Source organism: Hippocampus guttulatus, chromosome 14, assembly GCF_054856545.1.
Source record: "Hippocampus guttulatus isolate MCC_2025c chromosome 14, RoL_Hgut_1.0, whole genome shotgun sequence".
NCBI lineage: Eukaryota > Metazoa > Chordata > Actinopteri > Syngnathiformes > Syngnathidae > Hippocampus > Hippocampus guttulatus.
The window spans coordinates 4188664-4309415 of record NC_141274.1 but is presented as its reverse complement, the minus strand read 5'-3'; the positions used below and the strand labels follow the sequence as shown (position 1 = coordinate 4309415).

Below are 120752 nucleotides of genomic sequence, written 5' to 3'. Positions count from 1 at the left end.
TTTCTGAGCAACATCATTGTTATTTTGAACTTCTCACAGCCAGATAATGATAAACAGGAAAGAATGTACTGTATTCCAATCTGAATACAAGACATTGCCTTGAAGAATTATCTGAGAGATTGTACCATACACTGCAGGGCACATATTGACAAACAACAATCGTTGACACCCGCAATCACATCTTGGGACAGTTGAGAGTGTTTCATTAACCTACCACGCACGTTTTTTGGAATGTGGGAGGAAAGTGGAGTACACCAAGAAAACCCATGTGGGCAGTTTTGTATTTTATCATTTGTCATTTTCTAAGACACCACACTTTTCGATCTGTGTTGTTTTCTCATTGTTATGTGCATCATTCAAGGGTGTGGTGGCCATTGAGAGGTTCTGGTCCATTCCAGGCTGAAATGGGCATGCATCAGCCATACACGAGCTTAGCCTTGTATCGGAAGAGCACATGGTAGTCTGGCTGGGCTTCACATGATAGTGTCACACAGCCGGAATTTTTTCCACATTAAGGTTTTTGTGCGTGTGAATTTTGGTGGTGATTGGTCATAAGTTAAGCCACATGTATCTTTTTACATTAAAACTCCTATCCCACTGAGCGGCGAACATTTGCGAATGTTTGCAAAGTTTGTCAATGTGTTTTCGCCAGGGTTTGTTCAAGGTCACAAATGTTTGCCAAACGGTCACCAGATGTTCACTTGAAGTAGGCCTGTACTTTTCTTGACATGAGGGGATTTGGAAAAGGTTCAAAATTTCCTTGCGACAAGAAAAAACACCAAAACCTTTGAATGTCTGACGAATATTTGGCAAACGTTTGGGACCTTCAACGACCCCTAACGAACCTTGACGTGAACGTACATTTTCTACCTTCGCTAACAGTTGCAAATGTTAACCCCTCATTGGGATAGGGGTTTAATCGTTTTCAACTGCCCCAGAAAATCTTTGTGTAATTGACACGCATTTAAATGCATTGGGGCGGGGGCGGGGGGTCCAAAAAGAAATGCCGATGAACATTCAATATGGCTTTCTACAAATACCGTGAGGAAGTGATGGTGACTCGAAATATATTAAATGAAAAATAAACGGGGAATTTGCGAATCCGCGGACACCGGGTATGCGGGTATTCACTGTTCAATTCTTTGCGTGTAACTGGCGCAACCTTGCGGCGCGCTGTCGTACGTACGTCCCTTGCCTCTGATTGGCTGAGACGTTGCCAGGAGTGTTTACAGGAAACATGGCGTCTCTGTCTGTTGTTGAGCCGCAAGACATGGAAGGTGAGTAAATAATCTCGGAACGCACTCGTTTCGTCTCCGCTAGCAGCCACATTGATGACGACGAGCGACTCTTAACTCCACGAATGTATTCGAAGTGTCGTTTACGTGTGTATAACAGATGTACAGCCCACGTTTGCTAGCTAGCGTGCTAACAACAAGGCTCGTTTGGCTGACGTTGTGGGTTTACGCCGAACCCGGACCACGTTGTCCCCGAAAATCCATGTCCGATACTGGCGTGACAAGTCGACGCGTACTCGGGAGGTAATGGTGTGGCTGACGTTCTTCTACAAACTGTTTCACACCGCTCAGTATGTATGGCAATTAAACGACGTGAACGGCAGACCGAAAAACAGAATGCTACGGAATGATGGGAGCCCACCCACACTAACGAATCGGTACAAATTGTTGTTGTAAATCATTTGTAACGTTAAATAAGCAGACTGGCGCTTCTTTAATATAATGTCACTGCTGTCGGTCAGTTTACAGTGTGTATAATACAGACTGCGACAAAAGTTAACAGAGGAGGAAGGATGGACAACAACTAGGGCGGTTTGAAGGGAAGGGTGGTTGAAGATAACTAGCATGCCGCGGAATGAAGGAAGGATGGGAGAGAGCAAGGGGATGGTTTGAAAGAATGTAGACGGAAATAAGGCTTGTGTGGATGGAGGATAGGAAGGAATTATGCAAGGATATGTGGATGGTAGGAAGAATGGATGAAGGGAATGATGAAGAAATGAACGCTGCAACAAGAATGGTTAGAATGGACCTCCGTTTGATATGAAAAGAATGCAGAAAGAATGAATGATTCGAGAATAATATGGATGGAAGGAAACAAGAATTCAAGGATGTTATGGAACGAAAGAGGAAATAATAGGGGAAGAGAGGATGTATGGAAAGGAGGACGGCAGAAGAAAAGAGGGATTCAAGGATGTATGAAGGGAATGGAAGATGAGAAGGAAGGAGTTGGATGGAGGGATTCAAGGTGTATGAAAGGAAGGATGGAAAATGAGAAGGAAGGAGTGGGATGGAAGAATACAAAGATGTGAGGAAGAAAGGATTCTTCCTTTCATGAGGAAAAGAAGGTGGGATGGTTGGATTGTAAAAAAAACAAGGATGAAGATGGAAAGGATGGAAGGGCTTGACCTTGAAAGCCTATTTTGAAATCTTAACCCATCGGTTTAAAACCCTATGCCTGTTATTTAAAACCCTCTCCCTGGTTTGAAGCCATGATTTCAAATCCTAAATCCGAATTTTGACCTGGGCTAGAAACACTTCCTTGAAACCACATTTCTAACCCTTTTAATGGAGTGCCGCAGGGTTACATTCTTTGGCCCAGTTTATTGTCTTTCTGCTCTCCATGTGCTGTGATTAAAAAGCATGACATCTAATTTCCACCGAGTAAAAAAAGATGACTATTGTGTGGAATTTATGTACCTAACACCTCACAACTTCTTAACCCTCTTGCACAAGGCCTGTTGTTACCAATCTTGATGTAAAAATTGACCAGAATTTAAAAGGGAATTAAAAAGGGAACACCTGGTTCACTCTAATGAGATCTTGTTTCTTTCAAGAAATGTAAAATTAATTGTCCACCGTGTTAGCCAACCCTGTTGTTATGTGTGCTGTAAATAAATTTGCATTGTGCTGTATTTTGTGTGCCTGACTTGTAGTGGATCGGAGGGGCGAGTCCGAGGAGTCGGGCGACGACGAGACCAGGAGGAAGAGCATCAATGGCGACATGGATCCAAATCAGCCTCCCGCCACGAGTATGTCATCCCAACCCGTTTACTCAATCGGAATAGCAATCACAAGTGATGTTTCTGGTCCTGTAATGCAGGAATGATTGGATGTTAAAGCAAAGGTCTTCTCTCACTTCTGTTATGATTTCACTCCACCTAGGTAAAGAAGAGTCACCCGTTGACATGGACACCATCACCTTGGACCCGGAGGAGGAGGTGAGGGGAAGCTGTTTAACATATCTCTGGGAGGCAAACATTTCCTCTGACATTATTTGCCCATATTCACTTTGTTTTCATAAATCATTACTATTGGTTTGTTGGGACTCACCAATGCTCTTGATTTTTTTTTTTTTAAATGTCATTTTGGGTGTGTTATTTTTACAAATTATTAACCAATTCCAAGTGTTGGAATTAGCTTGATCTTTTCAACAATGCAATGTTGACAAAAAATATGCTATATATTTACGTTTTGGAGATGCAAAAATATCACTCCATGGCAGCAATATGATGAAACAATAATCCGAATTTCTCATAACTGATCACTGAATCATTTCTCAACTGTGTTTATAGAGCACTTTAAAACAACCACAGCTGTATACAAAGTGCTGTACATGGAGCAAATATTACATATACAACAATAAACAATAAAACAGTGAATGAATAATGAAGAGAGTAGAAAGCACAAAAACAGTAAAACTAAGATCAAGTCTGAGTCATGCTGAGTCATTTGTTAAAAAAATAAAAAAATGTTGGGGCATTCAAATTTAACACAAGCTGTCATTCTGGGATTGGTGGTCAACCTCACTCCCCTTTTTTCATATTTAGAATCATTTCCACCCTAAGAATGAAAATGTAAAAAGATTCCAATCGTCAGACCTTTATCTCTGCAATGTTTTGGGTTATATCTGAACATTTAAAAATATGGTAACCTCTGTAAAATTTGATGTAAATACAAATGTCTAGTAATCATTCTGATGATGATTAAAATTTTAGTGAAACTAAACTAGTTGGCCTTTTGTGAAGGCCACTTCCACCTCTGTATGAAATGACCTGACTGTTTGTTTGTTCATTTATTTACACAGGATGTTGACCTAGTTCACTGCCGTATTGGAAAAATTGAAGGACTGGGAGTGCTACAGAAAGCAAAAGTAAGTCTATGATACATTTAGCAATTTTTGTCAAAAAATTTGTATCACTGAATTTTCTTTTTTTTTCCTCTTCAAAATGAAAGAAATACTCTCAACTCTGCAGTGTTGTCAATCCTTTCCGCTCTTTGTCCATATAGACCCTTTCCTTACGACAGAATCTGATCAAGAAAATTGAAAATCTCGACAGTTTGAGCTCACTGCGGGAACTCGATTTGTATGACAATCAAATCCGCAAGTTGGAGAACCTGAACAAGCTCATGCAGTTGGAGTAAGTATAAATTTTAATTATATACAGTGAACCCCTGAATATTTGCAAATTTGCGTTTTAAAAGAGGATTTTCTGTCTGGGGTGGGGGACTGATTCTCACCTATTCATTGTTTTTGTGCTTAGGTCAAAGCCATGTATGATATCAAAATATTACTTTGGCAACACCTAGCGGCCAAGTAATTGTGTGGAAACAAGGAAAGGATTGGTCAGCCCATAGCCTTGTCGAATATAAAGAAAGTGCTTCGTCATAGTCTGCTTGCCTAAAGCTAAAACACAATTCAAAATGCCATAGGCAGGCTAACAGAACTAGCATCAATGATCCAATAGTTTAAAAAATGAACAATGAAACACATACATTTTTGTGACATACCTAGATAGACCATATAACAGAACTCATGGTGATCCCTGTGAAAAACGATTAATCATTATTATTTTTTTGGATCAACCACAGGCAGCTCGACGTGTCCTTCAACGTTCTGAGGAAGGTAGAAGGTTTGGAGCAGCTGACTCGGCTGAAGAAACTTTTTTTGCTTCACAACAAAATCGGCAACATCGCCAACCTGGGTCACCTCCCCTGTCTGGAAATGCTAGAGCTGGGCTCCAATCGCATTCGCGTATGTTTGTCGTCACGCTTGCAAATGTGTTAATCAAGTCATTAGTCATGATCCTTTCTTTGTGTCCCCAGGTCATAGAGAACCTGGATACCCTCACGTCTTTGCAAAGCTTATTCCTCGGCACCAATAAAATCACCAAGCTGCAGAATATGGACAGTTTACACAGCCTGACTGTGTTAAGCATTCAGGTACCCAGCACTGACATGAAGGCAAGGGTTCACACATTTTGGGCCCAGAGACCATTTACAGGGAGAAATCTTTCCAATGCTCATGGCAATTAATCTGAAATCCCACGGGAAACAGTTATGTGTATATTTTTAAATTTAGTTGAATTCAATATTTCAGCTAACCCAGAGATGGATAGAGCAGCCAAAAGTTGTATTCAAGTAACTCATTCCTTCCAACTTCTTTGCCTTTACTTTCAGAGTAATCGGATTACTAAAATGGAGGGTTTACAGAACCTGGTCAGCCTGCGAGAGCTCTACCTGAGCCACAATGGCATTGAGGTCATTGAGGGCTTGGAAAACAATGTGAGTCAAGCAAAAACCTGTCCATTGTGCGCTGTGCTGGCTGTGAGAATTCACAACAGCAACAGCAGCAGCTGCATGATGTTTTCTGTATCAGCCCAGCATGGCTCTCTCTCCCATCAGAAAAAGCTGACGACTCTGGACATCGCAGCCAACAGAGTGAAGAAGATCGAGAACATCAGCCATCTAACAGAGCTACAGGAGTTCTGGGTATGACTCAAGTATTTCCTGTTTTTGGTTTTAAAATGTCCTCCGGCCATTTATTTCTCTTTGCTGACCATGGCTTGTGCTGTGAGATATCCATGCATCCATTATTTTCCAGTCTGCTTTATCCTCATGAGTGTCGCGGGCGTGCTGGAACCTATCCCAGCTGTCCTCAGGCAGTGGGCGTGGGACACCCTCAACTGGTTGCCAGCCAACTGGTTGCCAGGGCACACATAGAGGAACAACCATTCACACTCACAGTCACGCCGAACGACAATTTAGAGTGTGCATTAAGTGCAAGAACTTATTTTGTCCATTGCGCCCCCCCCCCCCCCCTCCTCCTCACACACACACACACGCACACACACACACACACACACAAATCAACTCAGAATTTTTATATGACCGAGGTACTATGTTTGTGCTGGATATCATTCCAAATCCGCAAACAATTATTAAGCCTTACTGACTTTGTAGTATAAGTCAGTCCAAAACCCAGTGTCAGTGCAACATGTCTGCCATCTTGTGGTGATAGTACAATTTAAAACTACAGTCGACCCTGCATATTCACAGTTGGTGACCTATACATTTGCATATTGTATAGCAATAAATATATATATTTTTTAAATGTCCAGACCCACTCTAGAAGCTAATTAAAACTACCTGAATTTACAATGTCAAAATGAAATAAAGACTACAATAGAAAAATACCAACTGTTATTACCTTGTTGCTCTTTAGTCTGGATGTGACTTGCGATTGGGTGGTGACCAGTACAGAACGTTTTCCACGTCTCACCCCAAGTCAGCTCTGATGGGGCTCCCACCTTAATAAACAAAGAGCACCAAAAAATATGTCCTAAACGAGCGCTGTGACTCCCCACAGATGAACGACAACCAGATCGACAACTGGTCGGATCTGGACGAGCTGAAGAATGCCAAATCCCTGGAGACTGTCTACCTGGAGAGAAACCCCCTGCAGAAGGACCCACAGTATCGGCGAAAGATCATGCTGGCTCTGCCTAGTGTGCGCCAGATCGACGCCACCTTCATCCGCTTTTAAACATGCAGTACGGTATACTGTAATGCCGTCCACTTCAGTGTTGCAACCCCCCCCCCCCCCACCACACACACACACACCTCCCACCTGCCACACCTCTAGCCGTCACTCACCGAATCCTCCTTTTTCCATATACATAATATAGAGTGCAACGTGAAAGTCACCCACGTCTGCACTTATCTGCAATTCCATCCGTGAGTTGGAAACGTATTTATTTATGCCGCTGGAAATTAACTGAAGTAATTTCAAATCCATCACTTTCCTATTGTTGATCGTGCACAGCAACATATTTGTCACATTTCGAAAGATCTAAAAGGGAAGAGGGAACACTCACAAAAACAGTGCTACCTTGACTTAAGATAAGAGAAGAAAACTAATAGTCTCACAATGACGAAATTCCCACTTCACAGCAGCAAAATTATGAGAGGAAGAAGTACAAGAACAAAATAAATAGGAGCTGCTGGAAAGGCAGCCACTCTGGCGGCGCCATCTCGAAGTCAAAATAACACAAGAAAACACATAAGACACAGACAGTCATGCAATCCTAATCACTTTTCCTGCATACACTTTGTTGCTTGAAGCAGTTATAGATGAAAGAGGAGAGGATCAAAGTGTCCTTTCACCAGTGGATCAGAGACATCATGCTGAAAATGTGCACACGTCTGCTACAAGCTAAGTTTCGAAAGCCAACACGAAGCTGTAGCGTCCATTGATGAAAAGAGATTGACTCACATCTCCTGTCCCACGTCATCCACTTCAACTCCAAGCCGTGGAACTCCCAGTTCCACATCCGCATCGGCGCCCTGCGCTGATGCTCCTTTCTTCTCATCGTCGGCTCCTCAAGCCTTGACCTACAAGCCACTTGACCTACCTTGACCGTTATCACTTTGGCCTGATATACACAAAGACAATCAGGCCGTTATTATCCAGATCTTAGCCCCTTCCCGACCAAGGACGTCAAGTACTAGACTATCTTATTAGATAGTAGATAGTAAGATTATCATTTCATCTCAATGTGTTAAGCATGCATTTGTCCCTATAATAGTGTCTACAATAATGTTGTCTTAAATATTAAACATTTTCAGTTGGTTGCGGTAAATAAAACAAAATGCCACCTGACCAATGTCATCTTTGGAATGAAAGTGGGTTTCCAGATGAACCGAAATATTTTCTAAAACAAGTCTTTGCCATCATGGCTCCCTTTGGACCTCTTTGGAAACACTTGGGTAACATTGGCCCATATCCCTAAGTGTCTATTCTTTGTTATGCTTCATTTTTTGGTTTTCGTTTGTTTTTCTTTTTGGTTACGAGTGAGCTTCAAATATGCTGCCACTGGAGTGAAGGGAAACAAACAAACAAACAAAAAAGCAAATAAGTAATTCTGTGGCATGTGGGCAAGGAGAGCCAAAGTCAAAGGAGCTGCTGTTGGCCGCAACCCAGATGTTCATCCACAGGCTAACTGACTCAAGCTTGTGATGTCATTCAATAGGCTATGCCCATCAAAGGCACACATTCAACTCTTATTAAAATGTTATATAAAAAATCGTGCTTGGTGGCTGCTGAATTCATGACTATTCATTTCAATGAGGAATGCTGATTTGACATGAGAGTAAAAGTGAAAAAAAATTGCAAAAGTTATAAGTCAAGGTAGCACTGCACTACAAGCTGGGCCAAAAGTAGGTATGCACTTTGAAAATAAATGAAAATAAACAGTTTTATTTCTGTGACATCTTTTCCGACCGCCATCCTTCAGAGTTGCTCTTTATTTTTATATCCTATCTTCCTCCTGTCGCTTAAACCAGCTTTTCTGCCTTTTTTTTCCTGACATCAGTGCTTTCTGACCTCAGTCTGACCTTTCTTCCCCTCAAACAAAGGCATCATTTTCTTCCTCACCTCCATCCTTCCCTAAACCTTCCTTCCATCATGCCTGTTTTTTCATTCATGCATCATTATTACCTTCCTTCACATGCTTTTCTGCCCTCGTTCCCTTCCTATAGTCTCAGATATGCTTCCTCACTTGGTCACTCCCATCATTCCTACTTTGCTGCCTTCCTCTCTTTGGTACCTGTCCAATAATACTTTAGAATTTACGTTCTTTTTTTTCTTGGCTCAATTTATTTGACATTTGTGGTACCTTTTAAAAAATGTCAAAAAAAACAAAACATTTTGATTTAATAAGAGTATTCCTACTTTTTGCCCTCCTTGTATATCCCGTATTTGAGCTTATTGAAAACACTCCCAAAGTAGGCATTAAACCATTAAATCGGAAGATGCATCTTTTGAAACTTAATTGCAAATTTCATGTGTATGTTTTTAAAATAATTTATAGCAAAACGCGCCGAATGTCCCCCAGTCTTGTCTCGTCCATCTTACGACTGAGTGACACCTCAGTCGTCAAATAAAGCTTACAAGAATGTAACATCTGTCTAGGATGGTAAATAATCTTTTTTTATTTTTGTTTTAGTGTGTGTGTAATACTGATCACAGCTTTGTTTCTTTTGCTTGTTCCATTGTCAGATTTGTTTGGAGTGCTTCACAAAGGTTTTTACTGGTTTACCTCGACCTATGAGAGGGATGACAATTTATAGATGCTGCAGTGACACATTCTGTATTATTTATTGACAGTTGCACTCAACTAAAAAAAAAGCTGAGGGGCTGCTTGTGTGGTGATCTCTTGTAAAAGTGAGAACACTTGATTTGATCCATGTATACATTCAAAGAAATAATAAGTTGATTTTGTTTTTTAATGGAGTTAAGAAGTTATACACCTTGTAGATATTATTTTACACTTGGTTTTAAGGAAATACAATGACAAATAATGGCGTGAAAGAGTCTGTTTTGCCGTGGCCTGAAGTGGTTCGAATCAAGTGATCTTAAATTGTCACTGAAACAGTAAACCGATATACTATTTGTTGTTTAAATAATCTACATCACAGGGTTTTTGGACTTGAAATGGAATGTATTATGCAAACAACAATAAATGTATAGTACTACTACTTATTAAAGTTTTGCTGTTCATTTGTGATTTTTGACAGCGGTAGAAAGCACAGATAATTCATTATTGTACTTAAGTAGATTTTTCAAGGATCTATACTTTAGAGGACTTTTCATTTTTCTGACAACTTCTACTTGAACTCCCTGTAGTTTCAAAAGAATTATCGACTTTTTACTCTGAAACTGTTGTGGTTACGTTTTAGTGTAAAAGACTACAACCCCCACAATGCAACGTTTACGTAGGTGACGTTGCCGCCACTCGTGCCAGGCCGAGGGGGGAAAGTGTCGCTGCGCATGCGCGTCATTTATGTTGTTGTTTGTGGCGGTAAGATGGCGGCGCTCGGAGACACCTCGGCTCCGGGGTTGAACGGGTTAATACAGCAATTCACAGCAATAACAGGTAAAAACCACAGTTGGTTTCCAGCCTAATTCGAGAGATAACGTGTGGGAACGTGCAGGAACGGCTCCCCGTGTCGGGACCGACCAGGAAATGCGTGCGCACTTGTAAGCAGGGACGTTCAATGTGGCTGGTGCCCCTCCGCTGTCAGTGGGGGGAAAAAAGCACAGCCCGTGTTAACTGGCCAACTCCACTAAAAGACTCTCCACTCGTGAATGGGTGCGAAATGTAAAGCGCTACAACATCAACTTAACCTCTCCTCTGTAGTGGTTAGTGGCGATCACTACAAGTTACATATTGTGAGCCCGTAGCTGTTTTTTATACTACTTTTAGACACTGCCTGTCGTGCGTAATTGCAGAATGGAGGTTTGCCTTCCTTCATCATCACCGCCTTTTGCTACTACTTGTCATCTCTTTAAAAAACGTGACTGGCGTTAAAACACCATGCGTCTTGGTGTAGTTTTTAACCTGCACATTAGAGACCCGCACGCCCCACAAACCGTTGCTCGTGTGCAGGCGATCAAAAAGTAGAGAGAATGTAAAGTTTATTAGTTTGTTTAATAGGCTACCGCTCCACCATGTTGGAAGACTGGAAGGCGCATGCGCAGTAAGGGACGGAAGCTCGAAAGCGCTCCCGTGCAGGAAATGCTAAGACTTAAACAAAACAGAAACAAACTACGCAGCGAGAACAGTAAAATAACTTTTGTTTCGTGTAAATGCTTGGTAACTTACTACGTACTACTGCCATACTAGGAAAACAAGTTAGGGATCACGTTATAACTTGATGAATTTCACATTTTAAGCGGATACATGTCAAGTTTCACCGTAAAAAGTAATGTTATCAAATCAAAATGTTATACACTCAATTTTCACGGTCGCATTCGGCCAAACGTTGCAATTCCTTCCAGTTTAAGTTGCTGGCCTGTGTGGGCATGGGCGCTGGGGGATTTGAGATCAGTGCGCTTATTTTAAGTTAAAATGCACACCACTACCCACAAGCGTGAACAGATGATGGTTAGTTTTGAGCTCAAAGGACAGGTGGTTCTCTTCAATTTATGATTACAATGCTGCTGTCTGGCCAGACATTTAAACAACTGACTTTAAACACAATACATGTCTTAGGAAGGAATAAATTGTTTTTTCTAATGCAGAGGTCAAACTTACCACACTATATGGTGACATTTATCATGTTATAACAAGACACTGGGCTTTTTTTTTCTGGTGTGGCAGCACCAATAAAAATCGGTAGTACTTTAGGTATGGTTAGGGTTTGTCTGATTTCATCCACCATGAATACTATTCAATATCAAAATATATCAACAGACACCTGGACCACGTACGTTTTCTGGATCAATTCTCTATTTTTATCTCATAACATGAAAAAGACATAAAAACGTTTTAATAAAATACACTATTCTCGCCAGAGATGCTTCTTGTTTAATGTATCTATGTGTCGTTTTCATCACAATGTGTTTTGGAAGTCGAACTTGACTTACGATGGACACCCAATTACAGGATGAAAAAATTATGACATAATCGAGGGCCAGTGCCCTGGCCCTATAAAGACCAATTTGAAATCTGGTTAAAAAAACAGTCCTTTGATACCAGCATTACTCAATATCTGAGTGACCTGAGTTACTATTTTTTAAATGATTTTCCTTTTTTATTTTTTGTGAGAGACGTAACGAAAATTTATCGTGAGGAAATCTAAGTTGGCTGTTGTTGCAACAGCTTACTGAACCTTTATGACTCTTCTTCATTTATGTACAGCTATATGTATGTCTGTCTGTGTGTATGTATGTATTATTCTGCTACCTGCTGGCCAAGGCACAACACCAGAATGAGCTGCACAAATAAGCATAAACTCATGATGCACAGTTGAATCCTTCTCATTCTATAGTTAAATTATCCAGTGGTGATGTTGTGTAAGAGCTGGTTGTCTGGCCCAAGGCTTGGCTCATTCCATTCGACAGATCCGCCCCTGAAGCAAGCTGATTCCACCATGGCAAAAAAAAAAAAAAGCTCTCAAAACATCTATAATTCACAGTCTTTTGGTTATTTGAACAAAAGGAAGTAATAGACGTGTTACAAAGACACCTGCAATGCAGATTTAAATGTTGTCATTGTTTTAAAAAAAATGCATATTATGTCCCTTTTAATACTCCACTAGGGGCTACAGAGAGTGTAGGGAAGCATATGTTGGAAGCGTGCAACAACAACTTGGAAATGGCAGTGACCATGTTTCTGGATGGAGGCGTGGTGGCTGAGGAACCCAGCACGAGTTCCAGTTCGGCAGCGTCCAGCAGCAGAGTTCCGCCTTCAGAGTCAGTGCTCAACCTCTGGCTATTTATTTCTTCCTCTGAGTGACGCTCTCTGTGATCAGATACTCAGTGTTTTTTTTTTTTTTTTGGGGGGGTGGGTTTGTGTGGTCACAGCGAAGTACGAGCGCCAATTCCCCAGAAGCAGGACATACTTGTGGAGCCGGAGCCACTTTTTGGAGGTACTTGATTTTTTATTTTTAATCACGTCTTTCTTGCAAGCACTCTTTGGAGCCCTGTAAATTTTGTTGTGTCTTGTAAACCTTCAGTGCCAAAGCGAAGGAGACCGGCCCGATCCATATTCGATGGCTTTAGAGACTTCCAAACCGAAACGAGTGAGTCATCTTGGGGGCTGAAAGGATTCATAGAATAACTTCAATAATTCGATCAAGAATAGAAAACGCCACCGGTGCGCTTTCAATCATTTTATTGAATAAGTGGTAAGAAAATAAACACATAATAAGCACATCAAGACACAAGCTGCCACAAGTGACACACTGGCTAGTGCTTAGCCAGTTAAAAGCCACCTGCTAACCTAAGCTCAAAACAGCCAACACTACACACTCATTTGCTGGCTCCCATGTCACTCACAAGCCCAGGCCCCCACCTTTTTTTAGCCATGCACACTCAAAGCAACAAATATATTGTGGAAATTCGGAATGGAATGGAATTTAAAAAAACTAAAATACTCGTACAATACGTTGTCACATGCACATTTTGCTTTAAATAATGCAAAAACAATGTTATCTGGTAGAATAGTTAGTTTCATAATGGTTACTTACATTGGAATCTGTGTATACCCTTGTCACATTCGACCCTTTCATTCTCCATCGATGGTGTATTTCCCTCACTCGCTGTCCGTCTCCTTCCAGTCCGCCAGGAACAGGAGCTGCGGAACGGTGGGACAGTGGACAAGAAACTGAGCACCCTGGCAGACCTTTTCCGTCCTCCCATTGAGCTGATGCACAAAGGCAGTTTTGAGACGGTGAGGAGTCGCTTACAAACCCGACATCTACGCCCCACATGCCTCCATTCTGTTTACTGACCTTCAGTCAGAGGTAAACAGGTGTGCTGCAAATGCAACGGTGGGAGACTTAAAGGCCGCTTGAGGTTGTCCAACTCACAATTTGGACAACTTCCCATGAAATTTTGGTCATGGCTTCTTGGAACTTTTTCATGTGTCCTATTATGTCCAGCCAATTTAGTGTTACTTGGTGAAACTGGTATCAGGGGCTACTTTTTTTCTGGATGTGCTATCCATCCATCCATTCTCGACCAAAATAAAGCATTTTCTTTGAAAATATTGAGAGAAAAAATCCACAAATAGATGAAACCGTGGGTGCCAATCCGCAAGTATGCAATGGTCCACTGTAATACACTTTAAATCGATGATGAAACAAAGAAGACATTAATATTAGAATATTCGTTGTTTCGTGCAGAGAATTAAGAATATACGGTATGTGTGTGAGTAGTCGTATGCGCTGTCTGCAAACGTGACTACTATTTGTGTTCAAATCTAAGTTTTATCAAGGTTTATAACTCCCAAGTGATATAAATGGTAATTTTGTTAGCCGTTCGATGATGTTTCCCATTATGTGTTAGCATTCAGCTAATGCGGGGAGGGGGGGTTGTTCAACAACCAGTTGTTAAAATCTGTGTTTCTGTTATGTCTTTACGGCCTCGAATAGGCAAAGGACTGCGGCCAGTTGGAGAACAAGTGGTTGATGATCAACATTCAGAACGTCCAAGATTTTGCTTGCCAGTGCCTGAACAGAGACGTGTGGAGTAACGACACAGTGAAGACCATCATTCGAGAACACTTTATATTCTGGCAGGTACGCAGCTTTACTCGCATCGGGCCCTGCTGTGAGCTCAGCGACGCTAAGAGAAATGCAATTGTGAGGCTGTCAAAACAAAAAAAAAGTTTGTCATCACAGTTGGCTACTTCCAGTCAAGTTCCTAAAGTGGAGTGGAAAAACAGTGTTTGTCTCAATGTTGCAGGTATATCACGACAGTGAAGAGGGACAAAGATACATGCAGTTCTATAAACTCAACAAGTTTCCATATATTTCCATCTTGGATCCTCGCACTGGTAAGTGTTCTTGTGAGCAGAAGCGGCTTGTAAGGCTGGGCGCTTAATCGATTACAATGTTCATTTGTTGAGCATTGTTTAACATGCATGCTTTGACCAAGGAAATGTTGTTTTTCTAAAGAGGAAGCACTTATTTTCACATGATCTACAAAGGAAAAACATTTCCTTTATTTCTGCATAAGTAGATGCAAGGTATAATCTAGCAAGATGATAGAAAATTGTGGCAATCGTCACTTTCCGCTTTTAGGACGGCAAATAATAAGTTTGAGTTGGTGGGCAAAAGCTTTCACTTACCATGAGTGTTCCACACAGCTGCCACTAGGCGGCAGACTGAACCACAAACTGAGGAAGTGACGGTCACCATCCGTAGTCATCACACATGACAAACTTACGGTGCAAAATCAATGTTTAACAGTTCATGGAAATGAATAAATAATGAGGTGGGAAAACGCATACGAATATGGGATCGAATTAACTGACAACAACAAATGCGTAATAATTAACTCATTTCATTTCAAAGTGTAAAAATACATTTGTAAAAAACAAACAGAATAAATAATAATAATAAAGAAAAAAATAGTGCCAAAATGTATGAATAAGTTGTAGGCGTTTATTCAAAAAATATTAATAAAGATCTTCACGCACTTTCGCAGTCTTGATCGAGGCTGTGGAAATGAGTTCAGTATGATAAAACACCACTAAATGGCAAGAGTGGCTTTGATCAATCCTTGGTTGCACAAAGTGTGAGTAAGTGTGGGGTGTGGTGTGGCAGTCCTACATCACTGGGTGAGGTGCGGAAGCAGTCTGGTGTTGACACCATGGATAAGTACCAGCAGTTAACTCGACAACAGAGCTTTTTCAAATCAAAGAAAGATGTTGAAGTCCTATCGTCATCCTTGGCACACACACAAACACGTACGCACACGCAGGCACACAAAGTTCAACATTCCTCAACCATAATTTTTTCATAACTCTTCTTTATATTTTGTTGAAAGCTGATTCCAGCCCTACCGTCCGTCTTTTATAGTGAACATAATGAATGAAACACCTGCCAGGATTCAGTGTTGTTTCAAACCACACTGGATGTTCTGTATACCACCCCAGGTCAAAAAATGGTGGAGTGGAACCAGCTGGATGTGGCGTCCTTTCTGGAGCAGGCCAGCGGCTTCCTGGCAGAGCACGGGCAGCTGGACGGCCCGTCCTGCGCCGCACCAGCCGCTAAACGGGCTCGCTCTGTGGGTCACTCATTTCTCACCTATGTGTCGCCCTTTCATAATCGGGACACTCACAATGTGTTCCTTTGTTTGTTTTGTTAGCTTTGTGGTGTGAGATATACTGTACATGTTTTGGGCTTGGGTCCTCGGTTTAGGACGGTATTGACGTAGAACATTTTTAGTGGATGAAGGGCTCGCAATGAACTAGTTTTCTCAACATCATGAGGATCAAGCCCATTTTCCGCTGTACTTTCTGGTTTTCATGTGATTGTTTAATATTCATGGCCTACAAGTGTTTTTCAAACCAACATTTTCTGTAATTAAGACTTGCCCCCTGCTTTATTATAGAAACGGAATGCTGTAAGAAAACAGATCAGGGTTCTACTTAACAGTTTAACAAAACAGATTTCTTCAGTAAATACGATTGGCTCAACACATTCTTGCTTTTTAAAGCCTACTTGTTATTTTGAGTTTTATTCACTTAAATTGATTCATCATCATTGATCTTTTTACCAGACTCGGTACCATATATACACTATATATATATTTTTGCATGTCAGCTAAAATAAGGAATGGTTTGAATAAGACTAAAACTCCTAAAATGCGAGGCTTAATGTTGGACCTTCGATTATCCTAATTATTGGATTTACTACTGCCGTCGTGGTAGATGATGGTGTGTTCCAAATTGCGTACAAACTCTCCTTAAATAATTTTGCAAGTGTTAAGTTTGGTCAAAATCGCACAGTTTGCCCCCCCCCGCCCGGCTTGCTATTGTTCTTCCCCGATTTGTTTTCAACAGCTGCGCGCTTGTTTTCTGTTCTAGGAGAGTCTGATCGATGCCAGTGAAGACAGCCAGCTGGAGGCCGCCATCCGGGCCTCCCTACAGGAAACTCACTACGAGTCCTCCAATGTCCCCGACGCCCCCGACTCACCCAGGTCAGAGGACGACTCAGACGCCGAGCCCTTCTCCGACAGCGAGGGACCCATCTCGGTCGACGGTTCCGACGGCGAAATGGCGGAACCCCAGAAAGAGAAAAGCTCCAACAGCAAACATCCCCCCACAGTCCCCACGGCCTCGTCTGCCCAGCATCGTCTTCATCTCGATAGTATGTCTTCCTGTCACCGGAAATCTCCATTTAAAGAAAACAACCATGGTCACAAAAAGGAAGATAGCAAAAAGAACCACCTGGAACCCTCGCTCGCCGGGCCTCATCAGACCCACATGGACGCTGACCCCCGGGGGAACTTGTGTGCGGCGGTAGCTGACAACGCGGGGCCGTCCAAGACCTGTGAAGACGACTGTCCTGAAGACAATGGTACAGGACCTTGAAACATAAAAATAGGCCCCAACCGATTCAAATTAATTGTCCGATTTTTGCCTTTTTTTTTCATTTAGCATGACATCATTACATTTCCAAATTGAGGTCCACACATACCGATAATCGGGCCGAATGTGGGAGCATGTGTGGTGTGTCATGAATTAAAGCACACCAGACATTATGAGAATAGTATACACATGCCGAGTTATGAATAGATTTATTTACTGTCAAAAATCAAACACGATGTTATAAATCGGTTCATTTCCCCCGTGCGCAGAACAATAAATTGACTTCCTCCACTTTGTGGCATGTAATATAAACAGCATTATTCTCTTCGGCTGTTCCGAACATTTCGATTCTTTAAAATATTGAATACGTAACAATGATACAATTGGTTTTTTTTTTTTTTCCATAGTCAATGAAAGACGCAAGCAAACATCAGGGGAATGTGTGTGACTTGTTAAGGAAAAAAAAAGGAAACAATCGTTCCAACCATTTAAGAGTGCTCTTATTTTATTTTTGTAAACACAGGTCCCAAGGCCAGATTGATGCTTCGTTACCCAGATGGACAAAGAGAGCAAATATCTCTGTCTTCTCAAGCAAAACTTATGGTAAGTATCGTTGCTCTCATTGAACGAACATGAAAACAAAAACTCATGAATTCAAACAGTGTGATATGATGAATCTTAGGAAAGCCTTTGGGAAAGTACAGTGCCTTATAAGTGTTGTTTATTACTGTTTTGTGTTATCACTTAGAGAGGTATACATTTAAAGAGGATACATAGAAAGTGCATCTGCAGAGTATTCACGGCGTTTCACTTTTTCCACATTTGGTTATGTTACAGCATTCTTCTAAAATTCAAGACTCAACAATTTTTTTCCCTCAAAATTGTACACATGGTACCACACTTGCAGTTTATTAAAAATAAAATGACAGATCGACCGATGCCGATTATTTAGTAGTCAAGGAGAGTGCTTGAGATGAATTAATCCTTCCCTGAGCTTTACCCGAATTTAAAATAATCTCTTATGGGCCTGCAAATTAAAAAAAAAAAAAAAAAAAAGCCTGATATGCGTTAAAATGCCAAATATCAGCGCAGATCTCACTGATCAACAGCAAATTTTAATTAGGAATCGCTTTATGTCTCACTAAATGTATGTTTGATTTCATAGATGTGTTTACGTTACCATCGCATATTTTATTTATTTATTTATTTAGGTATTTTCATTTTTTTGGTTTGTAAGTCTGACCTGTAAAAGCTTGTCCAATAATGGGTTTTACCATGCGTTGTAGCTGACGTTTCACAATCAGCAAAAAAAAAAAACATCATGGCAAAAGTGTACTGGCATCGCTTCAAAAAATTTTAATTTGTGACATTGTCCATATTTTCCTCTGCTCTGTGGAAACAGCAGCCGTTACTAACACGAAGGTGTTTGGATCTCCGAAAGATTAGGAAGGTGAACGTTGGTAAGGAGTATTCAAAATCCAGGATATAGCAAGGTTGCAATATAGTGGGGGCACATTGTAGGCTGTAACGAAATAAAATGCGGAAACGACAAAGCGCTCTCAAATGGCACCGGTCCAACCTGAGCATTCTGCTTCTTCAATCTATCGTATTTATGCTCACCGTGTTGTGTCTACTGTGTGACTTGAAGGCGTTGGTGAGACACGTCCAGTCCAAAGGTTACCCCAACGAATGCTTCGAACTCGTTACCAACTTCCCGCGGCGGAAGCTGACCCACTTGGACTATGACATCACGCTGCAGGAGGCGGGGCTTTGTCCACAGGAAACTGTGTTTGTGCAGGAGAGGAACTAGCCCGTCGAGGACTCGGAACAACTGCCGTGGACCGTAAGAGGGACTGGGGCCGGGGTTAGAGGAGGCTCGTGGTGGTTTAGGGGCCTCTCCTTTTCCTTCTCGTGGTCCCCCAAATTCACAGCTCCTTTGGCCAGTACCGGATGCCAACAAGTCTTTCAATTCTTAACAGGTTTCAGGTCTTCCCCCCCCCCTGAATTGCAAGCCCGTTGGAATAGAATGACCATCATAAAGCTCATATTCCAATCAAATCCTCACATATCAGGCTGCAGCATTGACTCTCAGAGAAGACTTCCGAGCTTGGTCTCAAGTAGTTGTTGTTATTTCCCGTACCAGGAAACATGAAAAGGGAGGCTCACTCTTCTCCATTCATTCATTCATTCGGACTCAACTGTGCTGTCTCGATGCTTCAAAGATGTGTGACATTTCTAAAGAAGAGTGCATCCCTCATCTTTTTACTGGTGTTTCTATGGCTCAATTAGAGACTAATGGACGCTACGTTCCTTTTTTTGTGTGTGTGAAAAGCCAACTTTTGATATGGAATGACTGAAGGCCGGTGCGTATCTCGTTAGTCGGTTGGACCTTTGCTGTACAGAGATGGCAAAGCCAGAGAGAGACACACCAAGGTTATGCTGTTAGACATCGGTTTCTCTTTTGTTTCTTTTTTTTTTTTTTCATTCTTTTTATATGCTGCCAAGAAAATATGCCCGTGATAAAATGTAACTGCAAAAAACCAAAGGAGCGTTTGTTTGGTGTCTTGTTAACTCACCCGGGACAACATTTCCACACTTTATTTTTTTTTAATTCATGCAAAATGTAAGTTTGAACACGGGAAACAGGGTTACCAAAGAAGTATTTGTTAACAAATCAAATAAATACGTAAAAAGAAGCAAATGGCCTTGAAAGATGAAGGTATGAATTAAAGTATCGGTAAAGTTTTGAAAAGTGTCGGTGCTCGATCGAAATCAAGATTATTATTTTTTTTAATCCTCTATTTAGATTTTGCTGAAAGCTGCTAGGATCTTTTGGAATAATGCTAAAGTTGTTTTCTCTAAATGGTCTTCGAATTTCAATTTCAAATACATTTTTTAATATCGAACACATCTCACAATGTTGCGTGTGTGTCTGCTGAATGTGCTGAAATCATACCCCGCTCAACTGTAAACTTGCAATCAGTTACCAGTACTCAGACCTGTCCTGAAAAATGGATCCTACTCATCTCGTATCTTTCTTACGTCAATAACATTTCAACATGTTTGAGACGCAAAATATATCCGCGAAAGCCCTCCAGTGGTTATATTTCACCGGGTTGCTGCAGGGCCATTTCACGGCGCAACAATGAGGCGCTCAAAAATATACACTTCACCTCAAAATCCTTGCACACATGCTAGCTGTCATGTCAGCCTTTTTTTTTAACGCCCCCTCCACACTCTTCGTCTTTCTCTGCGTGATGTACCTACACTCACAGCCAACAACGTGGCACTCTAAAGTGGCGGCGACAGAGGAGTATCCGGAGTCAAGATGCATTTTCGATGTGTAGACCAAAATGTGACACATAGCCCTGTTTTAGCCACACCCTATAAATCCCGTGAACTAAAATGCTGACGAACGGTTGAACTCTGAAGCTCCAATATCAATCAAATACTTATTCACTTAATACAATTTTTAACTCATACATACATATATTTTTTTTCGTAATCATATAACACATTTTTCAACTGAGCTTCAGTCTTAACTGGGATTTTTAAGAGGGAGCAGATACTATAACTTGTACTCTGGCGTCCCTCAGCTCTGGTTGTTTTTTTTAAAAGTGCCATATATAAATAAAATTGGGTTGCGCTGAGAATCACATCAACAAACACCACAGAAATTGTAGACTTTGAAAAGGTGCGTGCAAACTTACCGATTCGGCATAATTGTTTTCCCGCATTGTATCATGGGCTCACAATTTTGCCTTTATACGGCGTGTTCAAAGAGCTGTTTTAGATCAATAATTCCCCATTTCCGTGTCTTCCAACTGCATACAGGTTGTCGTCATTTTTAGACATCACTGCTAAAGAGATTTTTTTTTAAGAAAGAGACTTGCATCTGTACAAATAGAAAAGGACTTGACCACTCACTGTGCAGAAATGACCGTTCATGAGTTTTTTTTGGTTTTTGTTTTGTGAAGTGAACAAAAGGTGCCGCAGGCCAAATGAGACCACCAACCAGCACCTTTTATAACACTACCTCGAAACATCTGGTTAAACGTATTTGGAACTTAAAATCAATGAATGAGGCTGGGGGTTTTCATCACATCACAGTTATTGGTTCCTTCAGGTTTGTTTAACATGTTGAAACCACTGAGACAGGATTTCAAAAGCCTGCACACCCCTGTTCAAATACCACATTTTGTAAGCTTTCTCCTGACTGATGCCAAAATTGTGGCGACCGAAATATCTGGAAAACTGCTTGAACCACTGAACTTTATTTCAGGTTAATCAGAGGCACTTTAAACCAGGGGTGTCAAACTCATTTTTGTCGTGGGCCACATTGTAGTTACGGTTTGCCTTGGAGGGCTGTTATGAATTTGGGAAACCATATACTGTACATGTTTAATCAACACCACATATTACATGCACAGCGCACAACAAATTGATGAATAGCTAGTTTTAAAATCAGAAGTCAAGAATAATGACTGTTATTGTGGATTACATATGACAATTTGAAATTTTGGTTCAGACCTTAGCAAGCATTATGGAATTTGACATGCTTGATTTGCTTTTGCGGGCCACATAAAATGATGTGGCGGGCCACATCTGGCCCCCGGGCCTTGAGTTTGACACCTGTGCTTTAAACGGAGGTAGATGTGTACTGACTTGCATTTCACGTGAGTTTGAATGCTATTGGTTAATTGTGAATGCAGCCACATCACTGGTTAAGGTGTGCACACTTATCCAACCACATTGTCTAATTTGATTATTTCTACTGAAGCATCCGTTATGGAGAATTACTTTAACTTTCCATATACAAACAAAAAATGTCCTTGCCAACACAAATGTCCCACTTAAAAAAAAAAGAAAAAAGATTAACTGTGCTGAATTGGAGAAATACAAAGCAAACAACTGGATCAATAAAGTGGGACCCTCCGACCCCGTTCAATGGGTGTCCCGTTGCATAAGCGAGTGTTAACCCCACTTTGGGCCCAACTTTTGACTGCTTCTCCAAATGATCCCAATGGAAGTTAATGTTTAGCAGGGGTTCATCGCCACTTTTTGCACGTCGCGTGGTTGTGCAAGGGCAGACATTTTAGTTTTATCACATCACTATTCTGGTGATGGACAAAAACTGGAGACATGGGATTGGCAAGAAACAGGGGAAATGTTTGATAGGTGCTCCCACTCCCCCCATACAACGATGCAGTCATGGGCACAATCGTAAAGTCTTTGGTTTATCGTACGTCTCTGAGAGATTTTCCTAAACAATTATCTTGTGTAGGGTGTTTTAAGAATGATTTATAGCCCCGATGTGCTGAGAAAACATTAGAGGCTGACAAGTGTAAAGATTGAACCTGTCAATAATTCCAGTCTAAGATCCAACACTGAGTCGGGCTGAGCTCCGGATCACCGGACTGTGACATAAAACGATTGCTAATCATGTAAGGGTACACACATAACGATCAACGGGAGAATTTAAGGCCCTTTTCATGGCGGACTCTGATCTGGCTACGCACATACAGAAAATCGGGCCAAATTTAAACATTTTCTCACTCTCGGGTCAAAGTCAACTCCTGCCCGATCGGATGGCTGGAAAAGATCATCCTGAGTAATTATCCTGTGTTAAGATACGATTGCACATAGCAACGCACAGCATGCCATCGACAAACCCATTTCATAGAGCAATGTGCGACAAAAATTCAAGGACGGAACGTACCGGTAGATGCATGCCACACCACGACACGCCCTGGAATTCAAAAAATTTTCAATTCAAGAGAGCGGTCGCAGTGACGTCAAAAGGTCCGTCCAATAGGAGAGGGGCTGGCGAAGCGATTTCAAAGTGACCAAAAGACAAAAATATTATCTGACCATTGTGAATTGTGACACACAGAGGTTCGGTTTACATTTCGCATTTTTGTCTGATGGGCTTAGCGAGTGGCAACGTAAAATGTCCGTCGGTGGTTTCCCTTCTCCCGACGGGGAGTCAGCGACATGGTTCGTCCATTCACAGATACGTCCATGCTCAGATGTGAAAGATAGATTCAGACCATCGGAAAGTACAAAAGACTAAGCTAGGCTAATTTAGCTTATGTGGTAACTACATCGGGGTGGAAAACTCAAACAAGATATCCCAAGTAACTATATACTGTGTAAAAGTAGAATACTGTATAGATTTGATACTAGACTACCCAGTCACCAAAGACATTTGGCCCACATTCGGCATGAAGCTGGCACATGTGGCCTTGCATCGGCCATACACAATACTAAAATTAAGCTATAGATAACATAACTATTAGCGCATTCAGCAAATATGTTGATTTTCTTCCCCACAGTGTGTGCGGTCACTCACATTTTAAAACCGAGTGACAGCGATTAAAGTCGGTATGTGTGTATCTGACTTCAGGAGAGATAAGGTCTGGCTGGGGATTTTTGATTAGCATAATCAAGTGTTGATTTTGTAAGAAACTATCCAAATGAAGCCCATGACTCACCTTCAACCTTTACACTCCCTCCCAGTCCTCAGTAGCATGGACTACTCATCATCAACTGTTGAACAGAACAACACGTTTCCTCTGCAGCTGTTGTTCACCAGTTTAGATGTCACACACATTGTTTCATGCATTTGCTGACGTGATTGGAATTGAAAAAAAAAATGCTGAATCTCAGGACATAGCCTTAACTTTTGCAACTGTCAGGTCGGAATGATGTGCCAGCAGATTGGGTAGAAACAAACTCACACTACGTACGTACACACACACACACACACACACACACACACACACACAAATCAAACCTTGAGATAATTGCTCAGGATTATCGTTTTTGAGACATCTGATAATCGGGCCTTTGCTGACTTTGAGCGGAATGGAGGAAATTTATTAAATTACAGGAATGTGTGTACCCGGCTGAACATATGATTGTCGTCCCAAGCAAATGAGGGAGAGGGGAATCATTCTGAACACAAACCTCACTATGGGATAATTTCTAATAATCTTTTCAAGACATGCAATAATCACCTTTTTGCTAATGTTGATTGGAATTCGGGAAGAAGGCCGAATTACTCTTTAACCCACCTCACACCACACGATAATATTTTGATGAACGGAACTAGCCTGACTTATATCGGATCTTAAATTTGGCCCGATTATCCTCGTGTGTGTATTTTTCATAATATTTGAAATTGTCATTCCCAAATGTTTCTCAACACAGACCTCAGTAGCATCTGATAACAGGAACCTTCTTCAAAAGGTGAGTGGTTTTACTGTATTTGAGTTTAATTTGGAACTGTATAATTTGAGGTAATCTTAACTAGAAAAGCAGGAACTCCTGTCTGTAAAAATAGTCTCAACATCCTGACCTCACCTCTTTGTTCTGTACAAAAGTCCCAGAACATCACAAACATGCCAAAATAAGGTCAGCACCATTATAAGTGCTATTTTGTCATGGTTAAACATTTGATTGGAATTGCAGTGCAAACATTCCAGTGTTGAAACACTAAAATGGGAGGTCAAAGAAAACCCAAACGTGTTACGAAACCTATCTCAGGTGATTTCCATTATTTGTTCATGAAGAACAAAGTGGGAAGTGTTACTGGTTACAGTTATCAAAGTGACCATGTGAACCTTTTGCCTCTTTTCTTGAGTGATGTTGACACGGTAAACATGGTCATATGTAACACGGCCTTTCATGAGTCGACTGCGTTAATAATACAAAGTTCGGTTTGGTATCAACATACCTGTTACCATTACTGTATCTCCATACACAATCCAACTTTTAGTATACTCCTCGGTCCTTATTTCACTTCTCATAAAAATGAGTTGATGTCATGATTATGAATCATATGGGATTCATATTTTTCATATACATATACGATGGACGACTGGTTAGCACGTCCGCCTCACAGTGCGGAGGTGCAGGGTTCGATTCCGGCTCCGGCCTCCGTGTGTGGAGTTTGCATGTTCTCCCCGTGCCTGCGTGGTTTTTCTCTGGGTACTCCCGTTTCCTCCCAATTCTAAAAACATGCATGGCAGGTCAATGGAACACTCTAAATTGTCTGTGAGTGTGAGCGCGGCTGGTTGTTCGTCTACGTGTGCCCTGCAATTGGCTGGTGGCCAGTTTAGGGTGTCCCCCAACCCTCGTTACAATAAGCGGATTAGAAAATGCATGGATTGGTTGAATGGCTCAAATGTGAATCCTTAGGCAATCCAAGATTTATTTTTGAGGCTGTTGAAATGTTGAAATGTTGGAATTCAAATATTTATTAATCTTGCCCGCATTTTTTCTGGCCACCACTGGGAGCGCCCTTCCCTACCAGCACCTGAGGTCAATTAGCCATCAGGTGGGCCAAGAAGATATAAAATAGTGAAGAGGAGATTTTGGTTCTCTCTTCTGTGTTCGTCACATAGTGGCAATCGTAACAAGGAAAAAAGTTGTTGTTTGTGAGGTGGGGGAAGCAATTGTTACGACAACTTGTGGTTTGATATGTGGTGCTGTTTGTGAAGCGTCCCACGTTGAAAGTAACAGCAATATTTTGTCAGTCACGTTTTTACCTTAAAACGTTGTTTGTGGACTTGAGTTTTTGAAAGACTTTTTCTTCACATCGACTGAATGTGTCCTATTGTAGATTTTCAAAATATTAAATGCTAGATCGAAATGTTAAGCTAATTAGCAGCCCCACTTGGCTTTGAACTAATGGCTATTTTGACAAGTCTAAATCTAATGTTTCAAGTATAACTAAACATTCTATTGATTAACATTCGCTTCATTTGAATTTCAGTATGAGCTCCCTAATTGTCCCAAAACTGCCAATTCACAAAGCTAACTTTGAATGTTAAATCGGATTATTTTGGATGAAAATATTCAACCAAATCTCATGTTGCCTGTGATTATCAATCTTTCTGTTCTGTTTGCATAAAAAGCGCAGCCCGAAACTTTGCTCCAAAATGTTTATTTTAAGTTCCATTAGTCTTTTGTCCTTGTGTCTATTAGGCAAGGTTCACACACGTACCCAAACTGAGCAAACATGATTCATCGGCCCTCCCCTCCCCTCCTCCAAGCCTAGAATGTGGCTATAAAAGGACGCTCTGACTACTGCTCACTCTGCTGACTTGGAGACTGTCCACCATGAAGCATCTCCTCTTGTCACTTCTTCGCCCTGCGCTGCTGCTCAGCTACTTGGGTAAATGGCAATATTTTAAACATGAAAACATTTACTCTCCAGCGTTTATCGGCGTCCTAGTATGCTGTCTGATTAAATGGCGTACTACTTAATCTTGATGTCAAGGAAGGTAAATTGCTGCTCAAATGGGCTTTAAAAGACTCTTACCACTACTGTAATGGGCTTTCACGATTAGTGTACAATTTAACTTTTCTAGTACTGCGCTGTACTAGGAACACTATGAAACCCATCTAGTGTATGTAAAGTGTTTGAGCATTTTATCCTTCATCCAGCTCAAGGTTCATATTGGTGCACTGCTATACTACTACATACTATGCACTATTTTGCTTTGTTGTACTGTACACGCTCAACTGTTCATTTTTACAGTAGCTGTTGTGCTGTCGGCCCCTGCCGAGAATGTGAGATGGTGCGTCAAGTCGGACAAGGAGTACGAGAAGTGTGTGGCGATGGCCAAAAAGGCGCCTGTCTTCACTTGCGTCAAGAGATCCGACTCTTTGGGATGCATCACTGCCATTCACGTGAGTGTTACTTTTCCCCATAATGGATCAGGAAGTTGCCAAGTGGCCAATGTTGCCTTTTAATTTTCATGAATTTTTCAAAAAAATTTCCCGTGGACAGGAGGGTATCGCAGATGCAATCACATTGGATGGAGGAGACATCTACACCGCTGGGCTGGAGAACTACAAACTACATCCCATAATTGCTGAGGACTATGGTGCCAGTAAGTCAGCACTAAGATTTCAAAGACATTGTGGGGAATTGATCAGTGGCGGCTTGACGCAATTCAGTTAATGACCGAACTTGCGCTTGAACATATCACTAAATGTAATTTATGTAGAGTTGCTCAAAGCATATTGTTTTCAAATGACATGAAATCCTTGTTGTTCAATCTGTTCAGCATCGGATAGCTGCTACTATGCCGTCGCTGTGGTTAAGAAGGGCGGAGCCTTCGGCATCAGAGACCTGAGAGGGAAGAGGTCCTGCCACACTGGCTTGGGAAAATCTGCTGGCTGGAACATCCCAATCGGAACTCTCATTAAGTTGGATTTGCTGAAGTGGGGAGGCATTGAGGATGAAAGTATCGAATCTGGTGAGTGACATCAATGGCTTGTGATACAGAGTATCAGTTTAAAAAAAAAATTCTAATTCATTTATGTGTTGATTGATTTATTTTTACGCAGCGGTGGGTAACTTTTTCTCAAAGAGCTGTGCCCCTGGAGCAGAAAAGGATTCATCACTGTGTCAAGCCTGCAAGGGAGACTGCTCGCGGTCTCACGACGAACCTTACTATGACTATGGTGGTGCATTCCAGTAAGTGGTCTCCTCCCACTTATCAAATTTAATTGGTAGGCTCAGTGCATTTTTGCATTAGGGACAGTTCAGAGTGGGAGGGAGGACATGTACAGAGAAAAATAAGGCTCCCGGGATTGACACGGGGAATCGAATTTCATAGTCACATGGTCTATGTTAGAAACTTCACACGATATTTGCTCAATTCATCAGATCACATGGGTCCACTTTTTAATCTGTTGCTAGGTGCCTGGTAGAAGACGCTGGAGATGTAGCGTTTGTGAAGCATCTTACTGTACCAGGTCAGTTCCTTCAATGTTCTCTGGCTTGTATTAAATCATGATTGAAGTGGTAAGCCCAAAAAAAAAAAAAAGATTCCAATGTAGCATGCATGTACATGCTCCAAATTGGGAGTCATTTGAGACCCAGAGGTAAGGGTGTAAAAAATTGGGAAAATTTTGAACAATACTCGAACTGTACTGTATGGTTGTATGTTAGCATTTTCAGTACCAAAAATCACCTTCAAAGGGTATCTGTGTAATTTACAGACAACATGAAGGCTGACTACGAGCTGCTGTGCTTGGACAACACCAGAGCACCCATTGACGACTACAAGAATTGCCACCTGGCCAGGGTACCCGCTCACGCTGTGGTCACCCGCAACGACCCAGAGCTGGCAGAGTTGATCTGGAATAGCCTCAACTCACTACAGGTAGGAATGGGCACCTGGTTTGAAAAATGCTTTTGTGTGGCTTGAATTTGTCAGAAGGCCCATGCGGGTCCAGCCACTGAGCTCTGGAGGTGCAACCAAATCCTGGGCATGATTCACTTTTCTCATCTTGTTTTATTTTTCAACAGGGTTTTGATCTGTTCTCCTCTGAAGCATATGCACCCGCCAAGAATCTGCTGTTCAAAGACTCTACTCAAAAGCTGGTTAGGTTGCCTGCCAACACAAATTCCTTCCTGTATCTGGGTGCCAGCTACCTGGGCATTGTGCGCTCCCTCAGCAAAGGTAACGGCAGATGTAGTAATCAAACTCGGGTGAACACTGAAGACAATTTTGCATCATTTCATTTCAGAGGCCAATGTAGCCGGATCAAACGCGATCACATGGTGTGCCGTGAGCCGGTTCGAGACTCGGAAATGTGACAAATGGAGTGTCAACAGCTTGGAGGATGGCGAAAACAAAATTTTGTGCCAGAGTGCCCCTACTGTGGAAGAATGCATGAAGATGATCATGGTGAGAATGTACTGTATTCATTTAAAAGTCTGTCAAACGTGCTCAGTCGCTTCCCTTGGAAAGTTCAAAAGAAATTTACCCACGTTTACAATGAACACAAAATTGGATGGGCATGTCAAATGATGGGTGGCCAGTGGTTAGCACGTCAACCTCACAGTGCAGTGGTCGTGGGTTCGATCCCGGCTACGGCCTCCCTGTGTGGAGCTCGCATGTTCTCCCCGAGCTTGCGTGGGTTTTCTCCGGGTACTCAGGTTTCCTCCCACATTCCAAAAACATGCATGGCAGTCTGATTGAACTCTCTGAATTTGTCCCGAGGTGTGAGTGTGAGTGTGGATGGTTGTTCGTCTCTATGTGCCCTGCGATTGGCTGGCAACCGGTTCAGGGTGTCCCCGCCTACTGCCCGAAGACAGCTGGGATAGACTCCAGCACCCTCCGCGACCCTTGTGAGGATAAAAGCGGATTAGAAAATGGATGGATGTATGGATGTCAAATGATGGAACTCATGGGAAAAAAATATCTCAGACCATTCAACATTTTGGTTTGAAGCAATTTTCCACTCAATCATACAAACCTGGACTTGGGACAGCAAATCAGTTTCACCGACAATCATGAAATTGGATAGACCTGTCTATCGTAACAGGTTGTGAAATTTTAAGCACCACGTCTGCAATGAAGATTAGCCAGCTACTTCGGTTTATGCTGCCATTTTGTTGCAATTCTCAGGCTCTTACATGGGGATTTTGGTCAAATGAGCTCTAATCAGAAGCATGGATACAAGTCGGATGGGAAATGATTCCTCCGTCCCATCTATTGTTAGCAGAGCATGGAGTCACTTTGATCAATTTCGGGATTCTCAACAAAGACTTGATGACATGTCCATCAGAAAGGGGCACATGAAATTTTGACACACCGCTTGAAATTCAACAGGTAATTCAACCATTTTATTTCTTTTCACTGTAGAGCAAAGATGCAGATGCAATGGCAGTGGATGGAGGAGAGGTGTACACCGCCGGGAAGTGCGGTCTGGTTCCAGCCATGGTGGAGCAGTACGATGAAGGTATATTCTGGGTTTTTTTTGTTTTGTTTTTCGTGTCTTTTTTTTTTTTTTCAAAGTAACATTTTATCCTTTGTGTTCTCTCCACAGCCAAGTGCAGCCAATCTGGAGGTAAGTAAATGTATCTAATTTGCTTGTCCTTGTTGGCATCTCAGTTGGGCTCTTGCCTTTGGATAAGTGGGTGCAGCTGGGCCTAGTTGTCAGCCATTGACAAGGGCACTTGGACAAACAAGCATTTGTAATTTCAAAGAACCGAACGGCCATATTTTTTGGAATGTTTAAAAAAAAAAATCTGACTCACAATTTGTGCATGTATATAGTCTCAGCCTCCTCCTATTATGCGGTTGCTGTGGTGAAGAAGGGTTCTGGGGTGACCTGGGACAACCTGAGGGGGAAGAGGTCCTGCCACACGGGCTTCGGCAGAACCGCCGGCTGGAACATTCCCATGGGGAAAATCCACAAACAGACTGGCGACTGTGACTTCAGTAAGTGTCAATTCTAATTCAAATGTGTACAGTACGCAGGTAACTCAAATCGTAAGTTTGAATGGTGTGACTTTTCAAACTTTGTCAACACTGTATGAGTCACACCATGATACTCGGGGTTTTCATTTCATCTGAACAGACCTAAATTGTGAGACTCCACACGATTTGCAATTTGAAGTCAAATGTTTTGACTGCTTTGTGACACCTAGCACTCCGCACATCAATATGACTGCGAATGTAATTGAGTCGGGTATGACATCGGTTTAACGAACTTATATTGGAATGCAAAACTGAACTGTTTTTCCTCACGTCAGTTTTGGAAATATAGGACACTCGGAATACTTAAAAACCTTCGAAAAATCTGCTAAACCTATTGGCAGTTGCAGACGCCTCTCACTGCTTAAACGGGTTTCCATATATGTATCTAGTCATAATCCGCCTAATTTTGCCGCTTGCTCAAAATGATCACAATGCATCGTCTTATTTCCTCAGGCAAGTTCTTCAGTAGCGGCTGTGCCCCCGGATCTCCACCCGACTCACCGTTCTGCTCTCAGTGTGCAGGCAGTGGCAAAACTGTGGATGACAAAGCAAAATGCCAAGCCAGTGCAGACGAGAAGTACTACGGCTATGCTGGGGCCTTTAGGTAAACACTTCACAGTGCAGGCATGAATAATTCGGCAAAGCATCAGGCTGTCTACTTTCTATCGCTCTTCTCCTCAAAGGGGCTTATCCAATCCAGCAGTGGCTGGGGTCTATTTCCGCTGACTTCTGTTGAGAAGCAGTCACTGGTTTGAGTTTTAGGAGATGAAGCAAGGTACAGGCATCCTGGATTAGTTGCCTGCCAATTGCAGGGCACGTAGGCAAATGAGCTTTCACTGATTATATGGTCTGTTTAGTCTTCAGTTAGTTACGGTGCATCTTTTTGGATTGAGGGCAGAAATCCAGAGTGCCTGGAGATAATCGGAGCCCCTTAACTGAGGCAGGAGTACAAACCACTATTACACTGTGCTGCCTTGGAAAATGTGAATAATGCCTTAAAACCTGGAAAGTGCTGCATTAGGGGAGAGAAGATTAATCTTACAAAATGTTCCGCTTTTCAGATGTCTTGTTGAGGGTGCTGGTGATGTGGCCTTCATTAAACACACAATTGTTGCAGAAAACAGCGATGGTAACGTGACACTCAAGGCTCGCCACTAATCACCAGTATCACACCATCACATATTTCTTCTCCATTGCAGGAAACGGTGCAGCATGGGCCGCTAATGTCGCGAGCAGTGACTATGAGTTGATTTGCCCCAACAAGGCTTCAGTGCCAGTCTCAGACTTTGAGTCTTGCCACCTGGCACTCACCCCAGCCCACGCTGTGGTGACACGTCCTGAGATTCGCAATGCCGTTGTCACCATTCTTCAGGGACAGCAGGTAGGAAGTACTGATTGTCTTGTAATTGTTCTTGCAAGTAGTGCAGAAGGTGAGTGAAATTTGACAGCAGAGCTGATTTTTTTTCTTCTCCCCTTTAACTTGTAGGACCGGTTCGGCAAAGACGGCAGCGATTCAAATTTTAGGATGTTTGAGTCTGCACCTGAAAAGAATTTACTTTTCAAAGATTCCACCAAGTGTCTCCAGAAGGTGCCAAGTACAAATGATTATAAGAGCTTTTTGGGACCAGATTATGTGGATGCTATGATCTCACTGAGGCAATGCAGTGACTCCACTCCAGGTTTGGATTTTTGTTCTTAAACCTTCAAAATATGTATCAAGTCTGATCTTATAAATGTTTAATTTTATTATTATTTTTTTTTCCTTCCACAGATCTGGAGAAACTGTGCACTTCCCACTCCTGTCAGCAGACAAACTAGATGGGACAAACCGCTTTGCAAGAAGGCATACTCATACTGATGCCACATAGTCAAGTTTCTCATCTCAGCAGCCACTTGGAAATAAACGCATTCTTACGCAAATCATTAGACATCTCACAAATCTGTTTCAGTACCTCTTGCTTTTCTTACTTTTCAAATAAAGGCCTTGAACACTCTGAATAATTACCAGAAAGTACTTTGGTGTTGTCAACTTACTGGTTATTCAGTTTTGCACATTTTACTCACCATTTCTGTAACCTTGCACAATCTACGAAATGCTTAGTGGAATTTTGAGTGGGCTCGTACAGTGAAGTGTGTGTGTGTGTGTGTGTGTTAAAAAAATAAGATGCCTACTTCACAGATTTCACTTATCACGAGTTCTTTTTGGAACGTAACCCCTGCGATAAACAAGGGATTACGCTAAACATGTATACTGCCACCTAGTGGCCAAGGCACACACGTCAGAAAGAGCAGCACAATATGCAATGAATTGAGATTTGAATGAATTGAAGTGTGACAAATTGAATTATATGGTAATATATTGCTGCCACCACAGAAAAAAGTTGAAAATCACATCAAATAAAATTCCCATTTTGTCAAATTTAAAATGTGAAAGATTTCACATTTTTATGCGATAAGTTTAATACAACATTGTTACATAATGTGATAATTTACCCCTAAATGTGAATGATTCACATTCAGCAAAACAAAATACAGCAAAATACACCTGGGACAAATCAAAATTATCTACATAACTATGCTGCTCTTCCATAATACTGTTAAAAAAGGCCAAGTATTTAAAAACATTTAAGACATAAAAAGACACAAGTAGTGAAATGGCGTTCTGCCAGTGACCTGTGATACGAACTTTTTTTTTTACTGGTGTGGCAGCAATTATTCCATATTTTACTGAATTTTCTCAATGATTATATAGAGCGTTTTTTTTTCCATTTAAAAAGCACATTGGAATTTGTTTAGAGGTTGGATTGGCTTAATGGCCTTTTAATGGGTAAAGATGACTTCAGTGTCAAGAAACAAACTAAACTTGCATCTCAAGGCATTAATGTATGATTAAAAAGTGTTTTTTAAAATTTAAACTAATTATTTCATAATTTTTTTATTTCATGAAAAGAAGATATCATGCAAATAGTTCTGTAGAGCAGTGGTCTCCCACGTTTTTTGTGTCACGGACCAGTTGAGACAAGTACGTGATGTTGCCAGATGGGCAACCATTGCTTTTAGATTGCCAGTTTTAAAGAACCGGTGCTGACAAAAAAGATAGCTGTAGAGTAATTTAACATTTTATTAAGATGTTTTATTCCTTTAAAACGGTTTTATTCAATAGTACAACTAATGTAGAATAATATAAATAACACAGGAAGAAATGGACTAATCAGGAATAATAAAAAACGCCTTGTAATGTAAACGTAATAATATTAAAGTTCCATCCAACAGCCGGCGTTAGCATCATTGCTCCTTGCAAATGTGACTGATCAAAGGACGACACGATTGATTGTTGCATTCATCCGGTGGCTGCCAGCTAGTTCTGAGTAACTAAATGCTAATGTTTACGTGGGTAGGCTGTGCAAACTCGCATTTTCGTGCTTTCCATTTCACCACTTCAGTGCTACTTGTTGCACTGATTCAACAGGTTTCTGGTATCTCCTTGCTTTTGACGACATAGCACGCACAACAGCTTCCTCCTCCACGTCGCCAGGGGGGAAACTTCTCTTGTCCAAATCGCTTCATCTTTGGAAGTCATGGCTGCGCGTTTAGCTGTACGCCAGGGTCAATTTGTTGCTATGACTTTCTGTTTACTGCTTATTTCATTTATTGTGTATTTCAACTTGCAAACCAATGTAAGAAGGGGGATTCCTGGTTGGTTAGAGTCGCGCACATTTCCGCCACGTCTGCTCACAGCTTGCAGGTCTGTCTCTGTGTGGCCCGGTCCCAAATGGGCCGAGGCCCGGTACCTGTCCGCGCGCCGCTGTTTGGATCCCCAAACAGTCCCCTGTTTGGGGATCCAAACAGGATCCCATGTAGGGATCTCAGACCGTCGTCACGTGACGGAGGCATCATCATCATCATCATCCTCCACCTTGCATTTACCCCGGAAGTGATCCAGGCGGCTAGGTGGCGCACGCTCTCGAGCAGCAGGGCACGGTGGTACCGGCTTCCTCGACAAGCAACACTGCGCACTATGGTGTCGCTCTGAGTTCTCACACGATAGTTGTGTACATACCTAACCGGCAATCCGTCACCATCGGCGCCTTGATAATGGACCTCCGGTCCAGGGGCTTTTTTCGGGGCCATCGGAATCACGATTAGTGCGCGTCAAGGACGAAATTGTTTGATTTTTCAGCACTGTCACTGTTGCACGCCCCGGGATTTCATCAAGTGACAGGAGTAGAGCCGGTTAGCCTGAGCTAGCTCGCTTAGTCACTAGCCAAAGAAGGGCATCTTGGGTTTGTGTCGGACCGGAGGAAAAAAGGCCACCGGAGGGGGACAACATCACGAATTCCACAGAGGACTCGACGAGAGGTCGACTCTCGGGTTGCAATCCAGCCGCGCCTTCACACGTTATCCCGGTAAGAATTCCACTCGAGGTGAAAATGTTCGTCCGAGCTTCATTTTGTCTGTGTAGCTGCTTTGGAACAAGGCCACATGCCGGCTGTCAGCCCGCCGTTGATTTTACGAGCTAAGCCGACGAAACGTTTAAAAATATATACTGATATGAAAATGTTTGAATATGTCGTGCTTGTACGAAGTTGTGTAGCCGCTCTCGATGTGTGGATCGCGGGGCAGCTTTGAGCTAATCACGACCACCATTAGCCGCATTACAGCCACGGGGTTCTCCTTGCTAATCTTCAGATGGTTGCCACCCTTTAGGTTGCACGCCATGTACTTTCGCTCTTTTCCTACGCCGAAACGACGATTTCTCGCCACTTTTGACGTGAACGGACTTGTTGTGATTGAGTTTCTTAGTCGGTGTCGTCTTGGAGGACGAAAATGATATTTTAAAATCAAATTGATTTAATGTGCTCATGGTACCAGTCGGGGCCTGTAATGAAATCAACTTGACACACACAGTTGCGGCGCTAATGCTGAAGGCTAACGTTAGTTTTTTTAACTCAACATCGACGGTTGGAGCACTATTCCGAATTCTGGCTCATTTTGATGTTGGTTAAAAGCAACATTCGGCCAGTGTTGGCTGCATTTTGGGTGCACTTTTCGACGAAATGATTCGGGACACCACGACCGGCCACGTAGCATAACCCAAGCAAAATGTCTCTTGACAGTGGGACACGTATCATTAGCCCCGGCTGCTACTCGCACCACCAGTTTTCACCGGAATGTTGGCCTGCTCTCCGACTCTCTGAAGTAGCTCCCCTTTTTTAACCTCAGCGTGGGCTTCCTGCAACTCTCGTTTTGCTCCAGGTACCGAGCAACCGAGTGAAGATTAACCGTGAGTTTCATTGAAAAAGAGCATGGCGCTAGCTAATGCTAATGTCAGTCGCCGTATTAGCAAGTGATGGCAAGACGATTCGAGATTTAAATTGCAATCTACCTTCAAGTTAAAGTATCATAATTCCTTTTTAAAGGTACACAAATAGGTCGTATTTTTTGGGAGGGGGGGGGTGGATGTTTTGTTTAAGTACAGGCCAGTGACGCTGAAAATGAGCTTTGACCTCAGGTGTCAATTTTCTCCAATTCCCCCTCCACCAGAGAACTGGTGACATAACAAATTCAACTACAGAGTCCACAAAGTTTCTTCACAATCAAAACGAAAAGTAATGCATATGATTGTCAGTGGATGTCAGTTTTTTAAATAATGATTACTGTGTGTGCATTTAAACAAAGTATAAACGAGGGGATGTCCAAGAAGCCTCTTTACAGTCGACAATGTCTTACAAAAGGAGGTGATGAGAGATTAATAATCCAAGATTTGAATCACTTTGCATGTGCACACAATTTTCTTGTTTAATAAATGTATTATAGCACTGAATCAATTAGCTCTTTGATCACTTTTGTTTCTTTGTACTCAGTGAGGTGACTGCATGTCTGTGGCTTTCTAAATCAAACATTTCCAGACTGGTTGGTGGATTGAAAGAGATGGCCCAATTCCCAGACCACCTTGTTCACCAGATGTAACTCCCTTGACCTTTCTACTGTACATAGTGTTTTAAAGAAACTGTCTACGGGACAAATATATGGGAGATTGACACGAAAGAAAAGATCACCAGTGCAATGCCACTGCCTCCATTGAAATTGAGTACTCTCTTGATGTGTTTTGTCTAACTAATGGGGTTGGTGATCTACAATGCCATGAAAAAGCATTTGCCCCCTTTCCGATTTCTGTGTTTGTATATTTACAAGCAACGGTTTCAGTTCATCAGACCAATTTTAATATCACACAGCGAAAACCCAAGGAAATACAAAATGCACTTCTTAAATGCCAATTCAAAATATTGTAATTGCGTTTTTTCACCCTTAATATAATTCTTTTTACATCGTATTAACCTACATCAGATTTGCTATACGTATTTTGGTTTTAAGTGAGGCTTGCTCTAAAATTAAGGCATGAAAGAAGAGTTCATTTGTCTACTTCAATTAGAGTTAACTTATTAATTAAACACTTGCATTCTTTTAAGTGTTCACTGGGTCAATACATCTTTGCGCTTTCACAAGGTCACAAAATCCTACTAAACAAGTGTGGCGTAAACACAATACCGGAAGTCATAAGTCGCATTACAACAATAATGGAAACAAATCTGTGGCTTTATAGTTTCAACTTTTTGTTTCATGAACTGATGAAAGAGTCAACCATAATTAACGAGCTGGGTGAATGCAAATAACAAATATTATTCCGATGGGAAAGAATGATCTAATGACAACAAACCCATAATTCTAAACATTTTAAAAAACGGCCTTAAGGCATGCTTGGTATGCTTTCAAACTGTAAAAGTTTTTCTTTTGAGCCTCATCAAAACCCAAAGAATAGCAAATCTAAGAATTCCCCCATTAACTGTACAGCGCAGAGATCCCAAAAAGCTTAGATTTACTTTTTTTGTCACATGCAGCCAGTTAGTTGGTAGGTCGAGGTGAGACAAAGCCACAGTTTACCCAAGCAAGTTCAGCAAAGAGCTTTGGCTAGCTACTGCTGCCGACCACAAACACATTAGTGTTTTGCTCGCTCCTAACTCGGCAATCCCAGCCTCCATCTTCGAACCTCCATGACAGCGACTAAGATAAACTTCTTCCTAGTATCGTTCTCACAAAGGGATTATGAGGAGTAATTATCAGAGGGAAAGCCGGAGAAGCCATGGTATTTAGATCTGCATTTGTGCATAAATACGTAAGCTACAGTACTTTGCTTCTGTTTACATTTGATCATTTTATATAGCAGCACTACTGGATGCAGTTCTCATTCGGTACGTGTCTGTTAAATGTCACGTTAAAATAAAGTGAGAAATGGTAAGTGGTCATAGTTTGTTGTGTGTATATATACCTTGATACCTGAAAATCTATTGTGATATATCGTTATCGTGATACAAAACGGCCAGTATCGGAATAGGCTTCCCCCCCATATTGCCCATCACTACTACCTATATTGCCCAGGCTTATGTGCTTGGCTATGGGCTTTAACAACAGTGCTGAATGGAGTAACCTGGAATAATTTACAAATGTAAGTAGGACTCAAGTACTCCTTTTATGGGCCACAAAGCCCATGCAAATTAAAGTGAGACAGACGAGGCAAGAAGTAGGAGGAGGAGGAGGAGGAGGTAGTGGCGTTATCATGAGCGAAAGCGCAGACCACACCCTTGCTTGGCTTCAAACTAGACACTATTTGTACTTTGAAATGATCAATGAAGTGAACATTTTCAACCTAACTGCAATGGTGCAAATTCGTACAAATAATTGTCGTTGTTTTCCCCTGCGCCCCCTCCCAAAGGTTGGCACCACATCGCCACCCTAATGCAGAACCATAAAAGAACGTGAAATGAATAAACCACCGCAGCCTATACAGGGACCCACCTCTGTCCCAAACCCCGCTCCCTCCCCTGGATTGACACAGGTAAGTGACCCCAGTGTGAGTCATTGTTCTTTGGGGGGACACAGTCGATTGATCATGTCAACCCCCCACACCCCCAATTTTTTTAGGCTACCTACGGACCTGGGCAGCCTCAGTCTCTTGTTTTTGCCACACCTCCACCCCCTCAGATGAACTCCGCTCCCCAGCCGAGACAGGTAATGGACCATTGTGTGCTGGTTTTGCAATGCATTCAAGTGTTTTTTTTCCCCAATTCGGAAATTGGGGAATTCATGGTAACATCCCCGGAATTTATAAACCTTGAGCTTGGCTTTTAATAGAAATCTCAGGAAAGGTTTTAAAGTTTTTTAAGCATTTAAAGTGCAACAAGGAGCTTGACGTGGTACAAACTAAGGTAATAATGTATCTGTTTGTCTATCGATCTATCCATCAATCGCTCAATCTAATCTCAGCCTAAAGTGGCTGCTTTCATGAGTCAGCAGAATACATTTTTTGCTTGTGGTTTGAGTCGATTTTTATCTTTTGTAACTGTTTTGTTCTGTGCTTTTCATTTCAGAGGACACAGAGAAACCAAACTCAGTGAATTTCAATTAACAGCTGAAAAAAATTGGGGTGTTCCAAAACTTTTGACCTTTGGTGTATATTTGAGCATAATCTCGAGTAAAAACAACCACACCCTTTCTTTGGGCAATTATATTAGTTTAGTGATGTGAGCCAAAATTTGGGGTTCTGGGAAACAGCTGCTCAAGTGAAGTGGAAAAAACAACAACAAATGGAGCAATTGGATGACTCTAATACACTTGCATGTGGGCAAGGAGAGAGAGATTTATTATGTCTGCCGATTAAAAAAACAAAACAAAAAAGCTCATTTGATAAGTTTCCAAGTTTCAAATTTGGTCTATTTCCCAAATAGCCCAGCCCAGCTTCCCATTGAAATTTACTGGAAGTTTTCCGGCCCTTTGCAACTCACCTTCTACCCTACTTGAGCTGAACTTGTTTGTGTGTTTTCGTGTGCACCATTGCTTATTTCTCTGGCCGTGATCTTGACTTCTTTCCTGTGTTCTGCTGTCCTCCCAGTTTGCCGCAGGGCCCCGTACGTTACACCAACAGGTACTAACACCACCCGCACAGTCGCACCCTGCCTCCTCTGTGTCGTCTTCGCGCAGCACGTTGTCGGCAACGTAGCCTAAAAGGCTCGAGCGGCAATATTAGACCTCCCCATGGCTCTTCTGTCAGTTAACGCAGAAGAGACAACAAAAAGTCTCATTAACCTTTCGAGAGCCTCCCAATCAGGTGTTGTTATAATCGATTCTCAATCCACCCCCCCCCCGACATATTTGATACTGTAACTGCAAGAGAAACATCAAAGTTGAGCATTAATTTTGTCCCATTTTTGAGAGAATTTTTGTAAGTGAAAACAGCCACGTCTTAACATTACAACATTTCACCAATCCAACCAACACGAGCTCAGTGCTCTTGATGTTTAAACATTGTCAGATGAAAACATTACACCATTGAGATAATCACTGTACTCTTTTATTTTGGCATACAAAATCTCACTCACATGACAAGGAATTGATCTTGGTGGCTTTGTTTGTGCACGGCGTTAATCAAATTGTAGCAGTCTAGCTCAGTTTCGAGCATTCTGAACATGACCACGTGATTCTAAATGGGCCGGAGTAGTCGTGTACTGAAAGTGTTGCACCAACAGAATGTTTTATTTCCGTTCTGTGAACAAGTCGAGATCATTTCCTGGATCAACCGTTGAAACTTTCGCATTCTGAATGTCCAAACCATTGCAAAACAAAACAACCTCCCCCACCCCACCAGAAAAATGCAAGGCTTGGCCCCCCCAGCTCATTTCCATTTGATTGGATCTGCGGAAATCCCGTGACCAAGTGTACTGCATGGCTGCAGTAATTCACTCAGTCCTCAAACTGCAAAAAGTGGTCTTAAAAAGGAGGAGAAAAAGTCTAGATGAATATATATTACTTGATGCAAGCAAAATTGTCTGCCAGGAGAACAGGAAAATTTGACTTGGCAAGACTTCTTCAAACAACTAAACGTAGCTTGCTTGAAAACCTCTCGCCATCACTGGCCTACAACTTGTATATTTTTACTCAGCAGCAGTAGGTCTTTCCCACTACAAGGAAAATATCATGTACGAAAATATGACCATAAATGTGGTATTTTCCACAAGCTAAATTAAATTTGAGTTGAGAAACCTCTTGTCCCTTGCACAATACTGCCAGAAAGTGTCTAATAACTGTCCATATGAGAAGTTTGTCATTGTTCAGTGTAATCGCCCTCATCAGCATGATTCTAAAGTTTGCTGTAGTCTTTAACACGCTGTAGTTGTGTTAGCCCCTCCCCCTTCCGCCTGCACGTGCCTACTGTACAAACTTAAAAATGGATCCCGCTGAACTTGCCAGGATCTCACTCGTCTCCGGATCTGTAAAAACTTGCATGCCGACACGCCATTGCCAGGCTTTATCGTACGCCGCCCAAGAGATACACACCTCTGCCTGTCTCCCCCCCCCCCCCCCCCCCACCCAAGCCCCTCTCCTCGCTCCCCTTCCCCTCTTCGTCAACGTCTGCCACTCACTCGTTCACACTGTCTCCATTTTCACATTGATCTCACTCCCTCTCTTGCCTTCTGCTTGTGTGTTGTGCGGCTGAAGGGTGGATACCGAGCGCTACAGGTAACGCCATTTCTCTCCCTGCAGCCAGTGCTGAAACATCAGTACAGTGAACCCCCGTTAAGGCACGGGGGTGGTATGTTCCAGAACCACCTACAAAAAAGTGAAAATCCGATATTAGAGTCAGAGTTACCCCTCACATACGCGTGCACACTTCTCCAAATAAGGAGCAAATTGTGCTTGCTTCCAAGTTTTTTCATGCCTGACTCTGAATTAAGGTTTTCTGTAGCACTCACACACAAAAGAAACGAGAGTTAAATATTGTAAATTTCAACACCAACGTGTTGAACCAAAGCAGATCATTTTGTAAATCCGCTAGGTTAATTTTAACATAAAATTAGGCATGCCATTGTTGGGCTAACGGAAATGAGTAAAGTGTTAGGTAATTACAAACCCAAATAACTGATGGTTTAACAAGCAGAGCAGCTCCGCCTACAAACTGAGGCTTCTTCATGGCGCTGCTTCTCTTCCACTAGATCTCATTGCTTCCAGGCTACTACACAGAAGGCGTGCAACTTAAACTGACTTGTTTGCATACTGGAAATTATACACAAAATAATGACCGCCTCAAGTGGAAGTCAAGTCCAAAATCTTCTTTGCAATATGTTTTATGTGCACCCACTAGTCTTAACATGACATTCGGTTTGTAAAATACCAATTAAGCAGATTCCTCAATGTCAGGGAGCTGCCATTTTGTCACTGCACTGATGTCAAAATGCCCCCGGGCTTCCATTGCGAATGTCACGTGACACTAAACTTAGAAAACAGGTGAGCAGTGATGTTGTCATAATTTTAATATGAACAGAATAATAGTGCTTTACTAGTAGGGGCATATAGAATATATTTCTGCAAAGAAAATGTTCGGTCTGAGTTCCCCTTTAAATTGAATACAACTTTATTGTCAAAGCCACGCTCTGCGATGTAGCAGGGACATGAGCGACGAACCGTCGTACAACAGGGGACCACTGTACGGTGTAAATGTGCCATGTACAATTTGCAGTTTTTGTGATGTATGCCATCCACCTCAGGTCAGGCGTTTGTGTGCGTAACAGGACCCATGTACTCGCGGCAAAAAGTCACACGAGTGACTGGGACATCCAAGTCGAGTGGTTTTGTTAATCCAAAATTTATTTCCCCCCCCCAAAATGTCTTCAGGGTTATTATTCGAACCGTCCGACAATGGCTACCAGCGCGCCGAGGGTCCAAACAAGCAGCGTATCTCGACCCGTTGGACCGCCGCATGTCTACCCGCCGAGCTCGCAGATGATGATGATTCCCCAGCAGCAGCTGTCATTCGCCGGCTCCCCTCAGGGTTACTTCCTCCCCCCTGGACAGGTGGGTTTTCGCAAGCCGTGTATTTGCCAACACAGGTGATTGGATCAGTTCTGCGCGGTACGGTTTGGATGGCTAAATCTTGATCAAGGGTCATGACGGTATGAAAGAAAAGGTATCTGGATGAGTATTTATTTATTAGTGACAACTTCTTTTTTCTTTTTTCTTTTCCATTTCTGTACCTTACTTTGTCAAAATATAGATATATTATTTGAAATATTTTTTTCTATTTTCTCATAGCAAGCCAGTTATTTCGATAGCCCCAGTTCACAACAAACGTTATCTCAAGACACCTAACACATCGAGCAGGGAAAGAACCATACTCTCCATGTAACATGTTAAACCCCAAATGAACCCAACATGAGTAAGCACTTGGCAACCACGGCAAGGGAAAACTTAAATTCAAGAAACATCTTTGAGCCGAATCCAGACTCTGTGGGCTGACTGTCTGTTGCGGCCAGTTGAGTTAAGTTGGAGAGACATGGTAGATGGAGAGCCAAAACGGGATAGCGACTGAAGGATGGATGTGAGAACAACAGTCATGAGAACAGCCACTGATGAATAATAATAGTGCAAAAAAAATACAAAGGTTAAATCAGCTGTAAACAGCAGAAAAACAAGTGGCGTACAAAAAAAATCTGATCAGTCCAAAAAAAAAGTACATAAATAAAAGTTGTATATTTTCAGGTGTCAATAGCTCAAGTTGGCATTTTTTCCCAGACAGTTCACGTCAATAGAACACATTGTTTTGATAGTACCCTAGTGCTGTGTGTTTTATTTATTTTTTAAAATCTCAGAACAACCATGATGCAAGTTAATTAGTAGTGTATACAGTTACAAGTACTTGTGGACCTTTCACTTGGTACCTTATGCTGAAATAAATATTTTGAAGCATTATTTAAAAAAAAATTCCAGTGTTTTTTTTTTTTTTATGTACAATTGTACATGTCTGTACTTACAGTATGCTTAAGTGCAGAGTGTGAGATCTTTTAGCACCCCTGGATGTACTTCATCAATGCCCAGTTTGACTTCATCAAACTACACAGATGAGTTATTAACATTCACACCCACGCCTGCCCAAACAACGTACAAAAACACCTATAAATCTAGGTCGGTCAAAGAGACTACAAAATATGTTGTCTACTCTAAAATGATACCTTAGAAATGCATAGAACATTAACGACGGAAAATACTTGCTGAGTGGCCAGTGATGTAACGTCAAGCCTGCCCTCATTTCTGTTCGGTGAATGAAAAACACTGGACTAGACTAATGAAAAGTCTCGTGTTAAAAAACAAACCAAAAAAAAAAATAGTGAATTGAATAATACAACTGTGACCCAGCCAGTGTCTCTGTGGTAATGAAAGGTGTTGTTAAAATGCCCTTTTGTTTTCTTGCTTTCCAATGTAGCATGAATGTGACATGTTTTATTCTTGCCATATTACAACAGGCGAACCCATATTACAATGGGTTGCTGAACTGAATTGAACACGTTGGTCCTTAATGTATTCAAAGCCCTCAGAAATGTAATTGTCTCTCTGCTGTTTGTCTGCTATTGCAGTACCGGGCTCCATACATACCACCTACTCAGCAGTATCCTGTGACCAGTGGTACTGCAGGCTTCTATACAGGGACCAGCCCTGCTGAATACTCCGGCTATGGTAAGAGACTGAACCTCACGGAAAAGGGGTGCACCTTCTCATCTTCACTCATACATCATCTGTCATGTTTAAGGAAAGTGTCTAGTCTTGGTCTGCTGCCGATGTAAGCCTCACCCCACCGCTCTCAGGGCTCAGGGTCGGCCGCAAATGGGTGTTGTTTGCACGGCTGATCTGTGTGTTGAATGTCTTTAACGGAGCGGAACACTGGTGCATGCGGTGTGGCTTTTTGTCCTGCTTTGGCCTGTGGTCTTTCTCTCTGCCGTCTTCTCAGATCACGCTACCTCACAGGTTCCATGAAATGCTTTGAGACCAGAGATTTGTGTTTGTCCACATGACACACCATTAAAAAAAACAAACAAACAATTTAGCCATATTTGGATTTGGCATGAAATTTCAGGATGAACCCACAATGCAGTGTTAGAGATAACCTTAATTTGGCCCGACCTTTGAATGTTTCCGTATGTTTTTCATAATTTTCTCTGCATTGCAAAATTCTCAGCGGATGTGTGATTCATGAATGGACCAATACAGTTCCTGGTTGAATTAGAATTGCTATTTAAACAGTCCTCTTCTAATTTAATACTGTCCACATTTTGACATCATGAGACCAAGACGACACCAACAATTTATCAACAGCCACACGCCACTGAATTTATATAATAGCAAAGAGCCAAGTAGCCGCCATCTTAGTGGCCTTTTCTAAGTGTGTTTTTACAAAAAACATGGAATGAGAACTTCACTCAAAACACTAAAATCCTCCTGAACAAATACATTGGTGAAAAAGGCCTATTTGTTACAAAAGGACATGACTTTTTGTTCTGCCCACACTGCTTTCCTCATGAATACCGCTTCTTTTGTGCAATTTAAGTGCAGTTTTTAGGCCAAGAGACGACTTTTGAAACATTGTACATGGCTTGTCTTGGAGAACCCCCTCGGAATTTTGGCTCGTATATGCTTTTTGGTTGATATTTTAACTCATTCAGTACTAGCCAATTCTGGACCAAGTCTGAAAAGACGTTTAAAAACGTCTTTGGGAGTGAATGAGTTAAATGGAAATTTGTCAGTCAGTCGGAGAAAGGCTTCCATCAAAAGCATTCAAATTTGAAGGTGGGTTTGACCAAATTTTCCCGAAGTGATCGCGCACAACCCCCCCCCCCCCCCCCTAAAGGCCATACACACAAAAACCTTTTTGCCGTCTGGTTGTAGTGACCATGCCAATCAGGCTCAGAATTCTTGGTCAGTCATTCTTTGAAAATCTTGTCATGTTTCTACTTGGGATCATCAGTAGGTTGCACACTTTGAAGTGGGAGAAAAAAAAACCCCAACAACAAACACCTCTTGTGAATTTTACAATTCAGCAATACAATGTGCAATGTTTTGTAGTTGCATTATTTGCATAACTCAATAGATGACATAAAAGCACCCAAAACATGATTTTGAATAAGTTACAATAAACCTCACCGAAAATACTGTTTCGTAAGGACAATTCATTTCATGGGACCTTTTTAACACCCGGCTTCCTCTGAATCCTCTCAATAACTCATTCTGCATCTGTCTCTTCCTGTCCTCTTTCCTTCCCTCCTTCTTTCCTTCCTTCCTTCCTCCCTCTCCCATCCCTCGCTCCTCCCTCCCTCTCCTCTTGCCGCGTTGGTTCAGAGCCCTCTCTTGCTGCGAGGGAGAGGCGGGGTGGCGGGGGGAGAGGCGGCGGCCGAGAGAACGGCCGTCTCTCTCTCCACGGTGCTCCTCTCACCTCCCAGCGCTACCCCGGTGAGTAGTGCGCGTGCGTGCGTGCGTGTCAGCCAGCTTCAGTGGCGCCTCTCGTCTCTACTGTTGTCATTGTTTCACTTTTTAATGGACCTGCATGCACGCTGCCACTGTTCACCAGAAGCGTTGTGTTGTTGAAATACACCCTTAGTTGCAGCTATTGGGCTTTTGGGGGCAATTCCAGAATGAACCTCAAATTTTGAATGCACATGGCCAACTTTTCCTACTTTTTGCTGTTCTCGAACAAGGAGATGAATAGCAAAATTGACAACAGGTGTTTGATCCTCCAATCAGCCAATAAATGTCCAACTATGCCAACTTTATGGGTTCTTTGACTCTTCCGGTGTCTCCGCTTCTGTTGCAACCTGATGACTGACACTCAGTGGCGACTGTCCTCTGAGAACCCCCTGTTAGATGGCGATGGGTGCTTGATCAGTTACCGTGTCTCATGATGCCAAAATGTCAACAGCATCTTGAAGTGACGTGTTTGAGTGCCAATTCTGAACCGGGGCTAATCCGTTCATGGTTAACTGTTGTACATTTTGCTGTTCAGCTTCCTGTTAAAAAAAGAAAAATAGGGAAAATTTTAAAAAAAAGGGAAAAAACATTCTTAAAACACCCCTCAGCGGAGGATAATTCCTCAGAATGATTTTACGATAATCAGGCCTTTAATCAAATTAGGCCTGACTATTAGCATGCGTGTATTCCGCATAACATTTACAATTGTCAGCCCCAACTGTTTTCCGTGCAGATCAGGGAGCAAAATTCACTGCTAGATAATCTTTTACAGATATTGATCTTCATGACTTGGCCGACTTTGATCGCAAACAAGGGATGTTGCTCACATTTGGTCCGATTGTCAGTCTGCTCAATCTTATGGAATCCTATTCTCCCGTTTTGACGTATTTCAGTGAGCAATTAACTACAATTACTTTTTTCCAATGTTCGGGTTAGGTCTTGTGTAAAAAAAAAAAACAGTATTTATTATTATTGCCAGAAACATGTATTGTGCCCATTTTTAAACTTTTTTCTTCTTGTTGTCGAATTCCAATTTGCAGCAGCAGCATACTACGCTCAGCCGCCGTACTCTCCATCTGTCCAGCCCGCACAGGTCATTATCAACCCTGCCCAGCAACAGCAACCAGCCCCCCCTCCTCAGCAGCAACCAGCACCGACACAAGGCCCACCAAAGAGGGAACGTAAACCGGTAGTGTGTCACAACAAAAGGGCAGCGGACCTCTTGTCTGAGGTCACTAATTGAATGGAACGCAAAAGTGTATTTGTTCAATGTGGAACGTTCCCCTTTTACTTCAAAATAGTTTTTTTCCCCGTTTTTTTTTCTTTTTTAATTAAACTGGTCGTCAGTACCTATTGATCACTTGTAGCACGGTGTCTGCATGCCATTGATGGAGGGACATAGAGCCCTAACCAATACTTTGCTCTTTCCGAACAACAGATCAGAATACGTGACCCAACCCAGGGCGGACGAGATATCACGGAGGAGATCATGTCTGGCGGAAGGTCTACCACTACACCAACTCCACCACAGGTCAGAATCAAACAAGCTCTGGAACATTTTGTGGTAGCACCACATAGCTATTTATGAATGTCCAGCATGGGCCAAAGGAATTTTGACATTTATGTCTACAGTGCTGTGAAGAATTATTCACCCCAAGACACCCCCCCCCCCACACACATAGGGACGGGTAGTTATTATTTTTTGTATGTCTAAATAAATTAAATAGTCTTTGAGAAACGGCATTTTGTATTCCGTTGGGTTTTCTCTGTCTCAATAAAATTGGTTTGATGAACTGAAATCTTTGTGTGTGATAAATATGCAAAGAACACAGAACTCAGGAAAGGGGGAAATACTATTTCACAGCACTGTATGTAAACACATCAAAATGCTTGTTAAATGAATTGCTAAAGCACTCACACAAGGAAGCAAAAGCTACTTTTGTAGTGAGAATGACAAAATGCATTTTAAACCGCCTGTTAGATGTTCAGTTTTTACCTGGTAGATTAAAAGTGTGGTTAAGACTCTTGCTATCTTTTGAGCAATTAAATAGTAACCTTGTGTGATTGTAGGCCAACATCACAGAAGCCGGACTCGCACAGACTAACGGTGAAGTCATTCCGCCTGTTGCGGCAGTCTCGAGTCAAGGTTCGTGCCTTTTCTCCATTCTGGATCATAATCAAGCATGGTTGTGTTGACTAATCTCGACTTCGCCGCAGATGACATTGTCGAGCATGTTGCCAGTGTTGAGACCCCACCACCTCCTCCCACTACAAATCCTGAGCCCGCGTTGGAAAGCGCACAGGAGGCGGACAACCAAAATGTGCCGGCTGCGCAGGCGGAACCCGTCGCTCCTGATCTGGCTCCTGAGGTGCTGGCCCAAGTGGTTGAGGACCAGCCAGTTCCCGCTGTTCTGCCTGCCGTTACATCAGCCTCCTCCACTGCGGAAGTTGAAATGGACACCAATGTCGCTGACGCAGTAGACGCTCCCGTCTGCCCCTCTCCTTCGACGGCGCAAGAGGAGGAACCGCATGCTGCCCCAGCTCCGTGTGAGAACGTGACGGAAAATCAAGTCGAAGAAATGCAGCTGGCGGAAGAAACGGAAGAGCCCGTGGAGGTCGCAGCAGTAGAGCCTGTTGCTGAACATGCAAAAGTCGTAGCCCCCGTTGCAACGGAAACAGAAGAAATTCAGACAAAGATGGCAACCGAAGCGCCTCCAATCTCGGTGCAGGAGCCCATTGCTCCTCTGACTCCAAATGCTGCGCCCGAGCCCGAGCCCGAGCCCGAGCCCGAACCCCAGCCCACACCGGCGGAACCAGCAGAGCTTCCCCTCTCCAACGGCCTCCCTCAGGATGTGCAGGAACTCGGTGAGGAAGACATTACACCCTGTGACCAGCCAGATGCTTTTCAATCTCAGGAATCCCCACCTGTGGCTAAAACAGCAGCGTCAGTTGTGGAAGACGTGGATGTGAAGGAGAAGGAGGTGGTGGCGATGAAAGAGAAAAAAGAGGAAGTGGTGAAGGTGGCAAAAAGTGAGGAAGTTCCTCCTGTCGCTGTGAACTGTCCTACAGAGGAATCCGCTATGCATGGTAAGCTTGAGTATGATCTCATAAGTATACAGTAAACCCTTGTTTCTGACTGGGTTACCTTCCAGACCCAGCCGCCCTCAAGAAGTGATGTTGAGGGCGGCGGTTCCACATACAGCACATTTGACAAAGTTGTACTTGATACTGGATAAAAGACCATTTAAAATAGTTTTACGCCTCCTGCATACTTGAACACATTTAAACTTACGAGTACACTGTTAAACGTCTTAAAACACGTTTTTAAAGTATTCTTTGGTGCATGTTACCACTCCGTCGCTCGCACATTTCTCCCAATTAGAGGGAAAGCATGCTTGCTTCAAGCAGTTTGTCATTCCCAGCTGAAGTTTACTGTAAAATTGAGACGTAATAAAAAAGAAAATTAAACATTCTGCATTTAAATGCCAGATTGCTCAACCAAGTCATATAATTTTGCTTATGAAAGTTGTGTTACGGTCATTGTAGACCTTTTAACACACAGAGCAGCAACACAAAAACAGAAATTACGACAATCCACTAGGCAGCTATTTTTTTTCCTCTGTAAATGGCAACTATTATCGGACCTCTTTCTCTCCTCACTCGGCATGTCGTGATACAACATGCTAATACACTGAAGGCGGGCAACTCCAGATTTGAATTCAGTGTGTTTTGTCCCACCTGAGTATCTGTATTCTGTGAATAAAAATCTGCACAGGGAACATTGCGCTCTGTGTCAAACACTAAACATGTTGTTTCTTCTCTTGAAGCTGCTACGTCTGTGCCAAAGAAGAGGAGGAACATGAAGGAAATCAACAAGAAGGAGGCCATTGGAGACCTCCTCGATGCCTTCACAGAGGTTTGTCTCAGCAGGACCTCGAACAAAAAGATCGCAACAAGCCGGCACAGGCGTCAGCAATATTTTTTGGTTGGCTTTGCTTCAAAACACTGCTAAAGACAAACTTTGTGTTCTTGTCTGGTCCTTGTTTTGTTTGCCCCAGGAGCAGGATGACAAGCCTGCCGCAGAGCCCTCGTCCGCTCAGGCCGACCCTGTCCCTGTTGCTCCAGCTGAACCTCCCGCCGAGGTGGTGGACGAGACCTGGGAGGAGAAGGAGGACAAGCAGAATGCAGAACCAGAATCCAAAGCTGAGTCCACTGACAAGAAATACCAGTACAAAGAAGGTAGGTTGACTGCACTGTTCGGACAAAGGACGACGTTGTTGCGTTGAGCAATGATTATTATTTTCACCCCTGTGGGGAATTATCCAATTTCCTTTCATTGGACAGAATATATGATTCTTTTATATTACAAAGACTGTACTGTATCTTTGGTCATCACACTATTCCAGAGACATGTTGGTGATTTACAGAGCAGTTAAAATGCTCTTTGTCTGGATGGATGGCAGAAGGTTACATTAACAACCTGTGACCATTAGTACAACATTTAATTGGTTTTTGTGGAGAAAGTCCCCGATTTCACATTCTGTAAATTGGAAGCCATTATTTCAGTATATATTTGGTGCTTGTTTTGTTTGATGGTATCAAACTTGTCCCCCTGGCTCAAAGGTTAAGAGACAGCGTATTGACAATGCACTCGTTGGGGGCCATTCTTCATTCTAAATCCGTTTGATTTTGACGCGCATGGCCATTGTTCCTCAATGTTTAATTAAAATAAAGTATTGTAACGTTCTCTTTAAAGTAATTGCTATCATCTGCCAATCAATGTTTTGTCTCATGGATGGTGCTGTGCGAAACGGAAAATAATGTTACATCTTGTTACAATATATGTATGACTAATTTTATATCCCAAAAGCAACCGGTCCCAATTTTGTGGTTTTCCTTAAAATGTTGTGAAATTAATGGAAATTTACTCTCATCCTTTCTGTATTTATCATAAAAGACACTGCAGTGTATTACTTCATGCGAGCAAACTACAAATGCAGTTAAAATACAAAGATGCCGCAGAGGGAGATTAACCCCTCAATCAGCACAGCTGGAGCTTTACGATGTGTCGAGCGATATCAATCGGTCTGGCTGCGGGCGGCCGCCATGCAATTTTGACCGTAGGAAAAACCCTGTAATATAGAAAACAATAAATGGATTAAAAAAAAAATCTCTTTGGAAGCAACTGTTTTCAAGAAATGTACCAAGTTGTGTACATTGTAATGTAATGAACAATGATAATATGCACCCGTGGTCCTCTTGCAGTGCTGTCAACAAGCACTTGCAGTACAGATATTTAAAATATGTAAAATCATCTCTCTATTCTCTTACAAACGGCATAAATCTGCATTGGCAGCATGCTGTGTGAAATGGAGACCTGCTCACAATTCAGCACACTCCTCCAAAAATCGTCCGCCCCATTCAAGGTCCTACTCAGGATTCGAGACTCATACTGTAGTTTCTGCTCTACCAGGCTGTGACCAACTCTCTTGATATACTGCTCCAGTTTTTTTATTTTTTTTGCACTGCTATGTCTGTGGCCACAAGTCACGGAACGCATATATTGCACTTGAATTTCCCCCTCGTTCCAATAAATTTGTCTTCATTCATCACCCAGAACAATGGAAGCCAATAAACCCAGAGGAGAAAAAACGCTACGACCGAAAATTCCTGCTGGGCTTCCAGTTCATTAGTGCCAGCATGAACAAACCTGAAGGCCTGCCTGTCATCAGTGACGTGGTTCTGGACAAGGTGGGTGCATTCCAATTCATTCTGGTCTGTACAGGATGACTTTTTTTTGTTAATGCCTAAACAAGTTGCACCACAAATCAACAAGCTGACCCACAATTATTTAGTTCGTCAGATTAGCTTTAATTTAACTGTGTGAGAGGATTAATGTTTGCCCAGTACACGTAACCTAACTTGCCTTACATTGCAGTATCCATGCCACAGCAAGCGCTCTTAAAATATGCAACTTGAGACTTCCAACCCTTTTTTTAAATTTCTAAAAAGATTTCCAAGTGACTCTTGATAATTCCTAGTACGAACTGAATTTCATTCAGGAAGGGAAACAATATTTTTTGTTCTATTTCAGGTCAACAAAACTCCGTTGCGGCCTGCAGACCCAGTTAGAGTGCAGGATTTTGGGCCAGATTTCACCCCTTCGTATTTGGGTAACCTGGGCAGTAGATCAGTTGGAGGACCACGTGGACCAGTAAGTTTTTTTTGTTGTTGTTGTTTTTGCCCCCCCCCCCCCCCCCACCACACACACACACACACACACATTTTGTTAGCACTTTCAAAAGAGGCCAATTCATGGAAAAATAAAACTCCTCCTTTTCCTTTTAGCCCCCCGGGCCACGGCGTTCCCAGCAGGGTCAGCGGAAGGAACCGCGCAAAATCATCACGAGCATGTCGCTTAACGACGACGTGCAGCTAAACAAGGCCGAAAAAGCCTGGAAGCCCTCAGCTAAAAAGGGCCCGCGTAGCCGTTGCGAGGAAGAGGTCACAGCGGTGACTGACGAAAACCTAACGCCTGAGCAAGCCCAAACGCAAGAGATCTTGAAGCGACTGCGCAGTATCCTAAACAAGCTGACTCCGCAGAAATTCCAGGAGCTGATGAATCAGGTAAAGGAGCTGACCATAGACTCAGAGGAGAGGTTGAAGGGCGCCATCGACCTCATTTTTGAGAAAGCCATCTTGGAGCCCAGTTTCTCCGTGGCCTATGCCAACATGTGCCGCTGCCTTTCGGGGGTAAGTGACGGTCGTGTTCTGTGCTTCTCGCATTCATTTGCTCCACTGATGACTTTAAAGCTTTGAATGTTGTCTCATTTCGTCACCGAAAAACCCAACCTTTCTTGGTTTTAACGGTGTAAGATAGTGCCAAACCCCTAAAAGTAATAACTTACAACAAATTTTTATTCTTTAAAAAATCTGAAATGCAAGTAAACATTTCTAAATGTTTTTTAATAACAATATATGTAGTATAGCAATATATTGAGTAATATTTATGAATCAAGGGTTAGGCTCAGCAACAGGGAGTATTCCCCCCCCCTAAACGTCATAGCTATGTATCACAACTCGTTAAAATCCCTTTTTGCGCAAGCTTATACGTCAAACTTAAAAACAAAAAATTAATTTTTGTATCTGTGTGTCAAAATACATTTAGGGACACAAAGCCAAATCACTTTTGTCAGGTCTCCAAAAATGTACGCGGTCCTGTGACTGCATGACACTATTTGAAATCGAGTGAAACGTTACTCGTGGTGAGCACCAAAGAATGGGTAGATGTGTGAATATGGGTGGTATTGCTGTATTTTCAATTTATGTATTCATTTTCATCACGGGAAGTTCTTCAATATTTTACTCTCACTGCCTGAAATTCCACTTCTTTTGTGTTCAGTTGAAAGTCCCCACCTCGGACAAACCAGGATACATTGTGACCTTCCGCAAACTGTTGCTCAACCGCTGCCAGAAAGAGTTTGAGAAGGACCAGGATGACGATGAGTTCTTGGACAAAAAGCAAAAGGAGATGGAAGCCGCCAAAGATGTAAGAAATCACGTCTGCCGCTGTATCGCCCACTTTTGTACTCCCATTTTGACACGCTTCAATGTCGTATCCGCAGGACGAAGAGCGCGAGCGCATGCGTGTCGAGCTGGAAGAGGCCCGAGACAAGGCCAGACGCCGCTCGCTGGGTAACATCAAGTTCATCGGGGAACTCTTCAAGCTCAAGATGCTAACGGAGGCCATCATGCACGACTGTGTGGTCAAACTACTGAAGAATCATGACGAAGAGTCTCTGGAGTGTCTCTGCAGGCTGCTCTCCACCATTGGCAAGGACCTGGACTTTGAGAAAGCCAAGGTTTTCAAGCAACACACACACACACACACACACACACACACACACTGCTTGACACTGATATTTACAAAAAATCAATCGAAAAGTTGGTCGGTTGATTTATGGAGTAATTTTCAAACACTAAAATACACTTAATTATTCGGTGGGGGAAAAAATCATATGTAAATAAGATTTTTTAAATAAATTTTGTTGATGAAGTATGAAGTAAACTTGACTGACCGTCTTTTGCGAAATGCCTTTGGCAAAAACTTTTTCAAGCATACGTTGGTTTGTTTTTTCAACGCAACCCACCCAGTTTCACAGTTAGACCCACAGCAATGCGCCTTAACAACGAAAATGCAAGTGTTATCAAGTTATTCTGCGAAATGCCTCGTCACATTCAGACAAACAGTTGTTTGAGTGGCCAAAAGGAAAGAATAGGGGCTCATACATAAATGGACCAGAAAATTGGAACTGATAGTTTCATTCTCACAAAGTGAATAAATTTCACGGCGGTGTCGACAAGCATTCTTTGTTACAAAGAAGAACCCTGTTTTCTCATTCGGATTTGCAAAAACAAGTAGGTGTGATAATCAATATGATTGTAACATTCGATTCAAAGTATTTCACGTGTACATGGATCCTGTATGAAAACATTCAAAAAACTATGAGTGCATGGATGGGATCCTCTGTTACGGTTTTACAACTAGCAATCCTGCCGATATAATGTTTGAAATTACCGACCACACAATAGAACTACTTTTCATGCAGTTTTATAAATAATTATGGAAAATACCATTTAAAATTACAATGAAATGTTCTCATGAAGACAAAATTAAATGATTCATTCAAAATTAGTAAAAAAAAAAAAAGTAAAATTACAATAACTGTAAATTCATTATAAATCCTGTTTTATAAATTAAAAATGAGAATACAATACAATGTTTCATTATTTTTTTTAGTAATGTATAGTACATGACTTACTTTTTTTAATGAAATGTGTTCATTTTAAATAATACACTTCAAAAAGGAATTGTTTTTCAAAAATACTTTACACACCCACACACAGGTTATTTTTGTTTTTTTACCATTTCGACTACTGGCCCGGCCCATCTGTTTGTTTTAAAGATAAAATGCGGTCCTTGAGCACAGACGTTTGGACTCTCCCCAGTTCAACCATTTCATATCTGAACGGAATGTGTATTAACTGTCAGCAGGAGGCTGTCGATGAGCCATGAGATTGTGCACCCTCCTTCTCATTGCACCCTTTTTCATGAACTGTTGGGATCCGTGACTGACTATTGTTTTTTTCTTCTTTCCCATCCAACTCAGCCCCGTATGGATCAGTATTTCAATCAAATGGAAAAGATCATCAAGGAGAGAAAAACATCATCCCGAATCCGCTTCATGCTGCAAGATGTCTTGGATCTCAGACGGGTAAATGTTAAATTTGCTGGACAGGCATTCATCTCTATTGGAGAAAGCATCACTTGCAAACATGACCAGAGGCATGACCCAAAGTCCCCTTTCAAGTCTCTTGTAGTCTAACCTCGCTCCGTCCCCTGCCCTGTAGTGTAACTGGGTGCCCCGGAGAGGAGACCAGGGTCCGAAAACCATCGACCAGATCCACAAGGACGCCGAGTTGGAAGAGCACAGGGAGCAGATCAAAGTCCAGCAGCAGCTCATGTCCAAAAAGGACACGGGTGGAGGAGGTGGCGGCAGGATGGGTGGAGGTCTGGGCGGCCGGGGCCCTCACACACCGGGAGGTGGCCGGGGCAGCGTGCCCCAAGATGAGGGCTGGAACACTGTGCCCATCACGAAGAGACCCTACGACACCGCTCGCCTCAAGATCACTAAGGTAGGAACAAGGATTTTCTTGGTTCAATAAGTACAGCGCAAGTGCAAAATTCACATGCTTGCATAAAAGTTGAAGTGACAAAGGCATAGATTTGTTTGCACTATTCTTGTAATCTGATGGTTACGCCACAAGCGAACGCTTAAAAGTCGACGAGTCAAAGTATTCAGTCAGCTCACGCTTGAAGTGGTTAAACACTTTGATATTAACCAATTGTTTATTTGCCTTTATTTTAGTGTAAGTCTAACCTATCAGAGAGACATTTTTGTATAAATTATTGTGATAGATTTATTTATTGCTTGTGCTTGTAAAAATAAAAAACTTGTAAAGGGGATCTTGAAAAAAAATATCATCATGCATTGCAATGTTGACCAAAAAAAATCACAATTGTTATTTTTTAAAATTGTGCATCCCTATTCAAAATGAGTTCCTTTTTGATGGTTTTAGGACTGCTGCAATGTGCTGTGTGTGTGTGTGTGTTCTCCCACAACTGCAGTTAAAAATTACACAACTTGGCGTGCCACTGGTCAAATAAATTGTCATAAAGTTGGAGGTTTTTGAGCTGGTTGAGGTGGCAAACCTCATCATATCCGATTTTCATATGCCAGATAAGCCCTGTGCAAAGCATTGTTGCTTTTTACCACCAGCGTTTTCATTTTGTCAACTCCTTGTCCTGCGCTTTCCATTTAGCCTGACAATCCGGACCTCAACAATCAGCGGTTGGCTCCGTCAGGCAAAGGTTGGGGCAAAGGTAGCAGTGGAGGAATGGGTGTTAAAACTGCAACAGGAGACCAAGGTAGAAAGTCCTTCAATACATATTATACTTACACTTTTATTTTTAAAGAATGGAGATTCTCAACATGTCCTTTTCCTCCTGATTTAGACTCTGGTCGCTCAACTACGAGCACCGTCAACCGATTCGGTGCCCTGCAGCAGTCTAGCTCCTTATCCTCAGACTCTGATCGCAGAGCTCCTCAGAGGTCAGCAGCGTCGGTTCCTTCCCTTCATCATTTGTGCCCACCCAGACAACATTTTAATCACTGCTCACGCATTTGCTGAAATGGGCAGGTCGAGCTCCAGTCGCGAGCGAGGCGGCGACAGAGACCGGGCCGATCAGGACCGAGATCGCTTTGACCGCTTCGACCGCGACGACAGAAACAGCCGTAGCCAAAACACCAAGCGGAGTTTCAGCAGAGAAACGGAAGAGCGCGGCGGAAGGGGCGGCGACAATAAGCCCACCAATGAGCCTGTGCGCCGTGTGGCTAGCATGACTGACAGCCGCGATCGGGGCAGCAGAGATCGAGGCAGCCGGGACCGAGGCAGCAGAGACAGGGGAAGCCGGGACCGAGGCCCAAGCAAAGACCTCCCAGGTACAAGCAGGACTGACTGTTGATGTGCTTACAAATGTGGCTAATTGCTGCTGCAGGAATGGCAAGTAATCTGAACACCTGTAGATAGATACTTGTAAAAGGCTGTGTGCTCAAATGATTACTTTTTCCATTTCATGTAAAAATTGCCTGGGGTTCCAGTTAAAAAAAGGACTTGTCTTCCACAAGGCCTGGTACTAGTTCCACTTCTGTTTTGGAAGTGCATGGTCCTTTGTGAGCAGCATCTCCATGTTGGTGAGGTGGTCGGGCTAGATCTGTTTGTCAGCAATCTTTTTATTGCAGTAGGAGCGGAAGATGGCCAGGTTTTCCTTGTAATCCCTCGAACATTGCTGCGCCACAGTCTTCCTTGCTTCCATGCATTGTTGGCGCAGTTTCATAAAACAAAAGCACAAAGACGACCCTCCTGGAAAATGTTCGATTTTTCTTTTGTCTGCAAGCGTTTTTGCCCTCAGTGGTGATTGTAGAGACACGTTTCTCCCAGCTGTTCTTTGATCATGAATCCATTGCTCGAGTTGGTCTTCCGACTCTGGCCTTCTCACCTTGTTTCCGCGGAGCCTCACTCTTGTCGCCTTGACTTTGCGGAGCTGGTCCGCATGCTGTCCTCAGCTCCGTGCACCTTTCTTCTGTATAAGCAGTGTGTTGGCACAACATTAGTCAGCCAAGCCAAGCGTTCATTGAATTCGCACAACTGTCACCGATTTTGAAATTCTGCATTATTGGACGGCCCGTCCATTTTGGAGAAAATTTAAACATTTTAAGTGTGCCTTATGGTCTTGAAAATATGGTATTCAAAATAGATATTTTTTTTCTTTCCCTCCTCACCTGTAGCAAAGCGCGAGACTGCCCCCGCCCCTTCTCTTCCGAAACCAGCATTGACCGAAGAGGAGGTTGAAAAGAAGTCCACTGCCATCATTGAAGAGTACCTCCACATCAATGACTTGAAGGTACCGACTTGAACACCGCCCAGCGCCCTTGTTGGACGCGTGCAACTTACAGCTCCAACAATTCTACTTTGTCCCCCTCCGATGCTGTAGGAGGCGCTCCAGTGCGTGGCCGAGCTCAACAGCACCGCATTGCTCTACGTGTTCGTGCGGCAGGGCATGGAGTCAACGCTGGAACGTAGCACCAGTGCTCGAGAGCACATGGGCATGTTGCTGCACAAACTCACCAGTTCGGGGAGCATGCCTGCTCCACAGTATTTCAAAGGGTGAGGCCCGACTTGGTGTTCACCGCCGCGCGTTCAAACCTGCAAACAACAACAGAAAGACTTGAGTTGCATGTGCTTTTGTTATCGCAGGCTTCTACAGATCCTGGAGGTGGCCGAAGACATGGCCATTGACATACCTCACATCTGGCTCTACCTGGCTGAAATCATCACCCCCATGCTTCTTGAAGGCGGCATCCCTATGAGGCAGCTCTTTGGGTGAGCTGAAACAAATATTTGGAAAATACTTGTACTTAGTTTTCATCACATTTTTTTTTTGCAACTTGCTCTCTCAAACAAGGAACTGAATGACAAAAAATGCTGTTTTTATTTTGTTACCATGACAATGAGGGACAAGGCTTGACACTAGGATTTATTCTGCTTGCGGGAGCAGTGCCCCCAGAGCATGGCAAAAAAGTCAACAAAGCCATATAAAGGATTGTCACTCACACTGGCTGCACTTGGGACACTACCTTGTGTATGCGGGCCATAAACACGCCAGCAAAGACAAATCTCAACTCCACCCACATAAACACGGCAAAGTAGTAGAACAGTCACGCTTGTGCTCCTAATCGGAGCAGGAATTTGAGCACGATAGTCCTTCAGACGGTTTAGTCCGTCTGTCATTTTGAAAGCGGCTCGTCAAAACATCAGAGCGGTTAGCTCGCGGAATAATTTTCGGCAATAAAGCAGATCAAATATTTACAAGGTTGTTTAATTTCACACTTGATGGGGGTGGCAAGGCACTCCAGAGGCGAGTCCCTATTTGTATACAAGCAATTGTAAATTGACCATGTCCTCTTTTCAGATATTGCCTTCAACTCTCTGTGCGTCAGACTAAACAAACAAGAATGAAATGCAAAGCTTGACTGTGTCTTAATTGCTCCTCCAGGGAGATCGCCAAGCCACTCTTGCCTCTGGGGATGGCCAGTGTGCTGCTGGTGCACATCCTCCACTTGCTGTGTAAGGGGATGGTATGTTCTTACATCACTCCTGCCTTTTTTTTTTAATTTTCAAAGGAGAACATTTTGATTTTGATTATATACAGTATATATATATTTTTTTCTTTTTTTCTTTTTTCTTTTTTGTTTCAACGCTAGACTCGCAGTAAGGTCGGCGCCCTGTGGAAAGAGGCGGGACTGAACTGGAGCGACTTCCTGTCCAAGAATGAAGACGTCAACAAGTTTGTCACTGACCAGGTGTGTTACATTAAATTTGTCTTTTCCGGGATGATTGTATTATTATTATTATTATAATATAAATATAAAATTTTAAAAATCTGTTTTATAAACAATTTAAGTTGATTTCAAATCTCATTTTTTCATTAATATATATTTGTCATTATTTAATTTTATCGGTAAATGTTGTTTTAGCTTGTATAAAGTAACATAATTGCATATTAGTTTTGAAGAATACTTTTAAGACATAAATACTTCTAAATAAAATTTTCAAAATCTGAACTAAAATGATTTGCCCTTTTTCTTTGAAAATTATTTAATCATATAGAGTATTTATAATATAAAATAGAAATATCTCTTTACATATACAGTACTTTTTTAGAGTTGTATTTTTTTTTAAAAATAAGATGCGCAAAAGAAATGCTTGGCGTAAAGGCCAGGGTGGGATTTGTTAACTGTGTCAAATTTATGAAATAGGCCTATTTAGCACAAAAAATTACCTAAAAATTAAGACAGGAAATTTTAAAAAAAAATCTTTTTGGCTCATTTTTTTCATGGAAAAAAAACTTAAGTTGGCTTATCACAAGAATAGGTCTCATTTTTAAAATGAGAAAGTTTTCATTTCTTTATATTTGTAAAGGTTGGAAATGCGCCTTCTCAATTTGTACTCTGTGAAGACATGAAAGTTCATCTGTGCCCGTTTTTGATCCAAGTTTTTGTTTGTCTTTCAGAAAGTGGAGTTCACAACCGGTGAGGAGCAGGAATCCAAGGAGAGCACTAAGAAGTCTCTGAGCGCAGATGAGCTGAGGCAAGAGCTGGACCGCCTCCTCCGCGACAAGGCCAGCGACCAGCGGATCAAAGACTGGGTGGAGGTGCCTACTCACTTCTTTAACCGTAGCGTAATATTGAGGTTACATTTGACAAAAGAAAAATACAAGAAAATGAACATTATTTCCTGGGGTGGGGAAAAAGCAAAAACAAATAACTCCCCCTTTTCAGGCCAACCTGGATGAGCAGCAGAGCTCCTCCAACCAGTTTCTACGCGCTCTCATGACCGCCGTGTGCCAGTTGGCCATCACAGGTAAAGGCGGCCACCGTCTTAGCCAATGCTTTAGTCTGAAAGTTCCCTTCTTTCAACGGCGCATGGCTTGCAGGGGACCCGTACAAGGTGGACGTGCCGCTGATCAACAACAGAGCCGCCCTGCTGCAGAGCTTCCTGAGCGACGAGCAGAAGGAGCTGCAGGGGCTATATGCCCTGCAGGCACTCATGGTGCATATGGAGCAGCCTGCCAGTGAGTCTCCCGTTTCCCCTCAGATTAAACAACTGTGAAACTGTGTCTCGATACCAGGCCTTCTATTTATCAAAGTTACTTGGGGTTTTCCTACATTTATCAGTCCAGTGTTAGTGTTGGAAATGCATATTGCATTTGGGCTTCATTTGAATTGAAAAGATTCTGGTTCCAAATGATTAATACAGTTTTGGAAAGAAAGAGTTTGCAGGGTTTCAGTAATTCTTAAAAATTGTCTAGTCCTAACATGTCTTTTCGCCCTTGCTGTGGTTTTCCCCACACAGACCTCCTGCGCATGTTCTTCGACGCGCTGTACGACGCCGACGTCATCAAGGAGGAGGCCTTCTACAAGTGGGAGTCCAGCAAAGACGCAGCGGAGCAGAGCGGCAAAGGCGTGGCCCTCAAGTCCGTCACCGCCTTCTTCACTTGGTTGCGTGAGCCCGAAGAAGAGTCGGACAAGGAATGAACGCTGCCGCCCCTTCGTGGCCCGGAGGATGAGTAGGTAGCGATTCAAGGGACGATCTTGCCGATGAGGCAGACTCAAAATCAAAATCCTCAATGAGGATAAATATCTTTTTTTTTTTGAGGGATAGACTCAGAAAACAATCATTTTCTCCTCTCTTCCCTCTCTCCTACTTCATTGTCTCCCCTCCTTCCCCCGCCTCACCGGCCTGCTCTCCTTGTGAAATAAACTTCTAAAGTAATTCAGCAGGATAGCTCATGCAGGTTGTGACATGTTCCCGCCACACCATTAAGAAACTCACCACACTGCAGACCGACGGACTGTTTTTTTTTTTTTTTTTTTTCCTTTTTGATCTGTGAGATGATTGTCAGTCGTGGGTCGCCCAGCATGACTGAAATGCGTTTCAAAAAAAGCGACATTGCATGGTCGGGTGGCTCCGCCTTTTTTTTTTTTTTTGTTCCAGAAATTCCTTGAGGGGTGGGTGCGCTTTTTCTTGCTGGGATTTTAAGAGGACAGATGCACACAAATAAGGTGTGATCTCAATGCTTCCTCGTCATCACGCTGACTGACTCTTGGTCTTTTTTACCTCCGCTGCGGAGGGATACTTCACCGAACCCAATCGCCATTAAAACTTGAAATCTACAGAAATCGACTTGATGCATTATAGAAAGTTAAAGCAGAAAATATCCGGAAGCCTTTTTCTACATCAAGTGGGAAACTCCTTTCTGGAGCATTCTGTAAATATATACTAATTAAAACCTTGTTTTGTTTTGTGGTTATTTTTGAAATAACAGTTGTCCGGATGCAGAGAGGTGCTTTAGATAATCCTTTGATTATTAGTTTTATTGGAATTTTGTAAATATATTTTTTTGCTTTCTTTATTTAAGAAATTCTGGCTTCTTTTGCATCGGAAACTGGAAACATGAGGAACATTGCAAATAAAGGACTTATTAAGTTGCAGTGAATTTTTTTTTCACTCCCAACCTTATCAACCCGGTTCATGTTGTCCTCGACTGTTCAGAATGCTCGACTTGAAGAAATTTCACGTGTCACGGTCTCTTTGGGGTTGTGGAATTTACAAGATGATGTTTGTAGTTTGACAAGAGTTGTATGCTTTCAAGATAAGTTGTGTAGTTAGAATGAGAAGATTGAATTAACATTTAATACTTTCGAGAAAAGTTAGATTTTAGTGTTATAAGTTCTATGCTTTGAAAAAGTTCTTTATTAACATACTTTTTTTTCCTTGAGTAATATCCACCTTTATTCTCAAAGGACTTTCAAAAATGTTTGTACCAAGTTCTAATTATTTTATCCCGATATCAAATTTATCACGTTATAATGCTGACCTTATCACACATGGCAATTTATCACCTTATGACATCGCCTTTATCTTATGTGAAATTTATATTGTTAAAACACAAGTTGCAGTGCTGTGAAATAACCTTCCTGATTTCTGTTGTTTGCATAGTTGTCACAAAGATTTCAGTTCATCAAACCAATTTTAATATCACGCAGAGACAACCCAAGAAAATACAAAATGCAGTTTCGAAATGCCAATTTAATTTATTAAGGCACAAAAAGAATAATCCATAACTGCCTCTCCCTCCCCCTTGTTAAATCACGAAATAACTTTGACTAACAACAGTTTTCTGAACGCCGAGTTCAATTTCACAGGCAACATGACACCACATTTGTTGAATCAAGACATCACATAAATATAATCTGCCAGACAAAGTGAAGTAGGCTCCAAGAGCTTGAGAAATAAACTCGTCATGCCACGATCCAAAGCAGTTCAAGAAGAAATTAGAAAAGCCATCTCCAATCTTTATGGAGAAAACCAGGAACAGTGGCAATAATACTTGGAGTGGTCGACCCCAGAGTTTGACGACGACTCATCCACGACTTTGCAAAACAACCTAGAAGAAGACATCCAAAGAACTCCAGACCTTGCTGGCCTGGTCACGTTCAAATGTTAAATTCATCATCATGATGATACAGAACTTTTTTCGGTGGTGGGAGGGGGGGGGGGGGTGCAATAGTTTTACGTACAATACTGTTGTGTGCGTTTTTTATTTTGAGGGATTTAAAAAAAACCGTTAAAAACCAAATTCAGTGTCTTGACACTGGAACAGATTATTACGTTTCCATTCATTTCAATGGGGAAAGACACCACCGCGTGCGTTTTTATGTTTTCTTGTATGTCGCCTAGTTGTCTTCCTCCTGTTGAATGTACCGAGCAGAGCCTGCAAATTAAAAAATATGTATACATATATAGATAAATATCAATAATGCCCGCATGTTGGGGGGGAGGGGGCTACAAAGATGGGGTACGGAGGGGCGGGTGTGACACCGCCTTGATGACGCTCGTCATATCGGGAGACATTTGGCCACCCGAGCGATCCTTGGTGCCTCCTCGTCATTCTCTTCGTCCACCTCCTCCTCCTCCTTCCGTGGTGGACATCCGACGCCGGAGTGACTGAAGATGCTCTTCGCCGCGATGGCGTGACGCGCGTGGACCGACGCGCTTTTGCCCTTCCTCCGAATCTGTTGATCGCCTTTGGGTTGGACGCCTTGCTCTGCATTAGGATGAGCGATGATGTGATTTACAGGTATACGTAGTGCACGAATGGACGGCAGGGCACAGACCGAAGCTGAGTGCATGTTCGTGTGTGTGTGTGTGTGTGCGTGTGCGGGTGTGGGGGCAGAAGCGACATTACTGCATCCCCCTGCCTTGCGACGAAACTCCATCGTTGCAGGCCGTGACTGTCACTCGTGTGCAGTGCTGCGGTACTTGAACGCACCATTTCATAACATAGGAGCCGTCTAGCCCCCCGCCCCCTCCCGCAGCCGCCTCTGACTCGCCCCCGCAAGGAGCCTGCTCAGGCCGGCTCACCTCGAACCCACTTGTTGGTCCTCCGCCGTGGTCGGCCGCGCGTGTGATTTCTAGGACACTTTATTAGGTATACCCGCACTCCCCATTATGATACCCATTGCGACAATAATGTTGGGTTTTTGGGGGAGGGGGGGAGGGGAAATATTAATTTTCAAATGTATTACCGTGGTTGCGCTGCATTATAATGGGACTTGTGACCCTCTCGTGCTTTTCAAATAGTATACAGTATTTGCTTCCTCGATATCCAATTAAAGTGCACTCGTCGAATGACGAGTGCGCTCTCGTAGAACGTTTCCACGACTGTATGACATTGCTACACTATTAGTAAGATAACTACATGTTACTCATGAGGCAAAACTGTTGACATCTACGAACAACTAGTTCAGCTAGTCAAGTACTACATGTGAATAGTCGAATTTTAGAATGGCACAATTAGCACTCGTAGCATGCAGCTGTCAACTAGCGCACTGCGTGCTCACCTGTAATAATCAGCGAGTTGTGCTACTTGTGTTTCGATGCTCTCTTCTCCTCAATAGTAAGAAAGGTGTAACCGTAACCATTTTGGGGGCTTATTCATTGCTCGTGCTATCTTTCAATATGTTTATAAATGTGTTTTTATTATTTTAAGTCTATTTCAAGACCTTCAAGAAAAATAAGTGCCGTTAGAGCTATCCAAAACATGCCAAAGGGAGTCTTTAAGTAGGGTACTTCTATATCGCGGATTTCACTTATTCTGCGGGTGGTTGTTATTTTAGATTGATTCCCTACAAGTGTTTGGGACTCACCACCCGGTGTAATTTGTCATTTGACATGAGCAGGTCCTATCCCTGGTGTTCACCCAGCATCCATGATGTGCATGTTGGGTTAGGTAGCACTATCGCTTTTAATCGGCATTAGCAGCTGCGCGGTGGGCCTGAGCTGCTTACTACACAACATATGCTTGCCCCTCACCTCCTTGCACTCTGACCTTTGGGAAACCACTTGGCTGGCTTAACAAGCAAATGTAGGGCAGGGCCAAAAGCTTTTCAAACACACCAAGCGGTTGTTGTTGGCGCGTAGTTGTTAGTTTTACAGAGACGCCGCATCTGCGCTATGAGGCTGAGGTCCAGGAGTAGCGAAAGGAGGTGGCTCGACGAAGATGAGGTCCACAGCAGAAAGTTTTGTTTTTGTATTGTTTTTGTTTTGTTGTTTGTCTGACTTGTGATAATGATGCACTGTTGTGACTTGCAGGTGAAATTCGAGGAGAGTGACATGATTCCAAAGTCAGGAAAATCTCCGGCGGACACGCGGAAAAGTGTGGGCATCCATGAGTTTGCGGCGCTAGCTAGATCGTCCCTGAATGGTAAAAAAAAACAAATTTTCATCACAGAATCATATTTGGCAAACAAGCAGCTTGGAGAAATACTGAATTGATAATACACTGTGTTCCAAACACACATGCAGGGATCTCTCAGGCAGTGAAGGACCATGTGACCAAGCCCACCTCACTGGCCCAGGGTCGGGTTGCCCACCTCATTGAGTGGAAAGGTTGGCCCAAACCCGTCGACCGCCCCCAGGCGGCCCACTTCAGCTCCTACTGCCACCTGAGCGAAGTCGAGAAGGAGGCTCGCTTCGCTGCAGGTACTGCACGCACACGCACGCACACACCCGCACACACCCGCTGCAAACATACTTTCACTCGTTTGACTATTTTGCATATTTGTAGTTTCGTGCGAGTGTCTAGAGATGAGCCCTTGCACTATTGCGACTAGCAAAAAGACTTTTTTCTTCTCCTGGCAGTCACATGAACTCTATTAAATTAAAAAAAACCAACAACAATTTTAATAGCAATACAGCTAATATTGATAATATTTGTGTATTATCTATTTTATGTATTCATTATTCCTATTCCAATTAGAATACACTATTTGAATTGTATTTGTAATGAATAAGCTATTATTTTCATATCTTTGAACTTGTAATAATGGTTATCTCATACATGAAGTTGTATGCCACCTATAATAATCAATAATTTGAATTACTTCCCCCCAACATTTTTAGTGTGACTATCCAATCCATAAAACACATTTAGTAGCAGTACATGCGTATTTGTGTTTTATAAATCTTTTTTCATTGTACTTCAATGCACTCACCATTTTCTAAAACACATCCACAAATAAAAAACAAAACAGTCGCATCACCCACATTGACATTGATGCTAATAAAATATTTAGCGTCATGCGTACGATAATATCCATCTAATTTCTCCAAAATCAAATCCATTTCTTCATTTATTTTTAAACAAATATCTTATTCTGTAACATTTCTGTTATTGTGTCATGACCAAAATATGACATATTTCCCACCAATATTCTGCACAGTAGTTGTTGTCGTAATCACACGCTAACGCAGTTCAAGGTGCAGCAAATATATTTTGAATCCGCTGCAATGCCTTGAGCGTGAAAGTAGCCGTCGGCGGTGTTTGATTGCACCGCGGCACGTGCATCCTTTGACTTGTTCGGGTTTATCGGCGGCACCATCTGGCACCTCCGACCTTCTGTCAAGCGCCTAATCCCCCTCAAAGTCTCCTGGGAGCAGCGGGGGCCGGTCTTGGTGGCAGCGGCTGCCTCGGCGAGAATCACTTGTCGTCGCCGTCATTGTCGTTGTTGGTTGGCCGTGACTCATCCTCGGTCGTGACGTTAGCCGCTTTGAGGAAAGTGGCAGCGCTTATCTGCAATCCCAAAAAAAATAAAAAATACTTGACCGTGTTTCCTTAACGGTGACTGAGCCACGGCACCTCTTTTACAAGAGCAAAATACTCTCAAATAAACACGCTCCCCCACAAAAGTAGAAAATACTGTCCACTCTATTCATTCATTCATTCATTCATTCATTTTCCGATCCGCTTCATCCTCACAAGGGTCGCGGGGGGTGCTGGAGCCTATCCCAGCTGCCTTCGGGCAGTAGGCGGGGGACACCCCGAATTGGTTGCCAGCCAATCGCAGGGCACACAGAGACGAACAACCATGCACGTCCCATTTGATCAATTAATTATAGTATTGCGTACGTTTAAAGAAAGTACATATAATAAAAACAATAAAAGAACAGTAGTTGTGCATTTAAAATACTGTATATTATTCCTAGAACATTAAATTGGGTCAATTCGACCCGTAGTATAACAGCAGGATGACAGTAAACACTGCTAGGGAATCAAAATGAGTCTGTGGGATTTTGTTGTACATTTTAGAAATATGTATGTTTATATTACTAAACTTTAAATGGGTCAATATGACTTGTTTGAAACTTTAAAATGGGTCAATTTGACCCACAGTCTGACAGCGTATTATATGGCTCCTCAGGATTTCTTCTTTTAATAACCAAAAAAAAAAAAAAAGAAAACCGTACAGTGATTTGTTTGGAATTTGTGACAGTTTATACAAATGTATTTTTCCATCCATCCATCCATTTTCCGATCCGCTTCATCCTCACAAGGGTCACGGGGGGTGCTGGAGCCGATCCCAGCCGTCTTCGGGCAGTAGGCGGGGGACACCCTGAACCGGTTGCCAGCCAATCGCAGGGCACACAGAGACGAAAAACCATCCACGCTCACACTCGCACCTCGGGGCAATTTTAGAGTGTTCAATCAGCCTGCCATGCATGTTCTGGGAATGTGGGAGGAAACCGGAGTACCCGGAGAAAACCTACGCAGGCCCGGGGAGAACATGCAAACTCCACACAGGGAGGCCGGAGCTGGAATTAAACCCGGTATCGCTGCACTGTGAGGTTGACACGCTAACCACTGGACCACCGGGTCGCCCCAAATGTATTTTTAGATTTTTAATTTAAATATGGGTCAATATGACTTGCTTTAAGCTTAAAAACGCGTCAATTTTACCCACTGTATAGCAGTGGGGCGAAGTGTTGCTTAAGATAAATAACAAACAAATACACCCCCCCACTCCCCCATTTTTTTTTAAAGATTTAGTTGTGGTTATGCAGCAATTTAGATTTTTCAACTTCAATATGGGCCAATATGACTTGCTTCAAATTGGGTCAATTTGACCCTCATTACAGACAGTGAGGATTTGTTTCCTTAACATATTTTCTCCAGTGAAATGTATCACATTAACCTGGTTTTTAAATAGGTCAATTTCACGAGCAGCGTTAAGCACCTTTTTATAGATTAAAAAAAAACAAACACTTACTGGAGTTTTAAACTGAACACCTCGTAAATTTGAACAAGTTCATACTTGGAAATGGGTCGGTTTGACCCGCAGTAGGTCTAAGCTCCAATAGAGGACCGACTTGACTCCGTTGGCTTTGCCCCAAGGCGTGGCCGAGCAGTTTGCCATCGCCGAAGCCAAGCTGCGAGCGTGGGCGTCAGTGGACGAGGACGACGCGGACGAAGAAGAGGAAGAAGACTCCAACGACGAGGACCCCAAAGCGGGCTCTCCCACCGACTTCCCACCTCACAGCGCAGCAGGTACCCCCAAAACCCAAAAGCCTTTCCACCTCATCTACCGTCATTCCGCCTCCGTCACTGATCAAATCCCACCTTGCCATCTCTTCCAACCGCCCGTCCACGTAGGTTTTCTGACTCTTTCCTCCTCCCTTAGACTCCACCACATCCGATCCTACCTGCGCAGCGCCGGTCCGGTCCGAAGGGATTTCTGAGGGGTGCGGCGGCGGCGAAGTGTGCGTCCACCACAAACCCGAGTGGAGGCCCGGTCGTTTCGATTCTTGCTACTCTACCTCGCACTCTGAATCTCCCGGAGAGGAGGAAGAGGAGGAAGAGGATGAGGTGTTCCACGAAGCTAGGGCGTGGAGCTCCGGCCTCTTCCCGTTGGACCGGGCCTCCTCCTCGGGGGTGGCGTCCCTGGACGAGGATGACCAAGACAACCAGGACCAAGGAGGAGACAAGATGGAAGAGAAAGAGTATTTGATGTGATGTGTCGTCCATGTCGTTGATGGTGGATATGACGTCATCTGTTCCGCTTTGGCTTGTGTCCTTCTCCTTGTTCTTCTCTCAAAGTCTTTTTTCAGGCCGAGAGGCGCCAACCGATGAATTGCGAGCGGAACGTCAACGCTGTCAGTTTTGTACAGTTTTTGGTGTCAAGTGTTGCTCTGGCGTTGTTTTTTCTATGGAATATTTTGTAGTGTTGTATTTTATGGAGGTTCATGCTGTGTTATGTGGATGTTGATACTTGAATGTCCTTGCACACGTCAAAATATAAGGTGGCTTTTTCTGGAGGGAGCGCACGAGTCTTGTCGTTTTTTTTTTTGTTTGTTTGTTTGTTTTTTCCCAGGCAGCTTCCAACCAACCTGGCAAACGTGGTTCTCAATTTAAGGAAGGGGTCCTCATCTTCTTGTCGATTAGACAAATTAGTGTTAAGTGGCTAATTTTTTCAAATGAACATAAAGGGCCAATTTCCTGTTCAATTCTGGGCAGGGGTCCTTGTCACTTTTTCAGGCGGGTTGGGGTCAAGTTAGTCGGTGAAACTCGTGTAAGTGGCTAAATCTCCAAATGCGCATCAGTGGTCCGCCATTGAGTTTTTTTTGGTGTGCATCCTCTTATGATAGACATGACTTAATTTAGTGAAACTAGTGTGAGGGAAAACATTTTCAGACAAGCATAAATGGTCAAATTGATCCAAAAATAGCTGCTTTGAACTAAAATACTGACTTGTTGGAATCAAGGCGTCGGTCCTTGATACCTTTTGGTGTGTCCAGTGATGATAGACATGCCCACCAAATTTTGTGACTGGGTAAACTGGTGTTGAGGGCAACTTTTTCCACATTTGTGAGAATTGTCAAAGTGACCCCAAAATGTGTGAATTGAAGGCGTTGTTGCATGCAACAAAATGCAAAATGTCACTGAAGCGTTCAAAGCAAAACGGCCAACTTCCTGATGCAATATGGGGAATGCACCCTGTTCTGCTCGACAAGCACGCAAAATTTCCTGTCGATTCATGAAATTAGTTTTCGTCTCTAACTTTGATGGGCGCTACTGTGTGAGTTTTAACCCTTTCAGGGTCAGCGGTCACTACAGTGGACAGTTTATCATGTTATCAGGTTACAGGTTATCATTATTGGTGATCGGAAAGGGTTAAGGCAGGGGTGTCAAACTCATTTCATATTGTGGGCCGCATACGGCCTCGGTCGATGTCAAGTGGGCCAGACCATTAAAATTATACCATACTCTGCTATAAATAACCAAAATATGTCTTTCCTTTGTTTTGATATAGCGACGCACAAGTACATGAGGAAAATGTTGAAATGTACCTACATTTCATTTACCTAACATTTCATAAAACACCTTAGATTTCCTTCGACAAATGTGCAATTTAATTTTATCATTCACATATATGCAGTGCAACTGATCCCACTGATTGTACAAAGGCACAAAACTTGAACAATTAGTATTTAAAAATATAGTCATGCATTTTAAGATTAAACAAGATTTATAAAGAAAGGATTTTTTTAAACCATTTACACATGTGCATATGAAATCTAAATGTAACCCCCACCTACACTTTACAAACGAAAGAGAAAACAATGACTAGCGGTTAATACATGAATTGCATCTTAATAAAAATATTCATTTTGTGTCTTTTATGCTTTTTTTTCATTTTTAAATTATCCCGCGGGCCTGATCGAACCCCCTCGGGGGCCGGTTCCGGCCCGCGGGCCGTATGTTTGACACCCCTGGGTTAAGGCATCATGACCAATTTCAACTTGTGTGCACGTGCCTACTAAATTTGCTGCATTTTTAGGCACAATGAGGCCTCCAAAAGGAAAATAAATCTCCAGAGGAACGAGAGTAAACAACAACCCCAACCTGGTAATGAAACGATGACAAAAAAAAAAAGAGCCAAGACAACCATTTTTTTCCCAAGGTGCTTTTTGTTGAAACCAAAGTCAGTGGCTCATGTACAAAAAACATAATTAATGTTCTCCGAAAAATAACAATGGCTGTTTGACTCCGAACGTGTCCTGGCATCCGTCGACATTTGCGTGTATGTTGTATGTACAAAAGCATATAAAGGGAAATCGTGTACGACAGACTTATTGCTGAACTAGATACGCTGCAAACCAGTTTACATTGAACCGTGTGCGTCTTCTCTTCTCGGCCCGGGCACTACGTCACATTCTACGATGCAAGCAGATTCGCGGCACACGGTGACAGACATGAAGTGAGCCTGCGGCATGAAAATATGGCTCCAAAAAGTGCAAGCGATACAGGCTTGCTTCCATACTTTGACACGGACTCACAATTTGCTTCGACAACATGGTATGTGCTTCTTAGTTACATGACACTGCATTCAAGGCCAGGCTGGATTATACATGTCATATTCTTGGTCATATCACGTAATAGAAGAGTAGAATATAGTCATGTGCACGTCGCCGTATGTTTGTGTGGCGATACAGTGGCAGTTTATACGGTCGTTGCCCTTATAAAAGGACCTTTAGGAAGCTGCCGTTCTTGTCAGTAATTATGAAAGAGAGACAGTGAGGATTTTTGGGACGGGCAAAAAAAAAAAGGAAGCAAAGGAATATTTAGGGCCACACTGAATTTTTTTAAATTTAATTTACTTCAAAACTATAACTTTATTCTCATAGTATTACACCTTTAAGCTCGAAGACATATGACAGGAGGGTTATTACTTTTTCTTTTCATTGTGGCCCTAATATCCCTTTAGAGTGGACAAGCACTTCAAAATAAATAAATAAACAAACAATAACATTGTCACATAAAAGTCACCCAAGGTGTGAAACAACGCCGCCTGGGTGAATTTGCTAAATCCCTTTTTTTTTTTAAACTGCATTATTATCTTTTTGTTTATTGCATATCCGGTGATGAATAAGCCAACACCACTTTACAAATATATACGTACTGTGTGATATTATTTACAGCAGACTCTAGAATAGAACCTCTCCTACAATATGTGAGCCCATTATGGGGAATTAGGTAGTTAACAGCTCTGTGCTTTGCTCTCCATTAGGGCGCACGCCACTCATTTGTCTGTACATGGGCAATAAACGCGCAACAGGAGATATGTCAAGACGCAACATGCTCCACTTGCGGCGTCCATAAACATGATGATGATGATGTCCATGATCTATAACCAAGGAATATGAGAAGTAATGTCGGGATTTGAAGCAGGCATGGGGAACCTTTTTTTTTCTTCTTCTTTTTAACAGTTACATCCTAATAAGATACTCAAGAGATTCACAACTCAGAGTGCAACATTTCGTGATTTAAAAAAAAAACAAATTAGAAAATTATAGCTTACAAGATAACAAATCAAACAAAACTTTCCCTTTTTGAATCAAACGACTGACGTTCTGAAAATAAATGTGGGCTAAATATTGTGCCGTGGGGGTTCCCCATTCCTACTTCACACTCATGAAAAAAAAATACAGCAGCGATACTAGGTATCACCGTACAATCAAAGGCATATGGTACAGTACTCAACAAAATATAACACGCTGCCTCCTACTGGTGTGGAGTGCAGATAGAGATGGCACTTTGAGTAAATTTGGTGGTTCTCAAAATGGGGTTTGAGACGCCGGCGGGTCCGCAGCGCAGTGTGTATATACATACACACACACACACACACACACACAAGTGACTTGGGAGTGGTATCCCGACTGTGGCTGTGTTGAAATGGAGCAGGTATTGTCAATATACAAATGGAAGAAATGTTAACATTCATCACTCTGATTGGTCATCAGCGATTGGTCTCACCGCCTCTAATTCTAATTGGTCCCCACTGAGAGGGGGACTCCCGCTTCTTTTCGCCGCTTGAACTGGCTCAGGAATTTGGCCCGGTGGTGGCTCAAAGTCACAAACCAGCTCGGACTCCTCTGTGTTGGCGAGGCTGCAGTCAAAGGTAAAGTCCGATTGGTCCTCGGTGAACGTGGGGCTCTCCTCGAGCTCTACCTCGCCCGGGCCAGTCTGGCCTGACACGCTGATGGGCATATCCTGGTACGCCACGTCCGTCTGGTCCTCCACCTGGTCCGGGGGTCTGGGTTCCCGCGGCAACGAGAGCCCCCGGTGGCGGATGCACAGCTTGTGGAGCTCCGTGACCTCGGAGATGCTGCTGGTGTTGCCGCTGTCACGGAAACTGGCCAGCGGGGGGCGCACTTTCACCCCCGTCACCGTCACTGAGCCCTCTATGGCCTTACGTAACTGTAAAGGGGTTTTAGTCACATGACAACAAGGCTGAAGCACACACATCACGATAAGATGTCCGATTTTGAGCAAGATTACCACTCTTTCGATCAAAGTCAAAAACTCAATCAGTGGATGTTTCAAAAAGATTATCCTGAGTGTCGGGAGTGTTAAAAGTATTTTTTTTCTTCTCAGTTTGCTCGCAAAATGTTTTTGACTGACAATCTTGAATGTAATTTCAAGATTTATCCCCCCTTCGATCAAAGTCAGCAAAGTCCCGATTATGTTTTAAAATGGTGATCCGCCAATCGTACATGTTAAACCTGTGAAATATTTATAACTGCAAATGATATATTTACTGTATGTATTTGTCATGTGTGGGGGGCCTTTCATAATTTATCAGATTTCTTAATAATCTGGGGCCGTTATCCGATGGTGTGGGATGTGACGAGTGATTTTTTTCCCCCTCCCCAATCAGCTTAGAAGGCCGTCAGCGGCCACCGATCGTAAATGTTAACCCAGTACAATATTGTTTTTACGTAGGTGTGGGGTCTCTCACAGGACAAAAGTCAGTTCAGATATTCCAAATCGTTATGTGTGTCCCCAACCAATGACAAACACAAGCAAACCTCTTTGAGGGAGACGACACCGACCAGACGGCCCATGCTGGTCACATAGGCGTGATCCAGACCCAGAAGGGAGAAGATCGTGTGGGTCTGCGGGGTGTGCAAGATACAAGAATGATGGTTGACAACGTAGCAAGTTGAGTCCTGCACAAGGTTGCTTGCTTGCACCTTATGAAGCGAGGTTTGCTCCACTAGCTGGAATGGAGCGGGGTCAATCTTGGAGTTCTTAAAATCCAGCGGCTCGTCCAACTGCTGTTCTTCCCACTCGGCGATCTAAAACCGAATAGGACACCCATCTACTTATTCTACTACGACGACTCCTATCGCTGATAACAAAAGCGCAAGATTTAGCTTGGATTTAGCTCCTTTCTTCTTCTTCTGTGGTTCTCACCTCAGTTGGGCTCATACAATCTTCTACTGTAGTCGAGTCCTGTAATGGGACAAAATTAAAAAATAAAAATTGTCAACTGTAGATGGGGCAGATTATTTTATTTGATACAGCGTACAAAGAAGAAGAATGAAAACAAGAAGTATTTCTGCTCATGTTCGTTTTTTCTTAAGATCCCCAAATGTCAAATCTTCTTCAGTCCTGCTTTTTATGCCTACAAAAAGTGACGGCTGTAAAGTTTATTTTATAATGTTAATTTGTAGATTGATTATTGGTATTGTGAGATCACCAATTAAGTTTGTTGGTAAGGAAAAAAAAAACAGGATTTGTTTCCTGTACATTGTTACACTGCGCAATAATTTTTTTTATCCATTGCTCTTCTTCTCTCTTAATATACAGTATGTTTAAACCTGTGAGTATTATTTTTAAAATAATCACAATCAGACTATAGAAAATACAGTCTAAGAAGAAATAGAAATGTGGACGGAGGATGCAAAAGGTCATGAAATATCTCTATTCGATAATTTCCAGATTAAGTGAAGATTCTAAAAGATCGCCTACTGGAGTGAATGTAAATGTGGACCGGCCCTGCGATTGGTTGGCAAGCAGGGCGATAGAAAATGGTTGGAATGAGCAGACACCTTCAAGTCAGAGACACAACACGCACAGACAGACAGACGCACTTTGCTCAGGCACCACAAGTTCTTTGGTCCTGGCAAGACAACGGTTACCAGGCAACAGTCGAGCCAGTCTTACCGCCATGGAGATGCGCACGCGCTTGGGCTTCCTTCTTTCGCACGGGGCCACCTCACACGGGCTCTTCCAACCGGGAGCGTCGGGTCAAAAGAGAGTGGACAAAGTCAATATGAGTGACCCCCCACAAAAGAAGAAAATAAGCGAAAAACGCCTTACTATACATGGTCGTTTTTTTGGGCTAAAAACGTCTTACTATACTATGTCGTTTTTTTCGTTCTAAAAACGCCTTACTATACTATGTCGTTTTTTTCGGGCTAAAAATGCCTTACTATATACATGGTCGTTTTTTCGGGTGAAAAACGCCTTACTATACATGGTCGTTTTTTTCGGGCTAAAAACGCCTTACTATACTATGTCGTTTTTTTCGGGCTAAAAACACCTTACTATACATGGTCGTTTTTTTCGGGCTAAAAACGCCTTACTATACTATGTCGTTTTTTTCGGGCGAAAAACGCCTTACTATACATGGTCGTTTTTTCGGGCTAAAAACACCTTACTATACATGGTCGTTTTTTCGGGCTAAAAACACCTTACTATACATGGTCGTTTTTTTCGGGCTAAAAACGCCTTACTATACTATGTCGTTTTTTTCGGGCGAAAAACGCCTTACTATACATGGTCGTTTTTTTTGGGCTAAAAACGCCTTACTATCTATGTCGTTATTTTCGGCCTAAAAACACCTTACTATACATGGTCGTTTTTTTTGGGCTAAAAACGCCTTACTATATACGATGTCGTTATTTTCGGGCTAAAAACGCCTTACTATACATGGTAGTTTTTTTCGGGCTAAAAACGCCTTACTATATTATGTCGTTTTTTTCGGGCTAAAAACGCCTTACTATACATGGTGGGTTTTTTTCGGGCTAAAAATGCCTTACTATACATAGTCGTTTTTTTCGAGCTAAAAACGCCTTATATACTATGTCGTTTTTTTCGGGCTAATAAACGTCTTACTATATATTATGTCGTTTTTTTCGGGCTAAAAACGCCTTACTATACATGGTCGTTTTTTTCGAGCTAAAAACGCCTTACTATACTATGTCGTTTTTTTCGGGCGAAAAACGCCTTACTATACATGGTTGTTTTGTTTGGGCTAAAAACGCCTTACTATACGATGTCGTTATTTTCGGGCTAAAAACGCTTTACTATATATACTATGTCGTTTTTTTCGGCCTAAAAATGCCTTACTATACATGGTCATTTTTTTCGAGCTAAAAACGCCTTACTATACTATGTCGTTTTTTTCGGGCGAAAAACGCCTTACTATACATGGTTGTTTTGTTTGGGCTAAAAACGCCTTACTATAAAATGTCGTTATTTTCGGGCTAAAAACGCCTTACTATACATGGTCATTTTTTTCAGGCTAAAAACGCCTTACTATACATATTTTTTCCCCAAGATGGCGCCCGAGTAGGCAGCCGTCAGCAACTGCTCTTCAAGAGCCTTGCTTTTTTGTTCTTTTTTGTTGTTTTTGTTTTTTGTTTTGTCACATGTTGTTTGTTGTTTCATCGTGTGGACCTGATATGGACTGTTTTCAGCGTTTTTTTTGGCCACGACATTCGTCAAAGGAGAAGTATCTGTGCTTGGTGGTTGCGCCTTCTCGGCAGCACGCCTGTACCAGCACAGATTTTGATTGGGAGGAATGTCGGCGCCATTGACTGTCGGTGCTGGACACACCTGGGGCGCTTGTGTTTTTTGCGCCTGTAATGGGCAGCATTTGTCACAACCCCGTTTTGTTCAGTGGAGATGTCGGCGCTGTTGGACTGTCGGCGTTGGTGCGGCTGGATGGATGGCTGCTGAAGTTGAGGATGAGGAGAGAGGAGTGTTGGCGCAGAGCGCCGATGCGTATTTGGAACAGAGAGTCGCCGCTTGGAATTGAGATGGATTTCCATGGGACAGGAGAAGTGAACCAATCTCTTTTTTCGTCAATGGATGCTACAGCTTCTTGTTGACTTTGAAACTTAGCTTGTAGCCGACGTGTGCACATTTTGAGCATGACGTCTCTGATCCACTGGTTAAAGGACACTTTGATTCTCTCCTCTTTCATCTCAAACTGCTTCAAACAACAAAGCGTGTGACGGAAAAGTGGTTAGGACTGCACGACTGTCCGTGTTTTATGTTATGTGTTGTTTATTTATTTTACTTTATGTTAACTGTTTTGTTAAGCGCTTTGTTACAGCTGCCGCTGTTGTGAAGTTAGTTAGTTAGTTAGTTAGTTAGTTCCGCCCGCTCCTATTTGGAACATTGGGCGACGAGCCTCCTCCATTTGTTCCGGTCACTGGCGACCCTTCTTGCTCCATGCCAGCTGACACCCATCTCACTGAGGTCTTCTTTGGCAGTCTGTCTCCACGTCTTCTGTTGTGAAAGCGCTATATAAATCAGCATGTATTGTATTGTATTGTAAAATAAAGTCCCCCGAGGTGAGCAGGGTGCTGCTTGAATGAAACCAACAAAGCTTCGAGTCATGTGGATCATTTTGCTCAGGCTCAATCCCGACAACCCAAAATTTTGATCCTGCCCTTCTGAAAATCTCACCACAGCTCACAATAGGTTGGGCAGAAGCACAGCAGAATGGGGAACCTCAAAATAAGGTTGAGAGTAGGGTTTCAAATTAAAGTTTCAAAGTAGGGTGACTGTGTCAGATTAGGGTTTAATTTGGGTCCAGTTTTCAAACAAAAGCTTTCAAATTGATTGATGGTGTCAAGCTAACAGTTATGATTTACAAGTAGGATAAGTTTCAAACTAGGGTTAGGGTTTGAAATGAGAGGTTCGCATTAGGGTTATTGTTTCAACTGAGGACTTCAATATAGGGTTGGGGATTCAAAACAGGGGTTGAAACTGAGGTTAGCATTTCAAATTAATGTTTTAAACTAGGGTTAGGGTTTCCAATAAAGGCTTCAAACTAGGATCAGGGTTCCAAATTAGGGTTTCAAATATGGAGTAGGGTTTCAAAGTAAGGTTAGAGTTTCAAAGTGGGGTATCAAAGTACAGTGAGACTTTCAAGGTAGGGTTTCACATTAAGGGTTTGAAAATAAGGTTCAGGTTTCAAAGTAAGGTGTTGAAGTAGGGTTTCAAATTAAAGTTAAGGTTTCCAAATCGGGTTAGGGTCTCAAAACCGCGGTCTGCGTTTTTGTCCGCGTTACCAATCAATGAGTAACAAGTGAAGCACTGTGACTGTTTGCTGTCACCTCTAGCGTCTCCTGGTCTTGCCCAGCACTGGGTGGCGCCTGAGAGCCTTGCAGAGGAAAAAAAATAAACAAAAACAAAAAGACACAATCAGACGTTCACATTTCAGACTTGACTCGAATCGCGCGGCAGCTCGGCGGTGACGTACTGGCGGGAGTGTGGGCGTCGCTGGCGCTTTTGAGCGCCGACTTGAGAGGATGGTGAAGGGTGGAGCCGGGCGGGCCGAAGGAGGACGACTCCTCTGTGGAGATCTGTATGCAAGACGCATTAACAAAAGGGAGACACACACGTGCATGCCACGCGCGTGCACAGCAAACAAGAAAACGACATGCCACAGACAAGCCCAAAAGGAGACAGCACAGGTAAGGGCACAGACCACAAGACACACACAAGACAAACGTTGCGTGTTAATGTCAAAACCGGGACGACAGTTCAACAGTTTGCAACAGGCAAAAAACGGTTCAAGAGACGGTGGTGCTTAAGTGGTTCGCTGACAACGCTCGTAACTGGGGCCCGACCTATGTGGGTTTGTTCAGGCCGATGCCGATTCTGATCGATTAAACTGCTGATTAATCCCCGCCCCCCCCCAAAAAAAGTATATATATATGGGAAGCAATTTTTTTTAACTATCAAAAAAAAATCTGTTTTTTTTCCCCCCAGTTTTAGAAGAACGTTTTATTTTTTTATTTCAGTTTCAACTTTCCTTTCCCTTCTGGGGGCGGTTTGAGATCAGGGGCTGATATTGTGTTCCTTTTGTACTTGTATGTGAGTGACGGCCACACCGCTAATTGTGATCTTTTTGCCTGTGATAATCATGATCAGACATTTTTCGTCTGTAGTTTAAATCCAAAGCACTTACCACCACTGTGTGGCACAAACTCCATCTGTGCCTTTACCTCCTGCTACATGCAACTCGCATGCTGCTCCCTAAATCGACTTCCCAACCCGAGCCAAGAGACGGATGAGCTCCTCCCCCCGGACCCGCCCTCACTCTCGAACCCCCGCCCCGGATGCCTCCACACCTCTTGGGTGCTCACCAGGAAGCGAACCCCTTGATGAGCGTTGCTGTGGTGCGGGGACGCGGGGGCGCTGTCGCTAGTCAAGCTGGTGAGGCTGGTCAGGTTGTCGTTGGCGTCGCTGTCCAGGAGCAGCCGGCGCAAGTGAGTCAGGCGGCGCTGGCGACTCAGCTGCAGCGAGAGCAGAGACTGCAGTTGAAGCTTCTCGATGGAGCCCAGGAGGATCATGGAGTCTGGAGGAGGAAGTGGATGGAAATTGGTCAAGGGGATCTCGCTAGGATTTTAATACTTTTGGAATCATCAATACAGTTCATTTTTATTTTGTTTTGAGTTTTGTTCGAATTTTCACACCGACTTTGTTTGTTTTTATTAGTGCCGGTTGTTTTGAAAATGCTATGTTTTAATGTCGCTTTTCTTTCTAGTTTTAGTATTAGCATTAGTATTATAAAAAATATATTTCTTGTCTGCTGAATGCTTTCCTACACCGCAACAACAAGGCACTCTAAAGAAGCCATTCTCGACCGAAGCCATGGGCCACATTCGAGCTGCCACGTCGGACTTCAAATAAAGAAAACAAGTGCCCTTTTATTGATCCATGTTTTAACCGTTGTTGTTTTAAAACAAATCAGCATACATTCAAGGATCTGGATTTGTATATTTAGCTCTCTGCTCAAAACGACACACATTATTTTTATTAAGCACATTTTCTTGTCTTATAACACAATGTTATTTGTATTTTGACCCTTGGGGAATTTGACGAAATCATAACTCTGATATGTTATTAAACTAAAAAAAACTAACAAAAAAAATTGATATATGTCCTTGAAAAGCCGTACCTCGAGATTCCACCAAGGCGAGCGTCTTGAGTTGACCGGTCAAGAGCATCTCCTGCAGCTCTCGATAGGACGAGGTGAGCGTGATGAAGCGCACGTCACGTACCATAATGTCCTCCACACGGATATTATACTTCCTGCAACATGGAGAGTGGAGCAATGAGGTTATAATACCGGGAAATGGAAAAGGCCACGAAGAAATCAAGGGATTTTTATATCCATCCATTTTCTCATCTGCTTGTAAAACGGACCACGTGGACAAACGAGGTTTCTGCCCAACTGCAATGATAAGAGAAATGACTTGAGATAACTTTTATTGGAATGAATTGACCAGGCTGATTGAGTGATCATTCTCTTCTTCCTAATCACTATATTATTGCTTTTTCAAGAGGCATGATGGGATACATTGAGGGCGCAATATAGGGGACAACCATTATTCGCTGTACATCCGAATTGGACAGCAATACAAAATGGCCACCAACCAGCCTCTATATAGTGGATTAAGAGTCTTCCCAACTTGGCCTGAAAACTCACTCGTGATGCCCCATTCCCAACTCGGGAAGGTAGGGCAGCTTCTTGATGCGGATGATGGAGTCGTACAGCGACGGCTGGAGCGCCTGTGCCACGGCGTTGGCCAGGATCACCGCGATCATCACAGGCAGGATGTGCGAGATCTGACCGGTCAGCTCGAAGACGATGACCGCGGTGGACACGGTGTGTGTGACGGCGCCGGAAAGTGCCGCAGCACCTGCGCAAGGTGCGGGGAAAAACAAAGTTGAACTGTAAAATGTCAGCAAAAGAGAATTAAATGTATATTGGAATGCCAAAATGTACACCCCAGCCATGCAATTTAGTCTAACGAAAGTGTTAGCTTCATGCTAACATACAAGATGAACTACTATAGACAGGCTAATGGAAATTAGCATAAAGGTTCAATAAATTGTCAAGAGCTTCTCAAAGTATCCTCACTCTCTCCTTTCTTCTCAAGCGTAGTCTCTCTTGATGGTAATCGGCTTCTTCCTTGACAATCGTGCCATTTTTTTGTGATTCAATGAAAAAAAAGTAATCAAAATACTGCATATGGTACTGTATGTGGAACCTCAGAACCTGATACAGAGTCACAGTTCAACTGTTGTGCTTGTCCTAATGTGATGCTAGATGTGCGTGGCTCACTCGCTTAGCGTGCAGCCAAGAGTCGCCAACTCAAATTCATTCGGGATGGTCCGCTTGAGTTGCATTCAAACGCATTTCTCAGTGTGCGGCGGGATGAACACAAACGTGGGGGATGACACGTTTGTGATTTATTTTTTGGGCAATACGGGACAGACATACAGCCGTGTGACGAGACGATTGCAATTTTATCGACTGACCATTTTCTACCGTGTGATCTGCCCAAGATGTCATGTTGAACCTCAGAGCGATCAATTTTAATCACTCACATCCCATAAGCAGCGATGAAGTGATAAAAATGGCAGCGGATTGTAGATTGATTCCTGAAAATAGGCCATGAAGCCTAATAAACCACAATACAGCAACACTATTAAGCAATAAAAAAAAAAAATAAATCACAAAATTATATCCCATCAACCTGGGATCGAGCCTCGAGGAGAATAACAAAAATCTACCAGGAATCGTCTCCCTTACAAATGCTTATAAAGCCTAAACCCTAAACGTACCCCAAATTCATCTCCTAAAAACATTTTAATATTACCTCTTCCTGAAGAAAGAAATGGCTTTGAGATGATTGAAGATGCTCACCGACTACGGCATAACCGCCGGGAACGATGGGATAGACGCTGCCGTTGGCATGGATACCATCAGGAAACATGGCAGCCATGATCTCTCCGACCAGTCTGCCAAATGCTGCACCTAAACATCACACACGTTCACACCAATTTTTGGGCGGGGATTATATTGTCATGAAAAAGAACTTCGGCAAAAGTGGACTCACCAATGAGGAAAACTGGCATGAAGGCCCCGCATGGAACAGGCATGGTGGTGGCCACGGCGGACATCCAGAACTGACGGTGGACATTCAAGTGGACAGAATGGACTTTTTAATAGCTTGTAGACGGAGAGTTTTTAGACACAACCAGTCGTTTTTGGTTTTGTTTTGTTTTTGTCTGGTGTTGCGAACAAAAATGTCAAGTTTCAAACAAGTTTGTCAAATGTAAAATTGTTACAGTGGTAATTCATTGTAAATATATACCGTTTTTGCTATTCATTTATGTTTTATGGTTGTCCAATGTGCTGCTCATTTTCTTGTTAAAAAAATGTCCGGAAGTGCTGAACTAGTTACCGTATTTTCCGCACTATAAGGCACACCTAAAAGCATTCAATTTTCTCAAAAGTCGAAAGTGCGCCTTATAATACGGTGCACCTTATATATATATATATATATATATATGGATTAATATTCCGATTTCTTGGACGCAGTATTTTAAATGTTCTGTAAAGCGCTTTGTCGCAGCTGCAGCGGTTGTGAAAGCTCCATATAAATAAAGCTGCATTGTACTTATTGTCTTGTCTTCCTTTAGTGTAGCTCCATCTAGTGGATGCATACCACAACCACAGCCACTATTGTAGCTTCTATTCTATGCGGCTTATAATGCGTTGCGCCCTGTATATGAAAACAGTTTTAAAATAGGCCAGTCATTGAAGGTATGCATTATACTCCGAAGCGCCTTATAGTGCGGAAAATACGGTAATCTATTTTGTGGGACTGGTCTTGAGACATTCCCAATACGAGCCCGAGAGCAATTCAACATCAATTTAATTTGACAGCAGAGGGTAGTACAATGCCAAAAGTGCCTAATGGATGGATGTTTAATTCCTATTCCACGAATGCAATATTACCGTGTTTAGACAGGTTGGGGCACATGGAACATATGATTGCAAAGAACATTTTTTGCCTTGAGTTCCCCTGTAAAACACTTAACAGTGAAAGACGGCATAAACCAGTTTGTCTGGAGGACGCACCTTCATGATGATGAAGAGGACGAGCGTGATGAAGACGTTGACCTGGGGGTGCTTCCAGGCATGATGGTGGCTGATGTAGTCAAACTCCTCGGCCACGCCCTGGCGGCACCACGTGCGGTTGTCAAACAGCGCCACCAACGACTCGTGCTGCGTCAGCTGAGCGAGGTCACACACACACACACACACACACACACACACACACACACACACATACACAAACACAACGCAAAGCAAAAAGGGAATTCGTTCATTGTTCGACACAGTAGCCAATAATGACAACATGTGGAAGTAAAAAAAAAAAAAAAAAAAGGAAAAACATTTAGAAAACTGTTTGTTCATTCTGGAGTGTTTAATATTTGAAGGGCAAAAATGTTTTCTGAATGCGTTATATAATTGGTTTATTCATTATAAATTAATTATCAGTAAAAATGTCAATTAATTATTTCTGTATTATTAAAATGAACTGTTTTTCCACATTCTTTGGACATATTTTGTACGAATTTATTTATATTTGATTCAATCAACATTCACTGAAAACAGAAATAAGGGCAAAAAAATTATTAAAATGTTTTTTAAACTGATGAATAAAAATAAAATGATCATTAAAATAAACCAATGTAAAATTTTGCATCCACATTTAACCTCTCGATTGAGTCCCCTTAAAATATTTTTGTTGATTTAAATCCAAATAAAATAAAGCAAGAATAAGATGAGGAACAATTATGACTTATTATTAAAATAAATTTCAATCATTGCAATAAAACCATTTTTTTCATTAATCTGTAAATGAGCTTCAATGATTCATTAAGAAAGGGAATGAATTAATATTTTATCCAAACAAAAATTTTATATATGGTAACATTTTTGAATGAATAATTTAACCTTTATTTTTCCCAATAAGCCACTTCAGTACAGATTCACATTTGCAATGCCAACCTGGCTGCAGACAGAATTATTATCAATTATAATAACATATTAACATATTTGACATCCATAGTTGAACATTTTTTTTTACCTCATTTACCAATGACTTGCCCCATCTGTCCATTTAAAAAAAAGCAAATATGGCCCTTGAGCACAGTTGATGTTTTTAAATAGGAAATTCTTCCAGAAAAGAGAGAAAAAAAAAGAACATTTCATCCTCACCTTACCCGCCATGAACTGCCCGAACCCCGGCGGGAAGGTCAATGTGGACACCAGCAGAGTGACGAGCGCCGGATACGCCAAACGCCTGACAGGAAGAGACGGACTACGAGGTCATTAATGGGTGCGCTCGCCAGCAAGACGGGGCCAGATTTTTATTTTCCAAGCGCAGGTGGTGAGGGAGCAGAACCCTAAAATAGCTTCCGTGTGATGTGCGAGACTCAATGACCCAATTAACACGCCGCCAGGCCAATTTTAAGCACAAGTCCAGGGCCACCGTGTGTAATTTTGAGCCTTCAGTGGGGTATTTCAATCTCAATTGATTTAAATGTGGCTTCTCTTCATGCAACTCCAATGTGGACTTTCAACTTCAGAAAGTAAATGGAAAAAAAATCACCACCCACATAATGGTAAAAGCTGAACATGTTTAAGTGTTACAATTATCAGCCCGGGCATTTTTTTGAGCAGATCTGCGAGGGAGAAAAAATTCATTTTACACATCAGACACTTGCTTGAGATAATCTTTTCGAGACATAAGATAGCCGGAGCTTTTGGTGACTATGATCAGAAGGGTGATAGCATGCTTACATTCGACCCGATTATCGGTATGTGTGCACCTTTTGATGACCACACACATCAGCAAAATTGAACAGATTGAATATTTGCGAAAGGCAACCGAATGCTCTTCAAAGAAAATTCACTCTTAAAACATCCCGCACCTGAGGATAAATTACACCGGATAAGAGTTTTGGAGACATCAGATAATCTGATTACTCATTATCATCTGTCTCTAAACGATTATCCAGTGGTGTGGGGTGTGTTAGGAGTGATTAAAAAAAAAAAAACGCTAGCAAAACTGTCATAGCAGATAATCGTGAATGTTAAACCTGTTCGATATCTACGATCACGGCTCTGTGATTAGGATATGTAAACTACGACTTTTTTTCCTTCTTTGGATTTTCCGACAAAAAGATATGTGATTCTCGGAAACTGGACGTTTTTTCTTACATGTCAAAAATCTGTTTAGATGTTAAAAAATGGTGTGTGTGTGTGTGTGTTAACACCAATATCTAGTTTTCTTCATTGATTATCTTGTTCGAGAAGAATCAGATTCCCTCCCTGATAAAGCTCAGTCATCCCTGGGGTCTCAACGACATCCTTTAGGTGTGCTGCTTTTGCGGCGCCGTAACAATTAGGGGGACTAGTGTGAGGGTGACACCCAATTGTGTGTAAAGGATGAGATACTTACTTCCTCAGCAAGAGCTTGTTAATGGTCTTCTGCTTCCTCATGCACTCCACGATGAGCCGGTTCAGGTAGACAAAGAGGGCGCCGCCGAAACCGCAGGCGAGCCTGTAACGCAGCACCAATGACTCCAGGAACTCCATAAAATCCTTTCACTCGTTTTCGTGTTCATCCTCTGACTTTCTCAGTTTATTATTCATTATTGGTCTACAGGGATTGCGACCAAACTGTGCTGCTACTAGTGGAAAAATTGTGAGTTAGAGATAGACCCGCTTTGAAGGGGAAGTCAAGTTTGAAATTTTCTTGTGGCCTCACTCGTCCAAACGCGGTATCCTGTTCAGTATTGCATTTAAGGAATTTGAATTAGGCAGCAAAATCCGCTCATTTTTATCCAGCTCATGGGGTGGCCATTTTGCCACTTGCTGACGACTGAAAATGTTTCGCAGTTTCTCAGAGCTCGGCCAATCACGGCTGAGCTGTTTTCTGAGTGTGGTTATACACGGCCGCAAAAATCATCAATCAATAAATAAATAAACAAACAAATAAATAAATAATGTGAAAAAGATTCAAAAGCAACAGCCCTAACGCAGCATATCTAAGTACAAACATGTTCATCCAAACCGTATACTTTCACCTCACAAAGGTCTACTAGCTTCACGCTGACATACACTGCAAGACATAATACACTGCTTAAAAATTTGTGATCACGTGCGTAAACAATGAACCACTATAGTATAAAAGTATGAACCACTTTTTCACTGTATTGAAAAAGATAACTGTTTAAAATGGAGGCAAACCAGCAGGGGAAAAAAGTTAATTTCATGCCCGGATCATCAAACACAAATGGAGTCGACTTGCCAGGAATGCAAATGAGGACGCTCAAACGAAGGAGACGTCCTTCGCCAGCCCAAACAGCAAACGTTTCGGGGGTCGGTTGACGTGGGCACGGCTCTGAAGGCAAGCACTCACCCGAGGATAGCGAAGGCCGGCAGCTCTTGGAGGTCGAAGGGGAAGTCCAGTCGGAAACGAGTCTTAAAGAGGGCGGTGATGGTCTCTGTGACAAAACAAATGAGGTTAGTCAACTCAGGAGGCAGACGGATATCCGTCACTTTGTAATATAATTCTGTAGAATGTGTTGAAACAATTGGGCTCGGGATCATGATCAGGGTTCTCGGAGCTTGCTGATGAGCTGATCATTTGAATCAGGTTTGTTGCAGGAGGGAGACATCTAAAACAGGCTGAATAGGCGCCCTCGAGGACCGGAGTTGGTCACCCCTGCTTTACATAGAACCATTCAAAGCACCTCAGCAAGCCTCACTTATGTTAGACTTTCTTCCCGGAGGATAAAGAATATATGTTTGTGAGTATTTATATTGTCCGAGTCGAACATGCGTTGCTCTACCTGACTATTGGACTATTTCAATCATTCGAGGTGATTCTTTCTGCTGGTGTACCTTCCTCCTGGTTCCACACAGCCAGCACTCGGAAGATGAAGGCGCTGAAGGTAGCAGCGAAGAAACCCCTCCAGTAGTTCCTCACGGCAAAAAACGTCGACGTGACTTCGATGCTGAACAACACTCCTTTGGCGGGAGTAGACGCACACACGCACACAAAACAGACACACAACATGAATTAAAACGGGTCGTGGTCAATGCGCATCTTCTTTTAATAATTATTAATAAAGTCAGCGAAGGCGGCACGGTGGTCGACTGGTTAGCGCGTCGGCTTCGCAGTGCAGAGGTTCAGTCAGAATTTTTTTATGGAACTAGTAGTTGGTACCACGAGAAGGATTCCGAAGTATGTTAGTATGTGACACATGGCTTCCACAGTAGTTGAGCGTTGTAGTGTTGCTAGTGCAGCACAATAGTTTACTTGAAAGGTTTAAACCTTTCAGGGACAGCGGTTACTACAGTGGTCAGCCTATCATGTTATCAGGTTACCATTATTGGTGCATGAAAGGGTTAATGGCGCACCCATAGGCCAAATGTGGTACAAGTAATGGAAAAAACATGACATGGAAATTCTACTAGTACGCTGAAGTGTCGTATTCGTGAGGACAAAGACTGTACGAGTACACAAACCGTAAGGTGGCTATCAAGGAAATGGATAAAAATGCTCAGACGGCTTTCCGTATATGTCACCTTACCTCCAATAGGCGCGGCAAAGCAGCATCCCACGCCCACCGCGCACGCAGCCGACAGCATTTCGGTGTTTCTCAATTCGTTCTGTCCCATCGGCATCAGATATGGAACAAAAATAGAAATACATATACAGTGCGGGAGGTCCTCGCTCTATGGCAGAGTTCGACTCCTACCAATGGCGACTTAGCCCAAATCAAATTGTTGTGACGTCTAATCCATAAATTAAAAATTATAAAAAATTAATATTAAAGCAGGAGCAAGATCATAATTGCAGTCTTTGTATTTTTCTTCTTTCTTCTTCTACCCACAATCTTGCTGCTGTAGATTGTAAATTTCCCCATTGTGGGACAAATAAAGGATATCTTATCTTATCATTTGCATGAAAAAGAAATACAAAGGTTCGCCTCATGGCATATTTGGAAATGACCGTCACAAAAGCAATACAAAATATCATTTTGCTTGCAAAAAAAAAAAAAAAATTACCGGTATGTTTATTCCTTAATTTATGCCGATTTTCAGCTGAATCTAGACAACTGCAATCTTCACATTTACTGAATTTTTTTTAAAAACTTGTCTTCCCAAAAAGTTAAAATATGATCATGCTATTCGGCTCGGAATATTTTCAAGAATAACATTTTCAACAACATATTTCAACAACACCCCAACTCCCCCAGCCCGACACATACAGGTTGTGAAAGCAAAATGCTGCACGACAAAGCTGCTGTTATCTCGTCACATTGCATGAGGTTCCGTATGAGACATGTTGAAATCGTGGAAGGATGCGTTTTGCACGGAATGATGGGCGACGCTGACGCGGTGACACACTGCAGACAAATGGAGAAGCATCATTCGGTCATGCCTGAAAATGGCCGTGGCGTATGGAAAGCCTTTGGGGTATTTCATCCATATCCTTGATATCCAGCTTCAGGTCCATGGACAACAATGCTATTCTTATAATTCAGTTGGTTTTAATGAGATGACTTGAACAGGTTTGTTATTTATTATCATTATTATTATAAATGATTTTTTTTTATCAGAAAAGGCTTAATTTTTGTTTGGTTTTTATTAGTTTTAGTGTTAGATTTAGTTTTTTTTATATAAATAGGATTTGTCAAGTGCAAGATAAACATTTTTAAAAAATCACTAACCATTGTGTCCTAAAGTGAATACATACTGTAATACATTTAAAATGAACCCCCGAAAGCTCATGTATGATAGTCACTAACAACGATGAAAACAAAACATTTTCCCTCTCACTATAATTATTTTTAGTTAGTGTTAGAAACATTGGATGTCGTTTCAGTTTGTTTTTATTTTTTTTCTAAAGAATTATTTTTTTCTCATCAAAAGCGTTTTTTTTTTTCATTTTCAATTTAGGTTGAATTATGTCATTAGTTTCGTGAATTATAATAACCTTGCTAGTAAGACAATTCAGACCACTGATCGAAAAACGGTGTCTAAGTGGAAAAGTATCCAGTTGTGGAAAAAAAATTAAAAAATACTAGTAAGAGGCAGCCGCTCCACGAGTACGGAGTCTTGACTGAAGAGTGAGGTGAGGACAAAGAGCATATGAACCCTTTCAGGGACAGCGGTTACTAGAGTGGACAGCTCTTCAAATGTTCTTTTCTCTTATATTCATTCATCTTAACGTCGCAGCTGTGCATCAACCACTACCATTATTTGTTTTCCCATGCCTCAAGACTAATTAAAAAAAATCTGCATGAAAAGCCGCAAAGCAAAGATATGGAGTAAAATCCTCAAAGTACTTTGGATTATTCACGTTGATGGGAGTGGCCACACGTCATACCTTGTTTCCTTCAAAGGGCTCTTCCTTTAGCGGTAATGGCAGCAGAGGCGGAGGAGGGAAAGAGAGACATGTTTGAGTCATGGAAGGTGTGCACAAGTTACCTTTTCCTCTCTTCAACAAGTCGCAAATCAACTCCGGCAAACAGTCTCGCTTGGACTGAATGAACATCTTCCCAGACGGATTATCTTTTAATGGGAGCTCGACCTCCTCGGACGATTTCAGTCTAACTAAAAGCAATGTTCTTGTCTCCTCGGCATCGCCGGCGTCCGTCTCTGACAATGTGTCCTGTTAAGTGGTAGAGAGCTGACATCAAGGATCAGACACATGCATTGTGAATTGTGAAGGAGTAGGATTTTTTTTTTTTAACCGTCATTTGGCACATCCGTTGACTTTTTCTGAAAGGACATAAAAATCTGATACATACAAAACTAACAGCGCTCTATTTTTTTAAAACGTAATTTTATACCTCCAATTCACTTTTACCAACATTCATACTTACTAAGACAGAGTGTAAACACATTGGAAACATATTTTGACCCACCAACAAGCATACAAGGTACATAGAGGTCAACTGCTATCTCAAGATCGCACCAAAGGACTACTTTTGGCCCAAAGAAACTCCTCAATTTCCTTCAAAATGACGCTTTCCCATAGCCTACTGAAAGCTGCATGGCCCACAATTATAAAATGTGAAATGCCATTATTATTGTTATTAGGATTATAAAGTCAATTAATGGACAAGTGCATATTGATTGCTTCATCACTGAATTTGGCTGCAATAAAATATTCATTAGGGTTTGATTTAAAAAAAAAAGTGGATGTTGCATACATAGATGAAGTCCATTCTCACCATGTAGATTCCCCCAAAAAGAGCAGCCATAAATTTGCTGAGGAGGGCGGCGCACAGGCTGGCCACATGGACAAAAGGTCCCTGGCGAGCAGGATGGAGAAGAATGACACGTTAGCGGAACACGAAATGGTTTTAACACCTCCATTGAAAACCTGGTGCTCTAGTCAGCAGTTTATTCCGTAAACAAATACAGTGCAGCTCAGCTTTTGATTCATGGGAGTCATAATATACTGGACATGTCTTTTCAAAAATTAGTTTTAAACACCCCAACATGCTTGATCGTTTTTGCGGGGGTTTTTTGTTTTGTTTTTTAATTCAAAACAAAGATAAGTCGGCTTTCACGGAGGACTACACAAATCAGAGATTTACTGTTGCGAGGCTGCAATTCAGAGGATTTGTTAATCATCAAAAATAATGAGCGATCCACTTGAAAATCGATTAGTTGTCGATTGATCGATTAATCATTGCATCTCGACTTTACAGCTGGCCATTTGGAACAAACGACTCGCTAATGTGTACACGCAGACTTTCTTGAAGTGACAAAAGTTGGTACGGCTCCCGCAGAGTGAGGGACGGGCGGGAATTTTCCAACACTTCTCAGACAGTTGATCCTCCAAGATGTAATTGGTTAATAATGCATAAAAAATAACAGATGCAGTGGGGGCAAACCAGTTGTTGAAAAAACATGACAAGGACCATATTTGGACGTACGAGATTTCTGTCCGACGACGATAACACAAGAAATCACTTAAGATAACTTTTTTTGGGGGAATGAAAGCGATCGGACTGAATTGACCAGCCTTGAAATCTCATAGAAAAATTCAAAAAGCAGAGCACAGTAAAGTTGTCAGAGACAAGAAGAAGCTATTCCGTCCCGACGGGAAGCCGTCAAGCATCAAAGTCGGCAACAGATCCTCTACCTCCTTCCCCAGAGGCATCCCGCTGCCCAGGGCACAGGTGAGCCCGATGACCTTCGCCACGAACGTCTTAAAAGTCAAATACTCCTTGAGGACAACTCCCCTCAGTATGGTCTTCATCTCCGGAATGCCCGAGCCTGAGGAACGACACGATGCCAGGTGTTGCCATGATGGAGTGGAGAGAAAAGAGGAGTTGAAAGAAAGCAATTCAAGCAGAATAAACGAGCAACAAAAAAAGAGACCGGGGGGAGAGGGAAGGGGGGGGGGTGGCGCTGATTGATATTCATATCATCTTCTGGGCGCGCATGTTATCACAGCGATATTCTTTGGATTGCCCGCCGACACGCGTATGAAAAGGGTGTTCGTCTACGTCCTTGGAGGCCTGATGGCGCATTACAGAGGCATTTACGTTGTTCAAACACGCAGCAGCCGCAGCCGATCGGCTGATGCGAAACATATGTCGGCGCGGGTGAAGTCTTTAAAAGGTGCGCCTCACCCACGGCCTGAGGAGCCAGGATCTGGGTGAATCCTGCCGAGAATGTGATGAGCACCACGGGGTAGCTGACCCAGGCGATGTACTGCAGGAGCAGATTACTGTCCAGGCCGCCGTACATCCACTTCTGTGCTGCACACACGTGCGCCACACGCACACGCACACACACACACACACACACACACCGCACATGCATATCAGTGTCAGTGCAGAAGTATTTTGCAGAAGTATTCGAACACCATGGACTTGTACACATTTTGTCATCTTCCAACTTCTTGTGGATGACTTACTTTTTGTTAACTACACTCCCGACTCAGTTTGGGAAGAATTAGCAGGTTTTTAGCTCACTGAAATAAAATCTAACATTAAAGTAGGGCTTTTATTTTTGGACTACACTGATCCCCCACCCCCTACCTCCCAGAAAATGGCAGAAAGTCGATCAAAAGCTCATGCCTGATCAGAACACGTTCAACACCGGCGCAGTGCGGACAGCAGGTCGAAAGCGGCGTACAGTATTTCATTCAAAAATATGTCAACAGCGAGCAAAATCATTTCATCGTCCCACTGCGCTGTGCCGGTCACACGAACAATTGCGGGTTGAGTGGCAGTCTTTAAGTGGCCAGAGACTCAAGTGTATTAAAAGGGGATGAAAGAAACCGCTTCGATTGGCCGTAACTGAGGTCAGCCGCGACCACTCACACAGCAGCGCAGCCCTCCCTCTCGCAGGTCCGAACGGGCCTGTACTGGTCTATGAAATTACCAACATTGGGTCTAATCCGCCTCTGCGCAGAGATATGACACGCTCCGTGCAGAAATTACAGGGAAATAAAAAGGAAGTGTAACGGCATCACGCTCTAGCTCAGGGGTGTCTAACCTCGGCCCTCGAGGGCCCCTACCTCATCTGTTTTAGATGTCTCACTCCTCCATCACATCTGATTAAAATTATCAGCTCATCAGCAAGCTTTGCAGAAGCCTGATGATGATAATAATGATTTGAATCATGTGTGTTGGAGGAGGGAGATGTTTAAAACAAGCTGGATAGGGGCCCTCGAGGACCGGGGGCTGGACGCCCTTGCTCTAGCTCCATGCGTAGTCTGTAAACAAACAGCGCAGCTCAACCTCTAAGATCCCGACAAGGTTTTGGGTCTGCTTTGTGCCTCTTTCTTACCTTCTTGGCAGAACGCAATGGCGTAGTCCATGACCCAGCTGACCAGCGCCATGAGCAGCCCCAGCAGGATGAGGAAGATCCAATCCTCACCCACTCGCGAGATCAAGAACTTCTGACAGCTGGATGCGCATGCTTGAACGTGGACGGAAGGGAAAATAAAGGAATAATATAAATTGTCAGGTCCGCTGTGACCGCTAGTGAGAAAACACAAAAATCAGGACTACAAAAGGACTTTTTCTCTGCCCTCAAGTACAATCTAGAGCCAGTGTTGCATCTGTTACCTTGAAAAAGTCACTCCGTTTTGACTTTAAGAGTAGATTAAGTAAATCACGCATTACTTGATTTTAAAAGTACCTAAATTACGGTTTACAAGTTACTTTAAAGAGGACAGTTACTTCATTAGTTACATTCAATAGATGCCAACCATCCCGCTTAACATAAAATTGACAACCAGTTTTGCCAGCACTTAATAGTAAATACATTTCTCATTCATAATTAAAAAGATTATTTTTTTGTTTGTTTAGTTTTCTTTTTACTTCACAAAAATATTTTTTTAAATTAAAAAACAAAAACAAATCTTTCACTGAAGATAAACTGCAACTGTTTTTTATTTTTTTTAAATACAATGATATTTCTAGACTTCGCTTAACATAAAGTGTTTTTTTAAAGGCAGTTTGTTCATATCGTCATGGCAAATGTAATGATTAAATGTGGGGACCTCACACAGCCACAGAACCTTCTTGGTCTTGAATGTGCTGCATTCCATACATACTTTTAAAAAAACATCTTTCAGTATCGCTATTTCATTAATACTGTATGAAGCATCTCTGTGAGTCAATGGCTCTCTGTGATCACAGCTTGCAACCATTTTGCTCTATTTGATGATTTATTCCGCTTTATTCTGGCATCCGTTTCTAAACTTACATTTTTGTGACAAATAACAGACAAGATCCACGTAGTGGCGTGTATGAGAGAAAATGTGGGGATTTCGCATTTCATTTTGCTCGCTGGTCTCTAATGTAACAAAAAAATGCACAAGGTTGCCAATTTAAAAATTTTTCTGTCTTCAAAATATAACATATTGCTTTGATTTAGGGCCTAGGCAATACGGTTTGGTGGCCAAAATTAGTGTAATGAAAGCCACTATCATCATGATACAAAAATGTTCATACTCTTCTACAAGAGTACAAACGCAGTATCTTAATCTATCTACTGTATTGTCCCCCAAAGTACAACATCCTTTTATTTCCCTCTGGGAATTTATCTGGCGTCCAACTTTTCTCTTGGTGTGGCAATTCCATTCAAATCGGGAGAATAATCATTTGTAGAAGCAAGAAAAAAAAAAACACTGCTTCAAGATCCAAAAGGCAATCAGTGGTGAGGCTTAGTAAATAACCTCATTAAGTGGAATGTTTGTAGAGAGGCTTTTGTACACTCACTGTTAATGAGAAGGCGTTTGCTTTTGCAAAGCCACTCGGGGAAATAATGAAACATGCAAAAAGTCCTTGTCATCTTCATCTCAAATTGACGGAATAGGACCCCCTTGTGGTTTCTTTCTGACTTCCGGGTTGAGTGAACGCTGGCGCGTTTTGGCTGCCGCTGCTCAACCCGTATTGTTTTGTGTTTTTTGTCATTGTAAAGTGTCCTTGGGTGTCTTGAAAGGCGCTTATAAATAAAATGTATTATTATTATTATATTATTATTAGGAGAGGTGTTTTGTGTTAAAAGTGAGGAAACGTCAAAATTCACCTCTGTACATTTTAATCGTAAACTTCTCAGACCGCAGATAGTAGAAGAAGAAGAAGTCAATTGGTGAATATTTTTTAAAATTGACAGACGCAACAAAGCTGGGTCAAGTTTTTTTCATTCTGCCATTACATTACAATACGTAAGTGAGAGCTGGGTCAGCTAAAAGAAGCGTCGCTGGACTCATTTAGTCTCTCTTGTCTGCGGACACGGCCAAAGGCTGGAATCTGCTTCACTTATCCAGAGCACTGGTAAGATGTGCAAGTCCCCTGAGAAGGTGCACATGTGCTACTGACACATTTGCCAGATCCATAATCCAGGAAAAAAAATAAAAAAATGAACGCCCACCGTTATTGGTATTCTCGGGCTAATGCCAGGAGAAAAGTTCACAAAAATATGACACAAAACGATTCGGGACTTGTTCTAAGCTTTGGGCCACAAAAAAAGAAAAGAAAAAAAAAACATCGCCCTTTGCTGCATGCGTAGGCTGCTGTCGTCCAAAAGGCTACAGCTCTGGTTACTCATCATCAAAAACACACAAATGTAGTTCAACCCCCACAGACACACATTACAGCACACACACACACACACACTCGAGAAGGAAGCACTACAACGCCCACTGTGGAATTTACCCAACTCTTGCCTACCCAACAGCTTATTAAAATGCTCATTGGTTATTTTTTGCAAGGAATAAATAATAATGATGACCTCTTCTCAATTGATTCACAAACGTGTTTAGTGGGAAATCTGGGCTTGTTGAGTTGAACACCAAACTATTAATCTGTTCTATGAATTTAAACAAAGGTTAGTTGTACCTTCTGCCATCTAGTGGAAGAGTTTGCAATTTCTCTGCCTGTCACTACGTCACTGGCATATAGAGTTGAACAAAGATAAATGATGTGCAGTAAATTATTAATGATTTTTCCAACGACATAAGTGAACCCGGATGACGTCTGTAGCACACCTGATCAGTGGTAGGGAATGACAAAAAAAAAAAAAGTCTCTCCATCTCCAAGCAAACAAGTGGCCAGAACACAAATCAGCGGTTGGCCATTTTGCGAAGGTTTTAAACGCCCCCAATAAAATTTGAACGAGCCTGACTTTAAAGGTGCTTTCAACTGTGTCACGGTCTATCCATCAGCTTTAATCAGATCACTGGGCACAAGGGCAAATTGACGAATATGTGCGAGGGAAACACATCGTTATTGCCATGATTGGATGGTGCACTTCAAAACGGTGGAGTGGATAGATGAAGAGCTAGATAGACAAGACACACAGACAACAGACAGACAGACAGGTGGCTAGCTAGCGCCAAAGCTAGATAAATTAGCACACCATAGCATAATTGCGCATGATATTTTACATGAATCACATGAAACGATTTTAACTGACTGAGGAATAATCTATTTTAATACTATTATCTATTATGATTTCTAAAATTTCTCTTTTTATGGTTAATTTAATTATATTGAATTTAGCAATTTAATAAAATACACGATTTAAAAAATAATTCCCATTTTCCACTCTATTGTTCATAATGAATTGGACTGTAAATATTCAAGCAATTACGTATTCAAATAAATTGCAATAACACTGATCATTAGCACATTTTATTCAGAGATGGCTTTTTGTCTCCCTAAGTGTATTTTTTTATGCTGATTTCACGTCTTTACTTTTTTTCTATCACTTCAGGATTTGATTGTTTTTAAGATGGACTTAGACAAGTTTGCGCGATATAGATTTTACCATGTGCTGTCATTTTTAGTTATGTCATTTCAATTGACCCAATTTAGGGGAAAAATGACTACAGAAAGTAACTACAGCAAATACAATAAGTCTCCGAATGATGTCAATGGGATACATTGCCTTGGCCTTCTAAAGAACGACAGTGAAAGGAAAGGTCAAAAGAACAAAACAGAAAACCACTCACACTGGCACTTTGCACACGGGTCCCTCTGGTACTCTTGCAGATCTGCGGCACGACTTCGGACGCTCGTGTTCCGCCGCAGACCTCCGCCGTTCCGCACGCCGCCTTCCCGTAGGCGGGCCGCTTCCGCCTTGGCGTAGACACCCAGCTCCTGAGTGTACCGCCCATACATCTGGATGTGTCACAAAGGTTTTACACATATATGAACACAGGGGGAAACACCCGGCCAACATACAGTATGTAATAGTCATTTCCCCTGAATATTTATTTACTCCCGCCCATATCGCGACCAATTGAATTAATAATCCAAAAAGTTTATAATTTTTTTTAAAAATGAGTGTGATTCTACATGCTTTCCAACACCAAAGTATTTGCAATCGTACGAATTGAACAGGTATAACATTTTCAATATTTAACCCTGAAATTTTTTTTTTAACACACCCCACGTTGCAGGATACTCACTCAATATCATATAAAAAAGACATTTGGCAGTCCGCCATTTGCTAACTTTGACCAAAGGGGGAATTGGGGTCAAAATAAGTAGGCCCGATTATCAGAATGCTTACTTACCTAAATGCTAGAGGCAGCCAGAATTTTTCATCAGTGCTACCGGGAGGCCACGTTGGACCACACACTTCTGCTAAAATGCCATTTTAAATATGGACAAAATGCTTTCTCTTCATTTTTCAATGCTGGTATAAAAGATCAACTATCCCAAACCAACAATAAAGGGTTTGAAGCAAACAACAAAATAACCACATCCTGTATTTTTATTTCTTTTTTTAAGTGCAAAGGGTTCTCTTGCATAAAAATGACCATTCGACGACGACACAAAACTACTGAAAAAGCACTCGGAACACACCCCGTACTTCAGGATAATCACCGAGGACAATCTTGGACTGACTAATAAGAACATGTAAAATTAGATACACGTATATATTTTTTAAAAAGGTTCATATTTATGATGTCATCAATGCATGACTGGCAAAAGCTTTTAAAGGAAGGACACCAACAACAACAACAACAAAAAAAGGAGATGACAAATAGTCACTGCACTCAAACACAAATTCCCCCCAACGTCTATCATCTTAAGATCATAAAAATAAATCCACTTGTTTTGAACGCAGCACTCGCAAACTGCCCCCCAACCGGTGCGTTCCAGCTGTCGGCTCCCAGCTGATTACCTCCACATGGCTGGCATTCAATTAACACCTGAAAACAAGAGGCGGAACCCTCAGCCGACTCTGCTGCCATCCATCAAGTATAAAACCTGCTTTTGACTTCGTACGTGTTGTCCCTGCACTCTTGAGCACCGTCATGGAGCATTCCAGGAGCCTGGTTGGTGTTTTGCTGGTGATTGTGGGACTTCTGGCCGGTGACGCTGCAGCCCAGCACTGGCTGGAGGCTCGGAACAACAACAACAACATCGTGCCTCCTGCATTGATGCCGCAGAAGCAGGCGGTGGTCCCTCGTGATGACAAATGCAATGTGGAGCACGACGAGATGATCCAGTGTGGCAGCCCTGACATCACCAGAGAGCAATGTGAAGTCATCAACTGTTGTCACAATGGACAGCAGTGCTACTATGGCAAAGCAGGTAGCTCGACGGTCTGTTGCTATGTGGGCGATTTTTAAATTTCAAAGGTTAACGGTCTAGCATGAGACAAGCATTATCTGGTGGGTCTCTTGAAACGCAGGTGATGAGTATTTCTTGCGCTTCTTAAGTTATGACTTTTATACTGGTGAAACAATTTCTAGCCATCTGGCCCTAATCTTTATCTTATTTTGAAAAGGTTGGTATCACCAGGAAAACTTGCTCAATAGACGGCTAATGTGTATATATATATATATATTTTTAAGTTGGTGTTAAACTGGAATTTGTCATTCAACATGCTTGCGAAAAATAAGGAACAGAATGAACACTCGATTTAAAATGCGTCGTAAGGATGAATGAAGATTGAATATTTTGAAGCCGCAATATTTCAGCCATCATGATAGTTGGTGGAACAAAACAAGCAATCAGGCCAGTGGTGGGTCCATTTAAAAAAAAAAAGTGACTTGATCAGTTCAGCAGAATCACAGATGCCTAATTCTGATTTGTATTCTGGGGCTTTGAATTTTTTTTTTCTCTTGCCGTTTAATCAGAATGTGTTCAATGTTGTCAGTATTGGTATACGGGAGTCTCTTGCAAGATGTAAAATAAATAAATTATAAAAATGTTTAATAGCATTGACAGCACTTGAAGATTTTTTTTTAATGATTTAAAAAATGCATTCAAACAAGGTGAGTGCAACGGAAAAATAACTACGCACTTAAATTTGCAATTAACAGTTGCGCCAGGAAAACTGAACCACAATTTCGTGCCATACGTTACAGTAGTTCAACAGCCGATTTACACGTTTACCTATTATGCACTGTAACAAATTGTGTTGATTCAAGCTTTTAATTGCATAACCTGAATGACGGACTATCTCCGCACATTTTTTTTCTTAATATAAACTGATTTTCAGTTTAAATATTGGGCAGTTGCACCATTAAAATTCAACATTTTTTTTTAAAAAATCTTGTCAGTGATTGTGCAGTGTACAAGAGATGGCCAATTTGTCGTGGTGGTGGCTCGTGACGCCACGTTGCCCACGGTGGATGTGACTTCGGTCAGCCTGTTGGAAATGAACGATCCCACTTGCAGTGCGGTCGACACCACCCCTGGGTTTGCCATCTTTCAGTTCCCCATGACCCTGTGTGGCACGACAGTCAAGGTGGGTGGGTGCCATTTGGAAAAACTGTCAAAGCTTGGCTTTGTCGACTGAAACTACACACGCCAATCGAACGGTAATCAAGGAAATTTGCAAGCATGTCTGATGGCTTTTTTTTTTTTTTTAAATCACAATTGCAGGAGGAAGACGGCTTTGTGGTATACGAGAACCACATGTCGTCATCGTATGAAGTGGGAATTGGACCCCGCGGTACCATCACCAGGGACAGTCATTTTGAGTGAGCACACCACCATACAAACATCAGTGATACAGATTCAAATATATATTTTGCTATCTAAGATTGATCTGTTCTGACGTGGACGAAACGGATCCATCTAAATAACACGGGTCAAATGCTTTAACTTTTTCTTGTTTATCCCCCCCCCCCAAGCATATTTGATTTCTATAATGTATTTCGAGAGTTTGTCTTGGCAAGTTTTTTTTTTTTTTTTTTAAATGAGATATCATGGCTATAAATTCTTTCTACCCCCCAAATTTGCTGCTGTAGACTGTAAATTTCCCCAGTGTGGGACAAATAAAGGATATCTTAACTTGTAATGCATTGTAAATGCGGAATTGTGCAAGCTTTTAAGTTTGACTTAAAAATTTATCAAATTGTGCTTGGAAAACTAGAGACAATTTTGAAATTGGTGTCGGGTCATTTGGGCACAGGGTAAAATAATGCTTTTTTTTTTTTTTTTTTTTTTTTTGACTAAATATTTTGAGCATCATTTGCGCACATTTTTAAATTAGGATCCTACCACATTGAGAAAAATGCCAATGGTGTCGGTACACACCCAAAGTCATCTCAAACCAGAATTTGTAGTACATAGGCTGGACCGCATACAGGAAAAAGTGTTGAGCCGAAACACTGAATAAGTTGGCCCGTAAGTGTTCTGAGCTGACAGTCTCCTTGATCAAAAGGTAAAATGCTCATTCTGAAATTCTACGTCGACCGGTTTTGAAATATAAAATGGTGTTGTAGTTCTCTAGTTAAGTCAAGCAAGTGTCAGCAGACTTATATTACCATACAGTAACAGTCACTGGTGTCCCCCCCCCCCCCCCCCCCCCCCCCCAGGTTGCTGTTCCAGTGTAGGTATTCAAGCACAGGTGTGGAAGCGTTGGTCATGGAGGTCAACGACCTTCCTTCACCTATGCCAGTGGCTGCCGGCGGACCCCTCAGGGTGGAGCTCAGACTGGGCAATGGCGAGTGTTTCTCAAAGGGTTGCGTTGAAGGTGCGCATCGCCGTGCCCCGTCTTGCAACGCGGCACTTTGCACGCCTCCGAGTGACTCTCTCCCTGCAGAAGAGGCGGCGTACAACTCCTTCTACACTGCAGCAGACTACCCAGTCACCAAAATTCTGAAGCAACCGGTGTATGTTGAGGTCCGCATCCTCGACAGGTCTGATCCCAACATTGTTTTGAATTTGGAGCACTGCTGGGCCACCACCACTCCCAATCCTAACGATGTCCCTCAGTGGGATCTTCTGGTTGATGGGTAAAAGCTAACTTTTTTATTTTTGAAGACTATTTCCCCCTACCACCAAATTTCGCTTCTAGCCTTGAAGACTCATTCTTGTTGTCTGCAGATGTCCCTTCAGTGACGATCGCTACCAGACCATTGTGGTGCCCGTGCAGGAGTCCTCCACAATACAGTACCCAACACACTACAAGCGTTTCATCTTCAAGATGTTTGCCTTTGTGGAGCCAAACTACTTCAGTCCCCAAAGGGACAGGGTACTGTCCAAACCTCATCAAAACACTTGACTATATAGTAAAGCACTAGTTGGCCAAAGGCAAATTGTAACCAGATCATGGTGGCAAATGCTTCTTGTCATTGTGACTTGTGAAATGTGTTGACCAAAGTTTGCTCCATTGTGCCTTTCAAAATAACTAACTAAATTGGCGAAACATCCAATAATCAATTTTTTAAAAGTTCTGGTCGACATCCGATTCATATTGCAGTCTGTAGGTCTTTCTACAATTTGCTAGAGCAATACTGAAGGACATTTACATTTGGCTCAGACCGTTTTTCCCAGGCAGCAGAGGTTGATTAATCAACCACTTTACAATCTTTTTAAAAGTAATTTGCTGACTTTAATCATAAATGGGAGCAAAGTTTAGTCAGCAGCTTCATAAAAATGTATTTATATATTTTTTATATTGAGCTAATCTGGTACATGAGGGACTCATGCCTTAGATCAGGGGTGACCAACCTTTTAGAGTGAGAGCTACTTCATGTGTACTCATTGTGTGAAGGGCTACCAAACTATAAAAGTCAAATAACATCTGTAAAAATTACATTTAATATTAGAATGTGTCATTTTTAACACTTAATGATTTATTTAACTTTTCAGGCTCTGGTCATCTTAACTCATTCAGTACCAACCAAGTCTGAAAAGACGTTTAAAAACGTCTTTGGGAGTGAATGAGTTAAAGATGTCTCGCAATACTGCCAGTGTTTGCATTTTTTTAAAATCATAATTTCTACTAGCACTGGCGGGCTATTGGTGGCCCATGGCACCAGGTTGGTGACCCCTGCCTTAGATTATCTTTTGGGCATCTGGTAATCGGGCCTCTTGCTGGAAAATGCTTGAATCTGACCCGATTGTCAGTATGCATGTTACCCTCCTTCGGCTAGTCTGTAGGTAGGAGACATTGCTCAAGATGCAATTCTGTTAGGTATTTCCCTCCAGCACACTAGTTTCAGACAAAATGGGCAAGCCAGCAGCCCAAAAATTGACTCGCCGTTAATTGGGCTATCCTATCAGAAGTCCATGAGATGGCTATTTATTTTATACATTTTTTTTTTTTTGCTGCTTGACTGTGTACACAATGTGACTTTTCAGATTTTCATCCACTGCAACACAGCAGTGTGCCATCCCAGCAGCACAAACGCCTGTGACCAATCGTGCCTTCACAAACCTCGTGAGTAATCGCTTCCAACTTTGAAAGATGTCTCTCCTCCAATGGTTAATCTTGGCATTTGTTTACTTTCAAAAATTTCAGGTAAATCGGTGAGTGCAGCCCACAGGTCACCAAGCCATGATGTGGTTTCTAGCAGCCAGGTGATCATGGCCCCAATGAGGGGCCTCTCTCCTGGGCCTCTGAAAAAATGGAAATGATGACCACCTACCCAAAACCGATCATGACTTTTAATAAAGGCTTGTTATAAAGCGCTCTGTTGCAGCATGCTTTGTCGCATTGCTAATGTGAAGGTCACCGTCTTGACGTGCTGTGCAAAGGCACGGATGGAACCCCTTTTACGCACACAGTGGAATGTGGTAAAATTTTGTTTGGAGCAAATGGATGGCGAAGCGTTCTTGGCAAACTGCCCTCGACTTATCACATGGGTATTGTATAGCCTAGCACAGGGGTCGGCAACCTGTAGCTCTTTAGCGCCGCCCTAGTGGCCCCCCGGAGCTTTTTCAAAAATGTTTGAAAATGGAAAACAATGGGGGGGAGGGAAATATATTTTTTATTTTAATATGGTTTCTGTAGGAGGACAATGTTTTTCAATGCTGTAAAAATGTGTAGCATAAATATTAAATGCCAACATTTCTATCAACGAGGATTTGCGTCATAACCTGCGACACGCGTTCCTATTGGCAAGACGGGATGCTAGGTAGGTGGCTGTTAAAGAAAAAACTGTGTTTCATGTACAATTCACAGAGGGTACCGAAAAGAATTGTAATGTGGAGAAGCAATTTAAAACTCTACTCGTGAGCTATGATGGTTAACATGCTGCAAAAGTGCGTCCCATGCCTCGATCGTCTTAGCGGCCGGTATGACTGTTGCTCATTGTGGCATGCATGTGTAAGTGTGTGTGTGTGTGTGTGTGTGTGTGTGTGTGTGCGGTAACTGGTTGATCGAAAAGTAGATCTTCGGTCAAAAAAGGTTGGGCACCTCTGCTCTACAGGGTGCACTGCAGGGAAAAAAAATAATCATGAAGGCTCATTGGGTATTTGTAGCCAATTTAGTCATTTTGATAGTAGGCTAATATGGATACATACAGCATGTGTTGCCTTCATTGTAAGGCTTGTATAAGGCTTTTAATTTTTTGTGGCTCCAGACAAAAAATGTCTGACATTTTAGGTTGCCGACCTTTGAGAATGATTTCTTCCCTCCCCCCTCTATAGGGCATAAAATGTACACAATAGGGTTGACTTTTTTTTTTTTTTTTATTTTTTATGCGAACATGACCCAATACAGCCTATAATTCCCACCTTGCAAAGCAGGCATCAAATGGCTACTTGAGTTGTGATCCAACAAATATATCCAGTTTGACATAATCCCAGTCATAAAAATGCCTGTTGCCAATCGAAGTTGAAGATGTGCATCCTCAGTCTCCCTGTGAGCCTTTCACATTTCTCCACAACTGCAACTTGTGCATCATTCTCCCTCACTGTTTTGCACGCCTCCCTTTTTCCCAACTCCTCCGCCCCCCTCCTTTCATTGAAATGGGCATCACGACTCTTCTAGACTTGCTTGTTTCTGCTTGTATGAACAGGGGGGGGGGGGGGGGTGCAGATAGAAAAAGCAGAGCGGCTCCTTGCACACATTTATTCTTAACGGATGGGCAAAGAATGCAGTGTGCGTTTCATTTGTCAAGACTGTTGTTTCGATCCATACGTAGAAGACATACTGGTACTTATTTTTTTAACCCTTTCAGGGACAGTGGTTACTACAGTGGACAGGTTATGTTATCGGGCGACTGCGTGCAAGTGATTGCAAGTAACGCTGCAATCCCATTCACGAACAACATCCTGTCTGGTGCCAAACGAAGGCCTTTTTTTTTTTTTTTTTTTTGCAAGACATCGATTCCCATGTCCGCCTCACAGTTCTGGGTTCAAATGCATGTTCGAGTCATTGAGGATTCAAAATTTTCTATACAGTAGGTGTGAATGTGATCAGTTGTTCGTCCATATGTGCCCTTTGTTGGCAAGCGACCAGTCCAGGGTTTGCTTCTCTCCCAAAATCACTTGAGATCAACTCCAGCTCAGCCTTGAGCCTCTTGAAAATGGCTGGATCGCTGTTTGGAACAAGGTATGAGTGTAAAAAAAAGAAATCTGATTGGTGTCACATTGAGTGCACGCCGGTCAGATCAATAAAACATGACAAGAAAAATTGCATCAATTGTACCCTAAGCACAATTGATGTATGAAATTGTGCGTGCGTCCGTATTCTGTTCATCAGGACAGAGTTAACAAGAAATTACAATGATGAGAGATGATAGAGGCGATTAATGGGAGAAGTTGTCCTTGAGCCAAAATGATCAAGAAAGATTTAATTGAGGTCTATCCGGCCAGTTAATGGCGGCTGTGTATTTTATGAGCTTGTTTCACTGCTTTGCATTTTATCGTATCCCGCCCACACTGTTGCAAGTTCTTGTTTTCCACTGCTTTGCATTCTGTACTTGTCTTGTAAAAGCATTTATGTGATATTGAGAAGTCCTTCAATCGGTCACTTAGTTTCTTTTGCTCGTCCTGTTCAGGACTGCGAGCAGATGAGGGTCGAGTAGCTAAAAGGCTCAACTACGAGTAAAAGCAGCCCTGCAAATACTTTCTGAAAAAGATACAAGTACAGTAATTACACCGCCCCACCCCCCCCCCAGTATGGCGGGGGTTATGCTTCAAACCACTCAATGAAATCTGCGATCTAGAAATAATTTAAATGCTCTCTAAGAATTGTTTTTATATCGTTTTAAGGTCATTAGACACACTTTTAGAATAATGCAAACAACTTTCAACACATTGAGATAGAGCAAGAGCAATACATAACCCAAAAGTATTAAAATAGTGTTCCTATTTCTCTATGAGTTTACAGTAGACAAATACAGGGTTTTTTTCCAAATTAACACATCTCAAAATATACATCAACAATCAGGGCCAAGTAACTGGCAGATGTCGCTTTATGTAGGCGTAAAAAGCAGGATTAAAGCAGGATTACAGCGGATGATATTCAATCACACTGATCAACATTTTAATCTGAGATGGTTTTCTGAGTCCCAAAACGTATTGTGGATGTTGACTATTTCGAGCACATCAAGTTTTTGATGTAGTCAATCTTTTCGTTTGTTTTTAATATGACCCAAAAAAGCGTGCTCATTACAACACATGGTCAAATCGGAATTGGATTTGACCATGTGTTGTAATTTACAGCTTTGACCTTTTAGAAAAAAATTGCACCTGTTGCTGAACCTAACCCCTAATTCATAACAAAAACAGCCCAAATCACTTTTGTGTGTAGCAGGCTGTAGACTCATTAAAGTCTCTACATCGTCCAATAGATAGTTTTCTATGTGTGCCCTGGAATTGAGAGCAGTGACTTGATCCAATGTGATAATGACTCAGTCACGCTAGACAGCTTGCACTCACACATTTAGGCCCATAAAGTGTTTAATTGGGGCATGTTAGTTGTTCTCTATTGGCCTCCCTGGTGTGAGAGACAGGGAGAGCGCTACCTGGCCATCTGGCTAGCGGCGCCCTTACAAGAGCAGCAGGTGGGTCAGCAGAGCTGCCATCTCTAACTGGTCCACCTCCCACGAGAGCAACTTCAGAAGCAGAATTAGTCAGTTTAACTCCCACACTGAACCCAGGACACCAGTTCGGCTGCAGCGCCTCCCATCTGGTTGCCGTTGGATGCTTTTATGACTGCGCTGAAGGGAGAGAGTTGTAGTTTGCAGTGGTAGGGGGGGGGGGGGGGGCAGGGATTATTTTTGCCCTGTGAACCGCGTCAAACTCAACAAGTAACTGAATAATACAGAATGGATATCCACCAGGGATCGAATCATTCCAGTCATTCAAGTTATTTGCGGTTTCATTGCTCAGTTTTTTTGATTGTGGTTTGGAGTGTCCTACCTACCGTATGTTGTTATTAGTTTTACGATTACTTTTGTGATTACTGAGAAGACCTCAAAGCAAATTGAAGGTGGGAAAAATGCTCAAATCCAGATGGATTAGCAGTACTGTGTATGTGTACTTTGATTTAGTACAATCACACACAAGGACATAGCATAAACATTACAGTAATCGTTTTTAATCCGTTTAATGTCAGTATGTTTTAGAGCACAGGTGTCAAGCTCAAGGCCCGGGGGCCATATCTGAGCCGCCACATCATTATATGTGGCCCGCGAAAGCAAATCAAAGATGGCATCTTTCATGATGCCTGCTAAAATCGCTACCAAAATTTCAAATTCTCATTTGCAATAAATAAGAGTGATACAGTACTGTAAGCATTTTCTTGTTACCAAACCCCTCATTACAGTAACTTAAACGATAGGTGAATAAACATTTATTCTTCACTACTTTATATGGTTTCAGTGATAACGGCCCTGCAAGGAAATTGGTAACAAAAATGTGCCCCGCGACTGATCTGTCAGGACCCACACAATATTATAATATATACCAGTGGCGTTCCATCAGGGCCAGCAAGGCCTTCTCTGCTGGCCTAAACATTCTCAGAAAAGTAAATTTAATTAATTTACTTTTCTGAGAATAACAATTTAATTTATGTTATTTTATTTTCATAAATATGTCAACAAAATTATTGTCTGTATTCTTTACGTCATACTATTTCCACTTAGTCGAGTGGCTTTCAATGTTATTTTAAATAACATTGAAAGCCACTCGATAAATAACTTATTTATTATGGTAGAGTTTTTAACCAATCATATTTCAGCTAGCCTGTGTTGCCAGGTAAATTAAACTTGCTCGGGGCCTTCAACTTAAACAGAGCAGGCCCCTGTGCGCTGTAAGTGAACGGGCACAGTCAGGTTGCAATAGCCAATCAGATCACGAGTCTGCGTACAAGGGCCAGCTAGAAGGGCTCACGTCGAGACTGGATGTGCACGTTCGGTGATTGGATGAGCGCCTGCTAGAGCTATCACTGCATTTTAACCCAAAATGGCCAAAGGAGACGACATTGATCTGGTTGCAGAACTCCTTTCCACACAATTTTCAAGACGGACCTTCCACGAAAAGCTGGATATTGTGCGAAGAGGTCGCCCAACTCCTGCGCTAGCTAGCCTGTCCCAGCAAGGAAAAGGGTTTGTCTGTCATTTTCAGACGAGCAATTATGAACGGCACCTGTGGCTCACAGCCTCTGAGAAAGGTTGCAAATTGTACTGCTGGGAATGCCTTTTGCTTGCAACTGACCGATTTGCTGTTTGGAGCCACACTGGATTGTTTTACCAAGGCAGCAAGGAAACATCAGAGCATGGCTGGGCACTTACAAGCTACGGTGCGTTTCAAAACGTTTGGGGACACTGGCACTACATTGGTGAGTAAATGAATTTTAGTTTACATTTCTTCTTGTCATTTTATTTCATTTGTATTAAATTAATGGTAACAAAATAAAATGACAAAGATGCAAAAATGTATCAAATAAATCTGCTCACCTGCAATTTATAATGGTGCATTGTAGTCACCTTTGTGCACTAAAGTTCGTTCAATCTCAGCTGCTCAACATTTTCAGTTATTTGCTGTTGCGTAGCCTATTCTCAAAATGCAAATGATCTGTTCACTTTATTTTCAAAGAATAGTTTGTTTTGTCATTGTTTGGTTGGTGTCTTATATGAAACTGCGACATTGCGCAATTTATTGGACAAGCTTGTTTAAGATTTGAATTAGTATTTTGAAATCATCTTTTTATTTTTGACACTATCTGTAAATTTAGTTTCCTGCTCTTAATTGTAAATGCATACTTGATGGTTTTAAATGCTCCTGAAATGAAGTGCTGCTTGACGAGCCTATATTGTGTTAATGTACAGGTATGTGACGTCACTGAAGGCCTAAGGTTGAAATGCCCGGCCCGCCACTGCTATAAACACTGCACCTACTTTCACCAGAAATATTTGTAGCGTTTTTCCATTCTATCGCGACAAGCAGGAGAACGTTGTCCGGTTTCAACAATAGCACCAACTTCTGTCCCAAAAGCAGAGAAAATGAGCTTTTTGTGAAAAGAAACATGACAAACACTGATAGACTTTTTTTTTACAATTTGTGACAGTAAATGAGTTAAAAGCAAAATATATATATTTTTAAAAAAACACTCCACACACCTCACACTGCATTGATAATTATTCAGGATATTCTGACAGAGGCGTACAAAAATCCAGCCGTGGCTGACTGATTGGAAGGACTGAATCAAGTTAAATATCGGCCTGATTGTATCAATGCCCCTGGTTCAAGATGATGCTGTTTTGCACTCCTTCCCTACCTTGTTGCTTTTTACTGCGAGTATTAAACATACCCCCCCCCCCCCCCCTCCCCTATGAGAGAACACTCCTAACAACACTTTTCCCTGGTGAAACAGCCGCCGCTCGAGTGGCAAATGCCTCTCTCAGCCACGTTTTCAAGCCTGGCCATGTGCGGGCATCACACAACAGATGAGATTAAAGTTCTTCATTATTCAGCAAATCCCGAGGCGCTGCAGAGTAATGAATTCGCCGTGAGAAGACGGAGGCGGCGCAAAGGACAAATATTTGACATTCTAATGACCAAAAGTCTTGTGTGTCCTGACAGAACTGCTCTTTAAAATGTGTTTCTCACATGAGAGAAACATCATTGGAAAGACTAAAATGTAATCAAGACATTTTTGTGGAAGAGCATTTCTCTGGCTTCAAGCTTTTTTTTTTTCCTGTGGAAAACTTGAGCAACAGAAAGTAGTATAGAGGTACCTCTACTTACGAAATTAATTAGTTCTGGAAGAAATTTCTTAACTAGAAGATTTTGTAAGTAGAGACGCGTTTTCCATGTAAATGCCCTAATCCGTTCCACGCTCCCCCAAAATTCAGACAAACGTTTCCTAAAGCATAAATATGCATCAAAATATGTCACAAATACATGTTACAATTAGATTATTGCACAATAAATGAGAGTTGTGTATAATGTAAAAAAACAAAGAATAAAAACTATGGTCATTTAACTTTTAACTGCATACTCATCGTTTTTTTCCCCTCTTTAGTCCATGTTCTCTCTCAGAAGTGGTTTTTGCTTGCCGTTTTGTCAAGAACTGATCCAGGGACGTTTGCTTTTGTTGGCTTTTAACAATCCTTCGAAAATGTCCAATAGTGAGCGATCGCCGGTGAATACTTTCTTTCTGGGTGATTCACATTCACGTAAAACTATCGGAACCTGTCCTGGCCCGAGGGGCGAAAGACGAGGACGCTGCATAGACTCATATCTATCTATTTGTCTACCTACACGTATAGACACAAACGGTAGCGGTCTCTCTTAGCCAATAGGATGCCAGGATAATGCTCGGTAAGTTAATGGTAGAGTAGCTATAAATATGTTGCGTTCAGGAAATTCGGAGCTGGGAGTGGAAGGCCATACTGTGTTTTTACCTTTCCTATCTTGAAATTTCTTTCGTAACAAGAGGCAATATTTTCCCGTTGAGACGTTTCGTAACTTGAAACTTTCGTGTGAAGAGACGTTCGTAAGTAGAGTTACCACTGTAGTGTGAATAAATCGATCTGAAAACACCCTGTGAACATTTGACAGAGACAGAAGCAATCGAGCACTTAATTACATCTGGATTAGATGCAAATAAATACATCACATACAGAGTGAGGTCAGTGACGAATGCGACTCATGCGAACAACACGACGCAAAAATTTAACAAAAATGAAATATCTCAAATTAAGGCTAAATATTTTTCAGACCAGGCATTTTTTGTGTCATGTAGCATTTCATTAGTTTCAAGACGTATAGATGTGTGTGTGTTTGTGTGTGTGTGTGTGAGCAAATTCAATAGATGCTACGTCTGACAGCGTGACTGTGACATAGCCAGGATTAATTAGGCCCTAGACACTCCTTGGATGAGAGCGAAAATGAAATCAGAGGAGAGACAAATCAGACTCATCTCACCACCAAGATTTGCAACATTACAGCGACTATTGGAATAGCTATCAACGAGTCACGGCTCCCAACAGGAGGTTAAACATGGAAAAGCCTCCCTGCTGTCCAACAGGCCGAATGTGACGCCAGGGGAGAGGAAAGGAGACGTACCGACAGGCAATCTTGTTAGCACGAGGCCTGAGGAAAGGAGGAAGGGGGCTGCAGAGGATGCGGAGGTTGAGGTATCAGGCTGGGAGAATGATAGCCTGTCAGAAAAAGACTCGAAGGGGCGGAGCCGCTTGTTGCTGCCTGCAAGCTGCTCACATGACATTCGCAACAGGTTTCAAAAGGTGCCATTACTTGGAGTCAGAAACCCAATGCCGGACACGTTATTGAGTGCCCCTCGTGCATTCTAGTGAGGTGCAACACAAAGCTGCCACTCCAAAAAAAAACAAGAAACAATCACTTCTGAACACCTCACACTACAGAATAATGACTCACGATAATCGTTGTGATAGTCGATAATTAGGTCCTTGCTGACGTTGATCAAAAGGAGCAAGGGGGAAAAAAATTGGGAAATTCTATGGGATTATTTTTAAAGTGTGTACTGGTCTGAACATTTTCGATTTTTGAAACTTTATCGGTGAGGGGCGAAAAAAGACAGTCTCAACCCACCCCTCGCCTTGTGATTATCGTTCAGGATAATCATTTGGAGGAATATTGACAATTGTAATTTTGCTGACTTTGATCAGAAGGGGAAAAACTATTGTCAAAAGTCACTCTTAACACACCCACACAACGGGATAATCGCTCAGGATTCGGGCTGCGGATGAAATATTTACCTGCGGCCCTTGTGAAGATAAGCGGATTAGAAAATGTATGGATGGATGGATACAGTAATCCCTCATTTATCGCGGTTAATGGGGACCAAAACCACCCGCGATAAAGGAAAATCCGCGAAGTAGTGACTAATTAACATATACAGGTAGAATTTTTTTTTTCCAAGTCTGCAAAAAGTCCGTGAGAAGCTGCAAAACAACAGCGAGTCACATAGAGCAACATATACAGTACTGTACTCCATGTACTGTATATGAAATTTTATTTGTTTGTTTATTTATTTATTTTTATGAGTATGTTTGAAAAAATCCACGATGAACCGAATCCGCGATAAACGAACCGCGAAATAGCGAGGGATCAATGTATTGTACTAATTGTCTCATCAATTATTGGTGTGGGATGTTTTAATAACTATTTTACTTCCCCACTCTGCTCAGGAAAATGAAAATGGCAAACCTTTCCAATATTTATAACCACAAACAACACAGAGTATGACTGATCAAATTTGAAGAAGGCCATAGAGGCCTGGTGTCTTAGATTTTATCCTGAGTGATTATCATGTTCTATCGTGAGTGTAAAAAAATGGTTGGGATGTCAATCATGAATGTTAAGCACAAATATCAGAGCTTCCTTTCTATACAATTTCGTGGTAATTTTCCCAGTGGAACTTTCCGCAATCTATTTTAGAAGTCCAATGAATTGAGATTCCACCCCTCACCCCCCTCTGCAGCCTATGCAGCGATTCCTTCTGCAGAGGTGCGCAGGTAAGGGTCCAATTTGGCAGTGACAGCACCTGGAATGGACGCGAGCCATCCGGGGAGTGGGAGAAAGGACAGGAGTGCTGACTGGGGAGTATGCTAAGAGACAGCACTTTTACCTTGAGTGTCTTTGGCTAAAGAAAGGAAGGTCACCAGAACAGAAGACACGAGATGGACACACAATGTAAATGCGTCACGATTGTAAAACGACAACAACCTTGACAAGGACAAGTGCGGCTGTTTCAGCCACCAAACAAAACCAACTGCTTCTCTTTTGTGTAAACAGTAATACACTTAATGACATTTTAAATGAGGCCGCATGTATCCTTTTTTTATATGACCTATCCTTCTTTGGGTTAGCTGATTAGCTAACTGATAGCTAACTGGCATTTTGCGCCTCATTAAACCACACTGAATAGTTAGTTAGTTCGTTTTGTTTTATTGTCATTGTATTAAAAAAAACAAACACGCACACACACAACGAAATTGCACATGCCCAAAACTGATTATCCAAAAACTGGCCCATCTCGCTCACGTCATCCACCACGGCTATTTGGAGCTCTGTGTTACTTAAATAGCACCAGTTAGCTAGCAACAAGCTTAAACTGGCATCTGCTGTGGCGAAACATGTTGCAAAGTACCCGCGAAGTGAGTCATCACGTCTCTGGCAGCGAATAAGCTACATTTCTGACAAGCGTCATTGTGACAAAGGAAGAGGCCATGCTAATTGGTGAGCTAACCTAAGAGTGATATGGACAGTGTGACCATAATGCTTGGGTGATCTAGTCCACTTTTTCCGTCTGTCTGGTTGGAATCACGTTAAAGCGGCGAACATCCAACGGTTAGTTAATTGCTCCTCAAATGACGTCATTGAGTCGCAAAACGGCTCCACAAAGAAAATAAAAAAATGTAAGCCTTGATAATGATATTTGCTATTGTTTTGGGTTCATCTGATGAGCCCAGAAGAGGCCATTTGCATTCGTTCCATGCTCGCCAGAGGCTGAGCTGCATTGTGTTTGTCTACATGTGGCTAGAATGTGCGGAATCAGAATCAGTCTCTCCATCTCTTTATTGTCCTTTCAAGAGGAAATTAGTCTTGAGGTGGGGCTCCGAAAGCACAAGGCGCACAATGACAATATCAATGGTGAGGATAAGACATTTTAAAAGGCTAAAAGCCAGAAACAATCAAAAAAAGTAAACACCATACTCACACCTAAAATCACTAATAAATATTCAGTCCAGAGCTGTACCAAAAATTAGACAAATTACTATTAGGTATTGCTAAAAAGTGCAACAGGCAGATGTGCAAATTACCACTGGTAGCTGAGAACATAAGCAACCTCGAGACATTAAGCACATACGGTAAATTGCACTGGGGATAAACACACCGCACTTAACACCTCTACCTTTTTTTTTTTTTAATATCTAGTTTTAGTCCAGGAGAAATTGTGGCGTCCGCACAAAATGATGTGGGGGACCTGCTGGCCTTCAGTTTGACACCTGGAAGAAAACTGCACAGCACCCAGCCGCTCTGCCTTTTTTGAAACAAACAAAAGCAGCCGATGTCACATTTGAGAGTGTGGACGGAGAGATTGTGGCGTACGGCTATCATCAGCAGGCAATCTGCACCCAGATCATACCATTCTTCACACTAGACATTCCATTTGTCTCGCGCTGATCTTTCCTGTGCATTGTCCGAGGTGGCAGATTGTGGAATATTAAGTGGGACTTGCACGCATGTCCCACTGCACCACTGTAGCATGTTTTACATAAAGATGTTGCGGCGGTGTGGCTTTAAATATTAATCAGTCCGGGCCATGCTGTAGGATCGGGAGAATATCTTCTCAGCGCTGAAGTGTCCTGATAGAAATCTATGTGCACACATTGGCTGGATTTAAAATAACTGGCAACCTGTGGACTTTGCGGTATTCCGGTGGTGCTGCAGTGCTGTGAAGTATGTGTGTAAAGTGTGTGCGCATGCTGGATAACGGTGGCGGACTGCGCATTTGGTACGTGGGCCTTCATTAGGGACTAGCTTAATTGCCTCTTAATAGCATCACATCGTAATTATCCAACCCATTTATGCAATACAAAACAAAACAATGTAACGGTATGCAACTGTGCTACGACTTTGTGGAGCAGTTTAAAACCACGACTTAATGGATCACGTGACAAAAAAAAAAAAAAGATGAAATGTCAATTCAATACATCACACTTCTTACCAAATTTATTCGCATGTGCAGGTTGCTTTAGACGTGTTTTGCGTGTCAAACTTGGATTGGAGTGACCAACCAATTATCCATCCATCCATCCATTTTCCGATCCGCTTTATCCTCACAAGGGTTGTCGGGGGGGGGGGGGTGCTGGTGCCTATCCCAGCTGTCTTCGGGCACTAGGCAGGGGACACCCTGAACCAGTTGCCGGCCAATCGCAGGGCACACAGAGACGAACAACAATCCACGCCCACACTCACAACTAGGGACAATTTCGAGTGTTCAATCAGCCTGCCATGCATGTTTTTGGAATGTGGGAGGAAACCGGAGCACCCGGAGAAAACCCACGCAGGCCCGGGAAAAACATGTAAACTCCACACAGGGAGTGGAATCGAACCCGGTACCTCTACACTGTGAGGTCAACACGCTAATCACTGGGCCACCGGGCCGCTAGATAATCCATCACAATTGCTAATATAGTTGAAGTTACGCTAGCCAGCACGACTGATTCTGAAGATCAGGGAAGATTAGATTGCCATGGCAACACAAAGGATGAAATCTGATTGGACAAAAAAAATATAAAATCTAACATTCCCATACATGTCCTGGAAGCAGAGCCATAAGAAGCATGAAAAGATGAAAGTGAATTGACTGCTGGCGACAAAGTCATCTCATATCAGTAAACAAAAATAAGAATTTAGGTTGTTAATGTAGGTCGGCGCTGTATGTGTGCGTACTGACCGGATTGTGACTTTGATTCCTGCCAGTTCCTGAGCTCCCCGGTGTTCGAAGGACATGAGCGCGCCACCTCAAAACATCTGCTCCGACTGAGATGCACACACCCTAGCATGTTTGTGAAGGTGAAAACATATGCTCGCTCTCGCCCACCTACACGCATCAACACTCGTCACCCTTCATTTGGTACACTTGCGCAAACAAAATGGCAAACACAAATATTCTCCTGATTGGAAGGGCTAATAATTGAGATTAAATAAAGTAACTATGACAGAACCAAAATAATAGCGACATGATCAAAAATTGCTCTTTATCTGACAGTGACAGTGTGTTTGGAGCATGTATGTACTATACATGCGCCAACCACACAACCAAAAACAAAACAACGCAAAAAAAAAAAAAGTGCAAAAAATTACGGAAACTTTTAACAATTGAGCATGCGCATTTAAAAGCTTGGAGAAGGTCACATTAAGTTCACCTGTAAAGATTTGAATGCATTTTAGGCTCGTTCTGAAATTTCACCCAAAAGCCAAATATCTCAAAATTTTTGTGAGTGTTATATGTGCCCACACATGTCAAAAAGGGAACAAAATACGGCACCGTTATACCTCCCACGCTTCTGTGCTGGAGAAAAAAAAACAACCAATCAGATTGATGGCAACGTTTTGACACCAAGTCACAATCTCTGCCCACCTATGCCGTCCCACGTGGAACCCTTTCAAGGCAGCTCGCCGCTGCCTACGGTCCCAGCATCCACTTCGCCTGGCAGCAGGGAAGAAGCCAGCGAGCCGTGAAGCCATCCCTCTTGGCTCTCATACTCTCACTCACAGACAAGGTCTCATCTGCACAGGTCTCTCAGAAGAACCCGAGACCACCACAACCATTGTTTCTACAAGGAAGGCACCCACGATGAAACTAGAACACACTGTAACCTTTAGTGAATTTAATTTGACCTTTTTCCAACTTTTCAATGTCCAACTGTTCAAATGTTTCAATACCTTTTGCACAACGGGCTGTTATCTCACAAAATTCACTTCAATGCCTTTCTGTGACTCTTCCAGTATCTCTGTCATAATCTGCTGATGGTACTCGAAGCTCCTGATGAAGATGCCCGAATTTTTTTTTAAAAAACATCTCTGAATTCCTTTTAAGGCCAACTGAACATATGTACGTAATGTTTAATAATAATGTATTATTGTTTACTTCCGGATTGATGCTTGTGGAGATACTGACATGCAATTTGGACTATTTGATGTTTTCCATCACTTGGATAAAAATAGTCCCAAAAAAGGCATTTAATCGGAATGACACACTTTTAGACCGGCAGTGTAAATCCGGCAATAGAAATATGATATGAAACTCTCAAATTCTGCTTCTTATGCACTACCTATCTCAGAAAGGCCGCACAAATGTGTGCTAAAATGGACCGAGTGCATTTTTCCTGGTGTAAATAAAACACGGCTGTCCAACAGACACTGCTTCTATTTTTGAGGTTTCTGCAAACATACTGGAGGGATGCGGCGCACGATCACACAATAGCTTCGGCGGAGGAGATTTTCTCCAGGATAACACATCAAAATGGATCTTTTTTTGGGGGGGAGGGGGTATATCCCTTCTGCCCAGCTACAGCGAGAGAGACTTACACCATTTCCATTCCGAGTCAAACAAGCTTGAAAAATGCTCTGAATCTTGATGGCAAACGGTAAAACTCTGAAGACGCTCCATCGACACCGCAATCCAATTTTTAAGACGCTGAGAAACGCGAGGCCGCCGGCGTGGGCTCGTACTTATCTGATTTAAATGTGTTATCTATCTGTGCATTTCGCTCCGATTCCCAAGAGGGAAAACAAACACACACATTGCTTTGTCTCGCCCGAGGGAGGACATTTGACGACTCGTGCCGCCCGCCTTAAAAGTCGAAGGTCTAAGCTGGGGGGCGTCCGCAGCGATTCCATTGATTTGTGATTAATTAAGAATTTTTTGTGGCTCATGTGGAACTTGATCGATCGAGTGTGGTTATCAACAAGGTTCGGTTGTGCAATTGCTTTGGTTTCACACTCTGTACTTTCGTAGATGTACAGTACCATCATTTTTGAATATTTAAGCACCGATTCAACTCATTTGAGTAAAAAAGTGCAGTTTTCGAAATGCACTTGATTTGAAAGGTCAAATTCATTTTGGATGTTTTTTTTTTTCCCCTCCTAAATATTCAATGCAAACGACAGAAGGCCTAAAAAGTCATCAAGCGTGTGACCTGTAAATATGCACAGAATTCGATTGTTTTCAAATCAACCTCCCAATTACAACAGCAATTTTGGCGGGGGATCAAAAACCTCAAATCGCATTGAAATTTGAAGATGTTTGTTCACATATCTTTAATCCCCATTTTTTTCCCATCGTCCACAGGTCATTCGGTTCAATGTGCTGCTGCGATCGGTTCGGTGCACTGACTCTGCGTGCCGCTGCTGCATTTGTGCTATTCATTTTGTCCTTTGAAAGTTATTTTTTATAAAAAGGGGACAGGGGAAGTGGCGTGTGAAAAGTGAAACGTGAGCTTTGAAGCCCTTGAGTAGTACTATTACGATAATGACGACACATTGGTTTCATGAATAGTATTTGTAGATTTGAAAAATAACACCAAAAAGAACTCATTAGTAACAAGATTTCTATTCATTAACTCCCTGATGAATCGAAATATTGTTATTCTGTTACAGAAACTAAACAAAGCGTGAATCGTTTCACTTAGCGCCATTAATTCAGGGCCGCAGCCACCCACAAATCATGATTAAATTTTTTTTTTAGCTTGATCACCTTGATCACTTCAATACATATGCAGGACGGTGGCCTGGTGGGCCAGTGGTTAGCGCGTCGACCTCACAGTGCAAAGGTCGTGGGTTCGATCCCGGCTCCGGCGTTTGCATGTTCTCCCCGGGCCTGCGTGGGTTTTCTCCGGGTACTCTGGTTTCCTCCCACATACCAAAAACATGCATGGCAGGCTGTTTGAACACTCCAAATTGTCCCGAGGTGTGAGTGTGAGCACGGATGGTCGTTTGTCTCTGTGAGCCCTGCGATTGGCTGGCAACCGGTTCAGGGTGTCCCTTGCCTACTGCCTGAAGACAGCTGGATGGACATATGTAAACCAATATTTCATTGCTCCACAAATATTAACCTACACCGATGGATCGATTTAAGGATGTCAAATAAATTGAAGTGAAGGATGTCAAAGTGTCCTTTGCTTCCTTTGTTTTTTGGAAGAGAATATTCGGACACCTCTGCCCTACTCCATCCATCTGGCCCTTGCACACGTACCAGTTAAAATCAGGTGAGACTGTGGAGTCACACATAGGAAGACGCCAACACATTGTTGAAGCTATGCTGTGCTCCTGCGTGGGTGTGGCTAAAGACACAATCAGAGCAGCAACAAAGAGAAGGGGACCCAATATAAACCCTGTGTGAAACATATCATGCAAGTGACATACTGTGACAATCCATAAGACGGGAAAATTGCTGTGGCTTCTTCTTCAAAATGTTGGAAATAAAATGAGCCATTTTTGAACAACAGCTATAAGTGCTAACTTGCTAACTCACTTCATGGTAGCTTTAACTCATCAGTATGGGCCCTTGTTGGATCCAAATCTTGACCCAACATGCTGGGTCGAATCCTCAACCCAACATCAGGTGGTAGAAATAATCCATAGCACTGGCTCAGTCCTTTTTGGACATTTGGCTTACTTGGGGTTGAATGGACTTGGATGCTACAAACAAACAAGTTATCGATCCGAGTGTTGCGACCAGAAAAGGAGGAGACGACGGCGCAGAAAGCACGTCGCAATCCTCAGAGCGACCCGAACTGCCATTTTATATAATTATTGATTTCTAACACCAAGACACCCGGCACACCATTGATCTTTGATGCCATTAAGAGCTGAAGAAGCACCCCTGCGCTACACGGGCCAAACGCATGCAGTAAACATAGCGCGGCACGATGCATGGAATGTGGATGTATCAACGTCGAAAGACAACTAGTCTAGCAGTCTCGATTAGTAGAATGCACGATTGACCGACAGTCTACCTCCACGTCTCCATCGGTTCTACCCCCCCACCCCTTTTACAGCCCCCCACCCCCATACAGTGCTCCAGGGCATGGCTGTCAGTCCTGCTACTATATGAGTGACGGGGAGAAAGTGGTGCATGAGGCAATTAATATTCAGAAACACTCCTCTTTGGGTTAAAAAAAAAAGGAAGGAGGGCAGTGGAAGAGAAGGGATGGGGATCCGAAGACACAGGATGTACTGCTTATAAAACTCTTGGCGTCGGACTCTGCTCCTCGTAGTTCAGAGATATTTCAATCAATGGACCATTAGGTGAAGTAATGACCCTGCTCCAATTGCCTTTAATTCGAAGCCAGAAAACTCATTTGACATGGAAGGATGAAATCCAAAAGGAGGAATTAATCACATCGGTTAGGTGGCACGGGGGAGACGACACCTGTGGCTCAAGGTGAATTGGAAGCAGGAAGAAGACAATAAAAGCCTGCATATTTCGGAGGATTCGGAAGCTCGCCAGAAGGCAGAGCAAGCGGCAGCTCCCACCTCGAACGATCATACACCAACACCGATGCAATAAAAGCTTCACTCGGCACGCATGACACCACCAGGCACGACCTCATTGTCAACTCACCAAAGTTTGCTGGTACTGCAAGGTCCGGTTCTCTGGCTTGCCCTTCACCATGGCGGCGATATCCTCATTAGGATAAAGCAGCCAGAGACCCCTCCGGAACACCGGGAGCCTGTTAGTTCATTAGCACATAACCCCGACCGCCATGGCGAGCGCTTGGAGGAACAGGTCTCGGGGAGAGAGCATCCTCGCCGCGGATCATGACGCCAGGCGACGTCGAGCTGCCGTCGTCCGTGTGTGAGAGGCAACGCACTCCGGTCCGGCAGCTCCGCTGCCTAGCACTACCCCCACCACCACCACCACCACCACTCAGCCTCAGTGTTGTGCTCCATAAGTGGCAATATGTGTGTGGTTGATGTGCTTGACTTCCTGGCTGCTGCTTTTTGATAAGCTGTATGTTAGGCGTGATAGAGATACTCTAGATGTTAAACGCAGGTGAATTTTGATACACCGATTACAAAATTAGCTATGTGTACATATGGGCTGAGCCGATTAGTCGCTGAGCCAACTTTTATCAATTTGCTTCCACCTTGAAAGCTTGAAATCGACTCATCGCTAGAGGTGGGTCGTAACATGGTACATTTACGGCATTTATAGGATCGGCGTAATTTTTTCGCTGAAATTATACATGTCAGAGTAGTTCCAGCTTTGATTAAAAAAATAAAAAATACACGCAGGAGTAAAGCAGGGGTCATCAACTTGGTGCCCCCCTCCCCCCAAGGACAGCATTGAGAGGCTGCAGTAAAAAATAGCGCACCAGTGATGGGACATTGTGAAATGCTGTAGAAATGATCATTTGAAAATTTAAATACTGGCACAGCTTTAACGGAATCGTGCTGCCTTTTGATATGTATCAATTTCATAATTATTGTGAGCATCAACAACATGTCTTCACATAAATGAGCGTCGTTTATGATTAATAACAATTAGGGATGTTCAATTCCACTTTTTTTTTCCAGACAGATGCCAGAAGGCTAAACTCTTGAGTACTCCGATACCTAGTAACCGATACCACTACTATTTTTAAATAAATCAAATGTACGTATTGATATTTAGATGTATAAATCAAACCAATGTCAGAGGAAAGACATTTCATTTGTTGCCGACTCTGAAATAGAGAATCCTTCATTCATTCATTCATTCATTCATTCATCTTCCGAACCGCTTGATCCTCACTAGGGTCGCGGGGGGTGCTGGAGCCTATCCCAGCTGTCTCCGGGCAGTAGGCGGGGGACACCCTGAATCAGCTGCCAGCCAATCACAGGGCACAAAGAGACGAACAACCATCCACGCTCACACTCACACCTAGGGACAATATAGAGTGTTCAATCAGACTGCCACGCATGTTTTTGGAATGTGGGAGGAAACCGGAGCACCCGGAGAAAACCCACGCAGGCCCGGGGAGAACATGCAAACTCCACACAGGGAGGCCGGAGCTGGAATCGAACCCGGTACCTCTGCACTGTGAAGCCGACGTGCTAACCACTGGACTACGGGGCCGCCCGAAATAGAGAATTTAAGTTCAAAATAAAAACAACTCACTCCGATTCATTGTTAATACAACAACAGCAATGGACAATCAAAGTGACAGCTCAGTGGGTTTTAGCCCTTGTTCAACATAAATTGAAAAGCAAAATATGACAGGTT

General features: G+C 42.4%; 7 protein-coding genes across 18 annotated transcripts; 6 read left to right on the top strand and 1 right to left on the bottom strand.

Moving 5' to 3' along the window:
* Positions 1–1216: 1216 nt before the first annotated feature.
* ppp1r7 (protein phosphatase 1, regulatory (inhibitor) subunit 7) lies at positions 1217–9830 on the top strand. Its single transcript, XM_086129884.1, has 10 exons — positions 1217–1277; positions 2948–3043; positions 3177–3232; positions 4099–4164; positions 4302–4432; positions 4884–5046; positions 5118–5234; positions 5472–5576; positions 5697–5783; positions 6661–9830. Exons 1-10 carry the CDS (start codon positions 1238–1240, stop codon positions 6835–6837), a joined length of 1038 nt encoding a protein of 345 aa, XP_085986010.1. The 5' UTR covers positions 1217–1237; the 3' UTR covers positions 6838–9830.
* A 292-nt stretch (positions 9831–10122) lies between these two features.
* On the top strand, positions 10123–19721 carry ubxn7 (UBX domain protein 7). The gene is made up of 11 exons (XM_086129964.1): positions 10123–10228; positions 12396–12549; positions 12661–12725; positions 12813–12878; positions 13416–13528; positions 14232–14378; positions 14545–14635; positions 15740–15870; positions 16673–17165; positions 17700–17779; positions 18825–19721. Exons 1-11 carry the CDS (start codon positions 10123–10125, stop codon positions 18984–18986), a joined length of 1608 nt encoding a protein of 535 aa, XP_085986090.1. The 3' UTR covers positions 18987–19721.
* Positions 19722–26204: 6483 nt separating this feature from the next.
* Positions 26205–32479, top strand: tfa (transferrin-a). Of its 2 annotated transcripts, none has more exons than XM_086128393.1 (17): positions 26205–26357; positions 26724–26875; positions 26976–27078; positions 27256–27447; positions 27539–27668; positions 27894–27949; positions 28196–28359; positions 28506–28659; positions 28727–28887; positions 29848–29944; positions 30032–30052; positions 30262–30426; positions 30919–31069; positions 31527–31594; positions 31665–31846; positions 31952–32144; positions 32237–32479. In XM_086128393.1, exons 1-17 carry the CDS (start codon positions 26303–26305, stop codon positions 32281–32283), a joined length of 2091 nt encoding a protein of 696 aa, XP_085984519.1. In that variant the 5' UTR covers positions 26205–26302; the 3' UTR covers positions 32284–32479. The 2 variants fall into 2 exon arrangements, with proteins under 2 accessions (XP_085984519.1, XP_085984520.1); XM_086128394.1 differs by having other exon boundaries at positions 26236–26357; positions 26727–26875.
* Positions 32480–34432: 1953 nt separating this feature from the next.
* Positions 34433–61982, top strand: eif4g1a (eukaryotic translation initiation factor 4 gamma, 1a). Of its 6 annotated transcripts, none has more exons than XM_086128683.1 (33): positions 34433–34871; positions 38237–38359; positions 38446–38532; positions 39413–39445; positions 41017–41037; positions 42190–42369; positions 43926–44025; positions 45682–45792; positions 46848–46996; positions 47246–47338; positions 47878–47953; positions 48025–48894; positions 49635–49723; positions 49866–50046; positions 51425–51558; positions 51902–52021; positions 52156–52560; positions 53210–53356; positions 53433–53669; positions 54978–55082; positions 55219–55503; positions 56191–56296; positions 56384–56480; positions 56569–56870; positions 57717–57832; positions 57923–58095; positions 58186–58311; positions 58985–59066; positions 59193–59291; positions 60002–60142; positions 60270–60351; positions 60425–60562; positions 60844–61982. In XM_086128683.1, the coding sequence occupies exons 2-33, from the start codon at positions 38285–38287 to the stop codon at positions 61023–61025; spliced, it is 5142 nt and encodes a 1713-aa protein (XP_085984809.1). In that variant the 5' UTR covers positions 34433–34871; positions 38237–38284; the 3' UTR covers positions 61026–61982. The 6 variants fall into 6 exon arrangements, with proteins under 6 accessions (XP_085984809.1, XP_085984807.1, XP_085984808.1 ...); XM_086128681.1 differs by having other exon boundaries at positions 46848–47038; XM_086128682.1 differs by lacking the exon at positions 41017–41037 and having other exon boundaries at positions 46848–47038.
* Positions 61983–63367: 1385 nt separating this feature from the next.
* fam131aa (family with sequence similarity 131 member Aa) lies at positions 63368–69149 on the top strand. Of its 3 annotated transcripts, none has more exons than XM_086130145.1 (5): positions 63368–63631; positions 65146–65257; positions 65359–65535; positions 68225–68377; positions 68511–69149. In XM_086130145.1, exons 2-5 carry the CDS (start codon positions 65167–65169, stop codon positions 68840–68842), a joined length of 753 nt encoding a protein of 250 aa, XP_085986271.1. In that variant the 5' UTR covers positions 63368–63631; positions 65146–65166; the 3' UTR covers positions 68843–69149. The 3 variants fall into 3 exon arrangements, with proteins under 3 accessions (XP_085986271.1, XP_085986272.1, XP_085986270.1); XM_086130146.1 differs by lacking the exon at positions 63368–63631 and adding an exon at positions 63669–63982; XM_086130144.1 differs by lacking the exon at positions 63368–63631 and adding an exon at positions 64071–65058.
* A 1067-nt stretch (positions 69150–70216) lies between these two features.
* On the bottom strand, positions 70217–119336 carry clcn2a (chloride channel, voltage-sensitive 2a). Of its 4 annotated transcripts, none has more exons than XM_086128973.1 (25): positions 119109–119336; positions 96292–96460; positions 92616–92747; positions 91451–91579; positions 90958–91091; positions 90038–90118; positions 89188–89211; positions 87386–87464; positions 86694–86819; positions 86209–86293; positions 85246–85347; positions 84000–84102; positions 82854–83009; positions 81826–81895; positions 81633–81743; positions 80409–80622; positions 79878–80011; positions 79048–79274; positions 78174–78276; positions 78028–78074; positions 74840–74902; positions 74087–74125; positions 73864–73968; positions 73699–73785; positions 70217–73087 (listed from the first exon to the last, which is right to left on the bottom strand). In XM_086128973.1, the coding sequence occupies exons 1-25, from the start codon at positions 119157–119159 to the stop codon at positions 72611–72613; spliced, it is 3048 nt and encodes a 1015-aa protein (XP_085985099.1). In that variant the 5' UTR covers positions 119160–119336; the 3' UTR covers positions 70217–72610. The 4 variants fall into 4 exon arrangements, with proteins under 4 accessions (XP_085985099.1, XP_085985100.1, XP_085985101.1 ...); XM_086128974.1 differs by having other exon boundaries at positions 79063–79274; XM_086128975.1 differs by having other exon boundaries at positions 84000–84084.
* LOC147194535 (zona pellucida sperm-binding protein 4-like) lies at positions 97522–101980 on the top strand. The gene is made up of 6 exons (XM_086129432.1): positions 97522–97885; positions 98860–99047; positions 99185–99282; positions 100123–100542; positions 100634–100781; positions 101894–101980. The coding sequence occupies exons 1-6, from the start codon at positions 97606–97608 to the stop codon at positions 101978–101980; spliced, it is 1221 nt and encodes a 406-aa protein (XP_085985558.1). The 5' UTR covers positions 97522–97605.
* Positions 119337–120752: the final 1416 nt, after the last annotated feature.

Excerpts from the sequence above, each read along its gene's own strand:
- fam131aa (XM_086130144.1), top strand. The coding sequence starts at position 65,008 with ATGAGGCTGAGGTCCAGGAGTAGCGAAAGGAGGTGGCTCGACGAAGAT. Across the intron at positions 65,059-65,145 it reads GGTGGCTCGACGAAGATGAG|GTGAAATTCGAGGAGAGTGA; the intron begins GTCCACAGCAGA and ends TGTGACTTGCAG. Across the intron at positions 65,258-65,358 it reads AGCTAGATCGTCCCTGAATG|GGATCTCTCAGGCAGTGAAG; the intron begins GTAAAAAAAAAC and ends ACACACATGCAG.
- clcn2a (XM_086128973.1), bottom strand. The coding sequence starts at position 119,159 with ATGGTGAAGGGCAAGCCAGAGAACCGGACCTTGCAGTACCAGCAAACT. Across the intron at positions 96,461-119,108 it reads TGCAGTACCAGCAAACTTTG|ATGTATGGGCGGTACACTCA; the intron begins GTGAGTTGACAA and ends TGACACATCCAG. Across the intron at positions 73,786-73,863 it reads AGCAAACCTCGCTTCATAAG|ACCCACACGATCTTCTCCCT; the intron begins GTGCAAGCAAGC and ends CACACCCCGCAG.
- ppp1r7 (XM_086129884.1), top strand. The coding sequence starts at position 1,238 with ATGGCGTCTCTGTCTGTTGTTGAGCCGCAAGACATGGAAG. Across the intron at positions 4,165-4,301 it reads GAGTGCTACAGAAAGCAAAA|ACCCTTTCCTTACGACAGAA; the intron begins GTAAGTCTATGA and ends TTGTCCATATAG. Across the intron at positions 4,433-4,883 it reads AACAAGCTCATGCAGTTGGA|GCAGCTCGACGTGTCCTTCA; the intron begins GTAAGTATAAAT and ends GATCAACCACAG.
- LOC147194535 (XM_086129432.1), top strand. The coding sequence starts at position 97,606 with ATGGAGCATTCCAGGAGCCTGGTTGGTGTTTTGCTGGTGATTGTGGGA. Across the intron at positions 97,886-98,859 it reads GTGCTACTATGGCAAAGCAG|TGATTGTGCAGTGTACAAGA; the intron begins GTAGCTCGACGG and ends AAATCTTGTCAG. Across the intron at positions 99,283-100,122 it reads ACCAGGGACAGTCATTTTGA|GTTGCTGTTCCAGTGTAGGT; the intron begins GTGAGCACACCA and ends CCCCCCCCCCAG.
- ubxn7 (XM_086129964.1), top strand. The coding sequence starts at position 10,123 with ATGCGCGTCATTTATGTTGTTGTTTGTGGCGGTAAGATGGCGGCGCTC. Across the intron at positions 12,879-13,415 it reads AGACTTCCAAACCGAAACGA|TCCGCCAGGAACAGGAGCTG; the intron begins GTGAGTCATCTT and ends GTCTCCTTCCAG. Across the intron at positions 13,529-14,231 it reads ACAAAGGCAGTTTTGAGACG|GCAAAGGACTGCGGCCAGTT; the intron begins GTGAGGAGTCGC and ends GGCCTCGAATAG.
- tfa (XM_086128393.1), top strand. The coding sequence starts at position 26,303 with ATGAAGCATCTCCTCTTGTCACTTCTTCGCCCTGCGCTGCTGCTCAGC. Across the intron at positions 27,079-27,255 it reads TGCTGAGGACTATGGTGCCA|CATCGGATAGCTGCTACTAT; the intron begins GTAAGTCAGCAC and ends CAATCTGTTCAG. Across the intron at positions 27,669-27,893 it reads GACTATGGTGGTGCATTCCA|GTGCCTGGTAGAAGACGCTG; the intron begins GTAAGTGGTCTC and ends ATCTGTTGCTAG.
- eif4g1a (XM_086128681.1), top strand. The coding sequence starts at position 38,285 with ATGAATAAACCACCGCAGCCTATACAGGGACCCACCTCTGTCCCAAAC. Across the intron at positions 38,533-39,412 it reads CCGCTCCCCAGCCGAGACAG|TTTGCCGCAGGGCCCCGTAC; the intron begins GTAATGGACCAT and ends CTGTCCTCCCAG. Across the intron at positions 47,039-47,245 it reads CAGCGGACCTCTTGTCTGAG|ATCAGAATACGTGACCCAAC; the intron begins GTCACTAATTGA and ends TCCGAACAACAG.